This window comes from Salmo salar, chromosome 20 (genome assembly GCF_965601325.2).
Source record: "Salmo salar chromosome 20, fSalSal1, whole genome shotgun sequence".
Lineage (NCBI taxonomy): Eukaryota > Metazoa > Chordata > Actinopteri > Salmoniformes > Salmonidae > Salmo > Salmo salar.
Genome location: NC_138310.1, coordinates 40534532 through 40674139, shown reverse-complemented (window position 1 = coordinate 40674139; position 139608 = coordinate 40534532). Strand labels below are relative to the sequence as shown.

General features: G+C 44.1%; 8 protein-coding genes across 23 annotated transcripts; 4 read left to right on the top strand and 4 right to left on the bottom strand.

Moving 5' to 3' along the window:
- The first annotated feature begins 4929 nt into the window (after nt 1–4929).
- LOC106580618 (zinc finger protein 131) lies at nt 4930–17766 on the top strand. 3 transcript variants are annotated; one of them, XM_014161868.3, is made up of 9 exons: nt 4930–5058; nt 7500–7629; nt 7873–7974; nt 8148–8292; nt 14496–14604; nt 14726–14911; nt 15146–15521; nt 15870–16000; nt 16115–17766. In XM_014161868.3, exons 2-9 carry the CDS (start codon nt 7515–7517, stop codon nt 16634–16636), a joined length of 1686 nt encoding a protein of 561 aa, XP_014017343.1. In that variant the 5' UTR covers nt 4930–5058; nt 7500–7514; the 3' UTR covers nt 16637–17766. The 3 variants fall into 3 exon arrangements, with proteins under 3 accessions (XP_014017343.1, XP_014017345.1, XP_014017344.1); XM_014161870.3 differs by lacking the exon at nt 4930–5058 and adding an exon at nt 5192–5303; XM_014161869.3 differs by lacking the exon at nt 4930–5058 and adding an exon at nt 5587–5691.
- Nucleotides 17767–27933: 10167 nt separating this feature from the next.
- LOC106580617 (RING finger protein 37) lies at nt 27934–34775 on the top strand. Of its 4 annotated transcripts, none has more exons than XM_014161863.3 (7): nt 27935–28130; nt 29726–29789; nt 30906–31007; nt 31132–31865; nt 32009–32784; nt 33144–33365; nt 34033–34775. In XM_014161863.3, exons 2-7 carry the CDS (start codon nt 29736–29738, stop codon nt 34302–34304), a joined length of 2160 nt encoding a protein of 719 aa, XP_014017338.2. In that variant the 5' UTR covers nt 27935–28130; nt 29726–29735; the 3' UTR covers nt 34305–34775. The 4 variants fall into 4 exon arrangements, with proteins under 4 accessions (XP_082822546.1, XP_014017338.2, XP_014017339.2 ...); XM_014161864.3 differs by having other exon boundaries at nt 27988–28130; nt 29723–29789; XM_014161865.3 differs by lacking the exon at nt 27935–28130 and adding an exon at nt 28194–28335 and having other exon boundaries at nt 29723–29789.
- Nucleotides 34776–53973: 19198 nt separating this feature from the next.
- On the bottom strand, nt 53974–58636 carry LOC145862411 (uncharacterized). Its single transcript, XM_082966419.1, has 2 exons — nt 58501–58636; nt 53974–56011 (listed from the first exon to the last, which is right to left on the bottom strand). Exon 2 carries the CDS (start codon nt 54923–54925, stop codon nt 54176–54178), a length of 750 nt encoding a protein of 249 aa, XP_082822545.1. The 5' UTR covers nt 54926–56011; nt 58501–58636; the 3' UTR covers nt 53974–54175.
- Nucleotides 58397–66118, top strand: slc35d2 (solute carrier family 35 member D2). 5 transcript variants are annotated; one of them, XM_045703325.2, is made up of 12 exons: nt 58397–58620; nt 62294–62327; nt 62517–62603; nt 62800–62867; nt 63006–63077; nt 63190–63258; nt 63414–63516; nt 64081–64173; nt 64286–64353; nt 64695–64773; nt 65244–65292; nt 65379–65511. In XM_045703325.2, the coding sequence occupies exons 1-11, from the start codon at nt 58463–58465 to the stop codon at nt 65283–65285; spliced, it is 873 nt and encodes a 290-aa protein (XP_045559281.1). In that variant the 5' UTR covers nt 58397–58462; the 3' UTR covers nt 65286–65292; nt 65379–65511. The 5 variants fall into 5 exon arrangements, with proteins under 5 accessions (XP_045559281.1, XP_014017337.1, XP_045559280.1 ...); XM_014161862.3 differs by having other exon boundaries at nt 58398–58620; nt 65396–66118; XM_045703324.2 differs by having other exon boundaries at nt 58398–58620; nt 65210–65292; nt 65379–66118.
- A 5-nt stretch (nt 66119–66123) lies between these two features.
- LOC106580614 (zinc finger protein 367) lies at nt 66124–72667 on the bottom strand. The gene is made up of 5 exons (XM_014161859.3): nt 71925–72667; nt 70934–71096; nt 70610–70729; nt 70234–70372; nt 66124–70109 (listed from the first exon to the last, which is right to left on the bottom strand). The coding sequence occupies exons 1-5, from the start codon at nt 72201–72203 to the stop codon at nt 69857–69859; spliced, it is 954 nt and encodes a 317-aa protein (XP_014017334.1). The 5' UTR covers nt 72204–72667; the 3' UTR covers nt 66124–69856.
- Nucleotides 72668–81559: 8892 nt separating this feature from the next.
- On the top strand, nt 81560–86643 carry LOC106580612 (intracellular hyaluronan-binding protein 4). Its single transcript, XM_014161856.3, has 8 exons — nt 81560–82011; nt 82970–83111; nt 83344–83454; nt 83546–83623; nt 83752–83838; nt 83996–84167; nt 84302–84475; nt 86324–86643. Exons 1-8 carry the CDS (start codon nt 81741–81743, stop codon nt 86387–86389), a joined length of 1101 nt encoding a protein of 366 aa, XP_014017331.3. The 5' UTR covers nt 81560–81740; the 3' UTR covers nt 86390–86643.
- Nucleotides 85151–114282, bottom strand: LOC106580610 (dual specificity protein phosphatase CDC14A). 7 transcript variants are annotated; one of them, XM_014161849.3, is made up of 17 exons: nt 113940–114250; nt 112133–112223; nt 111253–111328; nt 110876–110968; nt 110641–110717; nt 107175–107241; nt 106996–107058; nt 106821–106908; nt 106263–106493; nt 105956–106094; nt 105536–105698; nt 105280–105377; nt 91780–91827; nt 91586–91672; nt 91125–91293; nt 90648–90713; nt 85151–90371 (listed from the first exon to the last, which is right to left on the bottom strand). In XM_014161849.3, exons 1-17 carry the CDS (start codon nt 114046–114048, stop codon nt 90351–90353), a joined length of 1686 nt encoding a protein of 561 aa, XP_014017324.1. In that variant the 5' UTR covers nt 114049–114250; the 3' UTR covers nt 85151–90350. The 7 variants fall into 7 exon arrangements, 6 of the variants coding, with proteins under 6 accessions (XP_014017324.1, XP_045559276.1, XP_045559277.1 ...); XM_045703320.2 differs by lacking the exon at nt 113940–114250 and adding an exon at nt 112466–113912; XM_045703321.2 differs by lacking the exon at nt 91586–91672 and having other exon boundaries at nt 113940–114282.
- A 244-nt stretch (nt 114283–114526) lies between these two features.
- Nucleotides 114527–116675, bottom strand: prxl2c (peroxiredoxin like 2C). The gene is made up of 6 exons (XM_014161858.3): nt 116381–116675; nt 116028–116096; nt 115526–115579; nt 115306–115411; nt 115078–115212; nt 114527–114843 (listed from the first exon to the last, which is right to left on the bottom strand). The coding sequence occupies exons 1-6, from the start codon at nt 116558–116560 to the stop codon at nt 114713–114715; spliced, it is 675 nt and encodes a 224-aa protein (XP_014017333.1). The 5' UTR covers nt 116561–116675; the 3' UTR covers nt 114527–114712.
- Between the last annotated feature and the right edge of the window lie 22933 nt (nt 116676–139608).

Here is a 139608-nt window from a genome sequence, read left to right as displayed (position 1 = left end):
CAAAAGATATGGGAAAGATTGTTATTGTTCATTAAAAGCACATAAAATAATATCATGGCCTTGAAATAGCCTATCACCTGTTAGTAGAAAAAACGAACAAAACAAAACATTTACATTTAAGTCATTTAGCAGACGCAACCCTGTTTTCTTTCAACTAGGCACCACACCAAGGGTGCATTCAGTTTGCTTTAACGTTCGCTACATTGCGGAACGGTTTGTACTGAATGCTACCGTTTTCCCAAAACATTCTTGTACGTTCTTGACTTTGAGATACGTTTGTTCCGTTCGTAGGGTGTGACGGGGTGTGACTTGATGCAGTGAGTGAAGTATTTAAAGAGCAGCGGTGCATTTTTAACCCACAACCCCTCCCAGTTTTTCAACTAGTCATTCAGTAGAGCACTGTTTTCCTTCAAATGAACATTCTATTAAATGTTTATGTACTCAACGCAGCCCTGACCTACTGAGCTAATTGATCAGTCCAGCGATTGCCTAAATCCAACACACCTGATCTTCCAGGTTGGTTAAATCAAAAATATGAAGTGCCTGTGGCACTCCAGGACCAGGGTTGCTTACCCCTGCCCTAGAGGCATTAGTCAATGCTTATGAACTGAATATTGTATGTGAATTTCTTTGTATCAATGACACTAACAAAAGGGTTGAATTGTTCAGAAACATGTGCAGTAAATGCTAACATGGCTTTGATGATAAAAGGTACACAATGCATTTATTGTCATCTCCCTGGGTCTCCATGGGTCTGGATGTTGGCACATCTTCAAGCTGCCTGACTGAAGACTGTGGCCTTCAGTGGCACCGGAAGCATGGGCCTTACCTGGGAGTACAGCAACAGTCTCGCTCTCTGTCTCACAGCCATTCTGTCAACATGTATTGTATGTAACCACTCAAATCCATACCAACAGCTACGGACGCGAGCACCGACTTACATTCACTTTGTCTACTTGTCCCATTTTTCAATCTTGTCTGATATGCATGTGTGATGTCTGATATAGATGAATAAAAATGTATTCACCCTGGACATGAGACTTGCATTAATTTTAGACCTTTTGAATCATAAGCTCCAAGTATTGTATTTGTTTAAGTTAACACAGAAGTTAGTCAGAGTTAGTGTAACAAACATGCTATGAAAAAGATGTTTTGTAATCTAACAATAACATTAAAATGAGTTTATACAAAACTTTATTGCATTTGGTCATACCCAAAATTTGGCATTTGAACGCCTTAATAGTTCCATCCTTCACATTTACATTTACGTCATTTAGCAGATGCTCTTATCCAGAGCGACTTACAAATTGGTGCATTCACCTTATGATATCCAGTGGAACAACCACTTTACAATAGTGCATCTAAATCTTTTAAGGGGGGGGGGGGGGGGGGGGGTTTAGAAGGATTACTTGGGGTGCCAGAGCAGCGAACAGTTTTGACTGGGCTGAGCGGGAACTGTGCTTCCTCAGAGGTAGGGAGGCGAGCAGGCCAGAGGTGGATGAACACAGTGCCCTTGTTTGGGTGTAGGGCCTGATCAGAGCCTGAAGGTACGGAGGTGCCGTTTTCCTCACAGCTCCGTAGGCAAGCACCATGGTCTTGTAGAGGATGCGAGCTTCAACTGGAAGCCAGTGGAGAGAGAGGAGGAGCGGGGTGACGTGAGAGAACTTGGGAAGGTTGAACACCAGACGGGCTGCGGCATTCTGGATGAGTTGTAGGGGTTTAATGGCACAGGCAGGGAGCCCAGCCAACAGCGAGTTGCAGTAATCCAGACGGGAGATGACAAGTGCCTGGATTAGGACCTGCGCCGCTTCCTGTGTGAGGCAGGGTCGTACTCTACGAATGTTGTAGAGCATGAACCTACAGGATCGGGTCACCGCCTTGATGTTAGTGGAGAACGACAGGGTGTTGTCCAGGGTCACGCCAAGGTTCTTAGCACTCTGGGAGGAGGACACAAGGGAGTTGTCAACCGTGATGGCGAGATCATGGAACGGGCAGTCCTTCCCCGGGAGGAAGAGCAGCTCCGTCTTGCCGAGGTTCAGCTTGAGGTGGTGATCCGTCATCCACACTGATATGTCTGCCAGACATGCAGAGATGCGATTCGCCACCTGGTTATCAGAAGGGGGAAAGGAGAAGATTAATTGTGTGTCGTCTGCATAGCAATGATAGGAGAGACCATGTGAGGATATGACAGAGCCAAGTGACTTGGTGTATAGCGAGAATAGGAGAGGGCCTAGAACAGAGCCCTGGTTGACACCAGTGGTGAGAGCACGTGGTGCGGAGACAGATTCTCGCCACGCCACCTGGTAGGAGCGACCTGTCAGGTAGGACGCAATCCAAGCGTGGGCCGCGCCGGAGATGCCCAACTCGGAGAGGGTGGAGAGGAGGATCTGATGGTTCACAGTATCAAAGGCAGCAGATAGGTCTAGGAGGATGAGAGCAGAGGAGAGAGAGTTAGCTTTAGCAGTGCGGAGAGCCTCCGTGACACAGAGAAGAGCAGTCTCAGTTGAATGACCAGTCTTGAAACCTGACTGATTTGGATCAAGAAGGTCATTCTGAGAGAGATAGCAGGAGAGCTGGCCAAGGCCGGCACGTTCAAGGGTTTTGGAGAGAAAAGAAAGAAGGGATACTGGTCTGTAGTTGTTGACATCGGAGGGATCGAGTGTAGGTTTTTTCAGAAGGGGTGCAACTCTCGCTCTCTTGAAGACGGAAGGAACGTAGCCAGCGGTCAAGGATGAGTTGATGAGCGAGGTGAGGTAAGGGAAAAGGTCTCCGGAAATGGTCTGGAGAAGAGAGGAGGGGATAGGGTCAAGCGGGCAGGTTGTTGGGCGGCCGGCCGTCACAAGACGCAAGATTTCATCTGGAGAGAGAGGGGAGAAAGAGGTCAAAGCACTGGGTAGGGCAGTGTGAGCAGGACCAGCGGTGTCGTTTGACTTAGCAAACGAGGATCGGATGTCGTCGACCTTCTTTTCAAAATGGTTGACGAAGTCATCCGCAGAGAGGGAGGAAGGGGGGGGGAGGAGGATTCAGGAGGGAGGAGAAGGTGGCAAAGAGCTTCCTAGGGTTAGAGGCAGATGCTTGGAATTTAGAGTGGTAGAAAGTGGCTTTAGCAGCAGAGACAGAAGAGGAAAATGTAGAGAGGAGGGAGTGAAAGGATGCCAGGTCCGCAGGGAGGCGAGTTTTCCTCCATTTCCGCTCGGCTGCCCAGAGCCCTGTTCTGTGAGCTCGCAATGAGTCGTCGAGCCACAGAGCAGGAGGGGAGGACCGAGCCGGCCTGGAGGATAGGGGACATAGAGAATCAAAGGACGCAGAAAGGGAGGAGAGGAGGGTTGAGGAGGCAGAATCAGGGGATAGGTTGGAGAAGGTTTTAGTAGAGGGAAGAGATGATAGGATGGAAGAGGAGAGAGTAGCGGGAGAGAGAGAGCGAAGGTTGGGACGGCGCAATACCATCCGAGTAGGGGCAGAGTGATAAGTGTTGGATGAGAGCGAGAGGGAAAAGGATACAAGGTAGTGGTCGGAGACTTGGAGGGGAGTTGCAATGAGATTAGTGGAAGAACAGCATCTAGTAAAGATGAGGTCAAGCATATTGCCTGCCTTGTGAGTAGGGGGGGAAGGTGAGAGGGTGAGGTCAAAAGAGGAGAGGAGTGGAAAGAAGGAGGCAGAGAGGAATGAGTCAAAGGTCGACGTGGGGAGGTTAAAGTCACCCAGAACTGTGAGAGGTGAGCCATCCTCAGGAAAGGAACTTATCAAGACGTCAAGCTCATTGATAAACTCTCCAAGGGAACCTGGAGGGCGATAAATGATAAGGATGTTAAGCTTGAAAGGGCTGGTAACTGTGACAGCATGGAATTCAAATGAGACGATAGACAGATGGGTAAGGGGAGAAAGAGAGAATGTCCACTTGGGAGAGATGAGGATTCCAGTGCCACCACCCCGCTGGCCAGATGCTCTCGGGGTATGCGAGAACACGTGGGCAGACGAGGACAGAGCAGTAGGAGTAGCAGTGTTATCTGTGGTAATCCATGTTTCCGTCAGCGCCAAGAAGTTGAGGGACTGGAGGGCAGCATAGGCTGAGATGAACTCTGCCTTGTTGGCCGCAGATTGGCAGTTCCAGAGGCTGCCGGAGACCTTGAACTCCACGTGGGTTGTGCGCGCTGGGACCACCAGGTTAGAGTGGCAGCGGCCACGCGGTGTGAAGCGTTTGTGTGGCCTGTGCAGAGGGGAGAGAACAGGGATAGACAGACACATAGTTGACAGGCTACAGAAGAGGCTACGCTAATGCAAAGGAGGTTGGAATGACAAGTGGACTACACGTCTCGAATGTTCAGAAAGTTAAGCTTACATTGCAAAAATCTTATTGACTAAAATGACAAATGATACAGTACTGCTGGCTGGTGAAGTAGGCTAGCTAGCAGTGGCTGCGTTGTTGACTTTGTTTGAACGTGTAGCTGGCTAGGTAACCTCGATGGTTTCAGTACTACACCTTATCATGTTACAAAAGCAACTATGTAGCTAGCTAACATAGCACTAATCAAGACGTTCCTTTGTAATGTATTTAGTTTCTACAATGCTGCTCGTCGGTAATAGTTGGCTAGGTTTGGAAAAATGGCGTCGCGGGGGACGAAAATAGCTGGCTAGCTAACCTCGATAATTACTCTAAACTACACAATTATCAAACTATGACAAAGACAACTATGCAGCTAGCAAAATACTATCCATTGTATTTTGGTGTGTTTCTGTATATTTTGGTGTACTGTATGGTTGTTTTGTGTTGAATATGAAGAATGAAATAAATTGTCTATACCAAAAAAAGGGGAAAGGAGCTGAGTACCGAAATGGAACCGAACCAAGGGGCCAGGGTTCCGGTAAACCGAACGGGAGACGATCTGTTGCCCAGCAACGCTCCTCGGCGTCTTCTGGAGTTTGCAGTGTCTGCTGGGAATCTGAGGCCAGACTGAGCGACCGCCCTTTTTAGACGAACGAGAGAAGAGCAACGTTGCAAGTGTCGGGAAAGACTTATACGCAAAAACAACTGAATAAAGCAGCAGAACGTAACTTGAGGTATGTTTTCTGATGTATGAGGTGAAATATTTCAGGCAAATTATGTCTAAATTAGGAAATGTCTCAGGAAAAAGTGTATTTTAATGCGCGATTTGATGACGTACTGGCGATGGTCAAACTCGAAATGGGGAGAGCCTTTACGGGCCTATTTGAAAGGATTAGCTACTGTAACTTGTTGGCTAACGTTAACTGGATTGTTCGCTGCTTCTTATAACCCATTATGTAGTTAGCGTTGATATTATTAGGTACACATTCTGATTAAATATATATCGTTAAGTTTGATTTTACGGCCCTCGATTATAGCCCGAGGCCTTCTGCTGCAGCTAGGCTTGCTAGCTACCGTTAGCATTGTCTGCTATTTTCAATTGGTGAACTTGATGCCAATCATACTGCTGTCAAACGCATGATTGGCTGAATTTTACGTCTTCTCTTTGCATCGGTAATATTCTATTGGATAACACATGAGGTTGACGCGATTTTCCCGCCTCGAACGTCATATTTCATTACGAAAAAATCTGAAATACTGTTGGTCCAATTTGTGCAGAACACAAAACATACGACAAACAGCGATATTTCCCACAAATATTGCCCACATTGGCAGATCAAGATGGAAATATACAGTACCAGTCAAAGGTTTGGACACATCTACTCATTCAAGGGTTTTTCTTTATTTTACAATTTTCTACATTGTAAAATAATAGTGAAGACATCAACACTATGAAATAATACATATGGAATCATGTAGTAACCAAAAAAGTGTTAAACAAATCAAAATACATTTCAGATTATTCAAAGTAGCCACCCTTAGCCTTGATGACAGCTTTGCACACTCTTGGCATTTATTTTTATTTTACTAGGCAGTTAAGAACAAATTCTTATTTACAATGACGGCCTACCAAAAGGCAAAAGGCCTCCTGCGGGAACGGCAGCTGGGATTAAAAACAAATATTTAGAGAAAATTGTCTCAACCAGCTTCAGCTGGAATGCTTTTCCAACAGTCTTGAAGGCGCTCCCACATATGCTGAGCACTTGTTGGCTGCTTTCCTTCACTCTGCAGTCCAACTCATCCCAAACCATCTCAATTGGGTTGAAGACGGGTGATAGTGGAGGTCAGGTCATCTGATGCAGCACTCATCACTCTCCTTCTTGGTCAAATAGCCCTTACACAGCCTGGAGGTGTGGTGGGTCATTGTGTTGTTGAAAAACAAATGATAGTCCCACTAAGCGCAAACCAGATGGGATGGTCTATCACTGCAGCCATGCTGGTTAAGTGTGCCTTGAATTCTAAATAAATCAGACAGTGTCACCAGCAAAGCAACATCGCATCTCCTTCATGCTTCACGATGGGAACTACAAATGTGGAGATCATCCGTTCACCTACTCTGCGTCTCACAGAGACATGGCGGTTGGAACCAAAAATCTTGCATTTGGACAGATTTCTACCGGTCAAATGTCCGTTGCTCGTGTTTCCGTCTCTTCTTATTATGAGGGGTGTCCTTTAGTAGTGGTTTCTTGCAGCAATTCGACCATGAAGGCCTGATTCACGCAGTCTCCTCTGAACAGTTGATGTTGAGATGTCTGTTACTTGAACTCTGGGAAGCATTTATTTGGGCTGCAATTTCTGAGGCTGGTAACTTTAATGAACTTATCTTCTGCAGCAGAGATAATTCTGGGTCTTTCATTTCTGTGGCGGTCCTCATGAGAGCCAGTTTCATCATAGCGCTTGATGGTTTTTGCAACTGCACTTGAAGAAACTTTCCAAAGTAAAATATGGAATGTTGTTTGTCTTTGCTTATTTGAGCTGTTCTTGCCCTAAGCCTTACTTGGTAAAATACCAAGTCCATATATCTTCTGTATACCACCCCTGCCTTGTCACAAACCAACTGATTGGCTCAAACGCATTAAGAAGGAAAGAAATTCCACAAATGAACTTTTAACAAAGCACACCTATTTATTCAAATGTATTCCAGGGGACTACCTCATGAAGCTGATTGAGAGAATGCCAAGAGTGTGCAAATCTGTCATCAAGGCGAAGGGTGGCTACTTTGAAAAATCTGAAATATATTTTGATTTGTTTAACACTTTTTTGGGGGTTACTACATGATTCCATATGTGTTATTTCATAGTTCTGATGTCTTAACTATTATTCTACATTGTAGAAAAGAGTAAAACATAAAGGAAAAACCCTGGAATGAGTAGGTGTCCAAACTTTTGACTGGTACTATATATATTCATAAAAGCTGCAGAATGCCCAATGATAACATTGTATTTAAATCAATGTTAAAATCACATTACTGTCTGTGCATCAATATGCTGTGAGCATGTTGTTCATGTTTAACTTGTTTGCCCAGATGTAATTATACACTCAGACCATATAGTCTGTCATTACTGGTGATGTGAACAGTGTGCCATCTCTGCATGGATTTCTTCCTCATGTGCAGGTGAGGGGCTGAGCCATGGCAGATGAGGAGTGTGGTAGTCAGTTCCCAGACCATTATAAAGTCATGCTGGACAAACTGAATGAACAGAGACAGCTGGACCAGTTCACAGACATCACTCTCATAGTGGACGGTAAGCTCATCCTCAGTGATGTTTGTTGAATTGCAGAAAGTGAAGGTGCAGCTTTAGCTTGTCAACTAAAAGTTAATTATATATTTTGTTAATACAAAAACAGCCTTGATCAGCCATGTAGGTTAATGGTAAAACAAAAAAAGTTTTTCAATATCATTGTGTTAAGGAAAACTGCCCACATTGTATGAAGTATTCTATTATGTGCTGTACCATTCATGCGTTCATCTTACCTCTGGTCTGTAGGACACCAGTTCAGGGCCCATAAGGCAGTGTTAGCAGCGTGCAGTCAGTTCTTCCACAAGTTCTTCCAGGACTTCACACAGGAGCCACTAGTGGAGATTGAAGGTATGTACTGCTGAACCACTGATGTCTGTCTGTCATCAATCAAGAAAATAAACGATAGCAGATAGCGCTATAGCCCCTGAGAAACAAAACAAGGCCTATATCCACTTCTGACAATAACTATAAGACTATCACACAATAACCCAATGTACCCATCAATCCCCTGTGTTGTGCAGGAGTGAGTAACTCAGCTTTCCGCCAGCTGATGGAATTTACGTACACGGCTACGCTGGTTGTCAGTGGGCCAGAGGAGGTCAACGACGTGTGGAAGGCAGCAGAGTACCTTCAGATGCAGGAGGCCATCAAGGCCCTCAACAACAGGTTGGACGGCCATTATAACATCTGGACCCCCTTACTACTAATATAGTCCCTTACTACTTACTGTGCCTTCAGAAAGTATTCATACCCCTTGACTTATTCCACGTTTTGTTGTGTTAGACCAGGTATTCCCAAACTGGAATTTCCAGGGGTACACGCAATGCCGTCGGGGGTACGCCAAATAAAAATGTGATTTACGTTTTTTTTATATATATTATTTATTTACTTTAAAAAAAAAAAAAAAATATTTAAACAGTCCATTTATATTTTCCAACAGGGCTATACATTTGGGTGAGATTTTTTTCTCGCCTGAGTAGCCTCGTTTCACTGCCAAAAATAAAATGAAACCATCTAGTGTTCAGCGAAATAACAACACAATGTCAAATACAGGTAGCCTAGTCAAATAATTAACATCCAATCACATTAACCTCTACTCTTCTGCGAGAATTCCACTAACGGTCCGTATGTAGCCAAACGTAGCTGCTGCTCATTCCGTTTGCTCGAAGAGGGATAAATGGTTAAAAAAAGTCACACATACCAGAGACACATACCAGCTCTACTGGTAGACCTGCTACTACCAGCAGTACTACACCTGTCGACGACACAAGTTGTTCTCCTTGTTGTTAGCCCAGCTAACATGGACACTGACAGTTGTGAATCTGATGCAGCCGAAGAGCTACTGACCCCTTACCTGGGAATGCACCGAACAACAGACAGAGACATTGGACCATCGAAGAGGCGCAAATATGATGAGAACTACATTGATTTGGGGTTCACTTATGTTGGGAGTAGTGCCTTTCCTCAGCCACAGTACTTTCGCACATATAATACACTATCTCACAACTCGATGAAACCTGCACTCTTGCGCAGACATTTAGAAACAAAACATGCCAATTTGAAAAATAAGCCACAGGAGTTTTTGGGGTGAGAATTAGAGGTCGACCGATTAATTGGAATGGCCGATTAATTAGGGCCGATTTCAAGTTTTCATAACAATCGTAAATCGGTATTTTTGGATGCCGATTTGGCCAATTTTTTTTATTTTTTTTATTTGAGACCTTTATTTAACTAGGCAAGTCAGTTAAGAACACATTCTTAGTTTCAATGACGGCCTAGGAACGGTGGGTTGACTGCCTTGTTCAGGGGCAGAATGACAGATTTTTACCTTGTCAGCTCGGGGATTCAATCTTGCAACCTTACGGTTAACTAGTCCAACGCTCTAACCACCTGCTTTACATTGCACTCCACGAGGAGCCTGCCTGTTACGCGAATGCAGTAAGAAGCCAAGGTAAGTTGCTAGCTAGCATTAAACTTATCTTATAAAAACAATCAATCAATCATAATCACTAGTTAACTACACATGGTTGATGATATTACTAGTTTATCTAGCCTGTCCTGCGTTGCATATAATCGCTTAGGTACCAGTTGCTCCAACCATAAACATCAATGCCTTTCTTAAAATCAATACACAAGTATATATTTTTAAACCTGCATATTTAGTTAATATTGCCTGCTAACATTAATTTCTTTTAACTAGGGAAAATGTGTCACTTCTCTTGCAAACAGAGTCAGGGTATATGCAGCAGTTTGGGCCGCCTGGCTCATTACGAACTGTGAAGACTATTTCTTCCTAACAAAGACAGCCGACTTCGCCAAACGGGGGATGATTTAACAAAAGCGCATTTGCGAAAAAAGCACAGTCGTTGCACGACTGTACCTAACCATGAACATCGATGCCTTTCTGAAAATCAATACACAGAAGTATATATTTTTAAACCTGCATATTTAGCTAAAAGAAATCCAGGTTAGCAGGCAATATTAACCAGGTGAAATTGTGTCATTTTGCGTTCATTGCACGCAGAGTCAGGGTATATGCAACAGTTTGGGCCGCCTGGCTCGTTGCGAACTAATTTGCCAGAAGTTTACGCAATTATGACGTAACATTGAAGGTTGTACAATGTAACAGGAATATTTAGACTTAGGGATGCCACCCGTTAGATAAAATACGGAACGGTTCCGTATTTCACTGACAGGAAAAACGTTTTGTTTTCTAGATGATAGTTTCCGGATTCGACCATATTAATGACCTAAGGCTCGTATTTCTCTGTGTTATTATGTTATAATTAAGTCTAGGATTTGATAGAGCACTCTGACTGAGCGATGGTAGGCAGCAGCAGGCTCGTAAGCGTTCATTCAAACAGCACTTTCGTGCGTTTGCCAGCAGCCCTTCGCAATGCATTCCGCTGTTTATGACTTCAAGCCTGTCAACTCCCAAGATTAGGCTGGTGTAACCGATGTGAAATGGCTAGCTAGTTAGCCGGGTGCGCGCTAATAGCGTTTCAAACGTCACTCGCTCTGAGACTTGGAGTGGTTGTTCCCCTTGCTCTGCATGGGTAACGCTGCTTCGAGGGTGGCTGTTGTCGATGTGTTCCTGGTTCGAGCCCAGATAGGAGCGAGGAGAGGGACGGAAGCTATACTGTTACACTGGCAATGCTAAAGTGCCTATAAGTCTTCCCTTTGGCTCAGTTGGTAGAGCATGGTGTTTGCAACACCAGCATGGTGTGTGCAACGCCAGGGTTGTGGGTTCGATTCCCACGGGGGGCCAGTACAAAAAAAAAAAACATGAAATGAAATGTATGTATTCACTACTGTAATAAGAGCGTCTGGATAAGAGCGTCTGCTAAATGACTAAAATGTAAATGTAAGAACATCCCATAGTCAAAAGTATATGAAATACAAATCGTATAGAGAGAGAGAGTCCTATAATAACTACAACCTAAAACTTCTTACCTGGGAATATTGAAGACTCATGTTAAAAGGAACCACCAGCTTTCATATGTTCTCATGTTCTGAGCAAGGAACTTAAATGTTAGCTTTCTTACATGGCATATAATGCACTTTTACTTTCTTCTCCAACACTTTGTTTTTGCATTATTTAAACCAAATTGAACATGTTTCATTATTTATTTGAGGCTAAATTGATTTTATTGATGTATTATATTAAGTTAAAATAAGTGTTCATTCAGTATTGTTGTAATTGTCATTATTACAAATACATTTTAAAAAGCGGCCGATTAATCGGCACCGGCTTTTTTGGCCCTTCAATAATCGGTATCGGCGTTGAAAAAAATAATAATCATAATCGGTCAACCTCTAGTGAGAATTAAGACGACTTTTGAGTAGTAAGACATGTATAAAAGCAACAGATACCATTAATAAGAAGGTGCTAGAAGCGTCTTATATGGTGAGCTACCTAGGGGCTAGGACAGGCAAGCCCTATACTATTGTGGAGGACTTAATTCTTCCTGCTGCCATGGATATGGCTAGAACAATGCTGGGGGAACAGGCAATGCCTTCATCAAACAACACTGTTTCACGACGCATCAGTGACAAGGCAGGAGATGTTTTGAAACAACTACTGCTTCGCATAGAAGCCAGTGAATTATATGCGTTACAGCTGGATGAGTCAACAGACGTGGTGGGCCTGGCACAGCTCCTGGTATATGTCCGTTACATTTATGGGGGATCAATTAAGGAAGACATCCTCTTCTGGAAACCATGTCTTTCATGGAGTTATCAGAATTCTATGGGAAGGTCTGCTCAATCCAAGATTACAACCAATTGATTACAGCATTACCCCAAAAATGGACGAGGCAGTTTGCAGTGGAAGGAGGTAGGGAACTGGTCTCTCTGCCCAATATAAAGGATCAACTGACAGAGGAATACAAATAGCATAAATAGGAAAATATACCAGTTTCATTTGAGGACTAAGGATGTTGACAGCTGTGCCATACAGATTGCAAAATAGTTGGAAAGAGATTTTTGATGTACCGATTTCATGGTACAGGGTGTATGAGGTGATATATATGAAAATAATGATGCAAGATTCAAGACTGTGCTTTTCAGCTAAAAGTATTATTTAGAATTCTTGCCACCAACAAAATGTTAAATAATGTGGCATTCAATCATTGAAGCTCTGCAGATTTTGTTGTGAGGATACAGAATCAATAGACCATTTATTTTGGTATTGCCCTCAGGTAGCCTGTTTTCTGGTTCAGGAATGGCTGAAAATGCAGAACATTGATCTAAAATTTACCCTAGAAATAAACTTAGTAAAAAAAGAAACGTCATTTTTTCAGGACCCAGTCTTTCAAAGAAAATTTGTACAAATCCAAATAACTTCACAGATCTTCGTTGTAAAGGGTTTAAACACTGTTTCCCATGCTTATTCAATGACTGAGAGAGGCTGGACTGAGGGCTTGTAGGCCTGGTGTAAGGCAGGTCCTCACCAGACATCACCTGTAACCACGTCGCCTATGGGCACAAACCCATCGTCACTGGACCAGACACGACTGTCAAAGTGCTCTTCACTGACGAGTCGTGGTTTTGTCTCACCAGGGGTGATGGTCAGATTCACATTTATCGTCGAAGGAATGAGTGTTACACCGAGGCCTGTACTCTGGAGCGGGATCGATTTGGAGGTGGAGGGTCCGTCATGGTCTGGGGCTTTGTGTCACAGCATCATCGGACTGAGCTTGTTGTCATAGCAGGCAATCTCATCACTGTGAGTTACAGGGAATACATCCTCCTCCCTCATGTGGTACCCTTCCTGCAGGCTCATCTTGACATGACCCTCCAGCATGACGATGCCACCAGCCATACTGCTCATTCTGTGCGTGATTTCCTGAAAGAGGAATGTCAGTGTTCTGCCATGGCCAGCGAAGAGCCCGGATCTAAATCCCATTGAGCACATCTGGGACCTGTTGGATCGGCGGGTGAGGGTTAGGGACATTCCCCCACAGAAATGTCCGGGAACTTGTAGGTGCCTTGGTGGAAGAGTGGGGTAACATCTCACAACAAGAACTGGCTAATCTGGCCACACCAGCTACTGACTGTTACTTTTGATTTTGACCCCGTGCCTTTGTTCAGGGACCCATTATTCTATTTCTGTTAGTCACATGTCTGTGGAACTTGTTCAGTTTATGTCTCAGTTGTTGAATCTTATGTTCATACTAATATTTACACATGTTAAGTTTTCTGAAAAGAAACGCAGTTGACAGTGAGAGGACGTTTCTTTTTTTTTGCTGAGTTTAGTACTGTTGGGAGATCTGGAGAGACCGGGTCAGTCAATTAATAATATACTAATACTCTTAGTAAAAGTATTAGTATATTCAACTCGCAGTCTGTGGATTCGATTAGATAGATTGAATTTCAATGTTAAACATCACAGCATAGCTGAAAAATATGTGGTGCGTAGAAATCCGAAGAGGGTGGCCAGCAGAGATAGGTGGGAGGGGCTGAGGTTTGGGATGTGGGAGTGGAGTTGTTGGGTGGGGTATAGAATGACGGTCAAAGATAAAAGTATAAAACAAAAAGTATGTTTGAATGACACTGAGGGACAGTGTTGTTACAGCTAATGCTGGGTTTGCCTGAGGCTGATGCCGTGCAGGTGTTTGTACACATGCATATACATACACTCTCATTCAAATATGCACATACATGGACACACACACATGTAAATAGTGCCATATATGCACTCAAACATGTTCTGTTGGCCATGCGGTCATGATTTTTGTTGTCCTTGATGTCTTTGTTGTTTTTTGCATTGTTGTTTTCTGTTTTGCTTTGTCTTTCTCTTTAAAAAAAAAAATCTGTTCTTGGTGCATGGGTCTTGAGGGTGGGGAATGGGATTCTTTTTTTAAATTATTGTACTTTTTACTGGGGGGAGGGGCTCTCAGATGGTTGAGGGGCAGCTCTTGGGGAACTGTGGGGAGGGATCTTGGAGGGCTGGTGGCCTGGCGGTTGGGAGCTTGGGCCGTTGGCTGATGGATCGCTGTTTCGGGGGCCCGTCTTTTGACCTTGTGGTAGATCTGTCGACGTGCCCTTGACCAGGGTGTTGACTCTGGTTGCTTCTGTGTGTTGCTCTGGATGGGAGTCTGTTAGATGACTAATGTGATGTAGTTGTTGAGTGGCTTCACTGCAAGTATATTATATGTTTTAAACATTCAATAAACAAAAATAAAACATTTTACATTCAGGCTCTAACACAACAATGTGGAAAAAGTCAAGGGGTGTGAACACTTTCTGAAGGCTAGCCCCCTTTTGGTGTAGTGTTGGGTTCTAAACTTGTTTAATGGTATCTGTAATTTTATCTGTTGGAACGTAAAGCATTTTGAATGAATATAACCCTCTCTCTTTCGCCATAGGATGGGTGATGGCACCCTCTTCCAGCTATCCCAGGCTCTGGCGGCGGGGAATAGCAAGGCCAAGAAGAGGAAAATATCTGAGACTCTTCCCTCAGTGGAGGGGGAGCAGGTTAGAGATCTACAATGGCACATTATGTTTGTGTGTCCCAAATGATACTCATCATCCTCTTCATCGTCCGTCCTTTCCTCCTGATATGTATTGCTGCACTGACCCAAGTCTGTCCTTGCAGGTGGAGATTGAGGTGGAGATCGGGGAGGGTACCATTGAGGTGGAGGAGACGGAGGTGGTGGACGCTGCTCGGAACACCCTGGCAGTCTCGGATGACTCTGCTCTGGCTCTGCTTGCTGACATTACCAGCAAGTACCAGCAGGGGGGGCTAACGCTGCATGTCCTGAAGAAGGAAGGACTGGAGGAGGTAAACAAAGCACTCTGTTTCTCTGTTGCGCATGTAAAAACCACACACTTGGAAGGACCGTGACTAACCTTGATTCAAAACAAAAAAACAATTTTATATATATATATATATATATATATAAGAATATGTTTTGTTGACGTTTCCAATCTTTCCCAAAGCAAGTCATCCTTTCATCTCAATGCATCCATACATCATGGAAAAATAAACTATGGTATTGGTGTGTGTGTGATCCAGGAGATGGTGTATCAGGAGGAGACGGTGACACCTCTCAAGACTCTCGAGAGTCTGGAGATGGTCGAGGTCCAGATCTCTCAGCTGGACAACATGTTCCGCTGCAACAAATGTGACCGCAGTTTCCGCCTCTACTATCACCTTAAACAGCACATGCGTGCGCACATGGCCGCGCTGGACAAGCCTCATGCGTGTTGCCACTGCGGGAAGGCGTACACGCGGGAGGGGGCGCTTAAACAGCACCTGAACACGTTACATTACGAGGCGGAGGAGCTGTCGCGCAGCCAGTCCCAGAAGAAGAAGACACACGTGTGCGAGTACTGTGACAAGCAGTTTGACCACTTTGGACACTTCAAGGAGCACTTACGAAAGCACACTGGTAAGAGTTATCATACCACGAGGGATTCATTCAGGGGTTATTTGTACTTTGTAGAGTCCATGCCCCAACGAAAGTGAGGCTGTTCTGTTGAAGGTGTTCCTAGTGTTTTGTACACTCTGTCTATAGCTGATGTGTATTTGTAGTTTCTAGGCAGACTAAAACATAGCATCAACAGCACTTCATTGCACATCAACAACACCTTTCTTCTCTCTGAGTGTGATCTCTTTGATTGTGCATTGATGAGTGAGTGACCTGTTCTTGTGAAGTGAATGTAAATCAGACCCCCTTAATAGGATCTCCTGAGTTATGCAGTGGATGTAATAAGTAGTTCATCCCTTGTGTGTGTAGGTGAGAAACCGTTTGCGTGTCCAGACTGCCATGAGCGCTTTGCCAGGAACAGCACATTGAAATGTCACATGGCTGCCTGTCAGAATGGCGCAGGGGCCAAGAAGGGACGCAAGAAACTCTACGAATGTCAGGTGCAGAGAATGCTCTTGTTTTTTTCTCCTGATTTATAAAGAGTAAAAATCACCCATCACATCCCTGAGTAGAGCATATGCTGGATTGTAAAATGACCTCTCCCCCCTCCCCAGGTGTGCAGCAGTGTGTTCAACAGCTGGGAGCTGTTTAAAGACCACCTGACGACACACACGGGAGAAAAGCCTAACCACTGCACCATGTGTGACCTCTGGTTCACCCAGCCCGACGACCTCCGCCGACATCTCCGCCGACATCTCAGCGACCTGCACGGCGTCACAGACGACAAGCTGATAACCCAGGAACTGGTCATTGCCACCGCCGCCGTGGCAACGCAAGAGGAAGGGGCCGGGGAGGAGAAGGGAGGCAAGAGGGAGACCCTTCTACTAGAGGACGGGAGAAGCGTGGAGCATGTTACCGTGGAGCCCGTAGGTGTGGTAGCATTGGCGGAAACAGCCATGTTGGTGGATGGGGAGGTGACCGAGATGTGTGAGGAGGACATAGAGAGACTGAAGGAAGCGGGTGTTGAGATCCGGGTGGTGCAGGTGTCAGCAGAGGGACAGGTGAACTCTGAGATCCAGGTGGAGGGGAGCGAGGTGGAGGTGGAGGAGGATTCGCAACCGGCTATTGCTGTATGAAGCAGGAGCGGGGCGACATCTCAAATCATACCCTATTCCCCATAAATACACTACCTTGGCTCTGGCTAGAAGTAGTGCACTGTATGGGGAATAGGGTTTTATTTTAGATGTGCCCGCTGATTTTTGTCAAACTGGAAAAGCTCCCCCTTACCCCCTTCACCCTATGAAATAATAGGGTAACGGAGAAACGAGGATTGGAAGTTACTCATATTTCTAGAGGGTATTTATTTGGAGCCTGATGTCATGGCTCTGTCTTCCTCTGTCTGGCAGAGCGAGACCGGCTGAATGCCTTCACAATGAACCCGTTCAAGGTTTCGTTTCAATCTTTTTTGTTGTTGCTTTCTTTTGTTTTTTACACTTTAGGATGTACATTTGAGATGATCAATATTAATTTGCTAAGACAATATGCCATCCATAAAGATACCTATTCATTTCTATGGTGTCACCAGCAAACACCATTTATTGATTGGGATGCACCGTGTGTTATACTGTCAAACGGCTGCAGACATATTGCTGATATGCCTCACTGACGCCACACATTTCCCAGTTTGAACCCATCTGAAGCACAGATCTGTTTGTCGAAAAATAATTCAGAGCTTGACTAAAGAAAGAGCATGTTTGTAATGGTGTCCAGCCCCTAACTGATAAAAATAGCTTTATTTTCTTAACCTTTTAATCAGTTTGTTTAGCAGAATAATAGCTGTTAGCGTGCGTACGTTTGCCCCCCCTCCCCCGCAAATTCCCTGCTTGACTTCCTATCTACCTCTTCCTACTTCCTGTTCTGACTGCAGCCCACTAAACACTGGGTTTTATGTATGACACTGTTACAGCATGATACTCCTCAGAAACAGAAGTAAGAAAGTATTAAGTGAAAACGTTTTGTTTGTTTTTATTTGACACATGTTCATAGTTGTATTGTTTTATTTGTACAGAGCAATAAAGAAGTGATGTAATCAATACATTTGGAATTCTCAAAATGTTTCTACACCAGTATTTCTTACAATGCTTTCAAACGTGCCTTTCTGAGATGTGGAAGGACTGAAGATTAGATGATTAGCTTACTAAACATGAAGAATGAACCCCCAAAAAAATGTATGTATGCTTGTAAATATAAATGTGGCTGATGTAAACCACAGTGGTTCTGTTGTTATTGTTTACTGCGTGTCTCTCTGCCTGTCACTCTTCTTCTTTCCACCACAGCAGAAGGACCTGGATAGGGCAGCATACAGACAGGTTCATATCAACAGTGGTGACGATGGCGTCCAGAAAACATTGTCATCCTCAAGGAAACTGCTTATGTAACCTTTGGTTATCCTGCCAGTGCCTGGTCAAATAGGGTTAAGGACGTGTGGACAGGGAATTCGGACTATGATCTTCCTAATGGTTATCTTCAGAATGTTCTGACTCGGAACAACTGGGGCCCCATCACTGGCTACCACATCGTTGGCTGTTGGCGTCATCCTCTGATTAACCTCTGGCAGGAGGAACTCAATGCAGGAATCCAGAGATGATGAAACCAGAGAGGCTTCTGAAGATGTGTTGGCCTGGCTCTCGTCCCCAGTGTTGGTGATAGTCTCATCAACAGCGAAGTTGTCTTCCCCGGTGTTGGTGATGCTCAGGTGGAGTGCAATGGTGGAGGTGCTTTCCTCTGCCCTAGAGATACTCAGGATGACTGTCTCATTATGTTTTTTTGTGTTTCTTCCGTTCAGACCGAGTGGGCGCTCCGCACCACGCGCCTAGAGACATCTGTGACTTGCTTTGCTCTACGGAGCAGGGCGCAATTGAAAGGAGTGATAACTGGGGTGGCATTAAGTGTTGAAGATCAACTGAAATTGAAGATTCCTGTTGTCTGTGTCGCCCGCCATTTGATGTGACGCAGATCCGGTGGAGAGTGTGGTGAAACAGAGAAGACAGTCTGTCCTACTGAGTTTTGATGCAAGGTCATTACCCAACAGTCAAATTAGGATGTGTCAGTTGTCCCGAACCTATTATAGTGTTTTAGGTGCCAAGCTTATGGTCATGTTGCAGCAGTGTGTAGAATGGAGATTTCTGGATGAGAAGTGTGCAGGAGGGCATTAGACAAAGCAATGTTTAGTATCGGTGGAAAAAGTTGGGTGTGTTAACTACCCATGGTGCGGGAAATCCGAAGTGTCCGGTGAGAGAGAGAGAGAGAGAGACAAGTTGAGGTTGCTAGGATCAGAGTAGTACAGATACAGAAGGTGTCGTATGCTGAGGCAGCGAAGAGAGTAGCAGAGGAAGATGATGGGTCCAGGGCAAGGGATCCTAAGAGGATCCCTGTGAGTAGGCTGAGGCCAATATAGAGTGATAGGAATAACATGTGCTTCTGTAATGTTGGATTCTTAGCATTCATAGCCATGGTTCTCAACTGTACCGCAGAAATGGAATGTGAATCACAGAAAATAGATGTTGTGGTGGCAGCTGCAGAGAAGTACTTGGGTTTACGAGATTTTACTGCAGACGAGTTACAAGGTGTGTTGAACGATAGTGTCCCCTCCCAGGCTGCGGGACTGGTGTAGGATCAGATAAGACCAAAGTAGTGGAATAGTGAAGTTTTAACGGGTGTAGGGTTAGTTGGTAGGGCAATTTTTCTTCCCTTTTTGTGTAATGACTTCACACTCCAGAACAGTAGGCTGACACACAGCCCATACAGTAAGTGGCAGCATCCACCTCTAACCTATGTTTGTGGACCGCCATAATACCGAAGAAGAAGGCCTGCCTAGCATTATCCAATGAGGTTGCAGGAACCGGTAAAGTCCCATATTTTGTGTCCTGCATGGAAGTTTGATTTGGGGACAGTGCTCGAGCTAGTGGACATGTTGCATGGCAGCTGCGGGCGGATTGATACTGAGTTTCCTGAAGTCCCACACGGAAATGGAATTCATGTCAAGGGACCGGGCGAGGAAGATGGCGGATGGCAAAGCCGAGTACTTTCTTCATTGAGACAAGTACAGAAGAAAAAAATACATGTTATCCACCTGAATGTCCTGAGCAGTCGCTGGATAGGGAACTCGAAATCATCCCTTACAGAAATGAGGAGAAAGAACCTGCGTCGTGAGGTGAGGGCTTCCGATCCTCACCCCAATGATCAAAAAAAAAATGCCCGAGATGACTCTGGTCTAGTGGGAGTAGGACTCGTGGAGAAAGTGGATCCATGCCTTTTGGCTGATCTGTTTGTGGTATCAGGCTGGGAAAGGGAGGCGGTCAAATGATCAATTTGCTCAAAGTATCCAGAGCTGGCCTTGCCTGCTGCTCAGAAGGAGATGGTGCTGCGTGGAGCGCCGCTGAAAGGAGTGATAACTGGGGTGGGGTTAAGTGTTAAGGTGGATCAACTGAAGTTGGGGATCCCCGGTGTCTGTGATGCATGTCGTTTGGTGCGACACAGACCCGGTGGTGAGCACAAGACTGGGGAGACCCTGTGTTTTTTTGAGAAATGTTTGCCAGATCAAGTCATGGTAGGGTATATAAGTTATCCCATGAGAGCTTTTGTTCTGATCCCAATATGGTGTTTCAGGTGCCAATTTCATGGTCATGTTGCAGCAATATGTTGGAGGGAGATTCTGAGGTGTGAGAAGTATGCAGGAGGGCATGGGACACTAGAGTGTGTAGCTTCTCCCTTTGCCATCAGAACAGCCTCAATTTGCCTTGGCATGCACTCTACAGGGTGTCTTAAGCGTTCCACAGGGATCCTGGCCCATGTCGGATTCACATTCACAAGAACAGGTCACTCACTCATCAATGCACAATCAAAGCGCTCATACTCAGAGAGAAGAAAGGTGTTGATAAGTGCAATGAAGTGCTGTTGTTCTTATGTTTTAGTCTGCCTAGGAACTACAAATACACATCAGCTGTACACAGAGTGTACAAAACATTAGGAACACCAACATGTGTGTTGGACTCTACAAAGTGTCAAAAGCGTTGCATAGGGATGCTGGCCCATGCTTCCCACAGTTGTCAAGTTGGCTGGATGTCCTTTGATTGGTGGACCATTCTTGATACACACAGAAAACTGTTGAGTGTGGAAAAACTCAGCAGTGTTGCAGTTCTTGACACAAACCAGTGTGCCTGGCACCTACTACCATACCCCGTTCAAAGACACATTTTTTGTCTTTCCCATTCACCCTCTGAATGGCACACATACACAATCCATGTCTCAATTGTTTCAAGGCTTAAAAATTCTTCTTCAACCTGTTTTCTCCCCTTCATCTACACTGATTGAAGTGGATTTAACAAGTGGCATCAATAAAGGATCACGGCTTTAACCTGGTCAGTCTATGTCGTGGAAAGAGCAGGCGTTCCTAATGTTTTGTACACTCAGTATGCTGTGGCAGTGAGAAAAGTAGAGGATGGTGTAAGAAGTGTGAGGGAGCCTAAGCGGATCCCTGTGAGTAGTAAGGATCCATATGCCATACATTTTACCTGGCACCCAAAAGTACTCGTTTTGAATGCTTAGCAGGACAGGAAAACTCCAATTCACGCACTTATCAAGACAACACATGGTCATCCCTTTTGCCTCTGATCTGGCAGGCTCATTAAACACAAATGATTTATACTTTTACTTTTGATACTTAAGTATATTTTAGCAATTATATTTACTTTTGATAGTGAAGTATATTTAGAACCAAATACTTTTAGACTTTTACTCAAGTAGTATTTTACCAGGTGACTTTTACTTGAGTAACTTTCAATTAAGGTATCTATACTTTAGTATGACAATTGGGTACTTTTTCCACCACTGACGCTAAGAATCCAACCTTACTGAATCATATAGTGCATTCGGAAGGTATTCAGACCCCTTGACTTTTTCCACATTTTGTTCCGTTACAGCCTTATTCTAAAATTGAATGAATAATTTTCCCCCCTCATCAATCTACACACAATACCCCATAATGACAAAGCAAAAACAGGTTATTCGAATTTTTTTTGCAAATGTATTAAAAATAAAATCATGTCATATTTACATAACAATTTAGACCCTTTACTTGGTACATTTTGAAGCATCTTTGGCAGCGATAACAGCCTTGAGTCTTCTTGGGTATGACGCTACAAGCTCTTTCAGGTTGGATGGGGCTGCACAGCTATTTTTTCGCTGCACAGCTATTTTCAGGTCTCTCCAAAGATGTTCGATCGAGTTCAAGTCCGGGCTCTGGCTGGACCACTCAAGGACATTCAGAGGCTCAGAATAAGTTAGAGGAGAAAAAAAGAAATGGAGGAACTTATTTAAGAAAACTCAAGTGTAATATACTGCTCAAAAAAATAAAGGGAACACTTAAACAACACAATGTAACTCCAAGTCAATCACACTTCTGTGAAATCAAACTGTCCACTTAGGAAGCAACACTGATTGACAATAAATTTCACATGCTGTTGTGCAAATGGAATAGACAACAGGTGGAAATTATAGGCAATAAGCAAGACACCCCCAATAAAGGAGTGGTTCTGCAGGTGGAGACCACAGACCACTTCTCAGTTCCTATGCTTCCTGGCTGATGTTTTGGTCACTTTTGAATGCTGGCGGTGCTTTCACTCTAGTGGTAGCATGAGACGGAGTCTACAACCCACACAAGTGGCTCAGGTAGTGCAGCTCATCCAGGATGGCACATCAATGCGAGCTGTGGCAAGAAGGTTTGCTGTGTCTGTCAGCGTAGTGTCCAGAGCATGGAGGCGCTACCAGGAGACAGGCCAGTACATCAGGAGACGTGGAGGAGGCCGTAGGAGGGCAACAACCCAGCAGCAGGACCGCTACCTCCGCCTTTGTGCAATGGAGGAGCTGGAGGAGCACTGCCAGAGCCCTGCAAAATGACCTCCAGCAGGCCACAATTGTGCATGTGTCTGCTCAAACGGTCAGAAACAGACTCCATGAGGGTGGTATGAGGGCCCGACGTCCACAGGTGGGGGTTGTGCTTACAGCCCAACACCATGCAGGACGTTTGGCATTTGCCAGACTACACCAAGATTGGCAAATTCGCCACTGGCGCCCTGTGCTCTTCACAGATGAAAGCAGGTTCACACTGAGCACATGTGACAGACGTGACAGAGTCTGGAGACGCCGTGGAGAACGTTCTGCTGCCTGCAACATCCTCCAGCATGACCGGTTTGGCGGTGGGTCAGTCATGGTGTGGGTTGGCATTTCTTTGGGTGGCCGCACAGCCCTCCATGTGCTCGCCAGAGGTAGCCTGACTGCCATTAGGTACCGAGATGAGATCCTCAGACCCTTGTGAGACTATATGCTGGTGCGGTTGGCCCTGGGTTCCCCCTAATGCAAGACAATGCTAGACCTCATGTGGCTGGAGTGTGTCAGCAGTTCCTGCAAGAGGAACGCATTGATGCTATGGACTGGCCCGCCGTTCCCCAGACCTGAATCCAATTGAGCACATCTGGGACATCATGTCTCGCTCCATCCACCAATGCCACGTTGCACCACAGACTGTCCAGGAGTTGGCGGATGCTTTAGTCCAGGTCTGGGAGGAGATCCCTCAGGAGACCATCCGCCACCTCATCAGGAGCATGCCCAGGCGTTGTAGGGAGGTCATACAGGCACGTGGAGGCCACACACACTACTGAGCCTCATTTTGACTTGTTTTAAGGACATTACATCAAAGTTGGATCAGCCTGTAGTGTGGTTTTCCACTTTAATTTTGAGTGTGACTCCAAATCCAGACCTCCATGGGTTGATAAATTGGATTTCCATTGATTATTTTTGTGTGATTTTGTTGTCAGCATATTCAACTATGTAAAGAAAAAAGTATTTAGTAAGATTATTTCTTTCATTCAGATCTAGGATGTGTTGTTTAAGTGTTCCCTTTATTTTTTTGAGCAGTGTATATTATAAAAATAAAGCAAACTGAATGGAATATGGGGAGAAATGCACCAAATTTAATTTACTGAAACTTGTTACAAATGACGGAGTTACCCATGATTCACCAAATTTTGAAAGAGGAAGCAAAGTACTTTAAGCATATGTTTTTGTTTCAGTCTCCTCCATCTCCTCTAACCGAAGCTAATTGAATGGATTTTTTTCTATTAATAATGTAAAATTAACAGACGTACAGAAAGACTCATGTGAAGGCGAAAATACAAAGGAGGAACATATTGATGCAATTAAAGCCTTTAAGTCCAGGAAAACTCCAGGGCTGGATGGCATATCAGTTGAGGTATACAAAACCTTTTTTGATGTACTCAGAGGACTGTTACTGGCATGTTTTAACAACTCAAATGTAAATGGTAGATTATCAGACACTCAACAAGAAGGTCTGATTTCATTATTACTGAAACAGGATACAAGTGGAAATATAAAGATCCAGTCCATTTAAAAAATTGGAGGCCCCTTAAACTTCAGTGTTGTGATGCAAAATGTATAGCTCATAGAATTAAAAAGGTTGTCACGTCCTGACCAGTATTAGGGATTATTTGTAATTGTAGTTTGGTCAGGACGTGGCAGAGGGTATTTGTTTTATGTGGTTCGGGGTGGTTGGTTGTGTATTAGGGTGTTTGATTTGTGAGTTCTGGGTTTTGGGTATGTTCTAGGTTTGTATTTCTACGTTCTGTCTAGTTTAGTTTTCTATGTTTAGGTTTGGGTGTTGGACTCTCAATTGGAGGCAGGTGTGTCTAGTTGCATCTGATTGAGAGTCCTATATATAGGTATGTGTTTGGGTTTGTGAGTTGTGGGAGATTAATTGCTGTGTATAGCTTTGTGCCTTACAAGCCTATTAGTCGTCGTCGTCGTTTTCCTGTGTACGTGTTTTGTTTTCGGTTTACCTTCTTATCCATAATAAAAAGATGAGTACACATAACCCCGCTGCGTATTGGTCCACTTTCTCCGACGATGATTTCTCTCTATCTTCAGACGACGAAGAGTGTGACAAAGGTATTGTCGGACATTATTCATTCTAATCAGACAGGTTTTTTACAAGGACGATACATGAGAGATAATATAAGGCAAGTACTGGAAACAATAATTGTTTAACAATTTTTTGGTTACTACATGATTTCATACATGTTATTTCATAGTTTTTATGTCTTCACTATTATTCTACAATATAGAAAATTGTAAAACTAAAGAACTTGAATTAGTAGGTGTGTACAAACTTTTGACTGTATATACTGTATATTAGCAAAAACATATACGGGGGATTGAAAATGATGCAGACAATTACATTGATGGGAGCTACAATCTATCTGCAATATTAAAGCTGATCTAGCCTCTAAAATACATGTAAAACAAGTACATTCAGAGGCTTGTCCTGAAGCCACTTCTGTGTTGTCTTGGCTGTGTGCTTAGAGTCGTTGTCCAGTTGGAAGGTGAACCTTTGCCCAAGTCTGAGGTGTCCTCCTCCTCTCTCTGTACTTTGCTCCATTCATCTTTCCCTTGATCCTGACTAGTCTCCCAGTCCCTGCCGCTGAAAAATATCCCCACAGCATGATGCTTCATCCTAGGGATGGTGCCAGGTTTCCTTCAGATGTTACGTTTGGCATTCAGGCCAAAGAGTTCAATCTTGGTTTCATCAGACCGGAGAATCTTGTTTCTCATGGTCTGAGTCCTTTAGGTGCCTTTTGGCCAACTCCAAGCGGGCTGTCATGTGCCTTTTACTGAGGAGTGGCTTCCGTCTGGCCACTCTACCATAAAGGCCTGATTGGTGGAGTCCTGCAGAGATGGTTGCCCTTCTGGAAGGTTCTTCCATCTCCACAGAGGAACTCTGGAGCTCTGTTAGAGTGACCATCGGGTTCTTGGTCACCTCCCTGACCAAGGCCCTTCTCCCCCGATTTCTCAGTTTGGGCAGCCAGCTCTAGGAAGAGTCTTGGTGGTTCCAAACTTCTTCCATTTTAGAATGACGGAGGCCACTGTGTTTTGGGGGACCTTCAACATTCCCTAGATCTGTGTCTCAACACAATCCTGTCTCGGAGCTCTACAGACAATTCCTTCAACCTCATGGCTTGGTTTTTGCTCTGACATACACTGTCAACTGTGGGACCTTATATAGACAGGTCTGTGCTTTTCCAAATCATGTCCAATTAATTGAATTTACCACAGGTATCACAACACTGAAATGTAATGGGCAATCAAGTTGTAGAAACATCTCAAGGATGATCAATGGAAACAGGATGCACCTGAGTTCAATTTCGAGTCTCATAGCCAAGGGGTCTGAATACTTATGTACATTTTTAATACATTTGCTAAAATGTCTAAAAACCTGTTTTCACTTTGTCATTCCAGATTGATGTAACAAAATGTGGAAAAGTCAAGAGGTCTGAATACTTTCCGAATGCACTGTATATCACTCATTGGCTTATCCTTCTGTGCAAGCACAGACGTACTATTCACACGGATCCTCTCAGAATCCCTCACCCTTGACCCAACCTCCTCTACTTTCTTCACTGCCTTAGCATACGACACCTTCTGCACAACTCTTTTTTTTTCTTCTCTTTACCCCCTTTTCGCCCCAATTTTGTGATATCCAATTGCGATCTTGTCTCATCGCTGCAGTTCCCCAACATGTTCGGGAGAGGCAAAGGTCGAGTCATGCGTCTTCCTAAACATGACCCGCCAAGCCGTGCTGCTTCGTAACACCCGCTCGCTTAACTCGGAAGCTAGCTGCACCAATGTGTCGGAGGAAACACTGTTCAACTGACAACCGAGTCAGCTTACAGGCTCCAAGCTAGCCACAAAGTGCCTCTAGAGCGAGATGAGCTAAGTAAAGCACCCCCAGCCAAACCCTCCCCTAACCCGGACGACGCTGGACCAATTGTGCGCCGCCCTATGGGACTCCCGGTCACGTCTGGGATCAAACCCCAGGGTGTAGCAACACCTCAACACTGCAATGCAGTGCCTTAGACCGTTGTGCCACTCGGGAGGCCTTACCTTCTGCACTACTCTGACTCTAGCCCCCTCAACCTGCCTCTCTCTCACTGGACACTTCTGATCCCCAACAACATGTGCACCCCTACAGTTGACACGCACAAATGTATCCATATAACTACACAATCCTCCATCTCATGCCCTCCTGCACACTTCACACATCTTGGAATCTCCCTCCTACACAGCTGCGACGACGATAAATGTTGCACCTGAAACAGCGCATTGGGTTCGCCATAAAAACTCTAACAGGATAACTGTTATATCCTAACATGACCTTGTCTTGTAAAGACTCTGACTCAAAACTCAAAAGGGCTGACAGTGTTGCACTGTCAGTCCTCACCACTGGGTCTGCGACGCTCACCACTGGGTCTGCGTTGCACCAAACAGCAGGCGTCACAAACACCAGGAATCTTCAACTTCAATTGCTCCACCTCCACACTTAATGCTACCACAGAAATCATTCCTTTCAATTGTGCAAGGAACAGCTCTTGACCCAAGTTGCGTGACATGGAGTGCCCGCTACCTCTGATCAGAAGAAACACACACAAATATCACAAGTCCACTGCAGGTTACCTATTTACTGATTCAACTGCACCCAACTCCTTTTCCACCCACCCTGAAACCACAAATGGATCCGCCAAAAGGCAAGGATCCACTTTCTCCAAAAATGTCACTCCTACTGGATCAGAATCTTCTTTATCATGTCCATCGATGCCATGTTCAGGCCTCCGAGCTTTTCACCACACCTTCCACCTCATTTAAATCATCCTCATTCACTTCCATTTCACTTCCAGAACTCGGGCTGGCGCACGGATCACTCTGTTTGCGCTTGACACCAATCTTCTTCGACACGGCATCTACATTTTTATCGCCATCTTCGTCAAATTCAAATCAACCTCTTCTTACTATTTTTCCCCTTCATTCCTCCTCAGAAATCCTGATATTCCTCTTCTCCCAACTTTGCTTGCGGCCCAATGACATCCTGGCGTAACTCCATCTGTCTTTCTCCCTGTGGCATCAGTCCTAGATCTGAACTCTCACTCCTGTTCCCGTTGCCTCACTGTCTTTCTGACACGATCAGCAGATACTACTGTACTGGAGCGGCTCTGTCTCCTGCCTACGTACTGGAGTCATAGCTTAAAAATGGACCAATAGAAGTATAAAGAGAGGTTCATGAATGCCAACATGCAGGAACGCCCAGAATTGTGGGCTGCAGTTGCACCCTGCTTAATAAATCTGCCAAGGCACTGCTGCTTTTCTGATTTAATCTTTTGTTGCCACATGGAAACTATTAACCATTTACAATTTAGGAAAATACTTTCATTCATTGCAGAAAAGCTGAAGGAACAGATTTTACATTGTAGGCCTACATGCTTTCGGCATCATAGTGCCAGAGACGATTTTGGAGAACGCAGCAGGGGATCTCGGTCACACCATACAGGCAATCGCGAAAATAGTTGACGCCGTAATATGTCCCTTCTCTCTTTCCTTCCATTAGCTAGCCAGTGTTTTGGCTAAATGTAAAGTGGTCCAACCAGAGAAAAGTTCCAGTGATTGCATCGTTTGAATTTCTTTCAGACAGTTCGTGTGAGCTGGTCTACAAGAACATTAGGAAACACGGTGAGCTCCGATAGCTTACTGGCCAACTTTCTGCAAGAAATTAGACTGGGTTCAGTAAACAAAAACTAGCTAGCGTTAGTTAGCTAGCAATGAAGCAATTGGCCATACTAGATTACCCTGTCGTCGGGTCTCGGCTAGGAAGTAACCAATGAAGTACTAGCTAACGTTAGCTAGCTAGCTTTAGAGATGAGAGGGCCAAAAGAAGGTACAGAATACTGTCATAAGTCAGCAGTTTGTGTGTGGAATAAAACATGGTAACTGTGTACGAAGGCTAACGCGTTAGCTATGGCTCTGTGTAACGTAAGCTAGCTATATGCTAACTAATCTGTGTGGTGGAGGAATAGCTAGGCTAACTGAACATGACTAGATTGAACTCCAGATAGCTACTTTAGGCTATCGAATGTAATCGTATTATTTATATATATATTGTTTTCTTGACTGAAAGCCATGACATTTTTCTTTGTTCTATTATAATGTAGTGTCATCCTTCTTTGGATTGATGGGATGTAATGTTAACGCCGTCGTTAGTCATCCATAGTAACGTTAGAATGGTGGGGTCTACTAACATGGTACCATCACACATTGCTTCCCATGAGAGTTTTTTTTGTCTTGAGTCAAGTAATTGTGTGTTTTTTTGGGACATTGGGCTGTATTGTTGACTCCCTTGCCCAATGTCTCAAAAGACTACCGAAGTAGTACCTGACGCTAACTATTATTGTGATGTGAGACGAAATCAAATTCACCCTTTCTAAGGCAAGGTCAACTGACAGCTCACAGTGGAGAGAGGTCAAGTGTTATTGCAATTCTGAAAAGAAGCAATGTCGTTCAGCCTGTAGGGGGTGGGTATAATTTGTGGAACGCTCCAACAGGAATCTGTTCCAAAAACTTCGTAAAGTACAAGGTTGCCAACAAACGCATACACAATAGCACGATCAATTCACCTAGTTAACTAGCTGCCGAATAGGCATCAACTCACCACGTAGCTTATTCTTAATGTTTGTCCGTATGCTACCAGAGTGAGGACAGACATTTTTCAGAATAAACGTGGTGAGTGAAAAACATAATGAAATAGCCCAATCCCAACCCGGTATCTTATTCTGCCGCTAAACAACTTTGTATGCGTTGTTTGTAGGCAACCTTGTTGTTTACGAAGTTTTTGGAACAGATTCATGTTGGAACGTTCCACAAATTATACCCATAGGATTGCCTGTATAGAACTTTGTCATGTGTATGATTCGCAACACCCTGATGTTATTATTCCCATTGTCAGTTTATTTGCTGTGTGTATGTATGTATTATTTTTTTTTACGCTGCACAAGCATTGTCCTTAGCGGATAATAAAGATCTAGGCTGTTGAATTGAATAGATTATGAATCATCTCTGTCATACATCCACACGTGATTGGTAGGGTTGACACTTGTTTTGCTATGCATGGTTTAGACTGCATGCTACACTAACCTGGGGTAATTGAACAAAGAGTTCACAGCAAAGAAGCTCTGGCTGTCTGAATGACTGGACTATTCCACAGCATGGGTAGGAGACTAATGTCTAGTGTAGAAGTTGAAAACATTGATTTTAGTTTCTTATTTCAGCAGGTGTGAGACCATGGTGGTGAATCTCTGCCTACCACATTTCAAGACCACCATCCAGTGTGACAAGGTACAAAACAATTAGAGTTTTATGGACTGGAGTAGCCAAAACACCACTTGAAGTTCAGTACCTTGTTGTCAAGTCAAAACGTTCATCACCCATAATGCTTGCACTGCGGTGACGAACCCGGGATATGGCTCCAAAAGCGTACGTACTGAACTTCAAGTCGAGGTTTGGATAGGACCAGAGCTGACATTATCCCCCGTGTCCCTCCATAGATCATTGACTAACGTTGGTTCAATGTGTAACAATCTGAACAAATGGTTATATTCCCAGTCAAAGCAAATGGGAGAAAATGCTTCTAAATGAACATCTAAAATGAGCGTTCTTATTGGAAAAATGTAGATACTCTCTTTCCTCCTCCTCTTCTCCATACTCTACCTTCTTCTTCCTCTTCTCCATACTCTACCTTCTTCTTCCTCTTCTCCATACTCTACCTCTTCCTCCTCGAGTACAACACAAAGCCAATCTTCCCTTTGTCTCGTCACACCCCCCTGTCCTTCTCACCTACTGTGGTCATTTTCTGTCCTCTGGGTTTTATGGAGAGGAGGAGGAGGAGAAAGGGTGAGAGATGTGTGCTTGAATGAGAAGAGGAGGAAAGGGTTGGAGGTGGCAGATGGGAAGAGGAGAAGGAGAGGAGCAAGGTGCTGTGTGGGAGGTTGAATCACAGATAACCTTGCTATGTTCCAGTCTTTGTATTATGGATTGTCTGATACTCACTTCGCTAGGTGTTATTCTTCTTCTGGGAGTCTTCCACTTTTTCACCCTCTTTACCTCTACCCTCTTTCTTTTCACTCTCCACCTCTCCTTTTTGCTCTTTCCATCGCCTCTTCCTTACTTCACTCCTCCCCCTCATCACTTCACTGCTTTTAAATGTATGTAGTTCTGTTCTTGTCTATTAATGTTCTGTATTCATGTCATGTTTAATGTTTTGTGGGGAACCCAGGAAGAGTAGCTGCGGCTTTCGCAACAGCTAATGGGGATCCTAATAAAATACCAAATACTTCTCTCTTCAACCCTACCTCCTTCTCTCCCCTAACCTCCTCTCTTTCATTCCTTCCTTCTCACGTTCCTCACTCTGCCCTTATTCTTTTCCCTCCCTCTTCTTTTCCCTCCCTCATCTAGCTATGTGCAGATGGGTACGACGTCACCAACCTCCTATCAGCCGACCCAGCAGTCCGGAGGCGGGGTTTTAAGCTGGAGTACTTCCTGCGGCCGCCTGTTCAGGTGAGCTGACGCTGTAAAATATTTAGAGATGTGTATTATGACATCACTGTCCTATTCTTCATCTCTTTCTAGAGAAGTGGTCAAGGTGGGTATGTCTGTCTAATCTTCCTTTGTCTGACTCTAGGTGACACTGCAGTTTGGCTTCCAAGTGGAAGTGTGTCGGGTGGATGTGGAGCTGTGGCCCTGGGGCATGGACCGAGGACAGGACTGCAAGAGGCTGGAGATCAGCACCAGCTCTGACCCCCCACTCCCCCACAATCACAGCTTAGAGCAGGGCCAAACCCAGGCCCAGCAAGGCCAAGAGAAGGGCCAGCAATGGGACCAAGCCAAGGCCCAGTTCAAAGGCCACCAATGGAGCCTCCAGGCCCAACAATATAGTCTACACGGCCAGGAGAAGAGCCAGCAATGGACCCAACGTGGCCAAACGCACAGCCACACAGACACCAGCCAGGGGGCTTTCCACCTGGTGGGACGCTGTGAACTAACAGAAGAGACCCACGTCAGTTTCTCCCATCCCTGTTTCCGCCCGCGCCCTCCCTTCCCCTCCCTGCCCCCGGCACCCCGTGAGGGGTGTAGACAAGAGGAGCTGTGGAGCAGGGGCCCGCTCTCTCTAGGCTCTGTGAAGCAGCTCCGTGTGACGGTGCCGTACGGTGCGGGTGCCTCCGCGATGGGGCTCAAGGCACTGGCAGTGTGGGGGCTGCCTTCTCGCTGCTGCCCTCCGGACGAGGTGGAGAGGGTGAGGATAACACATGAGAACGCTAGCCTGAGACCAGTGCCACGGCTCAGCCACTTGGCATCAGCTCAGCCTTCACCTGTCAATCAACCACCGGCACTGTCACAGACGACAACAGCAACTAGGTACAGTGTGTATAAAACACTGACTGTTTTCAACACAATATATGAGGCAAATGAATTGCAACTCTTTTTCACAAAGGCAACACCGTCATCTGTAGGAAGATATTAATGTATTTTTCTCATCTTTTCTATTCTCTGACCCCCAGCCTCCTGGAAGTCCCTGAGGAGTTCCTGGACCCGCTGACCCAGGAAGTGATGTTATTGCCCATGCTGCTGCCCAGTGGAGTGTCTGTGGACAGCTCTACTCTGGAGGAGTACCAGAGGAGGGAGGCTACCTGGGGTCGCGTCCCCAACGACCCCTTCACCGGTGTCCCCTTCGTCCCTGAGTCACAGGCCCTCCCCAACCCCCACCTGAAGAGCCGCATCGACCGCTTCTTGCTCCAGACAGGGTTAGAGGTCAGGGAGGGAGCGGTTGGGAGGCAGGGCCACGGGGAGAGTCCACACCCCTCCAGACTCATACCTCCACAGAGGACTGGAGAGAGTAGGGACTCTGCTGTCACCACTGCTGCTGCTGTAGAGTCAGCCAACCACCAGGGGGCACTTAGCCGAAACAGTGGGACTCGCACACAGACTACCCAAAAAGGGGCAGAAAGTGTTATTACACAGAGGAGCCAGCTTACGCAGTACAGGGGAACTGGGGCTTTTAACAACCGGGCGAAGAATGGGAATGTGAAGGATCGGTGCCCTGGTAAAGTTGGTCCTAAAGAAGGGGCAGTGGATAGAGCGAGTTCCCAGGAGGGAGGGCCAGACTTGGGGACAAGGAGAAAGAGAGAGCTTGAGGTTTGGGCCACTCTGATCCGTTCTAAGGGAAAGGGTGAGCCCACCGGGCCCAAAGCAGCCTCTGCTAGTGCTAGTCACTCCAAGGAGCTACTTCCTGACTTGAAAAGACCAAGAACAGATGCAAACCCCACTATCTCCTCAGGTGAGTGGTAAATTAGGCAATGCAAAAAGCTTGAGAACAAAATCATTGCATTCTGGCGTTGAGTTAAAAGGCCTTTGTTTAAGGTTGGCTGCACCAAGCGTTTAGTTAAAAGGCCTTTGTTTAAGGTTGGCTGCACCAAGCGTTTAGTTAAAAGGCCTTTGTTTAAGGTTGGCTGCACCAAGCGTTTAGTTAAAAGGCCTTTGTTTAAGGTTGGCTGCACCAAGCGTTTAGTTAAAAGGCCTTTGTTTGGGGTTGGCTGCACCAAGCGTTTAGTTAAAAGGCCTTTGTTTGGGATTGGCTGTATCAAGTGTTTCAATGTGTGTCACTTATGAGTGTTTTTGTTATTCCTCTTGTTCCAGCCACAGTTCCTAGCAGTAGCTCCCATGAGCAGCGCTTGTCTGCCAGTCTAGACTATGAACAGCGTTTGTCTGCCAGTCTAGACCAAGAACAGCGTTTGTCTGCCAGTCTAGACCAGGCCCTTCTCTCAGCCCTGCAGGGTCGACCCTCCTTTACCTCCTACCCCTCCCAAACCCCCCAGCTCCAGCACAAACACGCAGACACACCTGCTGACACCCCAACAGGTAGGAATGGCCTCTAGCGGCTCTGTTTGAATTTGGCTAAAATGTACCCTTCCTTGGATTATGAATGCATGACGGGGAAATTCTTGAGTTGACTAGTCATTGGTTGAACAAGTTAGACGGTCAAGTAGTGCGATGTTGCCTAGGTATCCGGGAGAAAAACACTGTCAGAGGCAGTCCAAGGACTTTCAGCCTCATTACACTGTACCAAGTATTTTCTAGTCTTTATTATGTTCACCTACAGTACAATAATAATTTGGTGGGTGATTATTTGTCCTGTTTCACTCATGTACAAGTGTTTGTTAATACGCATGTGTGAATTGGAAATGTGTTTTTTGCATAGCCCACTCTCCTTGAGACACCCTCAGTGAGTGGGGTCATGGCCAGGGTCTGCCATTACCAACAGTGACCCCAGGTTTGCAGAGATAGGTTAACATCTGTCTTTATACTTCATCCTCGTCGACTCGCCATACAAACTTCCTTCCCATTGCTGTAATTAATGTAGTTTGTTGTTAGAGCCTTTTTAAAATAGTGTTTGTTGTTTGAGTATTAAGTGGTCAGTCAGGGAGAATAAAATACAAACTGTAAACAGAGAGTCATTCAAGGTGTACATACTGCTCAATACATGCATTCTCTTTCTCTCCTTCACCCTCTCTTTCTCACCCTCTAGCTTTTCCTATTTCTCTCTTTCCCCCTCTTCTCTCCCCACTTCCCTTTCTCTCTCTCCCAGGTGAGAACAGGTGTGGTTCCTGTTCCTGCTCTCTGTCAGTCTACTCGACCTCTCCATCAGCATATCGCTTGCCCTGTGGTCACTTCCTGTGCCGCCCCTGCCTACACAGGAAGTCCCGCCCACTTGTCACTACAGCAATGCCCAATCACATCCTCTGTCCCACCTGCCATAGCCCTGCCGCTTCCAGTGACATCACACACGTGCATCACTGAACGGAAAAATTAGTGTCGCATTAACCACTGAACGGGCTATGGCGGCAGGTAACCTAGCGGTTAAGAGTCTTGGGCCAATAACTGAAAGGTTGCTGGTTCAAATCCCTGAGTCGACTAGGTGAAAAATCTGTCTGTACCCTTGAGCAAGGCACTTAAACCTAATTGCTTCTGTAAGTTGCTCTGGATAAGAGCGTCGGCTAAATGACTAAAATGTAACGAACTGAACAACCCTACTGCAACTCACTGAAAATGTGTGCGCTCTTAACCTCCAACGGATACACAGTCACCCACTCACTCTGCCTGTGCTCTTCACTGCACATGTGAGCAGCAGAATAGTGGTGGACATGGAGGAAACACAGATTACAATGGGGCTCTTTATTGTCCATTGGGCCTTGATGAACAATGACTTAAAATCCCTCCCTGCCTCTCTACCCCTGTCCCCAACAGAACTCATTAAAACGTTTACAGACATCTTCTGAAATGTGTGTTTTATTTTGTATTATTCAAATCTAATTTTATTGGTCACATACACATGGTTAGCAGATGTTAATGCGAGTGTAGCGAAATGCTTGTGCTTCTAGTTCCGACAATGCAGTAATATGCAACGAGTAATCTAACCTAACAATTTCACAACAATTACCTTATACACACAAGTGTAAATGAATGAATATGAATATGTACATAAGAAAAATATATGAATGAGTGATGGTATAGAACGGCATAAGCAAGATGCAGTGGATGGTATAGAGTACAGTATATACATATGAGATGAGTAATGTAAGGTATGTAAACATATGAAGTGGCATTGTTTAAAGTGGCTAGTGATACATTTATTACATCAATTTTTCCATTATTAATGTGGCTGGAGTTGAGTCAGTGTGTTGGCAGCAGCCACTCAATGTTAATGATGGCTGTTTAACAGTCTGATGGCCTTGAGATAGAAGCTGTTTTTCAGTCTCTCAATCTCAGCTTTGATGCACCTGTACTGACCTCGCCTTCTGGATGATAGCGGGGTGAACAGGCAGTGGCTCGGGTGGTTGTTGTCCTTGATGATCTTTTTGGCCTTCCTGTGACATCGGGTGGTGTAGGTGTCCTGGAGGGCAGGTAGTTTGCCCCCGGTGATGCGTTGTGCAGACCTCACTACCATCAGGAGAGCCTTACGGTTATGGGCGGAGCAGTTGCCGTCCCATGCGGTGATACAGCCCAACAGGATGCTCTCGATTGTGCATCTGTAAAAGTTAGTGTGTTTTTGGTGACAAGCCAAATTTCTTCAGCCTCCTGAGGTTGAAGCCTTCTTCACCACGCTGTCTGTGTGGTTGGACCATTTCAGTTTGTCCGTGATGTGTACGTCGAGGAACTTAAAACTTTCTACCCTCTCCACTACTGTCCCGTCGATGTAGATAGGCGGGTGCTCCCTCTGCTGTTTCCTGAAGTCCACGATCATCTGTTTTGTTGACGTTGAGTGTGAGGTTATTTTCCTGACGCCACACTCCGAGGGCCCTCACCTCCTCTCTGTAGGCTGTCTCGTCGTTGTTGGTAATCAAACCTACCACTGTAGTGTTGTCTGCAAACTTGATGATTGAGTTGGAGGTGTGCATGGCCACGCAGTCATGGGTGAACAGGGAGTACAGGAGAGGGCTGAGAACACACCCTTGTGGGGCCCCAGTGTTGAGGATCAGCGGGGTGGAGATGTTACCTACGATCACCACCTGGGGGCGGCCCGTCAGGAAGTTCAGGACCCAGTTGCACAGGGTGGGGTCGAGACCCAGGGTTCGAGCTTGATGACGAGTTTGGAGGGTACTATGGTGTTAAATGCTGAGCTGTAGTCGATGAACAGAATTCTCACATAGGTATTCCTCTTGTCCAGATGGGTTAGGGCAGTGTGATTGCTATTGCGTCGTCGTTTGCGTCGCAAATTGGAGTGGGTCTAGGGTGTCAGGTAGGGTGGAGGTGATATGGTCCTTGACTAGTCTCAAAGCACTTCATGATGACGGAAGTGAGTGCTACAGGGCGGTAGTTGTTTAGCTCAGTTACCTTAGCTTTCTTGGGAACAGGAACAATGGTGGCCCTCTTGAAGCATGTGGGGACAGCAGACTGGGATAAGGATTGATTGAATATGTCCGTAAACACACCAGCCAGCTGGTCTGCGCATGCTCTGAGGACGCGGCTGGGGATTGACACGTTTAAATGTTTTGCTCACGTCGGCTGCAGTGAAGGAGAGCCCGCAGGTTTTGGTAGCGGGCCGTGTCAGTGGTACTGTATTGTCCTCAAAGCGAGCAAAGAAGTTGTTTAGTCTGTCTGGGAGCAAGACATCCTGGTCCGCGACGGGGCTGGTTTTCCTTTTATAGTCCGTGATTGACTGGAGGTTTCTGGTTTGGGAATGTTTTAATAGACACTGTGGGTACGACATCGCCGATGTTGTTCGCCGCAATGGTGATGTGGGTTCTACTTATACCCAACTGTCATAACTTGAGAACCTTTGCTTAGTCGGGGAGTGTGTTTCTGCTTTTCCAACTTGTCTTGCTAAACCAAGGCTAGAGTGTAGCGTCAGTGCGTCACAGCTGCCATTGTAGATCTGTACAGAGAGGAATAGAAAAGTGTGTTCAGTCACAAAGAATGGTTAGAGAAGAGAAGAACAGAGGTCCAAGGCTGCTGTCTCATTGAGAAGTGGCCAGTACAGAATAAACCTACCCTGTTCCTACTTTCCCCTTGTTTTCTCTTGTCTCAAGTTCAAGTTTCAACTTAATTGTCCCAGAGGGAAAATATATTTTGCAGCAATAGTCTTTTTAAACATGGACATAAATACGTCCATTGACGATTGACAGGGAGTTCATACATACAGTGCCTCATGAGTGGACATAGTCTTCACATTTTGCTGCCTTAAAATTACATCTAAAAAGGGATTACATTAGCTTTCTTTCCTACAGATCTACACAACCTACTCCCCATATTCAAAATGAAAAGGTTAAAACATGTTATAAATTAATACAAAAAGCGAAGATATCTTCACACCCCAGAGTTAATACTTGGTGGAAACACCTTTGGCAGACATTACAGCTCTGAATCATTTTGAATATTATTCTACCAACTTTTCACAACTCTTAGGGCAACACATGTCCATTTGTTCTTGTCAAAATTGCTCACGGTCGGTAAATTTGGTTGGGAATAATTGATGGATGCAATATTCAAACCTTGTCTCTGAATTTCAAGCAAATTTAAGTCAGGACAGACTAGACCACTCAGAAAAACTCAACACCTCATGGAAAGCCATTTTGGTGTGTCTTTGGTATAAAAATATTTGTAAATGTCTTGCTGAAAAATAAAACTATCCCAGGGTTAGGTTTTCAGAAGACTGAGGCAGGTTTTTTTGTTTAACCTTTTACCTGGGCTTTGCTCCTTTCACATTTCTTTTGATCCTGACAAACTCCCCAGTCCATGCCGATGACAAGCATACCCATAACATGATGCTTCTACCAAAATACTTAAATACAGAGGGTTTCACTGTGTTGTATTGGATATGACCAAAACCTGTAGTTTTTCATTTAGGCCATACAGGTAATGTCTTGCAGTATTACCAGTGGTGTAAAGTACTAAAGTAAAAATACTTGAAAGTACTACTTAAGTAGTTTTGTTTGGTATCTGTACTATTTATATTTTTGACTACCTAAAGAAAATGACATTTTTTTGTACATTTTCCCTGACACCCAAAAGTACTTGTACATTTCGAATGCTTAGCAAGACAGGAAACTTGTCCAATTCACACACTTATCAATTTTCTGTTAAGGTATCTTTACTCAAGTATAACAATTTGATACTTTTTCCACCACTGAGTATTACTTAATGTCCTTGTTGCAAACTGAATGGATGAATTTAGAGTGCATTTCTTTAACAGGCTTCCTTCCATTCACTTTGTTATTCAGGCCAGTAATGTGGAATGGTGGCAGCATCATCTTATGGTCATAGCCATAGAGGGGTGGGTGGCTTTGGAGTATTTTTGTCCACTCATACAGGAGTAATACATCCCTACTTGAAGGAGTAATCTAATTTAGTGGCTTTGTTTTATTTTTTATCTTGGGAGCACCCTCAGCACTCCTAGCACCCATGAATATGGGTATGTTTGTCACCAACAGGGACTGGGAAGTTTATAAAAAATTTTATAAATATGAAAGGAGCTAAGCCCAGGTAAAAAGTTAGAGGGAAAACCTGCCTCAGTCTTCTGAAAACCCTGGTATAGATTACATTTTTCCATGGCACAATTACCCACATTTTAATTCCAAAGACACCAGAATGGCTTTGCAAGTGGTGTTGAGTGTTCCAGAATGGTCCAGTCTCCATATTAACATAAATCTGCTTAAAAAACTCAGACAGTGTTTGAATATTGCTGTCCATCAACGATTCTCAACCAAATTTACTGAGCTTGAACAATTTTGACAAAAACAATGGATATACAGTGTATTCGGAAAGTATTCAGACCCCTTGACTTTTTCCAGTTTGTTACGTTCCAGCCTTATTCTAAAATGCATTAAATCGTTTTTTCATACTCATCAATCTACACACAATAGCCTATAATGACAAAGCAAAAATCTGATTTAGAAATTTTAGCAAATCTATTAAACTGAAATATGACATTTACATAAGTATTCAAACGCTTTACTAAGTACTTTGTTGAAGCACCTTTGGCAGCGATTACAACCTCGAGTCTTGGGTATGATGCTACAAGCTTGGCAAACCTGTATTTGGGGAGTTTCTCCCATTTTTCTCTGCAGATCCTCTCAAGCTCTGTCAGGTTCGATGGGGAACGTCGCTGCACAGCTATTTTCAGGTTTCTCCAGAGATGTTCGATCGGGTTCGGGCTCTGGCTGGGCCACTCAAGGACATTGACTTGTCCCGAAACCACTCCTGCGTTATCTTGGCTGTTTGCTTAGAGTTATTGTCCTGTTGGAAGGTGAACCTTCGCCCCAGTCTGAGGTCCTGAGCGCTCTGGAGCAAGATTTCATCAAGGATCACTCTGTACTTTGCTCCGTTATCTTTCCCGCGATCCTGACTAGTCTCCCTGCTGCTGAAAAACATCCCCACAGCATGATGCTGCGACCACCATGCTTCACCCTAGGGATGGTCCCAGGTTTCCTCCAGACGTGACGCTTGGCCTTCAGGCCAAAGAGTTCAATCTTAGTTTCATCAGACCAGAGAATCTTGTTTCTCCTTCAGGTGTATTGGCAAACTCCAAGCGGGCTGTCATGTGCCTTTTACTGATGAGTGGCTTCCGTCTGGCCACTACCATAAAGGCTTGATTGGTGGAGTGCTGCAGAGATGGTTGTCCTTCTGGAAGGTTCTCCTATCTCCACCGAGGAACTCTGGAGCTGTGTCGAAGTGACCATCGGGTTCCTGGTCATCTCCCTGACCAAGGCCCTTCTCCCCCAATTGCTCAGTTTGGCCAGGCAGCCAGCTCTAAGAGGAGTCTTGGTGGTTGCAAACTAATTCAATATAAGAATGATGGAGACCACTGTGTTTTTGGGGGACCTTAAATGCTGCAAACATTTTTCGGTACCCTTCTCCAGATCTGTGCCCCGACACAATCCTGTCTCAGAGCTCTATGGACAATTCCTTCGATCTGATGGCTTGGTTTTTGCTCTGACATGCAGTCAACTGTGGGACCTTTATATAGACAGCTGTGTCTTTCCAAATCATGTCCAAACAATTGAATTAACCACAGGTGGACACCAAGTTGTAGAAACATCTCAAGGATGATAAATGGAAACAGGATACACCTGAGCTCAATTTTGAGTCTCATAGCAAAGGGTCTGAATACTTAATTTATTAGAAATGTTAAAAAATATCTAATTTCTAACAACCTGTTTTTGCTTTGTCATTATGGGGTATTGTCTGTAGATTGATGAGGAAATGTTTTTATTTAATCGAATTTAGGATAAGGCTGTAATGTAACACAGTGGAAAAAGTCAAGGGGTCTGAATACTTTCCGAATGCACTGTATGTTGCCGTAAGAGTTGTGCAAGGTTGGTGGAATCAGTCATTCACAGCTATAATGGCTTAAAAAGGTACTTCCACCAAGTATTAAGTCAGGGGTGTGGAGACATTCACAGTCAATGCCTACTCATTTTGTATTTCTTAGTAATTGGCAAAATGTTCTATAATTTTTCTATCACTTTGAAAATGTGGAGTACATTGTGTAGATCGATAGGTAAAATATCTCATTCCATTTTTATATTTAATTTTAAGGCAGCAAAATGTGAAGACTGCAGTGGGTGTGTAGACTTTAACTAGCGACGGTAGGTGATCGACAGGGAATTCATAGGTGAATAAATGTAGCTATATACTTCTTCCTTGCCAATAATGAGCGATAGACGACAGACGTAGTCAATATAACTATTTGTTCAGCACATTTGAAATGTACAGCGACAGAATTCAGAACATGGGCCGTTCTTACATATAAACAGACGATGAAAGCTCTTACAATATTCGATGATTACATTTCTCTAAAGCAGGTTATAGGCAAACAAGCACACACCGGCCACGAATAATGTATTTACAATACCGAGTTGGTGAAAATAGACCAAATTATTGGTGTGAGGCACATGTGCTACTAACAGCTTACTTCACAACATACACTTAGTATTGCTTTAGCTACAGTATACATATCTCCCTGGCATCCTATATAATTTCTGAAGCAGCATAAGACATTTTTGGACTCATGTTGTGATGTTCTTGAACAGGAAAGTGGCCCGGCGGTCCTTTGTGGGCAAATGTTGTCATCAAAGAGAAAGATGCCCGGATTTACAATTCCGAGTTGAATGACCGTTCAAAACGTATTTTCCCAGTTGTCTTGTACTCACAGTTAGCCACTGATTCCTTCCCAAACCACTCATTGTTGAATTTATGATTTACAACTTGTAATGTTTATGTCCAATGGCCGATGAGCACTGAGACGTTTAATCTCTCATTTCTCTTCATATGACAAGGATTGAAAAGGATTCGATTGTCGACTTGATTCATGGTGCCGACTGCTAGCTTGCTAGCTAAGATTTTGAAAGTATGATGTTGACATGATCAGTCCAATCAAAGCTACTGTAGATATAGCGTGATTTGATGTCATTCTATCTGTGGCCAATGACCTTGAGCCTTCTTGGATGGAAACTTCAAATATAATTCTTTGGCAGAACCCAAGGGGCAAACATGTTCAAGCTCTAACCTTAGAATTGAGGATGACGTACTGTCCCATGAGTGACATAAAACTGAGCCAATCAGACGCAAAGCTCTGTATTATCTGCTGGCTAGCCCCACCACCACAGAAAGCACTAAGCTAACCTGAAACACCTGCATTTTGGAGCTGCGTTACTCAAGAAGCAAAAAAGAGACCATGTTTGTAAGCTGCTTTATTAACTCAATTACTTTTTTTTTTTTACATTGTTTGCAAACTGATATGTGACACATATTAATGCCAAAATAACAAGCAAAACAGGCAAGCCTAATGTCACGTCCTGACCAGCAGAGGGAGTAATTGTATTAGTTTTGGTCAGGACGTGGCAGAGGGTTTGTGTTTTGTATGTATTTCTACGTTCTGTCTAGTTTAGTTTTTCTATGTTTAGGTTTGGGTGTTGGACTCTCAATTAGAGGCAGGTGTTTCTAGTTGCCTCTGATTGAGAGTCCTATATATAGGTGTGTGTTTGGTTTGGGTTTTTGTGGGTAGTTGTATTTGCACTGCTGTTTGTTTAGCCTGCAAATCTGTTAGCTGTTGTTCTGTTTCTTGTTTTTTCCCGTTACTCACTTTAAATAATAATATTAAAGTATGAGTATTCAGGTACCCGCTGCGCCTTGGTCCCATTCTCTCTTCCACGACAGCTGTTACAGAACTACCCACCACAACAGGACCAAGCAGCGGAGGAAATCTGGCGAGGACCGGGGAACACGGCTGGTAAGGGAGCCCGAGAGGCAGCCCCAATAAAAAAAAATTGGGGGGGCACAAGGGCAGTTTGGCGGGGCGAGGATGGAGCCCCAGGCCAGCTCCCCGTACCATTTTTGGGCAAAGACGAACTGGACAGGTCCCGTGCTTTGGGGTGATGGGTACTGTGGCGAGGCCAGGTATTTTCAGGCCGGTACGCGCAGTACCAGCGCCCCGCATGTGCCATGGCAAAGTGGGCATCCAGCCAGTAGGGGTGATGCCAGCCCTGCGCTCGAGACCGCCAGTGCGCCTCTACGGTCCAGTGTTTCCCGCTACACGCACTAGCCTCAGGCTTCTAGTGCGTCAGAGCCAGAGCCGCCCGCCAGTCTGGAGCCGCCAGAGCCGCCCGCCAGTCTGGAGCCGCCAGAGCCGCCCGCCAGTCTGGAGCCGCCCGCCAGTCTGGAGCCGCCAGAGCCGCCCGCCAGTCTGGAGCCGCCAGAGCCGCCAGCCAGTCTGGAGCCGCCAGCCAGTCTGGTGCCGCCAGATCCATCAGCCAGGCGAGCGCAGCAAGAGTCTCCCGCCAGCCGGGCGCAGCTAGGGTCGCCCGTCAGCCGGGCGCAGCTAGGGTCGCCCGCCAGCCGGGCGCAGCAGGAATCGCCTGCCAGCCGGGCGCAGTCAGGGTCGCCCACCAGTCCTCCGACGCGGCCAGGGGCGCCACCTAAGTGGGCGACGCCGAGGGTGGAGCGGGGTCCACGTACCGCACCTGAGCCGCCTCCGATATAGGTGGGTTGGGGAGGGGGGGGTGTAGCACAGTGCCGTCGTTGACGGCAGCCACCCTCCCTTCCCTCCCTTTAGTTTAGGGGGATATTTTTGTTTGGGGGTTTTTGTCTTTTCTTTTAGGTGCATTCGGGGTATGCACCTTTAAGGGGGGGTACTGTCATGTCCTGACCAGCAGTGGGAGTAATTGTATTAGTTTTGGTCAGGACGTGGCAGAGGGTTTGTGTTTTGTATGTATTTCTACGTTCTGTTTCATTTTTCTATGTTTAGGTTTGGGTGTTGGACTCTCAATTGGAGGCAGGTGTTTCTAGTTGCCTCTAATTGAGAGTCCTATATATAGGTGTGTGTTTGGTTTGGGTTTTTGTGGGTAGTTGTATTTGCACTGCTGTTTGTTTAGCCTGCAAATCTGTTAGCTGTCGTTCTGTTTCTTGTTTTTTCCTGTTACTCACTGTAACGCCCTGGCCATAGAGAGGGGTTTTTTGTTCTTTATTTTGGTTAGGCCAGGGTGTTACATTGGGTGGGCGTTCTATGTTCCTTTTTCTATGTTTTGGTATTTCTTTGTTTTGGGCCATGTGTGTGGCTCCCAATCAGGCACAGCTGAAGCTCGTTGCTGCTGATTGGGAGTCACACATAAGGAGCATGTTTTTCCTTTGGGTTTTGTGGGTAATTGTTTCTGTTTAGAATATTTTCCTAACAGGACTGTTTGCTGTCGTTTTTTTGTTCATTTTGTAGTGTTCTCTTGTTTGTTGAATTAAAATTCTAATGATGAACACATCCTCTGCTGCACCACCGAAAACGGACCAAGCAGCAGAGGAAGGAGAGGCACCAGGAGAAGGACTCATGGACTTTGGAGAAGATGGAGAGGATCGTTCAGGATTCCTGGAGATGGGAGGAATTACTGGACGAAGGTGAACCATGGGCTCAAGCTGGGGAGTATCGCCGCCCGCAGTGGGAGATCGAGGCGGCGAGAGCTGAAAGGCGCTGGTACGAGGCAAGGGAGCGCAACGGACACGGGAGGCAGCCCCACCATTTTTTTGGAGGGGGGGCACACGGGGAGATTGGTAGAGTCAGGTGGTAGACCTAAGCCAACTCCCCGTGCTTACCGGAAGCAGTGTGGTACTGGTAAGACACCGTGTTATGCTGTGGAGCGCACGGTGTCCCCAGTGCGCGTTCAAAGCCCGGTGCGCTACATACCAGCCCCCCGCAAGTGCCATGCGAGTGCAGGCATCGAGCCAGGGCGGATGGTGCCAGCTCAGCGCGTCTGGTCTCCAGTGCGCCTCCTCGGTCCAGGTTATCCTGCGCCGGCGTTGCGCACTGTGTCTCCAGAGCGCTGGGAGGGTCCAGTTCGCCCAATGCCTGCTCTCCGCCCGTGCCGGGCCAAAGTGGGCATTCAGCCTGGAGTGTGGGTAAAGAGTGTCCGTACCAGAACTCCAGTGCTCCCCCACAGCCCGGTTTATCCTGTGCCTCCTCCTCGGACCAGGCCTCCAGTGGGTCTCCCCATCCTGGTCCATCCTGTGCCACCTCCCAGGACCAGGCCTCCAGTGGGTCTCCCCATCCTGGTCCATCCTGTGCCACCTCCCAGGACTAGGCCTCCAGTGGGTCTCCCTATCCTGGTCCGTCCTGTGCCACCTCCCAGGACTAGGCCTCCAGTGGGTCTCACCTGTCCAGAGCAGTCAGAGCTGCCCGCCAGTCAACAGTCGTCAGAGCTGCCCGCCAGTCAACAGTCGTCAGAGCTGCCCGCCAGTCAACAGTCGTCAGAGCTGCCCGCCAGTCAACAGTCGCCAGAGAGGTCAGACTGCGCTGAACTGCCGGAGTGGCCAGACTGCGCTGAACGGCCGGAGTGGCCAGACTGCGCTGAACTGCCGGAGTGGCCAGACTGCGCTGAACTGCCGGAGTGGCCAGACTGCCCTGAACTGCCAGAGTGGCCAGACTGCCCTGAACTGCCAGAGTGGCCAGGGACGCCCGCCAGCCCGGTGAGTCCTGTGCCTACGCCTAGGGCCAGGCCTCTGTCATGTCTCCCCAGCCTGGTGAGTCCTGTACCTGTGCCCAGGGCCAGGCATCCATCATGTCTCCCCAGCCTGGTGAATCCTGGGTCAGTGCCGTCGGAGCCGCCAGGGACGCCCGCCAGCCGGGCGCAGCCAGGGTCGCCCGCCAGCCGGGCGCAACCTTCGCCGCCCGCCCGCCAGCCGGGCGCAACCATCGCCGGCAGCCAGGGTCGCCCGCCAGCCGGGCGCAACCTTCGCCGCCCGCCAGCCGGGCGCAACCAGGGTCGCCCGCCAGCCGGGTGCAACCATCGCCGGCCGTCAGCCGGGCGCAGCCAGGGTCGCCCGCCAGCCGGGCGCAACCATCGCCGGCCGTCAGCCGGGCGCAGCCAGGGTCGCCCGCCAGCCAGGCGCAACCATCGCCGCCCGCCAGCCGGGCGCAGCCAGGGTCGCCCGCCAGCCCGGTGAGTCCTGTGCCTACGCCTAGGGCCAGGCCTCTGTCATGTCTCCCCAGCCTGGTGAGTCCTGTACCTGTGCCCAGGGCCAGGCATCCATCATGTCTCCCCAGCCTGGTGAATCCTGGGTCAGTGCCGTCGGAGCCGCCAGGGACGCCCGCCAGCCGGGCGCAGCCAGGGTCGCCCGCCAGCCGGGCGCAACCTTCGCCGCCCGCCAGCCGGGCGCAACCATCGCCGGCCGCCAGCCGGGCGCAACCAGGGTCGCCCGCCAGCCGGGCGCAACCATCGCCGGCCGTCAGCCGGGCGCAGCCAGGGTCGCCCGCCAGCCGGGCGCAACCATCGCCGGCCGTCAGCCGGGCGCAGCCAGGGTCGCCCGCCAGCCAGGCGCAACCATCGCCGCCCGCCAGCCGGGCGCAGCCAGGGTCGCCCGCCAGCCCGGTGAGTCCTGTGCCTACGCCTAGGGCCAGGCCTCTGTCATGTCTCCCCAGCCTGGTGAGTCCTGTACCTGTGCGGGGGGTCGCCCGCCAGCCGGGCGCAACCTTTGCCGCCCGCCAGCCGGACGCAACCAGGGTCGCCCGCCAGCCGGGCGCAGCCAGGGTCGCCCGCCAGCCGGGCGCAACCTTCGCCGCCCGCCAGCCGGGCGCAACCATCGCCGGCCGCCAGCCGGGCGCAACCATCGCCGCCCGCCAGCCGGGCGCAACCATCGCCGCCCGCCAGCCGGGCGCAGCCAGGGTCGCCCGCCAGCCGGGCGCAACCTTCGCCGCCCGCCAGCCGGGCGCAACCAGGGTCGCCCGCCAGCCGGGCGCAACCATCGCCGGCCGTCAGCCGGGCGCAGCCAGGGTCGCCCGCCAGCCGGGCGCAACCATCGCCGGCCGTCAGCCGGGCGCAGCCAGGGTCGCCCGCCAGCCGGGCGCAACCATCGCCGCCCGCCAGCCGGGCGCAGCCAGGGTCGCCCGCCAGCCGGGCGCAGCCAGGGTCGCCCGCCAGCCGGGCGCAGCCAGGGTCGCCCGCCAGCCGGGCGCAGCCAGGGTCGCCCGCCAGCCGGGCGCAACCTTTGCCGCCCGCCAGCCGGACGCAACCATCGCCGCCCGCCAGCCGGGCGCAGCCAGGGTCGCCCGCCAGCCGGGCGCAACCATCGCCGTCCGCCAGCCGGGCGCAGCCAGGGTCGCCCGCCGGCCGGGCGCAACCATCGCCGGCCGCCAGCCGGGTGCAACAAGGGTCGCCCGCCAGCCGGGCGCAACCATCGCCGCCCGCCAGCCGGGCGCAGTCAGCGTCGCCCACCAGACCTTCGGCGCGGCCAGGTGCGCCACCTAAGAGGGCGACGTCAAGGGTGGAGCGGAGGCCACGTCCCGCACCTGAGCCGCCGCCGTAAGAAGGCCCACCCGGACCCTCCCCTTCAGAGTCAGGTTTTGCGGCCGGAGTCCGCACCTTTGGGGCGGGGGGGGTACTGTAACGCCCTGGCCATAGAAAGGGTTTTTTTGTTCTTTATTTTGGTTAGGCCAGGGTGTTACATTGGGTGGGCGTTCTATGTTCCTTTTTCTATGTTTTGGTATTTCTTTGTTTTGGGCCATGTGTGTGGCTCCCAATCAGGCACAGCTGAAGCTCGTTGCTGCTGATTGGGAGTCACACATAAGGAGCATGTTTTTCCTTTGGGTTTTGTGGGTAATTGTTTCTGTTTAGAATATTTTCCTAACAGGACTGTTTGCTGTCGTTTTTTTGTTCATTTTGTAGTGTTCTCTTGTTTGTTGAATTAAAATTCTAATGATGAACACATCCTCTGCTGCACCTTGGTTCCCTCTTACAGACAGCCGTTACACTCACTTTAAATAATAATATTAAAGTATGAGTATTCAGGTATCCGCTGCGCCTTGGTCTCATCTCTTCGACAGTCGTTACACCTACCCCCAAAAAATTAGAAATGTCCTTGCTTTTGAAAGAAAAGCTATTTTTCCCCCCATTAAAATAACATAAAATTGATCAGAAATACAATGTAGACATTGTTAATGTTGTAAATGACTATTGTAGCTGGAAACGGCTGATTTTTAATGGAATATCTACATAGGCGTACAGAGGCCCATTATCAGCAACCATCACTCCTGTGTTCCAATGGCATGTTGTGTTAGCTAATCCAAGTTTATCATTTTAGAAGGCTAATTGATCATTAGAAAACCCTTTTGCAATTATGTTAGCACAGCTGAAAACTATTGTGCTAATTAAAGAAGCAATACAACTGGCCTTCTTTAGACTAGTTGAGTATCTGGATCATCAGAATTTGTGGGTTCGATTACAGGCTTAAAATGGCCAGAAACAAATAACTTTCTTCTGAAAATCGGCAGTCTATTCTTGTTCTGAGAAATGAAGGCTATTCCATGTGAGAAATTGCCAAGAAACTGAAGATCTCGTACAACGCTGTGTACTACTCCCTTCACAGAACAGCGCATACTGGCTCTAAGCAGAATAGAAAGAGGAGTGGGAGGCCCTGGTGCACAACTGAGCAAGAGGACAAGTACATTAGTGTCTAGTTTGAGAAACAGACGCCTCACAAGTCCTCAACTGGCAGCTTCATTAAATAGTACCCGCAAAACACCAGTCTCAACGTCAATAGTGAAGAGGCAACTTCTGGATGCTGGCCTTCTAGGCAGAGTTGCAAAGAAAAAGCCATATCTCAGACTGGCCAATAAAAATAAAAGATTAAGATGGGCAAAAGAACACAGACACTGAACAGAGGAACTCTGCCTAGAAGGCCAGCATCCCGGAGTCGCCTCTTCACTGTTGATGTTGAGACTGAAGTAGAAGACAGGATGACTACAATTGCGCCTTTTCTGCCCAATCGCAAAGCCACATTCCATGCTTCAGCTGTGCATTTGTCCGTGGACTCCTCGAGTTCTCCTCCGTGTGCTACATTCAGAACTGTCCCAGAAACGGGAAGCACGTGTGATTTTCCGAGTCCTCTTTTCATATCCACAATGCTTGAAAGGAAGGCTGGTTTGCGATGTCTATTATATATATATTTTTTTACAGAGTAACTAAGCTAGACTAACATCTTTTTTTGTTCCATAAAGGTTTTAGACCATTGTGTTGGAAATGTAGGCTACAACGGGTTCGAGAATAGTGGGAAGATGAATCTGAGTTGGCTGGTAGCTGTTCTTGAACCATTGAAACATCCAAAGTGTCAAGATATTCAGAGAATATTTAATTGTTGTTTGTTATTTCATAATTAAGAAAAACATACATTTTGTTTTTCTCATGCAATTTACAATTGTTGTTTTTATAATGGCCATGCTGTGTTATGTTAACAATGACAACTCAGCAATTTATTATAACCTATTTAATAAATAATAATAATGGTAACAATAATTACGGAATGAAATGTAGATTTTTTGGGGGGAGCTCATCTGTGCTTCCAGTACTGCTTAAAACACACACACTGTCTACAAAAATTGACATTTTTAAAACTATTTTTGTGTATTTTTTTATATAGCTGTGGGGCTGGGCTCCCCAGAGACGGCACGCTGCATAGAGGATAACTACCTGCCCACCCCCTGCCAGGTGGGAGGGAGACCCTGTGGATCTGAAGTAGGATGCTGCGCCGCACCGGGAGTCTGCTGTGACTCAGGTACGGTAGGTGTCAATGTGTATTTTTGTCTAGTGTGTTTCATCTGTGTGTGTGTTTGTGCTTCTGTGCTTACCCATAAAGGCTATGTGTTTATATATATTTCTAATCCATATCATTACATGTCTGTTGTTGACAGAGAGCTGTGTTCTAGACCCAGACTGTTTGGGGGAGAGTCCGTACCACTCTCCTGCGGATCACAGCTCCGGAGCCACAAGAAACTCATGGAGGAACTGCTGATGCATCTACTACACTTTGCCACCAGGGGGCAGGGTGAACACTAACAATCTCACTCTGGAGACTCGCTCACATTTTGAATGATTCCAAATCAACACTTACTTGCCTTTCACACTTCTTCAAGATTGGATAAGTATCAGCTATATGGTAATTGTTCCACCTTGCCTACTGATGGAGATTTCGCTATATTGTTGACCACTACTATCAAAGCGTTTTACATCTATACATTGTACCTAGCTCTCTAGCTGTATGGCCAGGGGTCATTTGGAATTGCTTAAACCACTGACAGAAATAACAAAAGGAGAAAAAGGATACAAGTTATGAACTGTGAAGAAGGTGTTGTTTTTCCACATAAGAATGTATTAACAGATACATACAGTAGACCTACATATTGAATTATTCAATTCTACAAGACATTATATTTCATAATGCCTCAATAGTTATAGGTACTGTACACACCACTGAATTCCAGAAATGAAATACATTGTTTTCTTGCACTGTAATCAGTGTTGTAGAATGATCAGATTACTCTTCAACAATCATTGGTGGTGGATAGAGTGAGTTACCCCATACCATGTGAAAGTAGGTTATTTGTAGTCCTTATTAAATTCACTACATCAATGCAATATATTACAGCTATTAATATTATGAACCACCATTTACTGAGAATCACTCCTGTTCCCCTATTGTTGAAATTAATCAATCACTGCCAACAAAACTGGTCGGTTGTGTTTTCTACCCAGTTCCAAGACAGGTTTTGGTACTTTTTAAGAGTAATTACACCTGTCACATAACTTTGCTTTACTGAAAGAAACTGAGGTGAAAGGTGTTTTATTTCCTCCCCACCCTCTCCTCTAACATGCTGATGTGTGTGTGTGTGTGTGTGTGTGTGTGATATTGCGATAAGAAAATAGCAAGTTACCTTGTGGTGAGCGAGAGTGAGAAGGCGTGGAACATATGCAAGTCAATAGTAGTTCGAGCAACTAGCTCTCACAGTCTCACTTCAGAATTAGACATTCATACACATTTTTAAGTTGTTGCCAACATCACATTTTTAAGTTGTTGCAAATATCACATTTTGAAGTGTTTAAGGTTACGTTTAGGCATTAACTCCGAAATCTTAAGGTTAGGCATTAACTCCGAATGGTTAAGATAGGGTTAAGGTTTGCGATAGGTTTTAAAACAAAAATCTCAAAAACAACTTTCCAGCGCTGGATTCAAACTTAGGCTACAACCTTTGGAATCGGAGGCAGATGCTTACAGGAACCTACTTGAAGGTAACAGTGCTCACTGTTGCCCCTAGTGACCGGTTTCAAAGTCATCTCCCGACATCCTCAGACATGGGTGGACGTGGAATACTGGGTGAGTTCGTAAATTCACTCTGGAGTGCCACAGAGCGCTCTGGTCATTAGTGAACTAAGAGCGTTGTCAGATTGTTAGTCCCTAAATTCAGAGTGTTTCGCTCTAGGAGTGTTCAGAGCGCACACTGGACACTGGACGAGGAGTAGGGTAAATCCGAGCGTTCTGACCTCACAAGGGCAGTCAAGCACCCAAGCTAACTGGCTAACGTTGGGTAACTTGCTAGCTACTTCCAGACACAAATGAGAGAACACCTCACTCTGACCAATTTACTCGCCCTAGCTGAGTGCTGGTGACTGTAACTGTTCTGCTTATTTATTTTTTGCCAACGGTTACTGACGCTGGTCATATTCAACAGGTGTTGAGCGTTCGTAAATTCATCAGTTATTCTGCGCTCTGGCACAATCAGACGAGAGTGCTCTGAAATCGGAGTAGAGAAGTGGTATGATGGCGCCGACGGAGATGGCAGCATCGTGACAGGCTCTTAAGCAACTCTGCAGTATTTGGTTTGTTTATGTACTATTCTTTACGTTATTAGCTCAGGAATTGTTTTGTGTCATTACATACAGCCGGGAAGAACTATTGGATATTAGAGCGGCGGTAACTCACCAGAACTTCCAGTATTACGACTAGAATTACGACTTCCCTAGAGCAGATCCTTTGTTTGCTCTCCCCAAAGCAATTTAACTTATTCCAGAGGCTGACCCAAAACAACGCCGGCGGAGAAGAGGTACTCGAGGCGGTCTTCTGGTCCGACTTAGGAAACGTGCACACCACCCACCGCTCCTGGTTATTTTACTCGCTAATGTCCAATCTCTGGATAATAAAATTGATGTGCTCAAGGCAAGAGTTGCTTTTCAGAGAGACACCAGGGATTGTAACATACTCTGCTTCATGGAAACATGGCTCTCTCGAGATATACTGTCTGACTCAGTAAAGCCAGTTGAGTTCTAAGTACTTCGCGCCGACAGGAACAAACATCTCTCCGGGAAGCAGAAGTGTGGAGGTATATGTTTTATTATTAACGACTTATGGTGTAACTGTGATAACATACAGGAACTCAAGTCCTTCTGTTCACCCGACCTAGATATCTCACAATCAAATGCCGACCGTACTACCTACCGAAACAGAAGACCGCCTCGAAGAAACAGAAGACAGTCTATATCCCCCCCAAGCGGATACCACGACGGGCCTCAAAGAACTTCACTGGACTTTATGCAAACTGGAAACCACATATCCTGAGGCTGCATTTATTGTAGCTGGGGATTTTAACAAAGAAAATTTGATGAAAAGGCTCCCGAAATTCTATCAACATATTGATTGTTATACTCGCGATGCTAAAACCCTTGACCATTGCTATACTACCTTTCAGAATGCATAAGGCCCTCCCCCGCCCTCCATTTAGCAAATCGGACCACGATTCCATCTTGTTCCTCCCCTCCTATAGGCAGACTCTCAAACAGGAAGCACCCGTGGTGAGGACTATTCAACGCTGGTCTGACCAATTGGAATCCAGGTTGTTTTGATCACACAGACTGGGATATGTTCAGAGTAGCTTCAGAAAATAATATTGACACATATACCGATACGGTGAATGAGTTTATCAGGAAGTGCATAGGAGATGTTGTATCCACTGTGACTATTAAAACCTACCCCAACCAGAAACCGTGGATAGGTGGGAGCATTCGCGCGAACCACCGCATTTAACCAGAGCAAGAAGACTGGGAATATGGAAGAATACAAACAGTGTAGTTATTCCCTCCACAAAGCAATCAAGCAGGCTAAGCGTCGGTATAGGGACAAAGTTGAGTCCCAGTTCAAAGGCTCAAACACGAGACGTATGTGGCAGGGTCTACAAACAATCATAGATTATAAAAGGAAAACCAGCCACATTGCGGACACCGACGTCTTGCTTCCGAACAGGCTGAACACCTTCTTCGCTCGCTTTGAGGATAATACAGTGCAACCGACGCAGCCCGCTATCAAGGACTGTGGGCTCTCCTTCTCCGTGGCCGACGTGAGTAAGACATTTAAGCGTGTTAAGCTTCACAAGGCTGCCGGTCCAGATGGTATCCCTAGCCACGTCCTCAGAGCATGCGCAGACCAGCTGGCTGGTGTGGTCACAGATATATTCAATCTCTTTATCCCAGTCTGTTGTCCCCACATGCTTCAAGATGGCCACCATTGTCAGTGTACTTAAGAAAGCAAAGGTAATTGAACTAAATGACTATCGCCCAGTAGCACTCACCTCTGTCATCATGAAGTGCTTTGAGAGACTAGTCAAGGATCATATTATCTCCACCTTACCTGCCACCCTAGACCCACTTCAATTTGCTTACCACCCCAATAGATCCACAGACGATGCAATCGCCACCACGCTACACACTACCCTGTCCCATCTGGACAAGAGGCATACCTATGTAAGAATGCTGTTCATTGACTATAGCTCAGCATTCAACACCATAGTACCCTCCAAGCTCATCATCAAGCTCGAGGCCCTGGGTCTGAACCCCGCCCTGTGCAACTGGGTCCTGGACTTCCTGACGGGTCACCCCCAGGTGATGAAGGTAGGAAACAACACCTCTTCGATGATCCTCAACACTGGGGCCCCACAAGGGTGTGTGCTCAGCCCCCTCCTGTACTCCCTGTTCACCCATGACTGCGTGGCCAAGCACGCCTCCAACTCAATCATCAAGTTTGCAGATGACACAACAGCTTAATTACCAACAACGATGAGACAGCCTACAGGGAGGAGGTGAGGGCTCTGGGAGTGTGGTGCCAGGAAAATAACCTCTCACTCAACGTCAACAAAACTAAGGAGATGATCGTGGACTTCAGGAAACAGCAAAGGGAGCACCCCCCTATCTACATCGATGGGACCGCAGTGGAGAAGGTGGAAAGCTACAAGTTCCTTGGCATACACATCACGGACAAACTGAAATGGTCCACCCACACAGACAGTGTGGTGAAGAAGGCGCAACAGCGCCTCTCCAATGACGAAATTTGGCTTAACACCTAAAACACTCAAACTTTTACAGATGAACAATTGAGAGCATCCTGTCGGGTTGTATCACCGCCTGGTACGGCAACTGCACCGCCCACAAACTTCCCGTCCTCCTGGACACCTACAGCACCCGATGCCATAGGAAGGCCAAAAAGATAATTAAGGACATCAACCATCCGAGCCACTGCCTGTTCCCCCCGCTATCATCCAGAAGGCAAGATCAGTACAGGTGCATCAAAGCTGGGACCGAGAGACTGAAAAACAGCTTCTATCTCAAGGCCATCAGACTGCTAAACAGCCATCACTCCCTATAGACATAGATTAGGAATCACTGGACACTTTTAGAAATGGATCACTAGCCACTTTAATAATGTTCCGTATCTAGCATTACATTTACATTTACATTTACATTTAAGTCATTTAGCAGACGCTCTTATCCAGAGTGACTTACAAATTGGTGCATTCACCTTATGATATCCAGTGGAACAACCACTTTACAATAGTGCATCTAAATCCTTTAGGGGGGGGTTAGAAGGATTGCTTTATCCTATCCTAGGTATTGCTTAAAGAGGTGGGGTTTCAGGTGTCTCCGGAAGGTGGTGATTGACTCCGCTGTCCTGGCGCCGTGAGGGAGCTTGTTCCACCATTGGGGTGTCAGAGCAGCGAACAGTTTTGACTGGGCTGAGCGGGAACTGTGCTTCCTCAGAGGTAGGGGGGCCAGCAGGCCAGAGGTGGATGAACGCAGTGCCCTTGTTTGGGTGTAGGGCCTGATCAGAGCCTGAAGGTATGGAGGTGCCGTTCCCTTCACAGCTCCGTAGGCAATCACTATGGTCTTGTAGCGGATGCGAGCTTCAACTGGAAGCCAGTGGAGAGAGCGGAGGAGCGGGGTGACGTGAGAGAACTTGGGAAGGTTGAACACCAGACGGGCTGCGGCGTTCTGGATGAGTTGTAGGGGTTTAATGGCACAGGCAGGGAGCCCAGCCAACAGCGAGTTGCAGTAATCCAGACGGGAGATGACAAGTGCCTGGATTAGGACCTGCGCCGCTTCCTGTGTGAGGCAGGGTCGTACTCTGCGAATGTTGTAGAGCATGAACCTACAGGATCGGGTCACCGCCTTGATGTTGGTGGAGAACGACAGGGTGTTGTCCAGGGTCACGCCAAGGCTCTTAGCACTCTGGGAGGAGGACACAAGGGAGTTGTCAACCGTGATGGCGAGATCATGGAGCGGGCAGTCCTTCCCCGGGAGGAAGAGTAGCTCCGTCTTGCCGAGGTTCAGCTTGAGGTGGTGATCCGTCATCCACACTGATATGTCTGCCAGACATGCAGAGATGCGATTCGCCACCTGGTTGTCAGAAGGGGGAAAGGAGAAGATTAATTGTGTGTCATCTGCATAGCAATGATATGAGAGACCATGTGAGGATATGACAGAGCCAAGTGACTTGGTGTATAGCGAGAATAGGAGTGGGCCAAGAACAGAGCCCTGGGGGACACCAGTGGTGAGAGCACGTGCGCATGATAATGGTCTAATTTAAATCAAAACAAATTTCACACATATATTATTTAGTATATTATATTACCTTGTAAAGGCAAGAGTAAATCAAGAATAGTGTGATGGGTGACAATATTACCCTATCTCTTGTGAATGTTATATTATCACTTGTGAATGATGCCCAGCTTAAGGCAAACAGCGCAGGTTTTTTTTGCAAATGTTTCTAATCATAGCAGCACACCCCATGTAGCCTAGCCCATAGGCCTATATGCTTTGATAAGGTTTATATCGCAACTAAAGTGGCCAAATAACTTTTAAAAGGAACCACATTAATCCACTTTACAATGGGTGTAGGGCCTGCGCCCGAGTGTCAAGTGTGGGGAAGATCATTTTCACCATAAAAATGCACCTTTATATTAAAAGCATTACATGCATAATTGCATTTGTGGTCACTTTTGAGAATGGTGCTAATGGGACATTCGCGCTTATAGCCTACTGCCGTGTGCGCATTGCTGAGCTCATAATGTGAAGAAATAGCCTAATAGTTTATCAACATTTTAAGCTAAACGTTCTCATCTGTTACGACAGGCTGATTGCATAAAACCGTTTTTTTGATGCTAGTGGTTGTATTAATTTAGGCTCTATCGCACCCCACAACTTTCCCACAACTATGTTTGGAATAATTATTTCTCGCACAGAATAGATGAACTTTTGTACTTTGGGTGATAGTAGATTGACATAGGCTAGTGCTTTTGCTGTTCGTTAGGCCTACTCATCTTGTTGGCTGACAAAAAGTAAATGTGGACAGTTCTTCCAACATCTTCAATATACCCCTTGGAATTGGACAAGGACGCACACAGTTGCGTCCCCGATGTGTCTGTCTTCCCTTGTAGCCTGTGAGAAAGAGAGAATGATGAAGTGTGTACAGCCTGCGCAAAAAAACAAAGCAGTGCTCATGCTTTTCATGCAACTTTTTTCAAATCATCATTAGAGTCGCATCATGCAGCCTTAGAATGTATTAAAATCAAAACATATAGCCCAAAATTTGTATCACAACTAAAGTTACATAAATAACTCTAAATTAAGCATATAGGAGTATCTATTTCTTTGTTAACCGCTCAACACAAAATAGCCGCAAGTGCGCACTCCCTCAAATCGTTTGGAGAAAATATCCTAGTTCAATTGTATTCTTCATACTATAAAATAATATAAAATAATGCCGGAATTCAAAGCAAATATTGTCTGCTAAATGAACTAGTGTAGCCCACAGCCATATGGAATAGCCAGATCAGGGCCTAACATAAGGACAAAGCAGAGTATGCTATTCTGTTCTTCTGAAATAGACTACATTTTTTTCATATCGTGTTTCTTTCGACCTATCTAAAATAAATAATGGATTTATTGTGATGGTGTAGGCTATATTACATGGATTTATTACACTTTTTAAAATTATCCTAAGATCACCATGCGCAATGCCAAGCATTGGCTGAAGTGGTGTAAAGCTCGCCATTGGACTCTGGAGCAGTGGAAATGCATTCTCTGGAGTGATGAATCCCTATTCACCATCTGGCAGTCCAACGGACAAATCTGGGTTTGGCAGATGCCAGGAGAACGCTACCTGCCCAAATGCATATTGCCAACTGTAAAGTTTGGTGGAGGAGGAATAATAGTCTAGGACTGTTTTTCATGGTTTGGGCTAGGCCCCTTAGTTCCAGTGAAGGAAAATCTTAACGCTACATTATAGAATGACATTCTAGAGAATTCTGTGCTTCCAATTTTGTGGCAACAGTTTATGGGAAGGCCCTTTCCTGTTTCAGGATGAAAATGCCCCTGTGCACAAAGTGAGGTCCACACAGAAATAGTTTGTCGAGATCGGTGTGGAAGAACTTGACTTGACTGCACAGAGACCTAACCTCAACCCCATCGAACACCTTTGAGATGAATTGGAATGCTGACTGCGAGCCAGGCCTAATCACCCAACATCAGTACCCGAACTCAGTAATGCTCTTGTGGGTGAATGGAAGAAAATCCCCACAGCAATGTTCCATTATCTAATGGAAAGCCTTCCCAGAAGAATGGAGACTTATAGCAGCAAAGGGGGGACCAACTCCATAATGCCCATGATTTTGGAATAAGATATTCGACGAGCAGGTGCCCACATACTTTTGTATCCATCTTAAAATGAATGCATTGCTTTGGATAAGAGTGTTTGCTTACTGACTAAAATGTACATGTTTCACATCAGTCTAGAAGGATAGGAGAGGAAGCCACTATATAGACTATGTGATGCCTACTTGGTATTACATCCTGTCTTCCAAGGAGAGAGATGTGCTGAAGTCTGTGAGGCTGGAGAAGGAGGAAGTGGAGAAAGAGAAAGAAGCGGAGAGGGAGGAAGAGGAGAAAGAAGAAGCGGAGACAGAGGAAGCAGAGACAGAGGAAGCAGAGACAGAGGAAGCAGAGACAGAGGAAGCGGAGAAGGATTAAGTGAAGAAGGAGGAAACAGAGGGAGAGAAGAGCCACTGAGCAGAGTAAAACAGAGCTTCAGCTCAGCTCTCTTATCGCCTGCCTACAAACCTGTGTAGAATAAAATGGACTCAGTGAAACGTTTCTAGATTTTGTCATAAAAGCAGCCAAGTATGCATATGAGGAACTGGTCTAATTGTATTATCCAGTTACATTCACTACATTTCCATTTGGCTCCAAGAGCAGTGACTTCCAGCCAGGAGAATGTGACCTGTGTGGACTCAAGACAGACAAACAAACATATACACAGATACACAGCTAAATAGACAGGTTGATCTAGCCTGGGACCAGATCAAGTTTGATCTAAAAGAAAGGTGCAAAGTTTGCACTGGCTGAAAAATAGTAAAAACAAATTCCACAATGGTGTCCTCTAATGGACTTACATTTTGGTAATTTAGCAGAGCGATTTACAGGAGCAATTCAAATTCCATGTCATTGTACAAACAAAAGATTAGGTCTATATTATAGCCTAGAAGTTGACCATCACTGGCAATTAATTGTGAATAATCATGCAGCAGCCCATATGATTCAGCAAAATGACATTACGTCTATTTGGTACTAGATGTATTTCTCCTCCCTTCTTCTATGCAAAAAGTAAAAGTAAAGATAGGCCTATTGCTTATCACCTTCCATAATTATGTAATTGTACACATTTCCTTCATAACACTTTTTCACTGCAACTATCCGGTGTATGTGACAATAAAACTAAAACAAATGTAAAAAAATATCGCTGCCTGTTTGAACAATCCCCGCCCAGTCTAATAACACCTCCTCCACACGATCGTCACAAAGCCAAAGTGAAAGCAGCAGAGATCATTTCACATGTTGACGATTACAACTATTCTTGAAGTAATGTCTACCTCAGCTAACTTGCCAGAAGCCGAACATTCCGGACTGTTGAAGTTTCTCTCTGCTGCGTTCTACGCCGTCAGTTCGTTCTTGATCATTGTTGTTAACAAAACGATTCTCACAAACTACAGGTAAGATCGTTTCGTCACTGCAGTACAGTGGTTACTCGCTAGAAATCCTTTGCAAGTGGTGCTTTCAAGACAACTGGGAACTCGAAAAAAATCGAGGGTAAATCATGACGTAAGTGATCTTTAGGTCGGAAGGTCGGAACTCTAGAAAGAGGCCCGAGTTCCCGACTTGGAATTTCGAGTTGGATGACCTTTCAAATCTTTTTTTCCCATTCGGACCATGTTTTTTCCTAGTTCCCAGTGGTCTTGAACGCATGTAGTGTTAACTCGGATATTTCCTAGTACCCAGGGGTTGTTAACGCGGCATGAGCATAGCAACTGGAGCAGTGGTTGGGTATACACGGTATACCCACTTTTTTTGTTGGCATTGCCTATACTCCACGTCTTAATCCTCACCATGCGTATCAAAGTAGTGTAGTGGAGGTATACACCGTATCAATTAATGTGGCCGAAGGAACAGATAAGAATGTTTAGCTTAAATTGTTGATCAACTATTATTTCTTAACATTTTAAGTGCTCCAATGTGCACACAGCGGTAGGCCTACTTGCAAATGTTCCAAAATGCAATTGGCTGGAAAACACCGTTCTTAAAAGCGTACCGCACATACCGGCGCTTTCGTGGACAGTATCATTACCAACCCATGATAGCAACAGCTATCATGGGTTGGTAATATGACTAAGATAATGCCTTTGCCTGCTAGACAATGAAATAAATTGGAAAACTAATAAAACAGTAGAGCACATGAGGAAGTCTATAAAATAATTGCCTCCACGTTTCTAAGGTGGGATTTTTGGCTATAGGCTACTTTGAAGCAAGGTAAGACATGACTCATATGAAGTAAAACATCCAGAGAAACATGAAAAATATAGCAATGTTAATGATAGGCCTAACCATCTTCTGGTAGATGGGAAGGCTTTCCCAAAAACCTTCTCAATTAAATGTTTACTACACTGTTCAAAAATATAAACGCAACAGTTTCTACTATTTTACTGCATTACAGTTCATAAAAGGAAATCAGTCAGTTGAAATAAATGTATTAGGCCCTGATCTATAGATTTCACATGACTGGGAATACAGATATGCATCTGTTGGTCACAGATACCTTTAAAAAGGGTAGTGTAGTGGATCAGAAACCTAGAAAGTTTCTGGTTTGACCATTAGCCTCATGCAGCGAGACATTGATCAGGCTGTTGATTGCACATCTCCTTCACATAGAGTTGTTCATCAGGCTGTTGATTGCACATCTCCTTCACATAGAGTTGATCATCAGGCTGTTGATTACACATCTCCTTCACATAGAGTTGATCATCAGGCTGTTGATTGCACATCTCCTTCACATAGAGTTGATCATCAGGCTGTTGATTGCACATCTCCTTCACATAGAGTTGATCATCAGGCTGTTGATTACACATCTCCTTCACATAGAGTTGATCAGGCTGTTGATTACACATCTCTTTCACATAGAGTTGATCAGGCTGTTGATTGTGGCCTGTGGAATGTTGTCCCACTCCTATTTAATAGCTGTGCGAAGTTGCTAGACATTGGCGGGAACTGGAACACACTGTCGTACACGTCGATCCAGAGCATCCCAAACATGCTCAATGGGTGACATGTCTGGTGAGTATGCAGGCCATGGAAGAACTGGGACATTTTCAGCTTCCAGGAATTGTGTACAAATCCTTGCGACATGAGGCAGTGCATTATCATGCTGAAACATGAGGTGATGGCAGTGGATGAATGGCACAACAATGGGCCTCCGGATCTCATCACAGTATCGCTGTGTATTCAAATTGCCATCGATAAAATTCAATTGTGTCCGTTGTCTGTAGCTTATGCCTGCCCATACCATAACCCTATCGCCACCATGGGGCACTGTATTCACTACGTTGACATCAGCAAACCGCGCGCCCACACTACGTTTACCATCTGCCCGGTACAGTTGAAACCAGGATTCATCCGTGAAGAGCACACTTCTCCAGCGTGCCAGTGGCCATCGAAAGTGAGCATTTACTCACTGCAGTTGGTTACGACGCCGAACTGCAGTCAGGGAAATACCCTGGTGAGAACAACGAGCATACAGCTTCCCTGAGACGGGTTTTGATAGTTTGTGCAGAAATTCTTTGGTTGTACAAACTCTGTTTCATCAGCTGTCTTGGTGGTTGGTCTCAGTCTCCAGCAGGATATGCAGGTCTTGGGTTGGTGTGGTTACACGTGGTCTGTGGTTGGATGCCGGCTGGACGTACTGCCAAGTTCTCTAAAATGACGTTGGAGACTGTTGTAGAACATTCAATTCTCTGGCAACAGCTCCGGTGGACATTCCTGCAGTCAGCATGCCAATTGCACGCTCCCTCAAAACTTGAGACATCTGTGGCATTGTCCCATTTTAGTGTCCTTTTATTGTCCCCAGAACAAGGTGCACCTGTGTGATGATCATGCTGTTTAATCAGCTTCTTGTTATGCCACACCTGTCAGGTGGATGGATTATCTTTTGTAACGGAGAAATGCTCACTAATAGGGATGTAAACAAATTTGTTGCCAGAATTTGAGAGAAATAAGCTTTATGTGCGTATGGAAAATTTCCGGGATCTTTTATTTCAGCTCATAAAACAGGGTGGGTATAATTTGTGTAACGTTCCAACAGGAATCTGTTCCAAAAACTTCGTAAAGTACAAGGTTGCCAACAAGCAACGTACACAAAGTAGCACGATCAATTCACCTAGCTAACTAGCTGCGGAATAGGTATCAACTCACCACGTAGCTTATTCTTAATGTTTGTCCGTAGGCTACCAGAGTGAGGACAGACATTTTTCGGAATAAACGATGGGAGTGAAACACTTAATGAAATAGCCCACTCCTTACCCTGTGTCTTATTATGCCGCTATACATACATATGCGTTGTTTGTTGGCAGCCTTGTTATTTTACAACGTTTTTACAACAGATTCCTGTTGGAAGTTTCCACAAATTATACCCACCCCATGAAACATGGGACCAACACTTTACATGTTGCGTTTTATATTTTTGTTCAGTATACCGGTCGCTACAAAGTAGCTTATGCCTATCTGGCAGAATTATATGATTATTTGCACCAATCCAGTGGCCATTTCTTTAGCAAACTCCATCATGTGCGCTACAGAAACACCACTAACCAAACGAGCAGTGCTAGAATTAAAGTGTAACTACACTCAAATCTACATTTCTTAGATTTTTCCTTGACCTCAAAAGTGGTCTGCTGATGTGATTTAAGAATTGTTGTGGACTTAGAACATCCAATTCTGTTATTTTTCTATTAAAAAAGTGTGACAGATTGAAAATAACCTGAAAAGAATGGGGGAAATCTGAAACCTGTGAATTTCTGACTCAGTTAGGTCTCCATTTATCTGTTTCAATAATATGCCTACTATTAGCCTACCAAGACCAATATGGAAGCAAGGATATCTGATCTTTTTAGGTTATTAAGAGTGTATATCACAATTTGTCATATAATTGTTTCACATAGGGTGCCATTCCTTCGCCGGGTTGGCCGTTTGGGATATTTTAGCAAAATTAGAGTATACCTACTTCCCCAGGCACCACTGAACTTGAAGCTCCAACAGGCAGACAGTTGTTATGGGGTTGTTACCGTTTATTAAAACGTTTTCTTGATTGACCAATAAAATCTCTTTTCTCTTTCTTAGATTTCCCTCGTACATGTTTCTAGGAATTGGACAGGTAATATACCTCAATTCAGGATTCTTGAGGTAGAAGTTGCACTACAGATCTACCCTCAGATTACTTCATATCATCATGACCAACAAACCAAATTGTTGATGGAAAAAATATCTGATTCAATGTCAGTAACGCAAAATTGCCATCTTCTCATAAATATCCAACCCCCTCTTGATTTCCCCCTTTTTCCAGATGGCCACTACAATCATCATTCTCTATGCTGCTAAAATGAACCAAACAGTTCACTTTCAAGACTTTGACAGAAGCATTTTCATCAAAGTAAGTGTTTTTATTAAGTGAAGTAAGTTTGTTATATTCTTGTTTCAATCCTGTGCCTGTCCGTCACAGATGCATACAACAAAAGGTGAATCACAATAAGCCTCAAAAAGAGTCAGATGTTCCAAGATGTATTTTTGCAGTTTGCCATCAATATAACATCTTGAATTCATTCATTAAATGAATTATTGCAATACAGATCTTCCCTCTACCTCTGCTGTATGTTGGAAACCACATAACAGGACTGGCGGGTACAAAGAAGTTAAGGTACAATGGAGTCTAATTCATGAGTGAAACTTAATGCAGTAGTTTCAGATATCATCTCAATTACAGTATGTACAACTTAAACACCAACCTCTACTCATAGGGACTCTGACAAATGCATTTATAAAAAATCCTTTACAGCTTACCCATGTTCACAGTCTTAAGGAAGTTCACCATATTGATGACAATGATCATGGAAGCAAGGATATTGAAGTTTGTGGCCATTTTTTCACACCTGTATATTTTATTGTCATCATAACGGCTCACTTCTTTTTTACAGTTCAGCCTTATAGTATTAACATGTGAATTTCAATATCCTCTCCAGAAAAAAAATCCCTAATCGTCTGATCTACAGTGTTTTGGCCATCGTTTTTGGAGCATTGGTGGCTGCAAGGTAAGTTGCAACTCAAATTTTCACACTGTTAACAAATTCCTGTTGAATGAGCTACTCTTCTCTGCTTGATATTACTTCTGAAGACATCAAAGGTACTTTGAAGGAAGTCTTCATTATCATTATGAATAAAATGTTCCCTTTATTTTCTCCCATAGCTCTGACTTGGCCTTTGATGCAGAGGGCTACACATTCATTCTGCTTAATGATGTCTTCACTGCTGCCAGTGGTGTGTACACCAAGAAGAAACTGGGAACTGAGGTAGGACACATTCTTGCCACACTAGTATAATAATAATAAGAGATAACACATTAGTTTGAGCACGTAAACTTGTTTTATTTAATTTTTTCTCATAAAATCCAAGAATGGTTCTGGATACTTGGAAAATACCAAGCACCTGATACTAGATTCTCTTTACAGGTAAATACTTCCAGTTTTCAGATTAAGATATTCTTAAACAGACACAGGAGACTGCATACATATTTCTAAGGCAGGTTGGATGAATCCAGGCATCATGTATGTTTACATTCCAGCCATGTGAGGAAAGGTGAGGAGGTGAGGTATTGCTGACCTGAGCTCTATAGGTTGCATTGTGTAGGGTCTGAATTTGCATGATAATGACCTAATTGTGGCCAGGTTAAGTGACGTTGATTCATTTGTTAGGACGCACACCGATTAAAAAAACAGTGCAGTATGCCTAACATGGTTGATCATTTGACCTTTAAACTCCAGCAACACTCTCCTCTTGTAGTTGAGAAGTTGAATAGCTAACTGTTTTGTGTAATACTGACTCACGTAACATTTCATTTTCAATTTTTTTTTAAGAGTCTTGGAAAATATGGAATCTTATTTTACAATGCATTCATCATTTTCATTCCAACTCTTTTGGCGAGTGCATTCACTGGGGATTTACACAAGGTAAATACATTTCCCTTTTTCTCAGGATATACATTGATTTTAGGCACAGATCTAGGATCAGCTAATCCCTGTCTGTCTGACCTTGCCTGTGTGTGTGGTTTTGTGTTGACAGGCCATTACATATGAACACTGGTTGAACACCCCCTTTGTTTCTTGCTTCCTTATGTCCTGCATCATGGGGTGAGTGTACACATTACTGAAAGAGAAACTGGAAGCATATCCCTTTCTCTATGGCTGTTAAGGAGCATTGTTCCACCTAAACTAGGCAGTTTAATATGTTGATGTTTAACATTGTAAGAGCAATGAAGTGTAGACTGAATGAGGATATCCTTCCTTACCAACCGGAGGCAGAGCAGAACACTGAGACACGCCCCACCTTAGCCATGGCGTGGTCCCATTCGGCTCCATTGTTGCTGACACAACTTCCTCTAACAATTCTCAGGATATATCAATACAGAAAATAGACCCCCAGTGGTGATGGCCTTATTAATAAGAAGATCTTGTGCTTCTCTCTGTTTCAGGTTTGTGCTGATGTATTCAATAGTGCTGTGTAGCCACTACAACTCAGCACTCACCACCACAGTGGTGGGAGCAATTAAGGTAACAAGAATAACTGGACCAGTAACATGTGGGTCAATATGTTTGTTCCTAACATTTGGGGTTATATTGACACAGCTGGGTCAGGGTCAGTGAGCACAAAAGGGGAAAAATGTGTTTTCAAATGCAACCCTGATGCGAATCGTATTCTGATAATTTCCTTCTCATTTTTTTTATTTCACCTTTATTTAACTAGGCAGGTCAGTTAAGAACAAATTCTTATTTTCAATGGTGGCCTAGGAACAGTGTACTGCCTTGTTCAGGGGCAGAATAACAGATTTGCACCTTGCCAGCTCCGGGATTCAAACTTGCAACCTTTCGGTTACTAGTCCAACGCTCTAACCATTAGGCTACTCTGCCGCCCCTCATGAGTCCACATACCCATGAATATCATGTCAAGTCAACTATATAGTGTATCAATATCAATTGCTTTCCTCAGAATGTTGCTGTGGCCTACATCGGTATGTTTTTAGGTGGAGATTACCTGTTTTCATGGACAAACTTCCTGGGGTTGAATATTTGGTGAGAATGTATTAATTACACATTAGCACAAAAAAGCTGTTGCTATGCCATTCTGTTTTAGTTTTTGCCAATGTCCAACTCTATAGTTTTCTCTTCTCGTCAGTATATCAGGGGGACTTGTGTATTCCTACCTGACGTTCCACAGCAGCAGCAAACCATCCCAATGCAATGGAAGCAGAATCCAGAAAAACCAGGATCAGCTGAAGATTCTCATTATGGAAGATTCCACAGACAGACTCCTTGTAAAATAAGTTATCTTTATTTAACCTTTTATTTTATCAGGGAGTCCCATTGAGAACAAGGCCTCTTTTTCAAGGGAGCTGTGCGTGAACACAATATCTAAGTGAATACACCTGCGATACAACTGTTCATGATGCCATAGTTTATTTTTCTGTACTGTAAGCACTACCCTTTGTAACTGCTCCATATTGGAGCAGACATTCTTACATTTTGTATGTTTTAATGTATCTTTATGAAAAATTATTATCATATTTTTGACAATGTTTATTTGTGTTGCAAGTTGAAACCTGTAATTTTAATTGTGTTGTCAAGACAAGTGTTGTTATACTATACATACATACATACATACATACATACATACATACATACATACATACATACATACATACATACATACTAGTACATGTGTAAATAGCAATGGCCATTAGTGGTTACTAAGCAACTCTTGAAACCAATGTGTGTACTGAGACATAGTGTAGTGTATTGAGCTGTATGTTCAAGGACAACTGAACTGCAGTGTAGTGATGATACAGCTCTTTTACCAACCATTAGCATAGCAATAAACTAGAAGGAATGAAACTGTCAACTGGATCATGATCATTGATGGTGTTTATTGAAGACCAGCAAGTACCAACAGTGTGGACAGCCTACAAAGAGAAACTGTTTTATACATCAACAATGTCGCCTCTACAAAGCAAGTCAGAACATTTCATATCAAGGCCTAAAACGCACAATGCTATGGTCTGTTAACATGGTGGGAGGGAGAATGAATTTCAGAATCATTTAAACATCAACTTCAAAGCTCTTGTACTGTAGATTGTGTGCAGGATATTTGTTTTCTCTTTTTCAAACAAACAAGTTTTGGAATATATTAACTGCCACAACTAAAAATGTTTACCAAATAATCAACAAAGTGTTCAAAATGCATCAAGATATATACAGTACACTTGGGTTGTTTTGAATATTAACTAAGTTCCAGTTTAACCTGTGCTCTATCAAAAAAAGGTATTGGACATGTCATCCCACAGGACAGACGTCAATTCTACATCTAAACTCAGCAAAAAAAGAAACGTCTCCTTTTCAGGACCCTGTCTTTCAAAGATAGGTTATAAAAATCCAAATAACTTCACAGATCTTCATTGTAAAAGGTTTAAACACTGTTTCCCATGCTTGTTCAATGAACCATAAACAATTAATGAACATGCACCTGTGGAACGGTCGTTAAGACACTAGCAGCTTACAGACGATAGGCAATTAAGGTCACAGTTATGAAAACTTAGGACACCAAAGAGGCCTTCCTACTGACTGAAAAACACCAAAAGAAAGATGCCCTGGGTCCCTGCTCATCTGCCTGAACGTGCCTTAGGCATGCTGAGAGAGGCTGGACTGAGGGCTTGTAGGCCTGTTGTAAGGTAGGTCCTCACCAGACATCACCGGAAACAACGTCGCCCATGGGCACAAACCCACCGTCGCTGGACCAGACAGGACTGTCAAAAAGTGCTCTTCACTGACGAGTCGCGGTTTTGTCTCACCTGGGGTGATGGTCGGATTCACGTTTATCGTCGAAGGAATGAGCGTTACACCGAGGCCTGCACTCTGGAGCGGGATCGATTTGGAGGTGGAGGGTCTGTCATGGTCTGGGGCGGTGTGTCACAGCATCATTGGACTGAGCTTGCTGTCATTGCAGGCAATCTCAACGCTATGCGTTACAGGGAAGACATTCTCCTCCCTCATGTGGTACCCTTCCTGCAGGCTCATTCTGACATGACCCTCCAGCATGACAATGCCGCCAGCCATACTGCTCGTTCTGTGCGGGATTTCCTGCAAGACAGGAATGTCAGTGTTCTGCCATGGCCAGCGAAAAGCCCGGATCTCAATCCCATTGAGCACATCTGGGACCTGTTGGATCGGAGGGTGAAGGCTCGGGCCATTACCCCCAGAAATGTCCGGGAACTTGCAGGTGCCTTGGTGGAAGAGTGGGGTAACATCTCACAGAAAGAACTGGCAAATCTGGTGCAGTCCATGAAGAGAAGACGCACTGCAGTGCTTAATGCATCTGGTGGCCACACCAGATACTGACTGTTACTTTTGATTTTGACCCCCTTTGTGCAGGGACACATTATTCCATTTCTGTTAGTCACATGTCTGTGAAACTTGTTCAGTTTATGTCTCAGTTGTTGAATCTTGTTATGTTCATAGAAAAATTTGCACATGTTAAGTTTGCTGAAAATAAACGCAGTTGACAGTGAGAGGACGTTTCTTTTTTTGCTGAGTTTAGTTTTGATTTACATTTGATTGAGTTGTCAACAAATGTAATATCAACAAACATTTGAACCATGTCATTTAGGTTCAAAGTTGGGTGAAAAAGTCAAACATTCCCTAAAGTCCTTTACATGAATGACTTTTTCCAAATCCAATCAGTTTTCCACATTGATTCAACGTCATTAGATCGTTTTTTTTTTTATGCCTTGGAAACAACGTTGATTCAACCAGTATGTGCCCAGTGGGATACAACACTTAATCACATATGGCCAACAAAGGATCTGGGTGTTGCGGGAAGCACAAACCTAATGAAAACAACAAAAACATATATTTAAAAACAATTGGCAATTTACACAATGTTAAGAGATTTAGTGTTGCTAACAAATAATAAAACATTGCCAACGCCAAGCATTCATTACACCCTCCTTTATGTAGAAACATGTCCCATTTCTCTAGATTGGTCTAATAGGTGGAAACATGTTACATTGCAAGCTTAATCCATAAATGCAAAACTTAGTAGCAGATACTGTAGATCCACGTGCTGCTGCAAAGGGCAGTACAATTCTAACGGCTATAAGTTGACGTCGATAGATACTAAATCATTTTAGGGAGGCGATGATCAATATATTCTTCAATGGAACTATATGTCAGTACTCGGAGACAGCTTGTGATAGCAAATCGTTAACAAAAAGGACAAAAAAACATGATGAAATAAATACCTATGAAATGTTGATTATAGAGAAGACTTGTACGTACACCACCAATGGGGCTACAAGTCCGTATCTCCAATCAGCCAGCATCTTTTAATATAAAAGATGGCGACACTAATGACTTTACATACTCCTCTTCCGTATGTCTGGCCATGTAATTTGGTTAGAGTAGAGAAGGCCAACACCAGGCCTGCACAGCCATAGCATGGGCAGGCTTTTGTTCCAGCCCAGCTCTAACACACCTGACTCAACTAATTGTGGTCTAAATCCCCATGATAAGATGATCATCTGGATCAGGTTTGTTAAGAGCTGATATGGATCTGCGTCTGCTCACTCTGCGGCTCTCCAGGACCAGTTGTCCCTCCCGTGTTATAGCTACAGTTCTGGGTGTGATACGTTTAATAGGTGAAGGGGTTGGAGCTTGAATTTTTGTGAAAGCTTGTGGCTAGCCACCACTGTAGATTAGGCTTGCAATGGGTTGCATCTCAATAGTCTCTACAGTGACTTCCTCCCCTCATCTACTCTCCTTCACCTGCACTGATCTGAAAGAACTAGACAGGTGGAAGCGAAATCCCCTGATAGGCTTCCACCACATTGCTTTTTCACCTATCGTGTCACAGTCCAGATCAGAGAATCAAGAGAGGAATCCACTTTCCAGTATTTAGATACACCTAAACTGTCCTATGACTGACCACACCCTGTATCACTCCATCCATCTGAGCTAAATCTACATAGACTTCCATTATATAAACATACTCACACAATATACTTTATCTTCAAATGTAAAAGACAAAACAAATAACTCGTTACCACCAAAGTGCAAACAAAACAAACTAAACATTAAAAGGTAATCTCCTCCAGTCTTTAGAAGGCAGAGGAAAGTGAAACGTTCTTCATATATTGACATCTACAACACAGGAGGCTGGTGAGGGGAGGCTCATAATAATGGCTGGAATGTAGAGAATGGAATGGTATCAAGCACATGTGAACAACGTGGCTGATACTGTTCCATTTATTGCATTCCAGGCATTATTATGAGCCCGTCCTCCCCAATTAAGGTGCCACCAGCCACCTGTAATCTACAATCTTAGCAGCCTAATAAGGATACAATTGGAAGCTGGATAAGGTGCTTTTAGCTTGTGCCTGCCCCACACTGCACATGGAGAAGAAGAACCCCAGATACTGATCTAAGTTCCGCTTAGAATTTCCCCCCATTAATGGTTAAGTATTTGGGGAGGGTAAGCTTATCCTAGATGTTTCCCTACAGACAACTTCTACCCAGAACACATTGTGCAGGGAGGCAGAATGGGGTTGACTGGGGAGGGTTTCAACACTGGGATATGGGTAGGGTTTCAGGCAGACAGGTTATTAGCCAGCTCAATGAGCGCCAGGGCACCATGGAGACGCTCCCGTTGCTCTTGGAGACTCCGTTTGGCAGCCCCACCCCCGTTGCACTTCTCTTCCTCCATTGGCTCCTCCTCTTCCTCCTCATCTGATTGGAGAAACTCCCGGGGGTCCTGCTGCTCCTGGTCCTCCACCCCGCCCTTGCCCTGGGGTTTCCCCTTGGTGGGCACAGGGGCACGCTGCTCACGGGTCTGCCAGTACCTGCCACAACACAGAGTCAAAGGGGGATATGGTGAGAATTGGGGTGTGCAGAATAAGGTGAGATCCCTCAATTGCTTCACTATCCATCTGATCTGCCTCTACACCTCCCTCCAGAGCCACTCACTTTGCCAGCCACTCTGCCACAGCCTTGTTGTCCACAGACTGGGCCTTGTCTGGTCCCTCCTTGGGGTCTTCTCTCTTCAAACGAGCATATGGGTGCTTTGGGCAGTGCCGGTTAGCATGGGTAAAGCGACTCCCACAGGCTTGGGAGAGAACAATGATATCAGAGTTCGTGTCAATGCTTTTCTATATGGTGGATTCTGCACCCCTCCTATGAGAAAGGTACCACCTATATTTGGTAGGCCGTCATTGTAAAGTAGGCCATTATTGTAAATAACAGTTTGTTCTTAACTGACTTGCCTAGTTAAATAAAGGTTCAATAAATAAATAAAGGGCCTTAAAGTATAATCTCAATAGTGAAGCTCTAGCTGTGTGCTCACCTTTCCCAGAGCAGACAAAGGGCTTCTCTCCGGTGTGAAGGCGCTGGTGGGTCTTTAGCTGGCCACTCTGGACAAAAGCCTTGCCACAGTCAGGGTAGTCACACGGGTAAGGCCTCTCCCCTGGGAGAGAACACAGAGAGAGCTATTAGTTTGTAATTGTTCTATTTTTTTCTAGCAGATGCCTATAAAAGTGAGCAGTGTGTTGGTGTTGTAACACAGGGAACCGCATAGTGTCCTGGTAGTTTGGGTGTCAGTGTGTCAGGGCCATCTGTGCTCTGCTTTCACCTGTGTGTTCTCTTGTGGGCCCGTAGAGACTTTTCTCACCTGTGTGTGTTCTCTTGTGGGCCTGTAGGGATTTCTCTCTAGGAAACACACGGTTGCAGATGTTGCAGCGGATGCGGCTGGAAGAACTCTCCCCCTCGTTGATCAACTCACGGACAGTGTCAGCACGCGGGCGGCCACGCCGAATAGCGTCCTCTTTACTGTCCTGAAAACCAAGTGGAAACAAAGTTACCTACAGTTATATTAATAAATGCAGCTTTATTTACTTTCTGAATAGTTAATGTAGGCTTACAACTACTTAAAATGCAGCATTATTCCATATCAACCTTTAAACAAATTGTATGGCCTATCATTATGCAAAACTAAAGTTAATGTGGTCATTGGTTACCAAAAACTTACTAATGCATGGTGATATGTGACTGTTCAATTCTTGTCCAGTCCAATGTCAAATAATTGCTACATTATATTTTGTTCAATTAATGGTGCCGCAGGTGCATGTATTAATTTATTCCAAGCACATCCGGAAACATTTTTGGCGGGCGACGCTACGTCACGTATGACAGCTGCCTGGGGTTTAAAATCCATCATGTCACACCGTGAGCGCGGGCGTTTTTTTAAATACACTTTTCCGAGTTTCCGTTTCACTCAAAATACGTTATTTAAAAAAAAAACTAAAAAAAACTTGGACAGCTATTCAGATTGCGACTAGATTGCATCATTCAATGATGCAGTGTAAAGTTAACTTTTAGCTGGCCAGTGACCTAGCCATCCTCTGAATGTAACATGATCACTAAGATTCTAAAGTTGAAGCAATGTAACCGATAACCACATTATTCATTGCAAGACTATTTAACACAACAAATAATTGAAAGTTACATGCAAATAAATGCTAATGTTTCAGTTATTACGACGTCATACCAGACACATAATTCATGCAAGATCTAAAGTAGCCTACCGGATAAGATTTCAACTACAACACAACACAATACTATTAGGCTAAACAACATGAAAAACAACCTCAAACGTATCCTACCTTCATCTGGTCAGGGGAGGCACCCATGTCCGCCTCGCTGGCGGTGTTGGTCCCGGTAGGGGAGGCAGCCCCGTTTACGGAGCCCGGGCTCAGGCTCACATTATGGGCGTTCTCCCCCCACGTCCACGGGTACACCATGCAGTCGCTGAATCCAGGGCTGGTCGGTATCAAAGATTCGTTCTTCCTGGGCTTGATCGGGGTGGTTTTGATCACAGACACCAGGACCCTCTTTTGAGAGTCGTTACAAAAAATAACTTGAGGATGCTTGTTCTCCGCCATCGTTGAGATGAAAGACGAATGTGTCAAAAGCTGATCAAATCTCAAATGGTATCACAATGCTCAGGAATCACTTGTCATCTAAAGAAAAAGCTATTTACCCAGCTTTGCTATCAAGTAACCTAACTTTAGCAAAAAGTTGGGTTAGGCAGCTATAAGACTGAAAGTGTTCCACAAAATTCAGCTATTCAATCAGGAGTGAAAATAGGATTCATTTCCAAAGACGTAGAAAACCGTGCCACAATTCCTTATAAAAAATAGTACAAAAATTCATGAATATACAAAAATTGTGTTCACACTGTCAATGTGGATACAATGTGTGGTCCTATTTCTGCAAGTATTTCCCGCGTTGCAAATCGCGCCTGGGCGGTTCATAAATCCTTTTACCACATGTATGGGAAATAACCTATTATAAGAGCCAAAGCATGAGGTAAACCCGAACAAGCGCAACACAGTAACCAATGGTCATCATAGGAACATTCAAAGTACGCTGATTGGTTTGTACTTTTTATCCAATGAGTTTTAAACGTTCTTGAGCGCGCCTTTACGGACTGACAGCAGACTGAACCAATGTAGATAACGCAAATGAATCCGCTACGTATATTGGACGAATCAACCAATGGTACTAAAGGGCGGTTCATTTGACAGTAGACTGGGATTGGACCACTGTCGATCAAAAGCCTCTCCCGCGCATACAGCAGCCTACGTTAATATATTACGTTTTTGGGACGATTTAAAGGGAAAGGGTGAGTCAATGGCGCCAAAGTTACGTAATCAAACCGCCAGAGAGAGAAACGATACTGAAACAAAGGTTGCAGTCAGTCATTTAACCTATGCACTACAGTACAGTTGTTATTACTCTATTATTACACTGGGCCTATATAATTAAAGTAATATTTTGTTTATCAGAGGAGTATACAGTTTGTCCTATGTAAGAAGACTGGCATTGTAACATTTGAAAAAGATAAAGAAAACCACTGAATCCCTTTACCCTGGGTGCATATTGCTCATTACCCTTTCCTCATCTGTGGACATGTTTTGTGTAAGGGAGGAGTAAATAATTATAGTTCAATAGGTAATGTACTCGTGTGTGTGTGTGTGTGTGTGTGTGTGTGTGTGGGTGGGTTGGTGGCTGGGTGTGTGTGTGTTTGTGGCCTCATTTTCCCTCTTCTGGTTGTGCCTCCTCAGGCCGGCTCCCAATGCATATCATGTTTTTTGTGATAGAATAGGAGCATCAATTGTGAATGGATGTTGTATGACAAATATTTTTTATAGCAACTTCGTCTGGAATAAGTGAGATGGTGTCAGGGCTTTCAACTTTTAGTTTTGTATTTTTTTTTGTGGGGGGGGGGGGGGGGTGTAAGCATACTATGGCCTCCTCCAAAAGGTTGTGACCTTTATGGGACAGGCACTGACTGTGCTCTCCTATCCAGTATCTGATTCTGATACATGAAATGAGGGTCTGAGAGAAGAACAGAGAGGGAAATGTATAAGAGCGACTGCCCCTGAAATCCAGCAAATCTCTTTGAAAACGGCCTATGTGGTATCAAAATGAGAAAATTGATTACTTTAAAAGGACAACTGCACTTCCTGATTTGGCCTCATTTTTAATCAACGCTCATTAAAAAAATACCATGACAAAAAAAATACCATACTCATTAAAAAAATGCCATGACAGAATGCAAACGAGAGTTGTCTTAATAAGGGTGTGGTTTGATGTGGGTGTTTCTTGGGTGTGTCCTTTTCATTCAATCACAACAAATATGTGCAGTAGTGAGTATAGCAAGGTAAGCTAAGCTAGCTTTGCTATGGAGAGAACAACATTTTTAAGTTGAGGACTTCTCCCCTCCTGACTGACTCGTCATCTCAATATGGTCAGCTAATTCAGTTCTATGTGTAGACCAAAGCCTGCGCTGACCTTGTGTTTAGCTAAGCTGACAGCAGCTTGCTAACCTAGCTTGGTGATAGTTGAAGCTGTCAATCAATTTAACTGATATTTCTGTCAAATCAGTTATGGCATGACAGCAAGAGCCAGTGTCTGGAATGTTTTTCATAAGACACTCGTTCTACAACTTAGTTTCAATGGTCATCACCTGAACGCCCATCTGCTAACTGCGGCCTGCTAATCGTTAGCTGTTTTGAGCATATCGGCTGCTATCTGAATAGGTCTATCGGACAATTTTCTTGGGCCACTATAACTATAACTATTTTGCCAATTGGATTGGTCCCCTCTACCACACGGAACCCCACTAATCTACCGACGGAAACGCATGAGGTGGCTAAAAACAGACCTCCATCTTCTGCCAGCTGGCTACCCATGGCCGGGCTAGCTGTCTGAATCGCCGTGACCCCAACCAACCTCACTACTCACTGGACCCTTATGATCACTTGGCTAAGCATGCCTCTCCTTAATGTCAATATGCCTTGTCCATTGCTGTTCTGGTTAGTGTTTATTGGCTTATTTCATTGTAGAGCCTCTAGCCCTAATCATTATACCTTATCCAACCTTTCAGTTCCACCACCCACACATGCGATGACATCACCTGGTTTCAATGATGTTTCTAGAGACAATATCTCTCTCATCATCACTCAATGCCTAGGTTTACCTCTACTGTATTCACATCCTACCATACCTTTGTCTGTACATTATACCTTGAAGCTATTTTATCGGCCCCAGAAACCGGCTCCTTTAACTCTCTGTTCCGGACGTCCTAGACGACCAATTCTCATAGCTTTTAGCCGTACCCTTATCCTACTCCTCCTCTGTTCCTCTGGCGATGTAGAGGTGAATCCAGGCCCTGCAGTGCCTTGCTCCACTCCTATTACCCAGACGCTCTCTTTTGATGACTTCTGTAACCGCAATAGCCTTGGTTTCATGCATGTTAACATTAGCCTCCTCACTAAGTTTGTTTTATTCACAGCTTTAGCACATTCCGCCAACCCGGATGTCCAAGCCGTGTCTGAATCCTGGCTTAGGAAGACCACCAAAAACTCTGAAATCTCCATCCCTAACTATAACATTTTCAGACAAGATAGAACGGCCAAAGGGGGCGGTGTTGCAATCTACTGCAGAGATAGCCTGCAGAGTAATGTCCTACTATCCAGCTCTGTACCCAAACAATTTGAACTTCTACTTTTAAAAAATCCACCTCTCTAAAAACAAGTCTCTCACCGTTGCCGCTTGCTATAGACCACCCTCTGCCCCCAGCTGTGCTCTGGACACCATATGTGAACTGATTGCCCCCATCTATCTTCAGAGCTCGTGCTGCTATGTGACCTAAACTAGGACATGCTTAACACCCCAGCCATCCTACAATCTAAGCTTGATGCCCTCAATCTCACACAAATGATCAATGAACCTACCAGGTACAACCCCAAAGCCGTAAACACGGGCACCCTCATAGATATCATCCTAACCAACTTGCCCTCTAAATACACCTCTGCTGTTTTCAACCAAGATCTCAGCGATCACTGCCTCATTGCCTGCATCCGTAATGGGTCAGCGGTCAAACCTCCACTCATCCACTCATCACTGTCAAACGCTCCCTGAAACACTTCAGCGAGCAGGCCTTTCTATCGACCTGGCCCGGGTATCCTGGAAGGATACTGACCTCATCCCGTCAGTAGAGGATGCCTGGTTATTTTTTTTAAATGCCTTCCTCACCATCTTAAATAGGCTTGCCCCATTCAAGAAATGTAGAACCAGGAACAGATATAGCCCTTGGTTCTCTCCAGACCTGACTGCCCTTAACCAACACAACAACATCCAGTGGCGTTCTGCATTAGCATCGAACAGCCCCCGTGATATGCAACTTTTCAGGGAAGTTAGAAACCAATATACACAGGCAGTTAGAAAAGCCAAGGCTAGCTTTTTCAAGCAGAAATTTGCTTCCTGCAACACAAATTCAAAAAAGTTCTGGGACACTGTAAAGTCCATGGAGAATAAGAGCACCTCTTCCCAACTGCCCACTGCACTGAGGATAGGAAACTCTTATCACCACCGATAAATCCACTATAATTGAGAATTTCAATAAGCATTTTTCTACGACTGGCCATTCTTTCCACCTGGCTACCCCTACCCCGGTCAACAGCACTGCACTCCCTACAGCAACTCGCCCAAGCCTTCCCCATTTCTCCTTCTCCCAAATCCAGTCAGATGATGTTCTGAAAGAGCTGCAAAATCTGGACCCCTACAAATCAGCCGGGCTAGACAATCTGGACCCTTTCTTTCTAAAATGATCTGCCGAAATTGTTGCAACCCCTATTACTAGCCTGTTCAACCTCTCTTTCGTGTCGTCTGAGATTCCCAGAGATTGGAAAGCAGCTGCGGTCATCCCCCTCTTTAAAGGGGGGGACACTCTTTACCTAAACTGCTACAGACCTATATCTATCCTACCCTGCCTTTCTAAGGTCTTCGAAAGCCAAGTTAACAAACAGATTACCGACCATTTCGAATCCCACCGTACCTTCTCCGCTATGCAATCTGGTTTCAGAGCTGGTCATGGGTGCACTTCAGCCACGCTCAAGGTCCTAAACGATATCTTAACCGCCATCGATAAGAAACAATACTGTGCAGCCGTATTCATTGACCTGGCCAAGGCTTTCGACTCCGTCAATCACCACATCCTCATCGGCAGACTCAACTGCCTTGGTTTCTCAAATGATTGCCTCGCCTGGTTCACCAACTACTTCTCTGATAGAGTTCAGTGTGTCAAATCGGAGGGCCTGTTGTCCAGGCCTCTGGCAGTCTCTATGGGGGTTCCACAGGGTTCAATTCTTGGGCCGACTCTCTTCTCTGTATACATCAATGATGTCGCTCTTGCTGCTGCTGATTCTCTGATCCACCTCTACGCAGACGACACCATTCTGTATACTTCTGGCCCTTCTTTGGACACTGTGTTAACAACCCTCCAGACGAGTTTCAATGCCATACAACTCTCCTTCAGTGGCCTCCAACTGCTCTTAAATACAAGTAAAACTAAATGCATGCTCTTCAACCGATCGCTGCCTGCACCTGCCCGCCCGTCCAGTATCACTACTCTGGACGGTTCTGACTTAGAATATGTGGACAACTACAAATACCTAGGTGTCTGGCTAGACTGTAAACTCTCCTTCCAGACTCACATCAAACATCTCCAATCCAAAATTAAATCTAGAATTGGCTTCCTATTTCGCAACAAAGCATCCTTCACTCATGCTGCCAAACATACCCTTGTAAAACTGACCATCCTACCGATCCTCGACTTCGGCGATGTCATTTACAAAATAGCCTTCAATACCCTACTCAATAAATTGGATGCAGTCTATCACAGTGCCATCCGTTTTGGCACCAAAGCCCCATATACTACCCACCACTGCGACCTGTACGCTCTTGTTGGCTGGCGCTCGCTTCATACTCGTCGCCAAACCCACTGGCTCCAGGTCATCTACAAGACCCTGCTAGGTAAAGTCCCCCCTTATATCAGCTCGCTGGTCACCATAGCAGCACCCACCCGTAGCACGCGCTCCAGCACGTATATCTCACTGGTCACCCCCAAAGCCAATTCCTCCTTTGGCCGCCTCTCCTTCCAGTTCTCTGCTGCCAATGACTGGAACGAACTACAAAAATCTCTGAAACTGGAAACACTTATCTCCCTCTTTAGCTTTAAGCACCATCTGTCAGAGCAGCTCACAGATTACTGCACCTGTACATAGCCCATCTATGTATTTATTTATTTTGCTCCTTTGCACCCCAGTATTTCTTCTTTGCACATTCATCCATTGCAAATCTACCATTCCAGTGTTTTACTTGCAATATTGTATTTACTTCGCCACCATATTTATTTAGCTCCTTTGCACCCCAGTATTTCTACTTTGCACATTCATCCACTTCAAATCTACCATTCCAGGTGTTTTACTGGCTATTTTGTATTTACTTCGCCACCATGGTCTATTTATTGCCTTTACCTCCCTTATCTCACCTCATTTGCTCACATTGTATATAGACGTATTTTTCTACTGTATTATTGACTATGTTTGTTTTACTCCATGTGTAACTCTGTGTTGTTGTATGTGTCGAACTGCTTTGCTTTGTCTTGGCCAGGTCGCAGTTGTAAATGAGAACTTGTTCTCAACTTGCCTACCTGGTTAAATAAAGGTGAAATAAATAAAACAATATTAATTACTGTGAGTTGAATGCCCGTGCACGGTCTTCAGTCAGCTCAGCTTTCTAACAACACAATATTCTATAACTGGCTAGTTTTGTCCCTTCTCGTCTCTCCTTATGTCCACTGTTAGATCTTTCCTGGGAGACAAATCCCAGAACTAATATCCCTGTACAGACATCACCCAGCTTGAGTGTAGATACATCAACAAAAAGAACGATGGATTTGTTTGTCTTACAAAGACAAAACATTTTCTGCTGTAAATATAATATTGATCTGCATATAACAACTGTATGCCTACACTTCACCTAACAAATCAAAATCAGTTGTGTGTAGAGTACAACTTCAGCAGTTTAATCAGAACTAGAATGGCATTTCTATTTATATCTTCTATTTGCCCAAATCTAAGGATTTGGCTGTCTAACACACTGACATGCACAGCTCTCTTGGGTAAGGTTCTGTCTTCAAGTCTCCAGTGGGTGATGAAGTCCCTTCCATCTATATAATATATTACAGGTTATAGTCAGGTGGCAGGAGGTCTGGAGTGTATGACATCCTGGATATGACAGAGTTTGCCTCATGGGTAAATAATTACAGGCAGATGTGCGATGCAGAAGGATGGCACTCTTCTTGCACAGAGTAGCCTACAGAGTAATATTAAAATAATTCAATTGCTGAACTTACTTTTTCCACATTTTGTTACGTTAAAGCCGTATTCTAAAATGGATTAATTCGTCCGCCCCCCCCCCCCCCCCCCCCCTCATCAATCTACACACAATACCCCATAATGACAAAGTAAAAATCAGATTTTGATATTTTATTCCATTCAAAAGCCGTTTCCAGCTACAATAGTCATTTACAACATTATTAACAATGTATTTCTGATCAATTTGATGTTATTTTAATGGACCAAAAAAATTTGCTTTTCTTTCAAAAACACAGTTTCTAAGTGACCCCAAAGTTTTGAACAGTAGTGTAGGTTACAGTCCACTTGTCATTTCAGCCACAAATGGTGGGGAAATGTTATGAAAATCTAGACATGGTGTAACAGGTGCAGTTCGTTATTCCTCAGTTTGCCATTGTTTACCCTTTTATTGCTGGAGCTTTGATAAGAAGGCCCAGGCCTTTAAGCACATGACTACTTACATCGTAAACTCAGCAAAAAAGGAAACGTCCTCTCACTGTCAAATGCGTTTATTTTTCAGCAAACTTAACATGTGTAAATATTTGTATGAACATAACAAGATTCAACAACTGAGACATAAACTGAACAAGTTCCACAGACGTGACAAACAGAAATTGAATAATGTGTCCCTGAACAAAGGGGGGTCAAATGTAACAGTGTGGTCACCAGCTGCATTAAGTACTGCAGTGTATCTCCTCCTCATGGACTGCACCAGATTTGCCAGTTCTTGTTGTGAGATGTTACCCCACTCTTCCACCAAGGCACCTGGGGGGGGGGCAAAATCAAAAGTAACAGTCAGTAGCTGGTGTGGCCACAGGCTGCATTAAGTACTGCAGTGCATCTCCTCCTCATGGACTGCACCAGATTTGCCAGTTCTTGTTGTGAGATGTTACCCCACTCTTCCACCAAGGCACCTGCAATATCCCGGACATTTCTGGGGGGGAATGGCCCTAGCCCTCACCCTCCGATCCAACAGGTCCCAGACGTGTTCAATGGGATTGAGATCCGGGCTCTTCGCGGGCCATGGCAGAACACTGACATTCCGGTCTTGCAGGAAATTGAGCACAGAACGAGCAGTATGGCTGGTGGCATTGTCATGCTGGAGGGTCATGTCAGGATGAGCCTGCAGGAAGGGTACCACATGAGGGAGGAAGATGTCTTTCCTGTAACGCACAGCGTTGAGATTGCCTGCAATGACAACAAGCTCAGGCCGATGATGCTGTGACACACCACCCCAGACCATGACGGACCCTCCACCTCCAAATTGATCCTGCTCCACATTACAGGCCTCGGTGTTCCTCTGTGATAAATGCGAATCCGACCATCACCCTTGGTGAGACAAAACCGCGACTCGTCAGTGAAGAGCACCTTTTGCCAGTCCTGTCTGGTTCAGCGACAGTGGGTTTGTGCCCATGGGCGACGTTGTTGCCGGTGATGTCTGGTAAGGACCTACCTTACAATAGGCCTACAAGCCCTCAGTCCAGCCTCTCTCAGCCTATTGCGGACAGTCTGAGCACTGATGGAGGGATTGTGCGTTCCTGGTGTAACTCGGGCAGTTGTTGTTGCCATCCTGTACCTGTCCCGCAGGTGTGATGTTCGGATGTACCGATCCTGTACAGGTGTTGTTACACGTGGTCTGCCACTGCGAGGATGATTAGCTATCCGTCCTGTCTCCCTGTAGTGCGGTCTTAGGCGTCTCACAGTATGATCATTGCAATTTATTGCCCTGGCCACATCGGCAGCAATAATGCCTCCTTGCAGCATGCCTAAGGCACGTTCACACAGATGAGCAGGGACCCTGGGCATCTTTCTTTTGGTGTTTTTTCAGAGTCAGTTTAAAGGTCTCTTTATTGTCCTACGTTTTCATAACTGTGACCTTAATTGCCTACTGTCTGTTAGCTGTTAGTGTCTTAACAACCGTTACACAGGTGCATGTTCATTAATTGTTTATGGTTCATTAAACAAGCATGGGAAACAGTGTTTAAACCTTTTACAATGAAGATATGTGAAGTTATTTGGATTTTTACGAATTATCTTTGAAAGACAGGGTCCTGAAAAAGGGACGTTTCTTTTTTTGCTGAGTTTATGTGCTCTAATCCCGGGTTCCCCAAACTCTGTCCTGGGGCCTCCCTGGGTGCACATTTAGTTTTTTTGCCATAGCACTACACAGCTGATTCAAATAATCAAAGCTTGATGATGAGTTGGTTATTTTAATCAGCTGTGTAGTCCTTGGGTAAAAACCAAAATGTTGCATCTGGGGGCCCAGGACCGACTTTGGGCAACACAGTGACTATGACACTACTGTCATCAATATGTCCACTCCTATTTATAGTTTATCTCATGATCTTGATAAAACAACTTTTGTTGTGTTGTCATCATGAGATAAATAATTCGTAATCTCCACAAAATAATTATTTGATTCTTGTCCTCTCCGGACTTTCTTGATAAATAGAGATGGTTGTAAAAAATAAAACTTCTCCTTTAAGCGTCATGAATATTAAACAGACATGGGCGAGGTCTCTTGTAGTTCCCCACGTGAAACCATTTAAAACTCACGACCAAACTATATGCCTCTACTAGGTGTTTAGCAAGTTCATGTAAGATGCACGTTATACCTTAACAACGTGTGGGTTGACTTCAGCAGTTTAACTATATTCGCTACTTTGAGTACTGTGTGGTAGCCAAGTTAGCTTATGAGCAAGCTACATTTCCATGGCTTTGAAGTTGATTGGCGTTTCCGAAAATGCAGCAATGCTCCCCGACGACTACGGTTGTGTGGTGGCGAATCGTTTCTGTCAGCTTGTGGATGACGAGGCCGACCCGTTTGACTTTATAAAACAGGCCGAGGTACAGAAGGAGAAGAAAAAGAAAGCAAACCAAATGACAGTGAAGCCTAAAAAACCTGGACAGAAGGAGTCCCAGAGAGATAGGCGGGTCCCCGTTTTAGCCGACAGAGAAGACAACTTGCCAAGAAATGAAACAGGCAGGTGGCCAGTTTACTAGGCTAGCTAGCAAAGTTAGCTAATGGCTGGCACTGCCTAATTGGCTAGCTAATGAAAGCGCTTGCGTCTGTTCTGTCAAAGTGAAATTGTGTGTAGTGCGCATGGATTCATTTAATGAAATGGCTACTAGCTAGACACCAAAGAAAGTACTTGGTAAAGCCTGGTTCGGAATTCTTTCACGCCAATGAAGATGAGGGAAAGGATGTCGCTGCAGCAGACTAGAGATGCACCCTACTGCAAGTCTCTTCTGTCGTATGGTTGGGATGTGTATAATATGTAAGGTTCCAGCAGGAATCTGTTCCAAAAACTTCGTCAAGTACAAGGTTGCCAACAAGTAACGTACCAAAAAGTAGCACGATCAATTCACCTAGTTAACTAGCTGCAGAATAGGTATCAACTCACCACGTAGTTTATTCCTAATGTTTGTCCGTAGGCTACCAGAGTGAGGGCAGATATTTTTCAGAATAAACGTGGTGAGTGAAAATTATGAAATGGCACACTCCTTACCCGGTATCTTATTCGGCCGCTTTACAACTTTGTATGCGTTTGTCGGCAACCTGGTTATTTACGAAGTTTTTAAAAAAACAGATTCCTGTTGGACCGTTCCACTAGTTATACCCACTCGTATGGTTGCATTGACGAACATAGGGCGCTATGATTCAACCCTGAAAATAACTTAATGCCACTGCGTAATTCTGGCAGTCAGGCCAGCCTAGTCCTAGTTCTAAATTGTGTAAGTCCAGCTTTCATTTGATTTAGGTGCTTTCAGCACTGTGCCCTCCAATGTCATTTAGAATCAGTGGCAGAACAAATGGGTGTTTCAGTAGACTAGATATATTGGAATACTATGTCCACTCAGAAACGTGTCTACAGTAAATTTGCGTTCTCTAGATGATGCATGCATGACAATTTTGACTCCATCTCAATCTCTGTTTTCAGGTGGTAAGTGTTCTGCCCGAGGGGGCGTGGTCCAGAATGAGAGCAGAGGGGTGGTGGGGGCTGAGAGGGGCGCAAGGCGAGGTGTCCTTGGGGAACGCAGGACCAACCAAGAGGAACACCCACCGGAGTACTCCATCCAGAAGTAGGTCCCCTTTCTGTAGAGACGTGACAAATGGAACATTCTCTCGTTCCATCGCCTTCCTGGTGTGTGGCTATCCTATGAGCTTGGCCAAAGAAGCCTAAAATGTTTGACACTGCAAATGCCATGCTCAAATTAAACTTTATTTCATTACTTTGTAAGTTTAATTTTTTTTAAATGGTCTCATATGGCCATCATTAGGACTTTGAACTTTCTCCACTTATGTTCTCCCCAGGCCAGCTTATTATGCTTATGGCCAAGTTCAAGGTGGTGGCTACAGAAACATGGATACTACCGGTAGCTTCAACCTGAGGGGCAAGAGAGAATATGAACGCCACAGTGGAACGTGAGTGTTTATCAATGTTGCAAATGAGACTTGTGTGTGAAAGTAGTGTCATTGTTTACCACATGGTAAATGTGAAGTTCTTGTCTTTCAGAGGCATCTCCCTTGAGGAGAAGAGAGGAGGACGTGTGGCCTGGAACAGGGGCTGTGTTCAAGACCCTATTTCCATGGGGTGAGTTTCCTACCACATGGTCAAGTTACAATGATAAACCTGTTATTGATTATTTTACATTATAAATCCTAGCGATGGATGGTTTAGCCTGGTTATGATCTTTAGCCTGGTTACGATCTTATCTATAGTGATGTAGGGGTGAATGTGAAGCCTGATGCAGGAGGCATCCCACCTGAGGCCGGCCAACAGCCAGCAGAGATGGCGGGAGAGAATCAGTGAGTCACCGCACGTGGGGGGGGGAATACAACGCATGCCCTCCACCACATCTCAACTTTTGGGGGTGATAACAACATTAATAGGTACTGGGAAGATGCACAGTGCAACTAGTTTATTTTTTTTATCAGTTTCATTTATCCCTGCCATTCATCACAGCCTATCAGAGGTGGAGGGGGATGTGGTGGTCCAAGTTGACATGGAGATGTCTCTGGACGAGTGGAAGGCCCTGCAGGAGCGTAGTCGCCCCAAGGCGGAGTTTAACCTCCGTAAGCTGGACTGCAAGGTGCCCTCCAAGGCCAGAGTAATACACAAGTCCAAACGCATTGAGGTGAGTGACCCCTTCAGATTAGAGCTGTGGAGCTTGACCTTTGGCAGAACCCATACATTCATAAGCAATTTGGCACTTATTTGTATTAAAGTTGATGTGTTTCTGTTGTCTACATTTGGCATTTCCTCCCCTAGAACTTGAAGGCGGTGTCTGTGGAGGAACAGGAAGAGGACTGCCACTTCCCCAGTCTGCGCAGGTCTGCCAATGACATCACTTCCCACTTGGAGTTCAACTTTGGCAGCCTGCTGCGCCCCAGCCGAGGGGGGAGGGGGCAAGGCAGGGGGGGGAGAGGGGGGATGACTGAAAAGGTAGGTCTTCTCTCCTTTAGACAAGATGCTGGAAACCACTACATTAGGGCAGGGGGTTTTATACATTTTTTTACATTTTAGTCATTTAGCGGACGCTCTTATCCAGAGCGACTTACAGTAGTGAATGCATACATTTTTTTTCTCCGTACTGGTCCCCCGTGGGAATTGAACCCACAACCCTGGCGTTGCAAACACCATGCTCTACCAACTGAGCCACACGGGACTATACAGACCAGTTTAATTTTGACATGAATGCTGCCGGCAACTGTTTGACCATTTCCTGGTAGAAATGTTTTTTATTAAATACAATGACTGATTACGTAAAGAAATAATCTGACCATTTTGTTAGGTGAGAACTGTCGTGTCTTTGGGGGTACCATTAAACTGAAGACATGTTTATCAATTAGCTCCCTGTAATTATTATCATGCGATTAAACTGATTAATCGTTTAATTGTAATTAACTAGATCGGGGCACCAAGGAAAATATTCAGATTACAAAGCTATAATTTTCCTAATAACTTTCCTGTACTATAATATTATATTCTATTATAGTATAGGCCGATTATCTTCTGGTTTAAATGGTGTATTTTACCTCGAGTCCAGTCTCATTCCAAACATCGAAAATTGTTGGATCTGCACGAACCCAGTCTTTACTAAAATCATCCATACATCAATTGTCTTAATCATTTATTTACTACACTAAGTAATTAACAGAAAACATACAAACAGTAATTATCGTCACAAAGGATTGGTAGAGGAATGTGCCCTTGTGGGCTAAACAGGCAGGTCGGCCTGTTGAACAATGGATCATAAAAGTCAGCTGAGGATGCACACCTACAGAGTTCATTAATATTACAATTGAAGGCTCGCTCATTCGGGAACAATTGCACTCAATATATATTTACGCTCATGTGTCGTCGAGATCGTTGTTCGAGCGTCGTTCTGATGGAGAGTTTTGTCCGCGTTCTCTCTCTCTCTCGGTTAGAATGGATCTTTCAGAGCGACATCCATTAATGTCGTCATAGAATGGATGGTTCGTTGGTCTTCGCGGTCGATGATATAATTTACTGAGCTGCAGACTAATAATTAATATCGAAGACTTGTTCTTATTCTGTCGGTATCAATAGTCTAAAAGTTAACCACGTGGTGTAATTCACTTTCAGTAGAGGAATTGGATGGTAAAACCTATTGGCCATGGAGTGGAGGCCTGGTCTAAAGAAATGTAAATCAGGGTGGGTTTTATAGTGACCCTTGAACAGGCTTGTCAAATGACCCCTGGTCCTGTATGTGTCCCTGGGGGCGTGCCTATGACTAGTTAGACTTGCTTACAGGGATACAATTCTATCACATTACATCAGTACATAGCATCTCAATGTATTACAAAAGCTTTATCCTTATTAATACATTCTATACAACCATTATGATGCAAGTCTCAAGCTGAGGCTATTATATAAACAGTTTTATGGTAATATGGCTATATTGTCTCTTCTGAGTATCACAAAATGGTACCAAGCGGATCAGTTCGTAGCTGGATTCTTCACCAATCTTCCATACCTTCTCCAGAACACAAATGTCGCTTGGCTCCCCAATTCTGTGAGTTGGAAGAATTTCCTGTCTCTCTATGGGCCATGTGGCCAGAGATTCTCCTGGAATTTTAGAGTTTTTACAACCCTTTCACACAGGGCCTGGGTTGGGGGGAAGGTAGGTTGGGTGGTGGCGCAAAAGGGAGGGGGTCAACTGTCCTCCCTGTACCAAAGAGGCCAACGTCATGACAGAACTTATTTCAGAAGCATGAAAAATGTATCCTATCCCCACTTGTAGTAATGTCCTGTTGTGCTTCTTTCCAGGCTTATATCCTAGCCCCAAACCCAGAAGACCCTGATGACTTCCCTGCATTGGCTGTGGGGAGATAAATTATATGGTGATTAACCTAATACATTTTTGGGAACTTATACGTAGTGTGCCTTTTTTTTTTTTTTTTATAGCCTTGAGATTAATTATATTACAAAGGATTCCCTGTTTACATTTGCCTCTGGTGAAATGGGTTGCTCTCTAATCTAAGCACTGTTTGTTGCTATGCCAACACACTGGTCTTGTGTACATTTGTTATTTCTCCTGGCTTGTGTTCTGACTGAAGCAATGTTCAATAAGACCTGTGACAAATGCACTGATGGCTTGTGTCTTGTCTTACTCTGTTCCTCTTAAGGACACAACAGCCAAAAACAGTGAGGTTGGCTTGCACAGTGGGTGTCCTGCCCCAGACAGAATATTGGCAGTCCATTTTCTTATAATTTTCTAGTGATTCTACATTTTCAATAGCCACTTACGACACCCAGTTGGTGTGATCTACTGCGAATGGCTGACTCAAGTGTGTAAAGTACAAGACAGTCTTACCAGTTAGGGGTGTTCTGTGGTGACTGATGTACAGCTGCAGACTGAATGTTCAGAACCTTCACAGCACACACTACAAACATGAACAATTCTCTCCTGTGATCAGCAACTATCTACCTGTTTTCTGCTTTCATCTAGCACAATTAAGTGTATAAGACTCAAGTACAATGCTTGGAAAACCATGAATGGCACTAGTAAGGGGTGTCCAACAGAGCTCAGTTTGTCACATGTAATTTAGAGAATAATTAAGACAATGGTGAGATTTTTTTTTTTTTTTTTAAAGCTGCTATACTCCATGTGCATGATAGTCACGAATGAGGTGTCCCTTTAGGACTTTATTTTTTTTTAAATAATTATGTGATAGTATGGTTCATGAGTACAAAAATATTTACACTAGTACAAATCAAATGTTTTCAGTATATCAAATGTGACTTATTTACAGTTAAGTACAGCATCTCAACAAAAATACAGACGAGAAGCTTCACTGGGTAAAAGGGCATAGACATGCAGGCAAACTAGATTCAGGGTGGCATTGTAGTTACATTTCTATATGCAACATTCAGAAAGATGCCCTCTTGAACAAGAAATTGCTTAACGGTAGCTCTTCACAACTTCTCATCCACAAAACACTTCTAGGCAACTGGGCATGAAATTATCCTTATCAAAGGTTACATTTGAGTGGTGCTCTGAAGGACCTTTGTCAACAAACAAGACATGTTAGTCTGACAGTTCAGGATTGCTGTGGCAACTTTCAACGTAAACAAGCAGGCAACGTCCAAAATAAAGGAACCTCAAGTGTTTTATAGGTCCACCCAAATGCCGTCAATGTGCCTGGGCATAGATTCTACAACAGTGGACCTGGTGATAGACGCACACACCCGCTGAGACCCCTCTTTCAAAGTAATGAATCTAAGCATTATGGGATGTTAATTGCCTAATTAACTCAAACTTGAGGCGTGTACTACGTACCTGATTTGAGGAGTTAGCGAGGTAACTTTCAACTTGGGATACCCAGAAGTGGATCATCATTTAGCCAGGTACATTATGCTGCAATGAATGATTGAGCTAACTCCATTACTTAGTGTCTGGACCAATGAAATAGATTCCCTCCCTCTCGCAAACATCGCGTCATCACTTTTATATGAGGGATGACCGATTTTAAATGTTTAAAGACATTAAAATAATAACATTTAACGATAGGATGTATTTTAAAGTTCAAACAGTAACTTTTGTATGACGTTATACAATCATTTTATCCATAGGAGTGGGGAAAAGGTGTGCATTATAAGTAATACAAGACAGAGCACTTCTAATAGCCTATTTCACATTATAAACTGGGTTGTTAAAGCCCTGAACCCTGATTGGCTGAAAGCCAGGGTATATTTAAGCAATAAGGCCCGAGGTGTGGTATATGGCCAATATACCATGGCTAAGGGCTGTTCTTATGAGCAACGCGGAGTACCTGAACACGGCCCTTAGCCATGGTATATTGGCCATATATCACAAACCCCCGAGGTGACTTATTGCTATTATAAAACTGGTTACCAACATAATTACAGCAGTAAAAGTTGTGGGATACGGTCTGATATACCACGGCTGTCAGCCAATCAGCATTCAGGGCTCGAACCACCCAGTATATAATAGACCGTATACCATGGGAATGACAAAACATTCATTTTTATGTCTCTAATTACATTGGTAACCAGTTTATAATAGCAATAAGGCACCTCGGGTTTGTGGTATATACAGTGGCGTGTATTCATGAATGCCAGGCTTCCCCAAATATTTGACCTAAAAACAAAGGATATAAAATTATTTCTTTCATCTCTGTGTTTTCATAATTTCATGCCAGCAAGCATTTGGCCTCCCTTGATAAATGTTTGTTATAAAAGGATTAGCGCAACTGTGGGTTTTCCTGGTGCAGCAAAACAGGATGCACCTGAGCTCAATTTTGAGTCTCACAGCAAAGGGTCTGAATACTTATGTAATTAAGTATTTTTCATTTTATTTGCAAAAATGGTCTAAAAACCTGTTTTTGCTTTGTCATTATGGGATATTGTGTGTAGATTGAGAACAATAAATGATTTAATACATTTTTGAATAAGGCTGTAACAAAATGTGGATAAAGTCAAGGGGTCTTAATTCTTTCCGAATGCACTGTATCATGGTGGCGTATGAACGAATGGGTTTAAAGCAAACAACGCAATTATCACAACATAGGTTGTAATATGGCTTTTTTTTCCTGGCTTGGCTTCCTCAGTGAATTTACCCACACACGCTACTGCACGGCTAACACAGAACCCAAACCGGCTGTGCGCATGCGCCATCGTGCATACATGTATTTTGTCCCCCCACACCAAACGCAATCACGACACACAGGTTAAAATATCAAAACAAACTCTGAACCAATTACAGAAAATTTGGGGACAGGTCGAAAAGCATTAAACATTTATGGAAATTACGTAGCTAGCTTGCACTTGCTAGCTAATTTGTCCTATTTACCGAGCTTGCTGTTGCTAGCTAATTTGTCCTGGGATATAAACATTAAGTTGTTATTTTACCTGAAATGCACAAGGTCCTCTACTCCGACAATTAATCCACACATAAAATGGTCAACCGAATTGTTTCTAGTCATCTCTCCTCGTTCTAGGCTTTTTTTGACTTTATATTGTGATTGGCAACGTTCATAAATTAGGTGCATTACCGCCACTGACCATGTTCGTCTTTCAGTCACGCACGTGGGTATAACCAATGAAGAGATGGTACGTGGGTACCCACTTCTATAAACCAATGAGATGGGAGAGGCAGGACTTGCAGCGCAATCTGCGTCACAAATAGAACTGACTTCTATTTTAGCCCATGGCAACGCAGATGCTCGTTGGCGTGCGCGAGCAGTGTGGGTGCAATAATTGAATAATATAGATTTCTAAATTTATTTTGCAACACTCGCGCACTCGACGCGAGCATTGTAGTCAGCCTGTGACCTGGAATGTGAAGCAAACTGAAGCTAGCTGCCCCTCTGCTTTCAATATACTTTGAATCCCTCAGTTACTTAAGGTTTCCTTTATTTTGGCAGTTACATTTGAAATGGCACTATTCCCACTACTTATGGCCAGGACACACACTGTTTTGTTTCATGATATAAACAGTGAGATTATATATATATATATATATATATATATATATATATATATATATATATATATATAGAGTAATAAAAAGGGATGGCAAATAAATTCCAAACTAACTGAACATGGTTTACATCTTAACCATATCTGATAGTTTTTCTTCCCATTCAAAAACAGAGACATCACATTTCCTCATCAACATCCCTTAAAATCAGCAATTGACTGGACTGGTTCAAGTAAAATAAACCCAGTCCCTCTTAAGAAATGAAAACAAAAATCTCCATTTGCAGGAGCTGCAGGAAGACTGTACTCCCTTAGAATTCCAGAACCTCAGGCTCAGCGCAGTAGAGGAGCTCTAGCTTTGGGTATGGAGTGACTGAAGGGACAGAAAGCACACAATTACACCCAGGAAGAGAGAAATGGGACATACAGATCATACACCTCAAAATGCTCAATAACACTACATTGGCTTCTATTCATTAGACCCTAGGGGTAAAAAATGTGGCAGATTTTACTATGCATGCAGTCTGTCCATTATAATAGTAATAAAGGACTAAATGAAAAGGAGAAGAGGTTGACTGGAGACATTTTGCACACTAACAATAGCATAGAACAGAGCAGTGAGACGAGGATAGAAAAAGGAAATAGATACCATAGTCTCGTAAAGCGCACTGATTGTAAAGAACATCGAGTTTTCCGTCCTCTGGACACAGTGCGTCTGTTAAGAGGGAAATTACAAAGAAGAAAACAGGGGGAAGGAAAGGGACATGTGATTCCCCTTGTAGAACAATGATTCATGTCAGCAGAATCCCAAACAGCCAATGACAGGTTGCCGGAGTCTGAAAGCAAGGAGACCGTGTGAGCAGTAAAGTCCAGAGACGCTATAGCCAGTCATACTCTGGATCAGCCATTCTAATAGAACATGCAAGGAGCCATAGGGAGTGTGAGGCGCTGCAGAGAGTGTTCCAAGTGTTTGAGCTGGAGCGTTGAGAGCTTGAACGTTTTTGGAAGGTCATGTGAAATGCAAAGGCTCAGTTAAGCAGACCTTGGTATGTGGAGGAAGAACGGAGTAGGAGAGAGTGAGGTTGAGCCCAGAGAAAGGGGTTGAGGAGAGGCTAGGTGGGCTTGCCTTCTGAGGGGCCTGCAGCATGTTTAGGTTGGGCAGGTTGCCTGTGCTGCCTGCGTTGGCGGCTGTGTCTCTATTGCAGCCACTGGACTCACAGCACACTGGCTCTCTGTCGCTGGCCACTACATGCATGCTGCCTAGAGACCTGGCTAGTCTGGAGCTGCACAGGGAGCTGGCGGAGAGGAGGGAATGGGTTATTGGAACCATGAATGGCTATGGCTGGTTCTGTCCAGTTTACTTTACACACGTGTTAACTCTTTTCTGTATGACTGAGTAAACAAAGAGTTGCAACGCAAGCCATTTAATATGAATGAGCTAGTAAATATGAGAAATAGTGCCCGAGCCAAATCCTAACTTAAGTTACACACACCCAATATTAACTTTCACATAAATCATGCACCGCTGTCAATGAAAGTAGTAGTTTGAATTCTCTAGGACGGCTCATTGGAGACATTGCCACTAACCTGCCCCCCACACTGTTGGCAGGCAGCGAGGTTCTGGTTCTCTTCCTATTGTCTGAGGCATCAGGCCCACTAGACTGCAGGAGAATCCTGAAGCAGACACACAATTCACACTTTAATGGTGATGCTCAACGTCCTCAACGGGTGTGTGTGTGTAGAAAGTGAGTGTGTGAGACATTCAGGATGTGTTTAAGTACCTTAAAGACTGCGATGAGGACCTGGTGTGAATCTTGTTCTCTTCTTGTCTGTAAATAAACAAACACACACACACAATATTTCAACACCAACAGCAAGCGAGGGGGAAAGACAGGAGGAGATTGAGACCACAGCTTGGAGATGCAAAGACTGAAGGTGAGAGCAAACAGGCAGCAACTGCAGAATATTCCAGAATTCTAAGATCATTGATCCAAGTAAATTTAATTACACAATCAATTATTCTCGTAATGCAATGGAACCATCATTCATTAACCTAAGGCTCTGAGAGGTTCAAATTAGTTATCCCCAACTTTAAAAGTTTGAGGCAAAGCGAGGGGAATTTGAGGCAATAAAAGCATTGTTGTTTGCTCAGGTTCTGGAGGCCTGAGAGGTAAAATATAAGCTAGTTGATGTATTAGGGCACTTAATTATTAATTTGAAAATGATCTCCTTTGATAAATTAATATAAGTGCAACATTCAGTGTTGGGTGGAAGGGATTTGCATTGGCTTTGCAGCGAAGGGAATCATTATTCCAAAACAGAGATTCAGGGAGTGAAATGTAAAGGCTATGGTTATTACTTGCCGTACTTAAAGTTAAACTCAGGACAATCAGTCAGCCAAGGAGGACACAGCGTTATAAATAACAGACCATAGAAACGTGATTCCTGCCCTCCTCATTTTCAAAAATATAAACTTCCTTTGCAGCCAGGGGGTGACAAACATGTAGCCAGTTTAGAAGTGTAAAGCGAGGTGAGGATGGGGGGGCGGGAGACAGGGCCAGGCACATAAACTGGTGTTGAGGAGGGGGTAAATAAAGGAAGGGATACACTTACAGCATTCTCAGTTAGACTCCGGAAGGGGGAAGGGTTTGGGGGACAGACTGGCAGGAGAGCTCAGTGAAATCCTAACCCGTCTATACAGAAATGCAGGATGGAAGAAGGGAAGCCATACACAATCCACCACAGGGCAAGGCTACACAGGGACGAGAGCAGCATGGCTACCAACCATCTAAGAGGGGGAAAACATCCAACAAACAGAACAGAAACAAAAACATGACAGAGAAAGGAAGGAAGGATAGACAGAGAGAATCTCACTTTTTCTCCTCCCCCACGGACTGGGTCAGGCATAGCCAACGCCCCGTCAAGAGTCCTACACATCCACTAGCCTGGGTGACAGACCCTTTCTACTAAAGCCATCTGGTTGTCTTGCTTGACAAAGTAAGAAAGTGGTATTATTACATGCTGAAACTGTTAGACAACCAGGCTACATATTCACTAGCAGAACCAGGCTAACAAGTAAAGCCTTTTCACATTACACCACAGCAGAAAGGGGTACCTGCAAGGTTTTGACTAACTACTCAAGTCTCACCTAAGTTCTGGCATTGATTTTAGACAATTTGTTTTCCACAGCATGCTAAAAGTGTTTCCCAAACGGTGGACTGGGACTTTGACCCTATGCAGTGATAACAGCACCTTTCAGAGTCTACCATCTTCTGTGTTTGCAGAGGTATAGGCCTAAGAGTGTTTTAAAAATGGGGAAACATGAAAGCTTGCTTCTAGTTTTCTGTAAGACTGACTTCAATCAAAGACACAATGCATATATAGGCCTAGTCACCCGAAGAAACGTTTAATATATACACTGCTCAAAAAAATAAAGGGAACACTAAAATAACACATCCTAGATCTGAATGAATGAAATAATGTTATGAAATACTTTTTTCTTTACATAGTTGAATGTGCTGACAACAAAATCACACAAAAATAATCAATGGAAATCCAATTTATCAACCCATGGAGGTCTGGATTTGGAGTCACACTCAAAATTAAAGTGGAAAACCACACTACAGGCTGATCCAACTTTGATGTAATGTCCTTAAAACAAGTCAAAATGAGGCTCAGTAGTGTGTGTGGCCTCCACGTGCCTGTATGACCTCCCTACAACACCTGGGCATGCTCCTGATGAGGTGGCGGATGGTCTCCTGAGGGATCTCCTCCCAGACCTGGACTAAAGCATCCGCCAACTCCTGGACAGTCTGTGGTGCAACGTGGCGTTGGTGGATGGAGCGAGACATGATGTCCCAGATGTGCTCAATTGGATTCAGGTCTGGGGAACGGGCGGGCCAGTCCATAGCATCAATGCCTCCCTCTTGCAGGAACTGCTGACACACTCCAGCCACATTAGGTCTAGCATTGTCTTGCATTAGGAGGAACCCAGGGCCAACCGCATCAGCATATGGTCTCACAAGGGGTCTGAGGATCTCATCTCGGTACCTAATGGCAGTCAGGCTACCTCTGGCGAGCACATGGAGGGCTGTGCGGCCCTCCAAAGAAATGCCACCCCACACCATGACTGACCCACCGCCAAACCGGTCATGCTGGAGGATGTTGCAGGCAGCAGAACGTTCTCCACGGCATCTCCAGACTCTGTCACATGTGCTCAGTGTGAACCTGCTTTCATCTGTGAAGAGCACAGGGCGCCAGTGGCGAATTTGCCAATCTTGGTGTTCTCTGGCAAATGCCAAACGTACTGCACGGTGTTGGGCTGTAAGCACAACCCCCACCTGTGGACGTCGGGCCCTCATACCACCATCATGGAGTCTGTTTCTGACCGTTTGAGCAGACACATGCACATTTGTGGACTGCTGGAGGTCATTTTGCAGGGCTCTGGCAGTGCTCCTCCTTGCACAAAGGCGGAGGTAGCGGTCCTGCTGCTGGGTTGTTGCCTTCCTACGGCCTCCTCCACGTCTCCTGATGTACTGGCCTGTCTCCTGGTAGCACCTCCATGCTCTGGACACTACGCTGACAGACACAGCAAACCTTTTTGCCACAGCTCACATTGATGTGCCATCCTGGATGAGCTGCACTACCTGAGCCACTTGTGTGGGTTGTAGACTCCATCTCATGCTACCACTAGAGTGAAAGCACCGCCAGCATTCAAAAGTGACCAAAACATCAGCCAGCAAGCATAGAAACTGAGAAGTGGTCTGTGGTCACCACCTGCAGAACCACTCCTTTATTGGGGGTGTCTTGCTAATTGCCTATAATTTCTACCTGTTGTCTATTCCATTTGCACAACAGCATGTGAAATGTATTGTCAATCAGTGTTGCTTCCTAAGTGGACAGTTTGATTTCACAGAAGTGTGATTGACTTGGAGATTCATTGTGTTGTTTAAGTGTTCCCTTTATTTTTTTGAGCAGTATAAATAAAAATAAAAGAAAACACTAAATCAGACTTCACCTCTGAAGTGATCGAGGTACACCAAATATGCTATATTTGGTCTTGGATATATATATATATATATATATATATATATATATATATATATACATACATACATACATAGTTGAAGTCAGAAGTTTACATACACCTTAGCCGAATACATTTAAACTCAGTTTTTCACAATTCCTGACATTTAATCCAAGTAAAAATTCCGTTTTAGGTCAGTTAGGATCACCACTTATTTTAAGAATGTGGAATGTCAGAATAATCGTAGAGATAATGATTTATTTCAGCTTTTATTTATTTCATCAGATTCCCAGTGGGTCAGAAGTTTACATACACTCAAATAGTTTTTGGTAGCATTGCCTTTACATTGTTTAACTTGGGTCAAACATTTCAGGTAGCGTTCCACAATAAGTTAGGTGAATTTTGGCCCATTCCTCCTGACAGAGCTGGTGTAACTGAGTCAGGTTTGTAGGCCTCCTTGCTCGCACACACTTTTTCAGTTCTGCCCACACATTTTCTATAGGATTGAGGTCAGGGCTTTGTGATGGCCACTCCAATACCTTGACTTTGTTCTCCTTAAGCCATTTTGCCACAACTTTGGAAGTATGCCTGGGGTCATTGTCCATTTGGAAGACCCATTTGCGACCAAGTTTTAACTTTCTGACTGATGTTTTGAGATGTTGCTTCAATATATCCAGAAAATTTTCCTTGCTCATGACGCCATCTATTTTGTGAAGTGCACCAGTCCGTCCTGCAGCAAAGCACCCCCACAACATGATGCAGCCACCCCCGTGCTTCAAGGTTGGGATGGTGTTCTTCAGCTTGCAAGCCTCCCCCTTTTTCCTCCAAACATAATGATGGTCATTATGGCCAAACAGTTCTATTTTTGTTTCATCAAACCAGAGGACATTTCTCCAAAAAGTACGATCTTTGTCCCCATGTGCAGTTGCAAACCGGGGTCTGGCTTTTTTATGGCAGTTTTGGAGCAGTGGCTTCTTCCTTGGTGAGTGGCCTTTCAGGTTATGTCGATATAGGATTAGTTTTACTGTGGATATAGATACTTTTGTACCCGTTTCCTCCAGCATCTTCAGAAGGTCCTTTACTGTGGTTCTGGGATTGATTTGCACTTTTCGCACCAAAGTACGTTCATCTCTAGAAGACAGAACGAGTCTCCTTCCTGGGCGGTATGCCTGCTGCGTGGTCCCATGGCGTTTATACTTGCGTACTATTGTTTGTACAGATGAACGTGGTACCTTCAGGCGTTTGGAAATTGCTCCCAAGGATGAACCAGACTTGTGGAGGTCTATAATTTTTTTTCTGAGGTCTTGGATGATTTCTTTTGATTTTCCCATGATGCAAGCAACGAGGCACTGAGTTTGAAGGTAGGCCTTGAAATACATCCACAGGTACACCTCCAGTTGACTCAAATTATGTCAATTAGCCTATCAGAAGCTTCTAAAGCCATGACATAATTTTCTGGAAGTTTCCAAGCTGTTTAAAGGCACAGTCAACTTAGTGTATGTAAACTTGTGACCCACTGGAATTGTGACACAGTGAATTGTAAGTGAAATAATCTGTTTTTAAACAATTGTTGGAAAAATTACTTATGTCATGCACAAAGTAGATGTCCTAACCGACTTGCCAAAACTATAGTTTGTTAACAAGAAATTTGTGGAGTGGTTGAAAAACGAGTTAACGACTCCATCTACGTTTTGCCAACCTTTACTTCGCTACCTGTCAACTTTACGGTTTTTTTAATTACCGTTTATATTTTGAGTTTTCCCCCTCACTCACTTTTTTTCATTCAACTTTTTCACTCTGGACGTTTTATCTGGACATGGTTCGTCAGGACTTCCAACAGCCGAAGCTAAGTAGTAACATTAACATGATGCCTTCTAAATTGCAGTCACTGTTCTCATAATATACAGGAGAACGATCGCCTTACGGCGAGGATAGCTGTGCTGCAAGCCCAGCTTCAGACGCAATCATTAGGCAAGGGTAATTTCAGTGTAGGAAAGGATGAAAGCGTCTGTGCCACCATTAAGTACAGATAGTAACGTTAGTATAAATCCCCTCGCACGGTCCCCGCAGCCGGACAACTTTCTCATGGCTTCTGGAGGGAAATGCTGTAGGAATGCTCAATCGGTGTCGCTCATTCAGCTGACAGAAACTTTCAACCGGTTCTCCCCATTAAGCAGCGAGTCGGAGTCAGAGGCCGAGCCTTCTCTGGTCTCTACTCCTCCCGTTACGGGGTCTGAGACGCCGAAGCTTCCCACCATTAGCTCTGACTATTTGAAAACCCTAGTCATTGGCGACTCCATTCCCCGCAATATTAGACTTAAAACGAATCATCCAGCGATCATACACTGTTTACCAGGGGGCAGGGCTACCGATGTTAAGGCTAATCTAAAGATGGTGCTGGCTAAAGCTAAAACTGGCGAGTGTATAGAGATATTGTTATCCACGTCGGCACCAACGATGTTAGGATGAAACAGTCAGAGGTCACCAAACGCAACATAGCTTCAGCATGTAAATCAGCTAGAAAGATGTGTCGGCATTGAGTAATTGTCTCTGGCCCCCTCCCAGTTAGCGGGAGTGATGAGCTCTACAGCAGAGTCTCACAACTCAATCGCTGGTTAAACTGTTTTCTGCCCCTCCCAAAAGATAGAATTTGTAGATAATTGTCCCTCTTTCTGGGACACACCCACAAACAGGACCAAACCTGGCCTGTTGAGGAGTGACGGACTCCATCCTAGCTGGAGGGGTGCTCTCATCTACGAACATAGACAGGGCTCTAACTCCCCTAGCTCCACAATGAAATAGGGTGCAGGCCAGGCAGCAGGCTGTTAGCCAGCCTGCCAGCTTAGTGGAGTCTGCCACTAGCGTTGTCAGGGTAGTCAGCTCAGCTATCCACATTGAGACAGTGTCTGTGCCTCGACCTAGGTTTGGCAAAACTAAACATGGCGGTGTTCGACTTAGCAATCTCACTAGCATAAAGACCTCCATTCCTGCCATTATTGAAAGAGATCGTGATACCTCACATCTCAAAATAGGGCTACTTAATGTTAGATCCCTCACTTCAAAGGCAGTTATAGTCAATGAACTAATCACTGATCATAATCTTTATGTGATTGGCCTGACTGAAACATGGCTTAAGCCTGATGAATTTACTGTATTAAATGAGGCCTCACCTCCTGGTTACACTAGTAACCATATCCCCTGTGCTGCTAACATTTACGATAGCAAATTTCAATTTACAAAAAAATGTAAAAAACGTTTTCGTTTTTTAAGCCTCTAGTCATGAAATCTATGCAGCCTACTCAATCACTTTTTATAGCTACTGTTTACAGGCCTCCTGGGCCATATACAGCGTTCCTCACTGAGTTCCCTGAATTCCTAATCGGACCTTGTAGTCATATCAGATAATATTCTAATTTTTGGTGACTTTAATATTCACATGGAAAAGTCCACAGACCCACTCCAAAAGGCTTTCAGAGCCATCATCGACTCAGTGGGTTTTGTCCAACATGTCTCTGAACCTACTCACTGCCACAGTCATACTCTGGACCTAGTTTTGTCCCATGGAATAAATGTTGTGGATCTTAATGTTTTTCCTCATAATCCTGGACTATCGGACCACCATTTTATTACTTTTGCAATAACAACAAATAATCTGCTCAGACCCCAACCAAGGCACATCAAAAGTCGTGCTATAAATTCTCAGACAACCCAATAATTCCTTGATGCCCTTCCAGACTCCCTCTGCCTACCCAAGGACGTCAGAGGACAAAAATCAGTTAACCACCTAACTGAGGAACTCAATTTAACCTTGCGCAATACCCTAGATGCAGTTGCACCCCTAAAAACATTTGTCATAAGAAACTAGCTCCTTGGTATACAGAAAATACCCGAGGTCTGAAACAAGCTTCCAGAAAATTGGAACGGAAATGGCGCCACACCAAACTGGAAGTCTTCCGACTAGCTTGGAAAGACAGTACCGTGCAGTATCGAAGAGCCCTCACTGCTGCTCAATCATCCTATTTTTCCAACTTAATTGAGGAAAATAAGAACAATCCTAAATTTATTTTTGATACTGTCGCAAAGCTAACTAAAAAGCAGCATTCCCCAAGAGAGGATGGCTTTCACTTCAGCAGTAATAAATTCATTAACTTCTTTGAGGAAAAGATCATGATCATTAGAACGCAAATTACGGACTCCTCTTTAAATCTGCGTATTCCTCCAAAGCCCATTTGTCCTGAGTCTGCACAACTCTGCCAGGACCTAGGATCAAGGGAGACACTCAAGTGTTTTAGTACTATATCTCTTGACACAATGATGAAAATAACCATGGCCTCTAAACCTTCAAGCTGCATACTGGACCCTATTCCAACTAAACTACTGAAAGAGCTGCTTCCTGTGCTTGGCCCTCCTATGTTGAACATAATAAACGGCTCTCTATCCACTGGATGTGTACCAAACTCATTAAAAGTGGCAGTAATAAAGCCTCTCTTGAAAAAGCCAAACCTTGACCCAGAAAATATAAAAAAACTATCGGCCTATATCGAATCTCCCATTCCTCTCAAAGATTTAAAAAAAAGCTGTTGCGCAGCAACTCACTGCCTTCCTGAAGATAAACAATGTATACGAAACGCTTCAGTCTGGTTTTAGACCCCATCATAGCACTGAGACTGCACTTGTGAAGGTGGTAAATGACCTTTTAATGGCGTCAGACCGAGGCTCTGCATCTGTCCTCGTGCTCCTAGACCTTAGTGCTGCTTTTGATACCATTGATCACCACATTCTTTTGGAGAGATTGGAAACCCAAATTGGTCTACACGGTCAAGTTCTGGCCTGGTTTAGCTCTTATCTGTCAGAACGATATCAGTTTGTCTCTGTGAATGGTTTGTCCTCTGACAAATCAACTGTAAATTTCGGTGTTCCTCAAAGTTCCGTTTTAGGACCACTATTGTTTTCACTATATATTTGACCTCTTCGAGATGTCATTCGAAAACATAATGTTAACTTTCACTGCTATGCGGATGACACACAGCTGTACATTTCAATGAAACATGGTGAAGCCCCAAAATTGCCCTTGCTAGAAGCCTGTGTTTCAGACATAAGGAAGTGGATGGCTGCAAACTTTCTACTTTTAAATTCGGACAAAACAGAGATGCTTGTTCTAGGTCCCAAGAAACAAAAGAGATCTTCTGTTGAATCTGACAATTCATCTTGATGGTTGTACAGTCGTCTCAAATAAAAAACTGAAGGACCTCGGCGTTACTCTGGACCCTGATCTCTCTTTTGAAGAACATATCAAGACTGTTTCAAGGACAGCTTTTTTCCATCTATGTAACATTGCAAAAATCAGAAACTTTCTGTCCAAAAATTATGCTGAAAAATTAATCCATGCTTTTGTTACTTCTAGGTTAGACTACTTCAATGCTCTACTTTCCGGCTACCTGGATAAAGCACTAAATAAACGTCAGTTAGTGCTAAATACGGTTGCAAGAATCCTGACTAGAACACAAAAATTTGATCATATTACTCCAGTGCTAGCCTCCCTACACTGGCTTCCTGTTAAGGCAAGGGCTGATTTCAAGGTTTTACTGCTAACCTGCAAAGCATTACATGGGCTTGCTCCTACCCATCTTTCCGATTTGGTCCTGCCGTACATACCTACACGTACGCTACGGTCACAAGACGCAGGCCTCCTAATTGTCTATCGAATTTCTAAGCAAACAGCTGGAGGCAGGGCTTTCTCCTATAGAGCTCTATTTTTATAGAATGGTCTGCCTACTCATGTGAGAGACGCAGACTCGGTCTCAACCTTTAAATCTTTACAGAAGACTCATCTCTTCAGTAGCTCATATGATTGAGTGTAGTCTGGCCCAGGAGTGTGAAGGTGAACGGAAAGGCTCTGGAGCAACGAACCGCCCTTGCTGTCTCTGCCTGGCCGGTTCCCCTCTCTCCACTGGGATTCTCTGCCTCTAACCCTATTACAGGAGCTGAGTCACTGGCTTACTGGTGTTCTTCCATGCCGTCCCTAGGAGGGGTGCGTCACTTGAGTGGGTTGAGTCACTGACGTGGTCTTCCTGCCTGCGTTGGCGCCCCCCCCCCCCTTGGGTTGTGCCGTGACGGAGACCTTTGTGGGCTATACTCGGCCTTGTCTCAGGATGGTAAGTTGGTGGTTGAAGATATCCCTCTAGTGGTGTGGGGGCTGTGCTTTGGCAAAGTGGGTGGGGTTATATCCTGCCTGTTTGGCCCTGTCCTGGGGTATCATCGGATGGGGCCACAGTGTCTCCTGACCCCTCCTGTCTCAGCCTCCAGTATTTATGCTGCAGTAGTTAATGTGTCGGGGGGCTAGGGTCAGTCTGTTATATCTGGAGTATTTCTCCTGTCTTATCCGGTGTCCTGTGTGAATTTAAGTATGCTCTCTAATTCTCTCGGAGGACCTGAGCCCTAGGACCATGCCTCAGGACTACCTGGCATGATGACTCCTTGCTGCCCCCAGTCCACCTGGCCGTGCTGCTGCTCCAGTTTCAATTGTTCTGCCTGCGGCTATGGAGCCCTGACCTGTTCACCGGATGTGCTACATGTCCCAGACCTGCTGTTTTCCACTCTTTAGAGACAGCAGGAGCGGTAGAGATACTCTCAATGATCGGCTATGAAAAGCCAACTGACATTTACTCCTGAGGGGCTGACTTGTTGCACCCTCGTCAACTACTGTGATTGTTTTTATTTGACCATGCTGGTCATTTATGTACATTTGAACATCTTGGCCCTGTTCTGTTATAATCTCCACCCGGCAGAAGAGGACTGGCCACCCCTCATAGCCTGGTTCCTCTCTAGGTTTCTTACTAGGTTTTGGCCTTTCTAGGGAGTTTTTCCTAGCCACTGTGCTTCTACACCTGCATTGCTTGCTGTTTGGGGTTTTAGGCTGGGTTTCTGTACAGCACATTGATATATCAGCTGACGTAAGAAGAGCTATATAAATACATTTGTATGTAAACTTCCGACTTCAACTGTATATAGGCCTAGTCAACTGAAGAAAAGCTGCATAACATATACATACACACACACACAGCAAAAAAAAGAAATGTCCTTTTTTCAGGACCCTGCATTTCAAAGATAATTCGTAAAAATCCAAATAAATTCACAGATCTTCATTGTAAAGAGTTTAAACACTGTTTCCCATGCTTGTTCAATGAACCATAGACAATTAATGAACATGCACCTGTGGAACGGTCGTTAAGACACTAACAGGTTACAGACGGTAGGCAATTAAGGTCACAGTTATGAATACTTCGGACAATAAAGAGGCCTTTCTACTGACTCAGAACATCACACCTGCGGAACAGGTACAGGGTGGCAACAACAACTGCCCGAGTTACACTAGGAACGCACAATCCCTCCATCAGTGCTCAGACTGTCCGCAATAGGCTGAGGCTGGACTGAGGGCTTGTAGGCCTGGTGTAAGGCAGGTCCGCACCAGGCATCACCGGCAACAATGTCGCCTATGGGCACAAACCCACCGTCGCTGGACCAGACAGGACGTGATGGTCGGATTCGCGTTTATCGTCAAAGGAATGAGCATTACACCGAGTTCTGTACTCTGGAGTGGGATCGATTTGGAGGTGGAGGGTCAGTCATGGTCTGGGGCGGTGTGTCACAGAATCATCAGACTGAGCTTGTTGTCATTGCAGGCAATCTCAACGTTGTGCGTTACAGGGAAGACATCCTCCTCCCTCATGTGGTAACCTTCCTGCAGGCTCATCCTGACATGACCCTCCACCATGACAATGCCGCCAGCCATACTGCTCGTTCTGTGCGTGATTTCCTGCAAGACCGGAATGTCAGCCCGGATCTCAATCCCATTGAGCATGTCTCGGACCTCTTTGATCGGAGGGTGAGGGCTAGGGCCATTCCCCCCAGAAATGTCTGTGAACTTGCAGGTGCCTTGGTGGTAGAGTGGGGTACCATCTCACAGCAAGAACTGGCAAATCTGGTGCAGTCCATGAGGAGGAGATGTACTGCAGTACTTAATGCAGCCTGTGGCCACACCAGATACTGACTGTTACTTTTGATTTTGACCCCCCCCCCCCCTTTGTTCAGGGACATATTATTCCATTTATGTTAGTCACATGTCTGTGGAACTTGTTCAGTTTATGTCTAAGTTGTTGAATCTTGTTATGTTCATACAAATATTTCCACATGTTACGTTTGCTGAAAATAAAAACGCAGTTGACAGTGAGAGGACATTTCTTTTTTTTGCTGAGATATATATAGGCCTACACACCTGAAGAAAGGCTTCACAATGTGTGTGTGAATACAAAAATCACCTAAAAAAGGTCCCGTGTGGTTCAGTTGGTAGAGCATGGTGTTTGCAACGCCAGGGTTGTGGGTTCGATTCCCACGGGGGACCAGTACGGAGAAAAATGTATGAAATGTATGCATTCACTACTGTAAGTCGCTCTGGATAAGAGCGTCTGCTAAATGACAAATGTAAATGTAAATATTAAAGTAATAAATAAGTGAAAAAAAAAAAAAAAAAGCCAAATGTTGTCCCACGGAGAACACCAAGGGCATGTCACAATCACGTGTAGGCTACTCTCAAAAGTCTGTAAAGGTGCCTGTGGCAGATAGTGGTCAATTCAGGATAGAAATTGAGACTTACTGGCAATAAGAGCAATATAATTCCAAAGACAAGAGTACAAGGGACAGATGTAGCCTATGGTGCTTGAACCTTTACTACCACAAGAGTCCGAGGGATTCTTCCAAGATAGATGTGGGTTTGGTTCAATAGAGGACTTTTAAGCAGGAGGAAGCAAGACTTGAACAGTACACAGGCACTGACCCAGTCACAAACACAATGGAAAAATATAAATTTGCAGCATTTTATATTCAACCCGGCCCAACACTTAATACATATTACACACATACAATACAGAGGCCATGCATGTCAAAGGTTAAATCATGCTTTAAGTCGTGCATCGGTAAAAAACAGATCACACGTGCCCACAGTCAATGTTGCATTGTGCATTTTAGTCCCTTTCACAGAGGGGGAAAAATAAAAATGAAAAATAGGTAGCTAGATTATGATTCAGTTTATTAGGAGTTTAAGGTTTGGCCTGCGATTCACAGCATCTCAGAGCATATTGGTGTTTCCTGATGGAGAAAGCACATTCTGTCTCACATCAATAGTACAAGTAGTCCTCTGAACCGCCTCTACAGTGGATTCTCACCCTTGCTAGCCGGTGCAGATCAAAGCAGCACGTGCCAGAACAGGTGACCAAAATCATTAATCACATTATGCATCCATCCACTGCCTACCTTATCGTACCGCGGTCACCCAAAAGCCACACATCCATTGGCATGGCACAATTTATACAGGAAGAGGAAGCTAGTCAGACAGGAAGTGACATGCACTTACCTCCATTATACAAAACCTCACTTCCTCTCTGTGTTTTCCCCCCCTCTGTCTCTCTGCTACATTTTAAAATGCAGACACTCCAGACAGCACTCTGGCCACACGATGCCTAAGAGGCTCCAGCAATGTACTACCGCCTGCCTGCCACGGGATAACAAAACCCACAGCCATAGGTGTACACAGTTGCCTGCAAACTGTCCATGTTGGCACCAAATGTTCCACAACAATAACATTTGGATTCTCATTGGATGTGCCAACATGGGACCCTTTAAAATAGCAAATCTGGCACCCATTAAAATAGTAAAGTACGCCTAGCCCACATGGGCTAGGCATACATTACTAGGCATACTTTGAATGACTACTTTCAGTCATTCAACATAGCCAGTATAATCAACAATCAATCCGTGTTAGGATCCTGAGTGGCAGCTTTATGGTAAGGTTCTGAGGCAGTCATTGGAAAATAAGCCATGATTACTAGACCAAATACATGGCACAAACAGAACAATCTGACTGTTATATTAAGGTAATTAAAGCTGTAAAACTAAGCTGAACTCCATTCAACACAAAAGCTGTATAGAAACCCATAGTAGATGGGTATAATGGGCCAGCTATCTTAAGGCAAAAATCAAATACTTGTCACCCAAGAATGCATGGTGGGGCATGAAATGACCTGAAAAAAGGAAACCCCACAACAATATCAAAAGATCTCAAGTTATAATGCAGATGAGACCTCAACTTCCTCTAAACATCAAAATGACTTGGATAAGCTGACTACACAGGCTGCTCCTATCCCCCCGAAACAAGTCAGTGTGATGCATGGTGGGAGTTGTAGGCCGATCGGAGACTTACGATAGGGAGCCTGTGGATGTTCTCGCCTGCCTCTTGCTCTTCAGGGCTCGCAGTTTATCACCCTGGGTGATGCCATTCCTCTCCTCATCGTCACTATACTGAGGAAGTTAGAAGAGGGAGACAAAAATTCAAAGAATGTGTAAAAAAAGAAAAGGAGATGAATACATTTGCTTACCATTCCCTCCCTTCTTTACGTGAAGGTATCTTCAATTTCTGCATATCAAATAAAACCAGAAAGGATTTCCAAAATTCTCACCAGTTCTGCCTCTTCCTTTTTGAACGTCCTGTTTTTGTTGCTGCCGTTGATAGTGATGTCATCAACCCCCGACAGGATTCTGGTGACGGCCAGCTTGCCGTTCTCCTGCTCGTTCATCTTCTCCCGGAAAACATCTCCCTCCGACCACAGGCTGATCTGCTTACTGCAGCATCGTGAGAAAAACAGCAATCAAGATGTACATCTCCCTACTAACATATTGGTTACTGATCAACAATTGACACTCAACTCAATCAAAGAGCTCCCAGAACTGAAACACTTGAGTTGAATCGGGCGCGTTAGTGCTGGATTGGAACAAATGCATGCCTGTGGCTCCCCAGGACTACAGCTGGTGACCACGGATCTATACAGTAAAATCCGTCACAACAATGGATTGAATCTAGATAAAAATCAGACACATACTCTTCCACAAAGTTTTGTTGTGGTCCGATGACTGATCCAGGCCGGCAGATCCTCATCCAGGCGATGGCCTCAGAAGCAGTCAGGCGGTAGTGCTTCATCATGTAACAGCCTATCAGAGTGCCTGTTCGACCCAGACCCGCTGAAAAATGTCGGCATTGGTTAAATACATAGTTATTATTAATCAGACTTTTGGTGCAAATCTTTCCCATTCGTTTGGGACAGAGGCCTACACATTTTTGGGGAAATATGGCCTCCAGCCCTCCACTCAACTCCAGATGATATAAACGGATAACATAATGTCTTGTACCTTTGCAGTGAACAGCGATAGCTCCATCTGCGTTCTCACAGATGTTGAGGAACTTCCTGACGATGGAGTCATTTGGCGTGCTTCCGTCCACGAAGAAGAGGTCGTGGTGCTCGAAGCCCATGTCAGTGAAGCGCTTGGCATCGTACATCTTCTTGTTGAGACGGACGATGGCTGTGATGTTGTGTTTCCTGAAATAAGGAAAGTAGGCCTCGGGGGCATGGAGAGGGTAACCTGGAGAGAGAACATGGGTTTTGTAGAAAGATGCAATTGGAAAAAAAATACATACAAAAAAATCTGTACACCTGAAGTAACATATTTGTACACAGATGTGTAGCTGAAGTGTACACAAAGTGTATACTTGTAAAACGAACAATTATTTGATTACGGTCTGTGACCGAAATATTGCATGTTATTCGATATCCACTTTGCAAGTATAGGCGTCTATACAGTATAAGGGAGGTCATTTGCCAGTCATTCTCAGCAGGGAAAATATCCCAATTTGGCAGCATGTCCTCACATCACAGATTGCAGAAAGCTAATGTGGAGGGTTTCACATACCGTTCTCTATTTTGCTTTTTGGATGAGGGCCGCTAAACGCTAGGAACTTCCCAGGAATAATCCAGTTGAAATCTCCATTTTCTGCTCTCTGCAAAAAAGAGATGTGGACAGAATTATGAATCACTTATTGATGTTTACTCAACCTGCATTCTGAAGTATGATAATGAAAACTTACCTCGTAATGCTCGTATTCCTCCACATCAAACTGGGAGAAATCAAGCCAGCCAAACTGCAGAGCCTGAAGAGGAAATTAATGGAAGTTATGGTCCAAATAAAATAACGCAATATTTCTTAAATATCATAAATGTGCAGCTGCAAATTAACTTGTTAGTCTAACAGACTGAAGCAGTGTACCTTGTATATGGCGCGCAGGCAGTCTAGAATGTTCAGATTGTACATACAAGTTCCAAAAGAGGCATCTCTGTTTAAAACAAACCAGAAACAATCCAAATCAACTCCATATTTTTAAAGCATTCATACCACATTTATAAGTAGAGATGCACGATATATCGGTGAACATATGGGAATCGGCCGATATTAGCTAAAAATTCCAGCATCGGTATCGGCCAATATCTAGTTTAATGCCCTGATGTGCAAAACGGATGTCAAAGCTGACGTGCATACCTATATAACGTACATATATGACGTAATGACGCCACGTAAAATTATGCGCTACACGTGCAACACAGCATTCATAACCTAGCCCACAATGTCTGCTGCGTGGATCGAGCAGTCATTTGAAAGAGTAACACAATTTCAGCGAGACAACTCAAAGGCGAAATCCATTAAAGCCAAGATAATGGAATTCATTGCCCTTGACAATCAACCATTCTCTGTCGTGGGTGATGTTGGCTTTCACCGACTGGTTGAGCACCGGTACACACTACCAAGTGCTCTATTTTTCAGACGTTGCCCTACCGGAGTTAACACAGTAATAGCGTCACTGCTATTAGCTTCAAGATATACATACTATGGAACACCGTTTGGGTCTTTGCATGTCAAAAAAGATACAGCAGCACTGTCAAAGCTGTACAAAAAAGTCTGCAAACAAGCAAACACCGGCCACGAACGATGTGTTTACAATACCGCGTTGGTAATAATGTATAATTTCTTCTACCACAACTTCTGGGGTAGCTCGCTTTAGCTTGGTACCTAGTTAGCACCAATACAACCAGCCTGAAAACAATGACCAATAGAACCTGCAGTCATTTTCATTATTCTTAGCAATGATTTAGGTATCCTTGTGAGCGTAACAGGGGTCAACAGCATCAATGTAACAGTATAGCTTCCGTCCCTCTCCTCGCCCCAACCTGCACACATCAACCACTGACACCCCACGAAGCATCGTTACCCATCGCGCCACAAAAGCCGCGGCCCTTGCAACACAAGGGGAACAACTACTTAAGGTCGCAGAGCGAGTGACGGCACCGATTGAAACTCTACTAGCGCGCACCACTGCTAACTAGCTAGCCATTTCACATCGGTTACATGAGTAAGTATTAGCTAGGTTGCCACTTGTTGTTCACCTATTGAAATTGATCTTCAGTTCATTAAAATAAATAGCTAGCCAGCTACTTAACCGTGTTGCCCAAAGCTAACGTTATAAGCAGCCAGCTAGCTTCATCGGGCTAGTGAGGCTCGACCGCACCAGGCTGTGTTGTGAAGCTAGCCACAATAAGGATTAGGCACAAGTGGAATTTGCGGTTTGCTTTCAAAATAAAAGTATGTAATTGACAGTAATGCAAATGATGACAAATAGTTGAATTATGCCCTACTTTTATTTTGAAGGCTAACCGCAAAGTCCACCATTTTTTTTTCCCACCTTTATTTAACCAGGTAGGCCAGTTGAGAACATGTTCTCATTTACAACTGCAACCTGGCCAAGATAAAGCAAAGCAGTGCGACACAAACAACAACACAGAGTTACACATTGAATAAACAAACATACACTCAATAACACAACAGAGAAAAAAAAGTCTATATACAGTGTGTGCAATTGGGATGAGGTGTTAAGGCAATAAATAGGCCATAGTAGCAAAGTAATTACAATTTAGCAAATTTACATTGGAGTGATAGATGTGCAGATGATGATGTGCAAGTAGAAATACTAGTGTGCAAAAGAGCAAAAAAGTAAATAAAAACAATATGGGGATGAGGTAGGTAGATTGGATGGGCTATTTACAGATGCGCTGTGTACAGCTGCAGCGATCGGTTAGCTGCTCAGATAGCTGATGTTTAAAGTTAGTGAGGGAGATATAAGTCTCCAACTTCAGCGATTTTTGCAATTCGTTCCAGTCACTGGCAGCAGAGAACTGGAAGGAAAGGCGGCCAAATCAGGTGTTGGCATTGGGGATGACCAGTGAGATATACCTGCTGGAGCGCGTGCTATGGGTGGGTGTTGTTATCATGACCAGTGAGCTGAGATAAGGCGGAGCTTCACCTAGTAAAGACTTATAGATGACCAGTGGGTCTGGCGACGAATATGTAGCGAGGGCCAGCCGACGAGAGCATACAGGTCGCAGTGGTGGGTATATGGGGCTTTGGTGACAAATGGATGGGACTGTGATAGACTGCATCCAGTTTCCTGAGTAGAGTGTTGGAGGCTAATTTGTAAATGACATCGCCGAAGTCGAGGATCGGTAGGATAGACAGTTTTACGAGGGTATGTTTGGCGGCGTGAGTGAAGGAGGCTTTGTTGCGAAATAGGAAGCCGATTCTAGATGTAATTTTGGATTGGATTAGCCACTATTGCGGCTAGCTTCACATAGATGGGTCCGACCACCATTAATCAAATAAGAACTGTCTTATAAATTAGGGTCATTTTAGATGATGACACCTAGCTATATAGTTAGCTAGCTAACTATATAGCTACTGAAACAGATTGTCGTTTTGCTATGTTTTTGGGGAAGAACATTGTTTGCGTCCATAAGCAAGCTAGCTTTTTTTTTATGACCAGCACTGTAGGTGCGCGAGACAACTTTACCAGCATATGTATCAATGAATCGTCGTGACATATGAAATACGAGTGATAGTGTAATCAATGTGTAATAACTACGTAAAGAATGTATGAACCCGTTAAATTATTATGTGACGTGCAGTTATATTCAGGTCCTGATTGGTCAACAAGCTTATTTGACAACGTCAAATAGTGTTAAATATATATTTTTTGACACGCAAAGACCCAAACGGCGTTCCATAGCAAAGACCCAAACGGCGTTCCATAGAAATCCTGGTTGAAAATGAAACGACTGAACAACAAAACAGCACAGCAAGTAAGTGAAAGAAATAGGTTTTGATTATGTTTTACTGGTAATGGGGACATACGTAAATGCCAACAAAATAACTTTTTGGTCAGTGTGGTGTGTGTAACCTTTATTTAAACTGACGGCCTACTCCGGTCAAATCCGGACCACGCTGGGCCAATTGCGCACCGCCCTATGGGACTCCCAATCACGGCCGGATGTGATACAGCCTGGATTCGAACCAGTGACTGTAGCGATGCCTCTTGCACTGAGATGCAGTGCCATAGACCGCTGGTCCATGTGTGTGTTTTAACTATTTAACTGTACTAGAATGCTTAAAAGGCCAATAAAATTGTAAATATCGGTATAATTTTTTTTTGGCAAGGAAAATATCGGATATCGGCCAAAAAAGTAATATCGGTGCATCACTATTTATAAGGTATAAATACATATCAAATTACAGCTCCAGACAGCATGATAAAAACTTAATGACATTGATCAATTGTCATAGACACTACTTTCTAACATGTGCGCTTGAGAAGTTCTCCTTCAGTGTGTGTGTGTGTGTGTGTGTGTACCTGAAGGACAGGTAGGTAGAGTTCCTGGACACCAGTAGACTGTAGGCTTCCTCTGGCGTCTTCTGCAAATGCATCACCTTCAAACAAACAGGCCAGTATTATGGAGAAACTACTAATGGATAGCAACATTTTAAATGAAGATACACAAGCACTTTCAGTGCACAGTAACATGCAATCCATCATGACTCAGGGCTATCAATGGGTATGACTTCTCTGCTGAGTGAGAAATACTTACTGCATATGAACCAATAAGATAGGCAGCATTGGCTTGTTTCTTATTATCTCCACAGGTATAGAAGACTATCTTCTTCTTTGCTAGTGTGAATGACTGCTCCAGATGTGGTGAAACGACAACGAAATAACACTGTTAGCCAGGCTTACAATTCTGCACATCACTACACACATCACTACCTGGCCTGGACATCTCTGAAATCAATGCTCTACAAATCATTTCCTGTTCTAAAACCCTGCCAACATTCTCTTCAGAATATACAAACATTACCCTTTCTCTGACTAGTGTGACATAACTTCTATTTGGTTAGGCTGAGAGAACTGTTGACTATTAACTGTCAGTTCTCTGTCAGCATGTGTGTTGAGGTTGAGTTTCTTTACCTTGAGCTTTTTAGTGAGTTTGCAACAAAAGCGATAGAACATGGCCAGGTTGAGCGGGCCAAAGTCTGCATAGAAACTGGGAGAGAGAGAGAGAACACAAGGCACAGGCAGGTTAGGTTGACTGTTAAAGCCAAGTTTCATTAGAGACTATTCAGAAAAGACAAATGTTGAAAATGTTGTAGATAGAAAAATAGTTTTTTTTTGCATGATCACCTATTCTCTGTGACAATACCTTATCTACATTATAAAGTCATATGTGAGTGTTCTGTAATGTTGCACCTGTCTTTAATTGTCCAATATATTTAATAAATTAATCCACTACCCAAAATTAAGCCCCAGATGAAGACCTATGGGTGGAGACATTTATTGTGACAATAACCATATTTCAGAGTCTGTTTCTCACTATGTGAACTTTACTCTTAGCTGATGAACATTCATACACCACACCTGCTATCAGACAGTGTAATAAACATTTTATAGTGAAGTTTTATTCGAGCTCATAAAAACAATACAGTATGCCTACTATTAGTGGGACCAAGATAAGATACAATTAAAATTGACAACATGAACTACCTTCATGATTGAGAAATAAATAAATAAATAAATAATATAAATATATATATATATATATATATATATATTTGTTTTCGTTTGTTAATGTAGTAACCTTTTCATCAGGGAGCCATACTGAGACCAAGGTCTCTTTTATAGATGACCTCCGAATGACAGAAAATACACACATCAAAATATTAATACATAATGCATCTGCAATGGCTTATAAGACTGACTGAGCAGATATAAAAACAATATACTAGTGAACTGCAAATGGCATAGTCTTTTGGATATGGTCTACAAACATCCTGTAATATAAAGTACCCACTTTTCATATGACAGCTCTTCGTCTATGCAGAAGAAATGTCTGTCAGCTGTGCTTTTAATCTTCTGCTGCAGTATGGCGAAATACAGTTGATCTTGAGAAAAAATATATATACAACAAGAAAGGGGGGTTAAAAAGCTTTGTTTGGCATATGGACAGTCAAACAAACATACAACGTAACTACAACTGAATGTTTGTTAAATTGGGACAATGTATGGACAAAACAAATGGAACACGTCGCACGTGTCAGTTTGAATTCGAATTTCCCCCGGAAATGTCTCGACGGACTAATGTCAACAATCTGCAGGTTTTGTTTGCTTTCAGAACAGCACTTACCTTTGACGATTTCAATACTTTTACTAGTGACATTGTCCTCGGTCATTCTGATAGCGACTTGAGCCAACAATAAGTTACCAAATCAAGTTTAACGGCAATTGCTTGCAGTCTTTACTTTATAGACGCACCTAAATAATAACTTAAACGTCTGTCATAGGGACAGACCAGCACAATAACATACACACTCAGTAGGTTAAAAAACATATATTTTCTATATCCCGTGAAATTAAAACGCTCCACTGAAGCGAACTGCATGTGGGATAAACTACCACTCAAAAACCATAGAAAGTGTGACAATTATTTCTTTTTTAAATAGCCTAGCATAATGCTGGGCTAGGGCTATAAATGTGTCTGCCGTCCGTATCAGTTAACGAAATCTCTCAAAATATACTGATATGACAAATAAAACGTGAACTGGCTTAGCGACGAAAAATAAATGCCCGTATAGGAGAGGTGCTACGTACTCTGCTCAAACCGAGTTTTGAAGGAGAATCATAAGCGCCACCCTCTGCAACAATGTAACGCTCTCGCGTAACGTTATTGGTTGAAGGAAACTGTAAACGCCACACAGTTGCAGGTTGGCAGGCCAATCATCCTACAGTCTTGTTTGAGGATTTTTAAAGTTCACTTGATATTCTAATTGGAACGCTGCCCAAGCCGTTGCTAGGAGATTAGTTTCGCTTGGCCAATAGAAATATATCTCCTACTTTGTCGGAACACTTCAAACGTAGTCCTCAAGTGAGGGATGTGTTGAGTTGCTTGCAACAATTTTTCTTACCAAGCTGTAACAAAACAATACTGTTTGGTTGGTTCTACAGGACTGTAGCCTATCATGCAGGAGGTAGCCTAACAAATAGCCTACAATAGACGTATTGTTTATGTGTGCAAGAGACTCAATGAAAAATAACAAGTGAGACACCTTCATTTAGTGCTGCTCGGTTTATAAAAACAGCCTAATTGTCAGCCTCTTGATTCAGATTTATTTGAGCCTATCCTCATTTCGCGGTCACAAAGGATTCTGCATTCTCTGATGCTCATGGTCAATATAGAAATAGGCCTAGACGAAAATGAATAAATTGGGGTATATGTGATCTGACTGCAGCATTGGTCACTGCATTTACGAATAGTCACAAGAGGATCAGTAGAATATAGCCTGCATCATAGAAACTCTAAAATAGTTGTTTTTCATTCAGGCTGTCATGGCTGACATGCCATCAAAAGGCGGACAGCGTAGTGTCCCAACGATAATATGTAGTCAATACTGTACTTCAATGCGTTAGCGATTAGGAACCGATGGTGTCGCCATTTTAGGTCAAAACAGCTGCAGGAAAATCAATTGTAGGTCTAATAGTCAGCCACATCTTATTATCTGCATTCAGACACCGCAAGGCCAGGTAGCCTATTGTATATGCACAAAGCTAGCTCTAAACAGAGTAAGTAACCTACGACGGGATCCATTCCCCGAGTATCTTACCTGATATTATACTAATGTAAATATCTGACTTTGGCTCCGCCTCCTCTCTCTGAGCTGCAAAACGCTTTTTCCTTGACTCGGGTCGCCTCTTTTCGCTTTTGCGCTTCATTCTCGCTTTTAAGCATGCACTGCCGGCATCTCCAAATCGCGCAATAAGATCTCCTGTCTGCAGTGGGGTTGTCCTAGTTTTCGGTGCTTTATTTGATGCTCTCTTTAGCTACGGTGTCATCCGAAACGCAGTTGTTCGTTCTCCCTCAGTTTTTCCTCTGGTGACGTCTGTGAACGGGGCCAGTTTCTAAATCCCACTTCTGTGACGTAAGAGGTTGCCAGCCCCTCACTAGTCACTAGTGCTACACTATGAAGTTGGACTACTATAAAAAATAATAAACACAAAGGTTGGCATAGTCTAAATAGAATAGGCTGATACGTTATTACAATGTAATAACAATCTTTTTTGAGAAGGTTATTTAATGGGGTTTTAGAGAATGATGTAGAATGAATGTGTAGAGGACTTGATGTCTGATGAGGTGATATGTAGCCTAAGCCTATTGGTCAGCCATTGAATTATGACAATTATGACTAAGATGCAGCAGTGAAAAAGAAAGTATTTTTTATGTACATGATTATAATCAGACAATTAAGCATGCATCTCCATCATGGTGTCAAGCCTGGGTGGCTGACTGTTTTTTGTATTCAAAACAAAAAATGTACTATTGACATGAGATTAATGTTTTTCATCATGACACAAAAACAAAGCAGGATACACAAGTGGGCTACACAACAATGATCTTTGGCTTATCACTGAGGTCCAGTGTGTGTTGAACTCCGGACAGCTGTAGCAACCAGTTGATGGGCATGTGGTCCAGCCGGTTCATATCAAAATGGGCAAAATGGACCTCAGAGCCTGGGCAGAATGACAGATTTGCACACTAATAGACAGAGCAGTATCTTCACAACATATGCCATATTAGATACTGACCCAACTCAATTTTAGACAAATTGAAAAATGAAAAGGGATATACCACTGTGCATAAAACCTATAGAATAGCCCAAGATGTGAATCACATGCACTACAGTAGGCCATTTGTAAGCTATAGCTAATACTATCAACAACACTGTAATAGCACAATGCAGTTACCTGGGCCAACGATTATGGCTCCACCCTGCTGTCGAGGATCTCCCTGGAAGTCAAATATAGGGCTGGTCATGGCCCTCCACATGCTCTTCATATGGCCCACCAGCATACCTGACTTCACATGAGGGCTAGGTTTGGCTAGACAGACAGACATTTTTTATGTTTAATTTTATTACAGCTTTTATGTAGAGTAGACTATTGCTATTTCAGGACTACAACAAAATGTCTCACTTGATTCCACAGACATCTCTCCTCTCCTCATCCCCAGTCTTTTGTATATGCATCTCTCTGGGTCGACGTATATGTCATGAGGGTAGCCAGTCAGTGAGCAGAATGACTACATCACACAGAGAAAACACATGTCAGACACTGCACAACAACACAACAAACAAGAAGCTTTCAAGTATTATTGACATTGACATAATTGCAGAATGATACATTGAATGCCTACCTCAATATGATGATGAGATGATTGTCCTATAACAACCAGTCTAAGACCAGCTTCCTGCATTGAATATATGAAAACATTCATCAAGAGACATAAGAAGTTATAGCCTATATTGTAGTCTATGTCACATTTGTCACTAAAATCAAATCAAAGTTTATTGGTTACGTTCACAGATGTTATCGCGTGTGCAGCGAAATTATTGTTTTTCTACCTCCAACAGTGCAGTAATAGGCCTAATACCTAGCAATAAAAAACAATACGCACATAATCCAAAAAGTAAAAAGAAAGAAATTAAGAAATATCAGAACGTGAAATGTCAGAGTAGGGAATAGTGGGTAAACAGTATGTACACATTATTAAAGTGTCTAGATTAAAAGTATACTTTATCTAATACTGCAAATGGTTTTCAATAAAGACAGGTATAGACTGAATAAAATAGCAATTGGAAAGGTTTCACTATTAGAAATTGAAAACGTAAAAAAAAAATAAACACTTCACCACTCACCTTTAGAACTTCCGCTGGTATTCTGCTCAAATCATCCACATATTCTTTGCAGGTATGGCACAAGAAATTCTGTCGAAATACAGAGTTTCTTTAGGAATTTGAAGCGTGTCTGCTGTTATTCGTACTAATAGTCTCCCCCATTTGAACAGTGAACACCTAGCTAGGCTACTTTGTTGCCTGCGCAGCGCTGCCAGAAGCATGTCGTTGCTTTTTCAACTATTAGATCAATATATAAGGTTTAGAAACCTAGCCCCAACGCCAAAAATACTTCTGAGTGTAAGCTATGTAGGATAGTCTACATGTTTCGTAAAGTGTAAAGTGAATATACCGTAAAGTAGCCTAATATTTCCTACCCGAACAAAAATAACGACTGATTTCCTGTCTTGGTATAACTCTTTGAAGTAAGTTGAGACTCCATGTCGGTCATAAATCAAATAGTCCTCTACATCCTCAAGACGAACATTTACGGGTGGTCTCTTGATCTCCCGATGTTCCTTCGTTATTTGTTGCGTTATAGGTGGATCTGTCGCCATCGCAGCAGTTCATGGTAGCTTCATTTTTCCAAGGCCGCCCTGCCCATGCTATTTTGGGACTTGCCGTCGAAGCGTTATCTGGCTTCAGGTCAGGAGTAGGCTACTGAAAAGTATTCACGCCCATTTTCGTGTGCAGTCTTGCCTCGAATGTCTCTTATTTGCCCATATGCTAGACTTTCACCACACACGTTCATTCTATAGCCCACTTTTAACACATCAGGCATATGGACCAATTTGGGCAACCTGAAAGGCTAAAATAATAGGCCTACCTGTGTCCGTGTGTGAGTGTGTGTGTAATTTCTAGCATATAGAAGGAGAGAAAACAGCTGTGATGGGGATTTCATCCTATGACCATGTGTGCAAAGTCTAGGGGAGATTCTCATTTGGGCTCGTCTGGCTCACACTAGCAGCTCTCGAAGTGGGTCGCGCGTCAGCCATACTACATTTGGGCACATTTTATTAATTTGTATTAAACTTGTCAAACTGTACAAACATATATGGAAGTTTAATTATACATTCAAAATGCATTGGTTATGTTAGCAAAGAACATAAACAAGAACACAGGTTTAAGAAAAAAAAAAAAAAAAAAATATAATATATATATATATATATATATATATATATATATAATAATATATATATATATATATATATATATATATATATTTTTTTTAAATATATATATATATATATATATTGTCACGGCCCCTCCTCTGCAGTGCAGGGGCGGTTCCTCCTCCAGGCAGAGGAGGGTCGTTAGTGATTGGAGCCACCTGGGCTCAGGGTATTTAAACTGCTTCACTAACCACTCTCACTTTCTCTCTCTCTGCTCCTCCAGGTATGATCCTGTTTTGTTTGTTCCTTTTGTAGGTTTACTTAGTTTCCACTCAGTCATGTTCACACACAGATTCATGCATCCATGCACTTTACATACACCCTACATTATGACATTTCCACACCTCATTCCTTTTTCTTTGTTTAAAGTTAATAGTTTTTGGTTTACAATAAAGAACCTTTTGATTGGCCTATACCTGTTGTTCATGTCCCCTCATTTTTGCCACAGGCTATGAGCCGGCCTGTGACAAGTGGGGGCTCATCCGTAAGTTAAAGTTAATTGTACTTTAGTCTTATTTTGGTTTACTTTAACATTTTGTCGTAGTTGGTTAAGGTTTTGTCTAGATTGTCTTTGCTTTATTATTGATACGTTTGTTTATTTGTAATTTGGCTTATTTGACTATTGTTTTATAGTTAACTTGGCTTAGTTTAGTTCAGATTGCGAGAAAAAAAATTGTTTGGGGGGGATGTTTTGGTTGGGCCAATATTGTTGAAGAGAGCGTTGAGAGCCATGTGTTCTTTTGGTTCAGTTAGCTTGGAAGCTAAATTTATTTAACAATTCCTTCTGGGTTTTTCTGGGTTTTTGTTCAAGTGGGAGTCCTCTCCTGTTCAGGCTTATCAGCGAGTGTCAATAGGAGGCTCGTGGTGTTTTTGTTTTAGGTGGCAGTGAACGTGGGTAGAGCTTCCCTTTTCCCCTACATCGGCTCGGGAGCACCTCTGTGGTTATAGGGGGGGCCGCCAGTTCTGCTTGTCTTTTCCACTCCACTGGTTTTGTGTGCATAAAACCCCACCACATGTGACTGCACGAAGACCAGGGCCAGTTACTTAGTTGTTTTTGGAGGATATTGGGGTGTGGCTCCTGTTCTTGAACCCAGACTGACAGCAGGTGAGTTGTGTGTTTTTCTTTTGAGCATTTGTAATGGTTGTATTGGTTGAGGAAAATGTCTTCCATTCTGAGTAGTTTTGTTCAAGCTCCTTCAGAGGTAGCCTTAGAGTTGTGTACTAAGGAGCAGTTAATTGAAATTGCTGAACATTATCAGATTGAGATTGTTGATAAAAAAAATTAGACTGTTAAAGCTAAATTAAAGCACGGTCTTAGGGAAATTTGTGTTTTCTGGGGTCAGTCTGCTAGTAGTGAGGGTACAAGTTCAGTCTAGTCCTTCATTAACTTTTGAGCAGCAGAGGGAGCTGTTGCAAATGCAGTTGGAGCTAGTCCTTCTGGTCTATTAGCATTTCTCGATGTCGCTACCACAGTTTGATGTTTCACAGAATCTTCGTTTGTTGCCTAAATTTGATCAGTCAGATCCAGACTCATACTTTGCTTTATTTCAGCGTATTGCGGAAGCTAGAGCTTGGTCAGATTTGGACATGACTATGTTGTTGCAATGTGTACTTACAGGTAAAGCGCGTGAGGCTTTTGCGGCACTGAGTGTAGCTGACAGTAAAGTGTATGCTAAAGTTAAATCAGCAGTTCTGAAGGTTTACGAGCTTGTGCCAGAGGCATATCGTCAACGTTTTCGTTACAGGAAAAAGTTAGATTAACAAACCTATTCTGAGTTTGTTCGTGATTTGACTTCTGCATTTAATCGTTGGTGTACAGCTTCTGAAGTTAGTACTTTTGAGGATCTGTCTAATTTGATTGTGTTAGAACAGTTCAAAAATTCTGTATGTGACGAGGTTGCGACATACATGAATGAACGTAAAGTTAAGTCTCCAAGTGATGCAGCAGTCCTTGTAGATGAGTACAGGCTAACACATAAAACCCGTTTTGAGTCAAACCGTGACATGTACCATAAAAATAACTTTACTTCTAGGAATAGCAGGTCAACTTTTTTTGGAGCTTCTTTCCAAAGGCCTCAGCAGAAGTTTGGGTCTGGAGGACTTAAAGCACTGGTTAATGCTAATACCTGTTGCTACTGTTTAGTTGAAGGACATTGGAAGAAAGATTGTCCTCTACTTAAATCAAAAAAGTCAGGTCAAGTTAAACCTGCTGTGATGGTAGCTCCTGTTTCAGCCTCTGACCACCAGGGTGAGCTTTTTCAGCCACTAGTTGAGTTTGATTCTGTCTTCGCACTGATTTTTCAGCCTTTATTTCAGATGGTGTAGTGTCCCTGGTAGATGGCAACCAAAATGTTTCAATCAAGATCTTAAGAGACACTAGAGCTTTAGATTATTTTATTCTGGAATCTGTTTTGCTGTTCTCTAAGCAGTCTGATACTGGCAGTTGTGTAATGGTATATGGTATGGGTTTAGTTCCATTCTCTTCTCCTTTACATGAAGTTACCCTAAAATGTGGTCTGGTAGAGGGTGATGTAGATGTTGGGGTTAGACCCCAGTTGCCAGTAGAGGGAGTCCACATGATTTTGGGGAATGACTTGGCAGGTAGTAAGGTGTGGGCAGATGGCAAACTAACCATCTTTACGAAGCAACATTCAGTGTCTCCAGCAAGGGTATCTCCAGATCACAACTGTGTCTCCTGAGGTATTTCCAGTTTGTGCTGTTACCCGCGCTGCCTCTCGTAATAAGGTTGAGAGTAAGCCAGAAAGTCTTGAGTTGCCAGTCAAACTCCAGACAGAACAGTTGACTAGTTCTAGAGATTCATTGATGGCTGAGCAAAAGGCCGATACTACCTTGGCTGATCTGTTTGATAAAGTTGTTCCTGATTCAGTGGTGAGGAATAGTGCTCAGTGTTATTTTCTTCTTGATGGGCTGTTGGTTAGGAAATGGGTTCCACACTATGATCAGGGTCTAAGAGAACCAGTCTTTCAAATAGTTGTACCTACTACTTTGCGAAATAAAGTGTTGCAAACTTCACATGGTGATGTGGCAGGTCATATGGGTGTTCGTAAAACTTATGATCGCATACTCCGCTATTTTTTCTGGCCACGTTTAAAGCGGGATGTAGCTCAGTTTATTAAAACTTGTCATACGTGTCAGCGCACAGGCAAGTCAAACCAGGTTGTAAAGCCAGCACCTTTGTATCCAATACCAGCCGTAGGGCAACCTTTTGAGCATCTTATTATCGATTGTGTTGGGCCTTTACCACGGTCCAAGTCAGGTCATAGCTACTTATTAACTGTTATGTGTCAAGCAACTAGATAGATATCCGGCAGCTTTTTCCTTGCGTTCCATCACTTCGAAGTCAGTAGTTAAAGCGTTAACTCAATTTATTTCAACATTTGGGATTCCAAAAATCATCCAGTCATATTATGGGTCTAACTTTACCTCCCATTTATTTGCTCAGGTTCTCAAATAGCTTAAAGTTAAACACAATAAGTCTACTGCGTTCCACGCCCAGAGTCAGGGTGCATTGGAACGTTTTCGTCAAACTTTAAAATCCTTGCTTCGTGCATACTGTACAGAACTGTCTGCAGATTGGGAGGAGGGGTTACCTTGGCTGTTACTAGCTGCTCGTGAAGTAGTGCAGGAAAGCACAGGGTTTAGCCCAAATGACTTAGTGTTTGGTCATAAGGTGCGTGGGCCTTTAGCAGTGCTGCAGGATGGTTGTTTGCCTGAGGAACCACCTCGGAACCTTATTGACTATGTAAAGGGTTTTAGGCTGAAGTTGTATAGGGCTGGTGAACTGGCGAAAGAAACTAAAATGTTCTCAACAGAAAATGAAACTGAAATATGACGGACAGGCTGAGCTGCATGAGTTTAGTCCCGGTGATCGTGTGCTTGCTCTTCTGCCTCTTGTAAATTCACCTTTTCAGGCAAAATACTGTGGTCCTTTCACTGTGTTGCGCAAAGTGTCAGATTTAAACTATCTTATTGAAACCCCTGGTCATAGTAAGTCCTCTAAATTATGCCATGTGAACCTGTTAAAATGTTATCACTCCTGTGATCTAAGCAAAGTGGAAGGCACTCCAGAGGTGAGGTCAACGTTGACTGCTGCTCCAGTCACTGCATCTTGTGGCTTTAACTTTGGAGGGGGGAGAAGAGGTAGTTAGGGTTTCGGATGAGGTCTTACAAGGTCGGTTGAAAAACTCCCAGACTTTCCATTTTCACCTCACATGGTTTTACATGAATTTTTCAAAATGTAGAATTTCAATAGCTCCTTGGTTGTATGACCTAGTGACTTCAAACAAGGTTCAGAATGTCCACTGAGTGGGCCTACACATTGCACACCCTTTAGTTTGTCAATTTTTATCTAACATGGTTTTACATGAATCTTTCAAAATGTAGAATTTCAATAGCTCATTGGTCATGTGACCTACTGACCTCAAACAAGGTTCAGAATGTCCACTGACTATACCTTCATATTGCACACTGTCTACTTTCATCTCATTTTATTAGACTTAAATCTGTAAGCTTTGCAGGCCTTCATTTTACATGGGTGTTAATTATATATTTTGAGTCAACAAATGTTCCATCCTCGCATAACTATCTTTCACATGGACACTGAAAAGATCCGCAAATGGCTGTATGTGGTATGGATCAAGGACAGGAGAGGTGTTCAGAGGTGCTTAAAGGAATGCGCACAGGTAGGCCACATAAAAACACTGTTTCATATGCTCTTTTTAATCACAGTAATAGGCAGTGATTTGTCAGTCACAGTGAGCTTGATAATGTGAAAGAATCCTTTTCATAGCATCACTTTCATATACTGTACATTAAGACAAATCCTTCTACGTTGAGTATTAGAAAGCAGTTTACATAACCTGATAATGACTTGATATTTGAGTGCATTCACAACAAGCCACCTGCAGTCAACTTACAAAATGCAACATTGGATTTGAGGGTTTGTTTTTCTGATGAAAATAGTTATTTGATGCATGGCCTACTATTTCTAACTGGGAAAATAAATTCCTATGTCTTTTGTGAGTAAAATCCTTTTTCCAAAATGTATTTAGGTACATTTTTGTGAAGAGGTATGAGGGTTATGATATGGGTCATTTAATAGTAAAATCATTTTACTATTAAGTGTTTTTGGTTGACCCTGCTGGACAGAAAGAGAAGGAGGAATCGGAACACGCTGCATTCAAATTCAGGTCCTAGTTATTCCATTGTACTGGATCTAATACATATGAATGCATGTAAAATGCTAATAAGTGTAATACTTTTTTATGACATACTGTGAAACTCTTTTGGCTGCTGGCTCTGTCACTTTCAGACATGCGCAGAGCAGACTTGAACGACAGGGGTTCTCTGTAAAGAGAGTAAACCAAAAGGCACAGACACACCCCTTGACTTTAAATTGGCACCGTTGACCTCTATGTATTCTCTCCTGATTGGCTCTGTGGTGCAGTCTGGCAGTCGGACTAAAGTGCCAGAGGTATGAAGAGAGACATCCTCCTTTGTATTTATGGGAACAAATATACTGCTCAAAAAAATATAGGGAACACTTAGACACAATGTAACTCCAAGTCAATAACACTTCTGTGAAATCAAACTGTCCACTTAGGAAGCAACAATGATTGACAATACATTTCACATGCTGTTGTGCAAATGGAATAGACAACAGGTGGAAATTATATGCAATAAGCAAGACACCCCCAATAAAGGAGTGGTTCTGCAGGTGGAGACCACAGACCACTTGTCAGTTCCTATGCTTCCTGGCTGATGTTTTGGTCACTTTTGAATGCTGGCGGTGCTTTCACTCTAGTGGTAGCATGAGACGGAGTCTACAACCCACACAAGTGGCTCAGGTAGTGCAGCTCATCCAGGATGGCACATCAATGCGAGCTGTGGCAAGGTTTGCTGTGTCTGTCAGCGTAGTGTCCAGAGCATGGAGGCGCTACCAGGAGACAGGCCAGGAGACGTGGAGGAGGCCGTAGGAGGGCAACAACCCAGCAGCAGGACCGCTACCTCCGCCTTTGTGCAAGGATGAGCAGGAGGAGCACTGCCAGAGCCCTGCAAAATGACCTCCAGCAGGCCACAAATGTGCATGTGTCTGCTAAAACGGTCAAATAGACTCCATGAGGGTGGTATGAGGGCCCGACGTCCACAGGTGGGGGTTGTGCTTGCAGGACGTTTGGCATTTGCCAGAGAACATCAAGATTGGCAAATTCGCCACTGGCGCCCTGTGCTCTTCACAGATGAAAGCAGGTTCACACTGAGCACGTAACAGACGTGACAGTCTGGAGACGCCGTGGAGAACGTTCTGCTGCCTGCAACATCCTCCAGCATGACCGGTTTGGCGATGGGTCAGTCATGGTGTGGGGTGGCATTTCTTTGGGGGGCCGCACAGCCCTCCATGTGCTCGCCAGAGGTAGCCTGGCTGCCATTAGGTACCGAGATGAGATCCTCAGACCCCTTGTGAGACCATATGCTGATGCGGTTGGCCCTGGGTTCCTCCTAATGCAAGACAATGCTAGACCTCATGTGGCTGGAGTGTGTCAGCAGTTCCTGCAAGAGGGAGGCATTGATGCTATGGACTGGCCCGCCCGTTCCCCAGACCTGAATCCAATTGAGCACATCTGGGACATCATGTCTCGCTCCATCCACCAACACCACGTTGCACCACAGACTGTCCAGTAGTTGGCAGATGCTTTAGTCCAGGTCTGGGAGGAGATCCCTCAGGAGACCATCCGCCACCTCATCAGGAGCATGCCCAGGCATTGTAGGGAGGTCATACAGGCACGTGGAGGCCACACACACTACTAAGCCTCATTTTGACTTGTTTTAAGGACATTACATCAAAGTTGGATCAGCCTGTAGTGTGGTTTTCCACTTTAATTTTGAGTGACTCCAAATCCGGTCTCCATGGGTTGATAAATTGGATTTCCATTGATTATTTATGTGATTTTGTTGTCAGCACATTCAACTATGTAAAGAAAAGTATTTAAGATTATTTTTCATTCAGATCTAGGATGTGTTTAAGTGTTCCCTTTATTTTTTGGAGCAGTGCATTTCCTAACACTTTGGATCCTATTATTGTACAGTTAGAAGACAATGCATCAATGCAAAAAAAAATGTATTACTAATTACTGTCCATGAGTAACCTCAAACTTGTGGGTCTATAGGTGTTTAGGCCAATAAAGTGCTAACTCAATTCTACCACTGACTAGTCTCTCATGCCCCTATGAATGGGGACACAGGGCAATAGTTTTTAATCTAAGTTTTTAATCTACTGGAGTACACTAACCTCTAATTGGGGCTCTTTCTTTGACACATAGTAGCAGTTTACCAGATAAGAAGTCAAGAAGATCAAAAAGTAGATTGTTGTAAGGGTGTATTACATCCTGTAGTGGCCCCATTGTCATATCCATTCTGGATTCTGAGTGGTAAAATCATAGCTGAAAAATGCCTCTGTATGTGTATATGTTTTCCGCCAAGACAGAACTGCCAAAGGGGGTGGAGTTGCAATCTACTGCAGAAACAGCCTGCAGAGTTCTGTCATGCTATCCAGGTCTGTGCCCAAACAGTTTGAGCTTCTACTTTTAAAAATCCACCTTTCCAGAAATAAGTCTCACTGTTGCCGCTTGTTAGACTCCCCTCAGCCTCCAGCTGTGCCCTGGACACCATATGTGAATTAATTGCCCCCCATTTATCTTCAGAGTTTGTACTGTTAGGTGACCTGAACTGGGATATGCTTAACACGCTGGCCGTCCTACAATCTAAGCTAGATGCCCTCAATCTCACCCAAATTTTCATGGAACCTACCAGGTACAACCCCAAATCTGTAAACTTGGGCACGCTCATAGATATCATCCTGACCAACCTGTCCTCTAAATACACCTCTGCTGTCTTCAAGCAGGTTCTCAGCGATCACTGCCTCATTGCCTGCGTCAGTAACGGGTCCGCGGTCAAACGACCACCCCTCATTACAGTCAAACGCTCCCTAAAACACTTCAGCGAGCAGGCCTTTCTAATCAACCTGGCCCAGGTATCCTGGAAAGATATTGACCTCATTCCGTCAGTAGAGGTTGCCTGGTTATACTTTAAAAGTGCTTTCCTCACCATCTTAAATGAGCATTCCCCTTTCAAAAAATGTAGAACCTGGAACAGATATAGCCCTTGGTTCTCTCCAGACTTGACTGCCCTTGACCAGCACAAAAACATCCTGTGGCGTTCTGCATTAGCATCGAATAGCCCCTGCGATATGCAACTTTTCAGGGAAGTTAGGAACCAATATACACAGGCAGTTAGGAAAGCAAAGGCTAGATTTTTCAAATAGAAATTTTCATCCTGTAGCACAAACTCCAAAAAGTTTTGAAACACTGTAAAGTCCATGGAGAATAAGAGCACCTCCTCCCAGCTGCCCACTGCACTGAAGCTAGGAAACACTGTCACCACTGATAAATCTATGATTATTGAGAATTTCAATAAGCATTTTTCTACGGTTGGCCTTGCTTTCCACCTGGCTACCCCTACCCCGGTCAACAGCTCTGCACCCCCCACAGCAACTTTCCCAAGCCTCCCCCATTTCTCCTTCACCCAAATCCAGATAGCTGATGTTCTGAAAGAGCTGCAAAACCTGGACCCCTACAAATCAGCTGGGCTAGACAATCTGGACCCTCTCTTTCTAAAATTATCCGCCGCAATTGTTGCAACCCCTATTACTAGCCTGTTCAACCTCTCTTTCGTATCGTCTGAGATCCCTAAAGATTGGAAAGCTGCCGCGGTCATTCCCCTCTTCAAAGGGGGTGACACTCTAGACCCAAACTGTTACAGACCTATATCTATCCTACCTTGCCTTTCTAAGGTCTTCGAAAGCCAAGTTAACAAACAGATCACCGACCATTTCGAAAACCACCGTACCTTCTACGCTATGCAATCTGGTTTCCGAGCTGGTCACGGGTGCACCTCAGCCACGCTCAAGGTCCTAAACAATATCATAATCACCATCGACAAAAGACAATACTGTGCAGCCGTATCTATCGACCTGGCCAAAGCTTTCAACTCTGTCAATCACTGCATTCTTATCTGCAGACTCAACAGCCTTGGTTTCTCAAATGACTGCCTCGCCTGGTTCACCAACTACTTCTCAGATATAGTTCAGTGTGTCAAATGGGAGGGCCTGTTGTCCGGACCTCTGCCAGTCTCAATCGGGGTGCCACAGGGTACAATTCTCAGGCTGACTCTTTTCTCTGTATACATCAATGATGTCGCTCTTGCGGCTGGTGATTCTCTGATCCACCTCTATGCAGACGACACCATTCTGTATACACCTGGCCCTTCTTTGGACACTGTTACCTAACCTCCAGACGAGCTTCAATGCCATAGAACTCTCCTTTTGTGGCCTCCAACTGCTCTTATATGCAAGTAAAACTAAATGCATGCTCTTCAACTGATCGCTGCCTGCATCTGCCCACCCACCTAGCATCACTACTCTGGACGGTTCTGACTTAGAATATGTGGACAACTACAAATACCTAGGTGTCTGGTTAGACTGTAAACTCTCCTTCCAGACTCATATTAAGCATCTCCAATCCAAAATTAAATCTGCAATCGGCTTCCTATTTCGCAACAAAGCATCCTTCACTCATGCTGCCAAACATACCCGCGTAAAACTGACTATCCTACGGATCCTTGTCTTCGGCGATGTCATTTACAAAATAGCATCCAACATTCTACTCAGCAAATTGGATGCAGTCTATCACAGTGCCATCCGTTTCGTCACAAGCCCCATATACTACCCACCACTGCGACCTGTATGCTCTCGTTGGCTGGCCCTCGCTTCATATTCGTCGCCAAACCCACTGGCTCCAGGTCATCTAAGTCCTTGCTAGGTAAAGCCCCGCCTTATCTCAGCTCACTGGTCACCATAGCAGCACCCACCCGTAGCTGGCGCTCCAGCAGGTATATTTCACTGGTCACCCCCAAAGCCAATTCCTCCTTTGGCCGCCTTTCCTTCCAGTTTTCTGCTGGCAATGACTGGAACGAATTGCAAAAATCACTGAAGCTGGAGACTCATATCTTCCTCACTAACTTTAAGCATCAGCTATCGGAGCAGCTTACAGATCATTGCACCTGTACGTAGCCCATCTGTAAATAAACCATGCAACTACCTCATCCCAATATTGTTATTTATTTTATTTATATTTTTTATTTTTTTGCTCCTTTGCACCACAGTATGTCTACTTGCACATTCATCTTCTGCACATCTCACTCCATTGTTTATTTGCGAAATTGTAATTATTTCGCCACTACGGCCTATTTATTGCCTTACCTCCCTAATCTTACTTCATTTGCACAAACTGTATATAGACTTTTGTATTGTGTTATTGACTGTACGTTTGTTTATTCCATGTGTAACTCTGTTGTTTGTCACACTGCTTTGCTTTATCTTGGCCAGGTCACAGTTGTGAATGAGAACTTGTTCTCAACTGGCTTACATGGTTGAATAAAGGTGAAATAAAAAATAAATACTGTATGTGGGAATGTCTTATGTCCGTACTACATGTAGTGTTGATACATGGAATATTCCTCAACTGCATATGTCATAAATTACTATTGCAAATAGAAGTATTATGTTCACAACTGACATTTTCAGATCTTATTTTGACAAACATTCTCTGTTGTCATAGATTTGGCGGGCACTGTCATCTATGAACTTTGTGATTTGGCTTTCTTTAAGCACGTACTGATGAAACTGTCACTTAATATTTTTTTCGTATAGTCTACAAACACTCTACATTTATTCACTCTGTGATAGGCTTGGATCCTATGTTACTTTTATTGTCCTGTAAATGGTTCAGTGCCTATAATTTAGGCTGTGTGTAGAATGGGGCATAAAGAAAATTACCTCTATTACTACTAGATTATAGTGATAAGGAAAACAGCATACAAATGTGGCTTGTGTACTCACTTGCCTATAACTAATCATAATTCCATTATTTTTACATAAAAAAAGAATACTTCAAAATGAGAAGATCCTGCCATGGAAAAGACGACTAGGTGGACATAAAGTGGAAAGGAGGGGAAATAACTCGCACTATGCAGCAGGACACCTTCAGCTGTGGGGTCTTTGTAATGCAGGTTTGATAGTTATATTTTCAATAATGAATGGTTAGCTGTTATGTGACAATTAGGTCAACATTTTATTTTTTGGTGTAGATGGCCAAGGAAGTTGCATAGAACTTCCCCAACATCCCCTCTCAAATTGATATGGAACCTTCAAAAACACATGGAGCAACTGCGAAAAGAAATGGCTGAGAATTTACTAAAAATGTCTGGTATGTAATGACATTTAATTAAAAGTAAATGTAAATTCTTTATTTTTATGTAGTTGTGTGGGACAGCCATATGTTCATTTCATGCCTATGATTTCAGAGTTCAACAAAGCCAACAACTGCGTCATGTGTGCCACTGATAAAGAACCTGGATGTGGCCCAAAGACTGACTGGGTTAGTAACTTTAACATGTTTATGATCTTTTGACAACAGAGACAATTTATGATATAACACAATGGATGGCTAATTTAATTCGTCATACTGCATTGATATTATTTGTAACGTGTTATGCTTTGTTTTGATGGCATGCAAAACATTCAAATGGTGGTTCAGTGTGCTGTGCCTAGGAATGAAGACAAGAGTTCAACAGAGTAAAGAACACAAACTGGAAGTGCTGTCTTTGTTGTTGAAAATGTATGCTATACCCCAGCCACACTGAAGAGGCTCTGAAATGTACATCAACCAGGGATAAAGAGAAAGTTAACACTGTGAAATGTTTCTTACTTAATTGAAGTTATGTCTCTGACATGTTGAAAAAGATTAAAGGTCTACAATTTCTGTTTAATTTGTCAATATTACATTTTTATTCATTGATTTACTGGCCACCATTACTGTGGTTACATGTTCAGTATATGTATTGACCAGCAAACCCACTGCAGCCTACCTCACTAGCTCACTTTCCATCCCTGCTTTGGGCAATTAATAGCATGACTCTCGTACTTTGCCCTTTTCCTTTATGGTTAATATTAACAACGAAAGGAGATATTAACAACGAAAGGAGATATTATCTGTCTCTCTCCTATTGTGTACCACTGTTAAATACTGTGGAAAAACAGGATTTAAAAACACAGGGAAAATAAGTACTTAGAACTACCAATTATTGTAGAGAAATATTAAAGAAAAGGGTAAACACAACACTGAACTGAACCCCCTAATTGTCAAACTAATATTAATGTACAACATTATAAAAGATACATGACTAGAGGTTATGCAATATGGGTGTATATCCACTGCATGCTTCTTAGGTGTGTAATTGACATGACCAAGGAGCAATTGCAAATGTGAAACTATGAAAAATGTACATTAAACCGTGTGATTTTACAGTACACAAACAAGAGTGTGCAATATAGAAGGGTAGTCAGTGGACATTAGGTCACATGACCAAGGAGCTATTAATTTTACATTTAGAAAAATTCATGTAAAATCATGTGAGATGAAAATAGACAAACTAAAGGGTGTGCAATGTGTAGGCCCACTCTGAACCTTGTTTGAAGTCACTAGGTCACATGACCAAGGAGCTATTGAAATTCTACATTTTGAAAAATGCATGTAAACCATGTGAGATGAAAATGGACAAACTAAAGGGTGTGCAATGTGTGTCTGCCATCTGGTTAGCTACAACCAGTTTTGAAAGTGTTAGGAGTAATGGTTGAAGAGCTATTGAAATTTAAAAAATGTGATTTGTCACTATGTTGACGGTCCCTAACTGCTGTTAGTGGACGTAAGGAAAACTACAGGCGAATATCCAACCTGAAACTGTTTTTACCTCGGTCTACTATCCGTCAATCTCACTATGTAGCCTATTGCTGGATAGTTGCTGCTTTAGAAGTTATTTTCTTCAAGCGATACTGTAGCTTTCTCGCTATTCTTCTATTTTAAAAACCTATGTTTACATGGGAATCAGCTAGGTAGCATAGGCAGGCACAGTGTAATAATACATTGTTACACAAATGCATACATCTTAAACCTGATTGCAGCATGTCAATGATACTTAACTCACAATGGATATAACTGAGTAAGGTATGTCGAACTGCGCTATATATACTGATTCAAGGCTGAGGGAAGGGATTGCTTATTCTGATGAATTTGTTTACAAATCTAGGGCGCTACAATGTAATATCTGCTCTCGCGAAAGTTGTATTTACAATGTAGCTAGTGAACCAATTGTTGCAGAAATCATCTACAGAAGGTAACTCACTCACTGTCGATTGGGCAGTATCAATGTAAGAACAGTTGATATGTATTCAACACTTGCTGTCTGCCAATGTAGGCTACTTTATGAATTATGCAAATACCAAATTTACAATGTGCAGGGATACTGGAGTGATGGAAGTAGATATGTATAGGGATATGGAGACAAGGCAACAGAATATAAGATAAACAGAGTAGCAGCAGCTTGCATGTGTGTGGGTGTTTGTAGTCAGTATATATGTATCTGCATATTACAGTGAGAGAAAAAAGTATTTGATCCCCTGCTGATTTTGTACGTTTGCCCACTGACAAAGAAATGATCAGTCTATAATTTTAATGGTAGGTTTATTTGAACAGTGGGAGACAGAATAACAACAAAAAAATCCAGAAAAACGCATGTAAAAAATGTTATAAATTGATTTGCATTTTAATGAGGGAAAAAAGTATTTGACCCCCTCTCAATCAGAAAGATTTCTGGCTCCCAGGTGTCTTTTATACAGGTAACGAGCTGAGATTAGGAGAACACTCTTAAAGGGAGTGCTCCTAATGTCAGTTTATTATCTGTATAAAAGACACCTGTCCACAGAAGCAATCAATCAATCAGATTCCAAACTCTCCACCATGGCCATGACCAAAGAGCTCTCCAAGGATATCAGGGACAAGATTGTAGACCTACACAAGGCTGGAATGGGCTACAAGACCATCACCAAGCAGCTTGGTGAGAAGGTGACAACAGTTGGTGCGATTATTCGCAAATGGAAGAAACATAAAAGAACTGTCGATCTCCCTTGGCCTGGGGCTTCATGCAAGATCTCACCTCGTGGAGTTGCAATGATCATGAGAACGGTGAGGAATCAGCCCTGAACTACACGGGAGAATGTTGTCAATGATCTCAAGGCAGCTAGAACCATAGTCACGAAGAAAACAATTGGTAACACACTACGCCGTGAAGGACTGAAATCCTGCAGCGCCCGCAAGGTCCCCCTGCTCAAGAAAGCACATATACATGCCCGTCTGAAGTTTGCCAATGAACATCTGAATGATTCAGAGGACACCTGGGTGAAAGTGTTGTGGTCAGATGAGACCAAAATGGAGCTCTTTGGCATCAACTCAACTCGCTGTGTTTGGAGGAGGAGGAATGCTGCCTATGACCCCAAGAACACCATCCCCACCGTCAAACATGGAGGTGGAAACATTATGCTTTGGGGGTGTTTTTCTGCTTAGGGGACAGGACAACTTCACCGCATCAAAGGGACGATGGACCATGTACTGTCAAATCTTGGGTGAGAACCTCCTTCCCTCAGCCAGGGCATTGAAAATGGGTCGTGGATGGGTATTCCAGCATGACAATGACCCAAAACACACGGCCAAGGCAACAAAGGAGTGGCTCAAGAAGAAGCACATTAATAAGGTCCTGGAGTGACCTAGCCAGTCTCCAGACCTTAATCCCATAGAAAATCTGTGGAGGGAGCTGAAGGTTCGAGTTGCCAAACTTTAGCCTCGAAACCTTAATGACTTGGAGAAGATCTGCAAAGAGGAGTGGGACAAAATGCCTCCTGAGATGTGTGCAAACCTGGTGGCCAACTACAAGAAACATCTGACCTCTGTGATTGCCAACAAGGGTTTTGCCACTAAGTACTAAGTCATGTTTTGCAGAGGGGTCAAATACTTATTTCCCTCATTAAAATGCAAATCATTTTATAACATTTTTGACATGCGTTTTTCTGGATTTTTTTGTTTTTATTCTGTCTCTCACTGTTCAAATAAACCTACCATTAAAATTATAGACTGATCATTTCTTTGTCAGTGGGCAAACGTACAAAATCAGCAGGGGATCAAATACTTTTTTCCCTCTCTGTATGTGTGAGTGAGCAGATGATGGCGGTGCTATAGCCATACCAGGCAGTGATGCAGCCAGTCAAGATACTCTCAATGGTACAGCTGTATAACTTATTGAGGATTTGAGGGCCGATGCTAAATTTTTTCAACCTTCTGAGGGGGAAGAGGTGCTGTCACGCCGCCTTCACGACTGTGCTTGTGTGTTTGGACCATTTGAAATCTTTAGTGATTTGGACACAGAGGAACTCTAAGCTCTCAACCTGCTCCACTGCAGCCTCGAGACCAGACTAGCTAACAAGCACTGCATTTCCAATTCCTGGAGTTGGAGGGAGTGGAGGAAGCGGGGTGTCCATTCACCTCCGATGAGGAAGCAGCCTCCGATTACTTGGCTCAAGTAACCTCCGGAGCGAGGGGGCCTTAGCACAGGTCTGAGCGACCAGTGCGTCCCTCCATAAAAACATTAATCTGACGTTGGTGCCCCCAAGTTTGGTTACTGCCAAACGGGGTGCTACGTCAGCCATTGCCGGAGCCCTCTGGGTCCAGAAGGGGTCGTAAGGGGCCAGACTATACAGTCTCATGGAGGCACAATTTAGGTTGGACGCTTGTTCATGATTAATGCCCCCTCTGTTACCCCATGTTCCACGGTGTTCAAGGGGTATATCAGTCTCCTTAGGGTGAGAGTAAAAAATTGGACGATTGACTTTCTGTCTACAAGGGGGCACTCCTTCCTCCCCCTTAGGTGGCTCATTACTGGGATTCATTGCGAATTCCTGCCTGTAGCTCACTAGTCCCAACGAGGTGCTTAATGATAGATGCTATGAGTTATACAGGTGATCTGTTTCATTCCTGGGAATTATATTCAATGACGAATCGCCCCTCTCTGTTACCACAGAAGGGGTCCATTTTTCAGAGCTGTCTGCCCCTTTTGGAGGTGCGGACCTAGGATCAATTGAGACACACATTTTTTTAATCCTGTATCTCTTGACACATGAAAATAGTCATGGCTTCAAAACCTTCAAGCTGCATACTGGACCCTATTTCCAACTAAACTACCTAAAGAGCTTCTTCCTGTGCATGGCTCTCCTATATTTGCAAAGGGTTGTATACTTTCCGGTAAATTTCCGTAATTTGTCCGGAAATTTTCCATGGGAAGTTAAGCCCGGGAATTTGGGGAATTTCGCTTAAATTCATCCAAAAAAGTTAGCTTATAACAGTGAAACTTTGTGAACCTTTTTTTGTGGGATACATAAGGCAATTCTAGGTCTTGTGGCATATTTTGGTTAAACTATCCCCAATTCAATGGAATTGCAACCCTCTGCATGCACAGTGCATTTTTCCATCACACATGCTATTGAGCCCACACTTCCATCACATGTACAGCTGATTCTCAAGATATTGCACACTAATGAGATGCTATTGAGCCCACACTACTACAGTACACTGTGTGAGCCAAGGACTACATGCTTTCTGGTACAATACTGGGTGGGGTGAATATATTTTATGACATACATGATTTTTTGTTAAGTAGTAAATTGTAGCCTACAGCAAAGTGTGTTTAAATCATTTCTTAGTTAACAATTTCTGCTAGTTAGTTTTTGCTACCTTGTGGGTTTTATCCTCAAATATTTATATCAAAAGGAGCAAAGTGGTGGTCATAGACAAAACATCCATATCAAATTTTTAAAAAACTACATTGATCAAATAACATGGAAAACAACCACTTTTTGTGCAGTGTTAATTTAGCATCATTTACCATCCAGTTAACACCTGCTAACTGAGGAGTGTTAATTCACCTGTTTCCATACATGTTTAATTTGAAAACATTTATCTTACAAAGGAGTTGTTTATTCTAACTTCTTAACTATTTATCTGTACATGGAATTGTTTTAGTTTTTTTTTTACTCATTTTTTTTTCGAATCTTTACAGAAAAATGCCATGGGCACTATATGATGTGTGGAGACATTTCACTGCAGCAAATGTAGAAGGAAAAGCTGTGTACATTTGCAAATACTGTGCCAAATAATATGTGAAGAATGCAACAAAGAACAAAGATGCAGAATCATCTGGCCAAGTGCTTAACCTGTTGAGGACAGACGTTCCGCTAGTGGAACCCCTAGCCAACAGCCAATGGCATCGCACGGCATGAAATACAAAACCAACTAAAATACCAAAATTCAATGTTCTCAAACAATCAACTATTTTACACAATTTTAAAGATAAGACTCTCGGTAATCTAACCACATTGTCCGACTTCAAAAAGGCTTTACAGCGAAAGCAAAACATTAGATTATGTTAGGAGAGTACATAGACACAAATAATCACACAGCCATTTTCCAAGCAAACATATATGTCACATAAACCCAAACCACAGCTAAATGCAGCACTAACCTTTGATGATCTTCATCAGATGACACTCCAAGGACATTATGTTATACAATACATGCATGTTTTGTTCAATCAAGTTCATATTTATATAAAAAAACAGCTTTTTACATTAGCATGTGATGTTCAGAACTAGCATACCCACCGAAAACTTCCGGTGAATTTACTAAATTACTCATGATAAACATTGACAAAATACATAACAATTATTTTAAGAATTATAGATACAGAACTCCTTTATGCAATCGCTATGTCCGATTTTAAAATAGCTTTTCGGCGAAAGCACATTTTGCAATATTCTGAGTACATAGCTCGGCCATCACGGCTAACTATTTTGACATCCGCCAACTTCGGGGTCACCTAAACTCAGAATTACTATTAGAAAAATTGGATTACCTTTGCTGTTCTTCGTCAGAATGCACTCCCAGGACTTCTACTTCAAAAACAAATGTTGTTTTGGTTCCAAATAATCCATAGTTATATCCAAATACCTCTGTTTTGTTCGTGCGTTCAGGTCACTATCCGAAGGGTAACGCGCGAGCGCATTTCGTGACAATTTTTTTTCAAAATATTCCATTACCGTACTTAGAAGCATGTCAAACGCTGTTTAAAATCATTTTTTATGCTATTTTTCTCGTAAAATAGCGATAATATTCCAACTGGGCAACGTTGTATTCATTCAAAGAGAGAAAGAAAAACATGGCGAGATCTCGTGACCGCGCATCTCCAGTCTCGCTGTCCCCAGGCTGTCCACTTACAAACTCTGCTCCTATACTTTGCCCAGAGACAGCAGACACCCCATTCCACTTTCTGACGGCTTTAGAGAGCCAATGGAAGCGTTAGAAAGTGTCACGTTACAGCACAGATGCTGTAATTTCGATAGAGATGTAACACAAGGACAACAAATTGTCAGACAGGGGACTTCCTGCATGGAAACTTCTCAGGTTTTGGCCTGCCATATGAGTTCTGTTATACTCACAGACACCATTCAAACAGTTTTAGAAACTGTAGAGTGTTTTCTATCCAAATCTACTAATTATATTCATATTCTAGTTTCTGGGCAGGAGTAGTAACCAGATTAAATTGGGTACGTTTTTTATCCGGCCGTGAAAATACTGCTCCCTATCCCAAAGAAGTTAAAGTTCCCTCAGCACTCACAACAAGCAACCTCTGACAAAAGTCCCTCTACTTCCATTCGAGGTGAAAATGATGAATCGGACACCTTATCGATAGCAACAGCTCATGGTCCTCCTGGAATCAGAATTTGTTTTGACTCAATGGAGGAACATAGTCAGAGAAATGCTGATGAATGTTTTGCTCGAGCTGTGTATGCAACTGGTTCACCTCTGATGCTCACAGTCACTGTGTATTGGGAGAGATTTCTGAATGTTCTTCGCCCAGCACGCACCCCTCCAACCAGACATGCTTTATCTACTCATTTGCTGGATGCAGATTTCAACAGAGTTCAAGTGAAGGTCAAGCAAATCATAGAGAAAGCAGACTGTATTGCAATCATCTCTGATGGGTGGCCGAATGTTCGTGGGCAAGGAATAATTAACTACGTCATCTCCACCCCTCAACCAATATTCTAAAAGAGCACAGACACAAGAGACAACAGACACACCGTTCTCTATATTGCAGATGAGCTGAAGGCAGTCATCAATTACCTTGGACCACAGAAGGTATTTGCACTGGTGACAGACAATGCCGCGAACATGAAGGCTGCTTGGTCTAAAGTGGAGGAGTCCTACCCTCACATCACACCCATTGGCTGTGCTGCACATGCATTGAATCTGCTCCTCAAGGACATCATGGCACTGAAAACAATGCATGCACTCTACAAGAGAGCCAAGGAAATGGTTAGGTGTGTGAAGGGTCATCAAGTTATAGCAGCAATCTACCTCACCAAGCAATATGATACGAATAAGAGCACGGCATTGAAGATGCCCAGCAACACCCGTTGGGCTGGTGTTGTCATCATGTTTGACAGTCTCCTAGAGGGGAAGGAGTACTTCCAAGAAATGGCCATATCACAGTCTGCCGATAAGGAAAGCCCCATCAAGAGGATCCTCCTGGATGATGTATTTTAGGAGAGAGTGGTAAGCATCCTGAAACTCCTGAAACTTGTAGCAGTAGACATTGTACCAATTACATTTACATTACATTTAAGTCATTTAGCAGACGCTCTTATCCAGAGCGACTTACAAATTGGTGCATTCTCCTTATGATATCCAGTGGAACAACCACTTTACAATAGTGCATCTAAATCTTTAAGGTGGGGGGGTGGGGTTAGAAGGATTACTTTATCCTATCCTAGGTATTCCTTAAAGAGGTGGGGTTTCAGGTGTCTCCGGAAGGTGGTGATTGACTCCGCTGTCCTGGCGTCGTGAGGGAGCTTGTTCCACCATTGGGGTGCCAGAGCAGCGAACAGTTTTGACTGGGCTGAGAGGGAACTGTGCTTCCTCAGAGGTAGGGAGGCGAGCAGGCCAGAGGTGGATGAACGCAGTGCCCTTGTTTGGGTGTAGGGCCTGATCAGAGCCTGAAGGTACGGAGGTGCCGTTCCCCTCACAGCTCCGTAGGAAAGCACCATGGTCTTGTAGCGGATGCGAGCTTCAACTGGAAGCCAGTGGAGAGAGCGGAGGAGCAGGGTGACGTGAGACAACTTGGGAAGGTTGAACACCAGACGGGCTGCGGCGTTCTGGATGAGTTGTAGGGGTTTAATGGCACAGGCAGGGAGCCGAGCCAACAGCGAGTTGCAGTAATCCAGACGGGAGATGACAAGTGCCTGGATTAGGACCTGCGCCGCTTCCTGTGTGAGGCAGGGTCGTACTCTGCGAATGTTGTAGAGCATGAACCTACAGGATCGGGTAACCGCCTTGATGTTAGTAGAGAACGACAGGGTGTTGTCCAGGGTCACGCCAAGGTTCTTAGCACTCTGGGAGGAGGACACAATGGAGTTGTCAACCGTGATGGCGAGATCATGGAACGGGCAGTCCTTCCCCGGGAGGAAGAGCAGCTCCAACTTGCCGAGGTTCAGCTTGAGGTGGTGATCCGTCATGCACACTGATATGTCTGCCAGACATACAGAGATGTGATTCGCCACCTGGTTATCAGAAGGGGGAAAGGAGAAGATTAATTGTGTGTCGTCTGCATAGCAATGGTAGGACAGACCATGTGAGGATATGACAGAGCCAAGTGACTTGGTGTATAGCGAGAATAGGAGAGGGCCTAGAACAGAGCCCTGGGGGACACCAGTGGTGAGAGCACGTGGTGCGGAGACAGATTCTCGCCACGCCACCTGGTAGGAGCGACCTGTCAGGTAGGACGCAATCCAAGCGTGGGCCGCGCCGGAGATGCCCAGCTCGGAGAGGGTGGAGAGGAGGATCTGATGGTTCACAGTATCAAAGGCAGCCGATAGGTCTAGAAGGATGAGAGCAGAGGAGAGAGAGTTAGCTTTAGCAGTGCGGAGCGCCTCCGTGACACAGAGAAGAGCAGTCTCAGTTGAATGACCAGTCTTGAAACCTGACAGATTTGGATCAAGAAGGTCAATCTGAGAAAGATAGCAGGAGAGCTGGCCAAGGACGGCACGTTCAAGAGTTTTGGAGAGAAAAGAAAGAAGGGATACTGGTCTGTAGTTGTTGACATCGGAGGGATCGAGTGTAGGTTTTTTCAGAAGGGGTGCAACTCTCGCTCTCTTGAAGACAGAAGGGACGTAGCCAGCGGTCAAGGATGAGTTGATGAGCGAGGTGAGGTAAGGGAGAAGGTCTCCGGAAATGGTCTGGAGAAGAAAGGAGGGGATAGGGTCAAACGGGCAGGTTGTTGGGCGGCCGGCCGTCACAAGACGCGAGATTTCATCTGGAGAGAGAGGGGAGAAAGAGGTCAAAGCACAGGGTAGGGCAGTGTGAGCAGGACCAGCGGTGTCGTTTGACTTAGCAAACGAGGATCGGATGTCGTCGACCTTCTTTTCAAAATTGTTGACAACATCATCCGCAGAGAGGGAGGAGGGGGGGGGGGAGGGGGAGGAGGATTCAGGAGGGAGGAGAAGGTGGCAAAGAGCTTCCTAGGGTTAGAGGCAGATGCTTGGAATTTAGAGTGGTAGAAAGTGGCTTTAGCAGCAGAGACAGAAGAGGAAAATGTAGAGAGGAGGGAGTGAAAGGATGCCAGGTCCGCAGGGAGGCGAGTTTTCCTCCATTTCCGCTCGGCTGCCCGGAGCCCTGTTCTGTGAGCTCGCAATGAGTCGTCGAGCCACGGAGCAGGAGGGGAGGACCGAGCCGGCCTGGAGGATAGGGGACATAGAGAGTCAAAGGATGCAGAAAGGGAGGAGAGGAGGGTTGAGGAGGCAGAGTCAGGAGATCGGTTGGAGAAGGTTTGAACAGAGGGAAGAGATGATAGGATGGAAGAGGAGAGAGTAGTGGGGGAGAGAGAGCGAAGGTTGGGACGGCGCAATACCATCCGAGTAGGGGCAGAGTTAGAAGTGTTGGATGAGAGCGAGAGGGAGTTGCAATGAGATTAGTGGGAGACAATGCTATCCGGTCTGATGTTCAGACTCTGCTTGCAGATTTAAGAGAAGAAATCCGTACTACCCTGCCCACTTCACTGTTGCTCCAAGCAGAGGAAACTGCAGTTTTGAAAAACATCAAAAAGCGTGAAGACTTCTGCCTGAAGCCCATACACGCTGCAGCGTACATGTTGGACCCCAAGTATGCTGGCAAGAGCATCTTGTCTGGTGCAGAGATCAACAAGGCCTATGGTGTCATCACTACCGTGTCTCACCACCTAGGCCTGGATGAGGGCAAGGTTCTTGGCAGTCTGGCAAAGTACACTTCCAAGCAAGGGCTTTGGGATGGAGATGCAATATGGCAGTCGTGCCAACATATCTCATCAGCCACCTGCTGGAAGGGACT

Bases quoted from the DNA above. Each gene is read 5' to 3' on its own strand.
- LOC106580618 (XM_014161868.3), top strand. From the start codon at position 7,515: ATGGCAGATGAGGAGTGTGGTAGTCAGTTCCCAGACCATTATAAAGTC. The intron at 8,293-14,495 runs GTTGGACGGCCA...CTTTCGCCATAG, and splicing joins ATCAAGGCCCTCAACAACAG to GATGGGTGATGGCACCCTCT. The intron at 15,522-15,869 runs GTAAGAGTTATC...TTGTGTGTGTAG, and splicing joins GCACTTACGAAAGCACACTG to GTGAGAAACCGTTTGCGTGT.
- LOC106580617 (XM_014161863.3), top strand. From the start codon at position 29,736: ATGGTGGTGAATCTCTGCCTACCACATTTCAAGACCACCATCCAGTGT. The intron at 31,008-31,131 runs GTGAGCTGACGC...GTCTGACTCTAG, and splicing joins TCCTGCGGCCGCCTGTTCAG to GTGACACTGCAGTTTGGCTT. The intron at 31,866-32,008 runs GTACAGTGTGTA...TCTGACCCCCAG, and splicing joins CAGACGACAACAGCAACTAG to CCTCCTGGAAGTCCCTGAGG.
- LOC145862411 (XM_082966419.1), bottom strand. From the start codon at position 54,925: ATGACGGATCACCACCTCAAGCTGAACCTCGGCAAGACGGAGCTACTC.
- slc35d2 (XM_014161860.3), top strand. From the start codon at position 58,463: ATGTTGACGATTACAACTATTCTTGAAGTAATGTCTACCTCAGCTAAC. The intron at 58,621-62,293 runs GTAAGATCGTTT...TCTCTTTCTTAG, and splicing joins ACGATTCTCACAAACTACAG to ATTTCCCTCGTACATGTTTC. The intron at 62,604-62,799 runs GTAAGTGTTTTT...ATTGCAATACAG, and splicing joins ACAGAAGCATTTTCATCAAA to ATCTTCCCTCTACCTCTGCT.
- LOC106580614 (XM_014161859.3), bottom strand. From the start codon at position 72,203: ATGGCGGAGAACAAGCATCCTCAAGTTATTTTTTGTAACGACTCTCAA. The intron at 70,730-70,933 runs GTGAGAAAAGTC...GTTCTCTCCCAG, and splicing joins CCACAAGAGAACACACACAG to GGGAGAGGCCTTACCCGTGT. The intron at 70,373-70,609 runs GTGAGCACACAG...TTCTCTCCCAAG, and splicing joins CTTTGTCTGCTCTGGGAAAG to CCTGTGGGAGTCGCTTTACC.
- LOC106580612 (XM_014161856.3), top strand. From the start codon at position 81,741: ATGGCTTTGAAGTTGATTGGCGTTTCCGAAAATGCAGCAATGCTCCCC. The intron at 83,624-83,751 runs GTGAGTTTCCTA...TCTTATCTATAG, and splicing joins CAAGACCCTATTTCCATGGG to TGATGTAGGGGTGAATGTGA. The intron at 84,168-84,301 runs GTGAGTGACCCC...TTCCTCCCCTAG, and splicing joins ACAAGTCCAAACGCATTGAG to AACTTGAAGGCGGTGTCTGT.
- LOC106580610 (XM_014161849.3), bottom strand. From the start codon at position 114,048: ATGAAGCGCAAAAGCGAAAAGAGGCGACCCGAGTCAAGGAAAAAGCGT. The intron at 111,329-112,132 runs GTGGGTACTTTA...TCTCTCTCCCAG, and splicing joins GAAGAGCTGTCATATGAAAA to TTTCTATGCAGACTTTGGCC. The intron at 106,095-106,262 runs GTACAAGACATT...GACATTTTTCAG, and splicing joins TATCGCTGTTCACTGCAAAG to CGGGTCTGGGTCGAACAGGC.
- prxl2c (XM_014161858.3), bottom strand. From the start codon at position 116,560: ATGGCGACAGATCCACCTATAACGCAACAAATAACGAAGGAACATCGG. The intron at 115,580-116,027 runs GTGAGTGGTGAA...TATTCAATGCAG, and splicing joins TACCAGCGGAAGTTCTAAAG to GAAGCTGGTCTTAGACTGGT. The intron at 115,412-115,525 runs GTAGGCATTCAA...TGTGTGATGTAG, and splicing joins CATCTCATCATCATATTGAG to TCATTCTGCTCACTGACTGG.